Raw genomic sequence first — 130,781 nt, forward strand, 5'->3', positions numbered from 1 at the left:
GAGGGTGTTGTATGTTTCTGGAAACCTGCAGCAAAAATAATTAGGGTAAACAGGGATGTCCCTCAAAATCCCTGGGTTTAATGTTTTTCATTTCTGAGGAGTTCAACCTGCAGATCATGCAAGCACCTGGGTATTTTTCATAGTTTAAGAATTTTTATGGAAATAACATATACCGGGAGCAGTACTTAAATCCAGACAAATTTCAATTTGAATTTCCCGCCATATTGTAGTTCCATTGGGGGTCGTGATTGGCGTTCTTGAAATATATAGGTATCTAGTAAACAGTCATAACCTCAAAATGGCCGAGTTGTTACTTACAAGTGTTCAGTACAATTGAAGAGCCGCTATTATTGAAAATGTTCGCGCTGGGCATTATATTTCAAAATAGTTCGATTCTTCTGGTAACCCAGATCAACTGTTAACAATATTGTGGCTAAGGATAATGCTTTGGGGGAGTCTAGGGAAGGTTTCGCCAACCTGGCGAGGAAGTTTCATTCGAGGAAATGTGTGCTTGTCCGGATTTAAGCGCCACACCCTGTATAGTATACTACCAGGGTCATCCGGAAAGTAGTACCCGTTCGTGAAATAAAAAGACAAAAGTAAATATTAACAAACATAAAAAATTTTATTTGAAAGAGGATACTTTAAACTACTTCTCAACATAATCTCCAAGCAAATTAAGGCATTTGTCATAACGTGTGACAAGTTTCTGTATTCCTGCTGCATAGTCCTTCGCCGCCAGCTCATTGAGATACGCGAGGGACCCATCTTGCACAAATTTTTGCATAATGCAGATGGTGTTTAACAATTTCATGAACAATTGTTCGAGAAACATTGGGAAAATGCTCACAGATGTCATCAATTGTGACGCGCCGATCGTTCCTCACGAATTCGTCAACTGAGCTCACCAGTTGGTCTGTAATGACAGACGGTCTCCCCGAACGCTCATCGTCGTGTGTGTTCCCCCTCCCAATGTTGAAGTTGCGACACCACCGCCGAACAGACGACTCGTCCATTACATTGTCTCCATACACCTCCTTTAATTGGCGATGAATATCACATGGGCGAACGTTTCTTGCATTGAGGAATTTAATCACTGCCCTCACTTCACAACTGGCGGCGTTCTCAATTTTTTTAAACATTGTAAACAATCACAGAAACAACACAGGCAATGCTAGCGTCACGCAACTTGGCTCAGAGAAGGCAGACAAGCCACTGAAGCTATCTGACCTCGTCCAGCGGCTACTCGCGTCGTCAGCACTTCATGCGGCACGAACGGGTACTACTTTCCGGATTACCCTCGTACTTGGACAACAATAGCAAAGGAATGCACTGCGAGTTGAGCTATCAGCTGTGTACGGTATCCTTAGCGTGTATTTAATCAATAGAAAATGTAATGAGGGTAAAAAATAAGAAAAAATTTACACTTCCACACACTTTCAATGTTCTACGACCATGGTTTCGATGCCGCGCATCATCTTCAGGTACAATATAACGAAATTTTTCAACTTATATAGTCAGGCGCCAAGAGGGGAGTAAGGTAGGGGAAGCAAGGGAGTGTGGGTGCAGCACTCATTCGTGGGTGAAGGGAAGGTGAGGGAATGTATTGGACGGTTTCTGTCCCACACGGTACAAAAGGGGGAGTAGGGTGTTTGCTTATACAAACCTCTTACAACGCTTACATTACCTCTTGGCGCCTGACTGTATAAGTTGAAAAATTTCGTTATATTGTACCTGAAGATGATGAGCAGCATCGAAACCAGTTGGTCGTAGAATATTGAAAGTGTGTGGAAGTGTAAATTTTCTCTTATTTTTTACCCTCTTTACATTTTCTATTGATTAAATACACGCTAAGGACACCGTACACAGCTGATAGCTCAACTCGCAGTGCATTCTTTTGCTATTTTTGTCCAAGTATATTTGACCCCTTGGATCCTCGATCAATTTCACATCATCCATGCCTCACCTATTAGAAGCCTCTCGATCCTCACGCCGCATTCCATCGGGGCACTGGTCGGGACCTCCTACTCCTCCGGTCCAGCCATATTCTGCCATCTTCAGTTTTTGCATTTTCTTAGTGACACTTAAAATATATGAGTTCTAACTTTTGGTGTTTAGCACGGCAGTAGAACTATCTCATCCATCCCCATTGGTGCAAATGATCTTGGCTGTTGGTCACTACCCCTAAAGCTATTCTTACTCTTTCAGTTTTATCTTATCAGAGCATAATTTGTAATATGTGAAAGTATTTTTTTCATATTAGTTGATATCTTGTGAGCAAAATTGTCCCGCGAGTTGTTTTTTGCAGCACTTGCTATAGATCAACTTACTCTCTGCCTTTCATATCTTAGTTTTCTACAATATTCTCACCCCCCCCCCCCCCCGCTTGTGTTACCCTAATAACTGACATATTTAATGACTGTATGGCATCATCCTACTTCCCCTCCTCCTGGAAGTCATCTGACATAATCATGCTACCCAAACCTTGCAAAATCCTCACTGATGTCAATTCATGTAGACTAATCTCATTAACTTCTGCCTTAGGTAAAGTACTTGAAAGAGTCATCATAGCACATTTAAAATCACTTTCTTTTTCCCCTCTACTCCCAATAGCAATTTGGCTTCATCAAAAGGACTTCCAACTGTTCACCAAATCAACTGATGCAACAGATTAGTTACTGCTGGATTCAATTATAAAATTAGTCATGTCAGCTGTCCTTCTGGACATTAGCCAGGCTTTTGCTAAAGTCTGGCATGAGGGACTGTGTACAAGCTCTGGCTGGAAAATATCTCTATATGCCTCTTTAAAATCATTTGATTCTTCCTTTCAAATCGATCCTTTTCCATTTATCTTACTACCCTTCCACTCCTATCACCCCAGTGTTTCACCAGGCACTGTCCTCAGTCCCCTCCTATTTAAAATATTAATCGATGGCGTCCCCAGGACCAACCTAATACGCCTCTTCCTATATGCTGATGATACAGCCATTACTACCCAAAGCTGGTGGCATATTAAAACTGATGAAGCACTGCAGGCCCTTCTTGATCTCTTTTTGAAGACTGACTTGTGGAGTGGAGGTTTGAGTTCAACACTGACAAATGTACCAAAATCTGTTTTTCCAACAGAACCAAATTCGCCCAGACCTACCTCACCTTAAACCAAAAAATCCTTCCCATTCCTCTGTCAAATGCCTTCAGGTCTGGCAGACCAAGATCATCCGCCATATTGTGGGTGCCCCCTGGTTTATCCCAGACCAAAACATCCAAAAGGAACTGGAGGTACCACCATTAGAAACCATCATTTCCAATTACCTTATCAGCTATGCAAACTCCATCAAAACCTGTGAAAATTATCTCAAAGCCTCCCTCTGGTCCACCTCACTCCCACCAGGCAAATGCAAATATCCTCACCAAAATGTCCCTCTATTTCACGAACCCTCCAAGAAGAAAAAGTGCATCAAATGTCTCTCTGACGTTACCCTTCACACGGTACTGAATCTTCCCGCTCCATTCACAAAAAGTCCCCTTTAGGATATGCCGCCCAGAGATACCTCAACTGGATCTGGCACCGGATCCCTTAACCTACTCCCATTCCTAGACTAAAACAAAACCCACCTCAGCTTAATCCTTAATTAACTTCCCCCATTATCACTCACTTCCAATCCCTTGAATTAAACCCTAATCCTAATAGAGCCTAAACTGAAAAAAAACTAAATGTAAAAAGTTTTAAAAATAAAAAATATACTGTTAAATAAAAATAAAAAACCAATATTTAATTAAATTATAGTAACCTAAATCAAATCGATCCTCCAATACGTAATCCAACCAATATTCCACCATAGGAGCCTCATTCCTGTGATAGCCTCCTCCGGCCATGCAATACAAAAAAAGATATTTCCCAAAAATCATTACTGCAAGCAGGCACAACCTTGCTTCAAAAGGAGCAAAGTTCTGGAGGAAGAGAATAGGTTTTCTGCTTTGGTCTACAATATTCTCAGTAAAGTCAAAATAGAACTTTTGTGTCATTAGGCCTACATTCTTAAAAATTTTGATAATATTGACCAGAGAGATGAAAAAGTTTTTTTTCTTACATCTGACTTTTTTGTGGAATTGGTAATAACTAAGGAGCTAGTCACTGTGATCAACTCCCATTTTATCGATGTTAAAACCAAGATTATATTGGGTTGTTTTTGTACGTTCAATGCACCATTTTTAGTGAGAACTGTTTTGAAGTTGATGCTGCTGTATGATTTGTTGAGAGCGTGTAGATCCTGCCTATCCCGTCATCGCCTGCTAAAAGTTGATCTTTCTTCCTTATAATTATTTCACCTTTCTTCAATTTATTTCTGAAGACCTATTTTAAACCATTCCCATGATAGTTCGTACTGCGAGAGTCTCTTACTTCCAAAGAGACTCAAAATATTGATACGCCACGCCACTTATTCCCGCGTTCTTAATCTTACCCATATGACATCTGGGCATTCTATTATTCTGCTCAAGAGAAACAGCTTCAACACAAAAAGAAGCAACTTCCCAAAGAAGAGAGTGTAATTTACTTTAGACGGTGGATGAATGATAATGCGCTCAGGGGCGTATTTACCAGTACGCCATGGCGTAGGGCGGCAGCTCCCAGGGGGCGGCACAAGTCCCGGAATTCTTAATTCATCAATAGTTTAAATTTTTTTAATGCGAACATAGTGATTCAAAATCCCGCGCGTTTTCTTTTTTAGAAAAAAGGTTCCACCATAGGCCGCCAAGAGCGCGAATCCTGTGTTTACATTAGTCAGTCTTGCGAATGATCACGCTATTCCTTTTTTCGCTAGTTCCTGTTGTTAGGCGCGAGGACCTTGTGGACAAATTGAATTTGGTTCGCATTATTTAAACAAAAGCTCTGAATCGTGAAAATTAATTCCTTAAGGGGGCGGCAGACATTGACTATAGCGCGGCAGGGGGGCGGCAAATGGGGTTAATACGCCCCTGAATGCGCTATGACCGCATGATTAAGGGTCGCGGTCAGGATTAGCAAGGCATGCAAAGAAACTAAGGATGCGTTTTGAAGTCTATCTTATCTATTTATTTATATATACCCTTCAAGCCACCGCTAGGGTGTGTGACAGGGAGTGAATACACACTAGAATATCTTTACCAGAACATGACCCTACCACGGCCGAACAATGTTATTATGATCTCCTATCGTTCATGGAAAAAATTGCATCTTAAATCTATCTGTTCTGCACTTAACCTCTCTCATTTTATTAGCATGATCTATCTTACCGTAGCACGATGGAGATAAAAATACATTTTCAACATCACCGCTAAAGAGATGTCTTTCCAATTTATGCAAGAGCTTCAATCTGTAATTTAACCTTCGCTCCGAGCAGCTCCTAGCTGCTCTAATACTTCAGATACGCAACTAAGTTTATCATAACAACGCTTTATAAATCTAGCTCCTCTACGCGATCCGATTCGGCAACGTCTTAGATGATACCTTAATACTTTAACCTCTATTATTCCTTATCTGCGGATATCTTTAACGTGAAAAGTCCAAACGGGTCCTGCATGGCTTCTGAAAGGAGCGATGGATCCGGATAGGTTAAATCCAGATCCGCTTGCGTAAGTGTCATTTTACAATCCGCGAACTCTCTTCGCGTTTCGATGGTTCACTCAACAGAATATCTATTTAACCCGCCGACGGCACTGTAGATTCGGGCCAGATTGGCAGCTGCGCTGAAATGAATCTGCAGGAGAAGTTAATTATCCGTAAAATCGACGAAGTTAATTGATTGAGGAGGTTTGAGCGAAACTTTACTATGTACACCTTATCGCCAAAGGTGGGTATGCCACTCACAACTACCGAACGACATGGACACCTAGTATGCATTTGAAGAGTTACTTGGTATCCTGAGTTTTGAGAATCAGACAAAAAACTGCCGTAAATGAATCTCGTATTCCTCATCCCTGAACGACCCCACCAATACGTGATCGATAAAAGCGTTACAGAAATCAAGAGTTACATGCCGCCTCAAGCGGCTTTAATGTAGAGCATGCCGAATATCGGCTTTTGCTCCTTTTTTATAATGCCTTTTAGTTTTTTCCCCCCATGTATTTGCCCCGTCTTATCTTACCAAGGTTTTGGTAATTATAATTTTAATATACTATACGGTCTGTAATATTTGTCATAGTCACTTGCTTTGTCTATTTTTGTGTAGGTTAATTCTTGCTTTCATTTCCTTGTAGCTTTTTGTTATAATTTATGCTTAGTCTTTCAATTGTTTCATCTAGATCATCATCTAATTGAATTTGACTATATTTATCTTTTATTTTTACCCAAGGTTTAATTCGGTGCATAAATCTCAGAATCTTCCTTTCGGTGACTTCTAATTTTTTGTATCGGTTTTTCCTTAGCAGTCCATTTCAGGCTGGGTCTGCATATGTCAATACGGGGCGAATAACTGCCATGTCAATGTAATTTTTAAAACTTGGTGGCGTCGCATTGTTTTTTTAAGATAGGGGCCAATCCTGATCTAATTGCATAAGCTTTTTCTACTTTATTTTTAACTTGTTTTTCAAAATTTAGTGTATTGTCAATTGTTACTCCTAAATAAGTGGTACACTATAAATAAACGCTCCACTCGATTGGCTATTATTTGGTTCTTATCACGATAAAGTCGGTGTTATCGAATGTGGCCTTGTAAAAATCAGAGCTTTTGTTTTGGTCGGGTTTACTCTCAGTCTACACGTTAAGTACCACTTAGTTGCTATATCTAGCATGTCCTGAGCCCTTTCTTAGACAATTGCCATTTTTTTCCCTCTGGCTATAATCGTCGCGTCATCTGCAAATAATTCATTTACTTTATATTTCCTCTTATCTAAATAAGAGTTAGTCCATTTTAAAATCAATATGGGGAAGTTCCAATTTTCCATTTTTTGCAGCAGCCCTTCGTGCCACACCTTGTCAAACGCTTTAGTGAGATCAAGGAATATTCATATTTTCCACTCCTTTTTGTTAAATGCGTCACCGATGAAATCTACAACTCTGTTAGTCTGTTGAGTGGCAGAATTTTTTTTTCTCTGAATCCGAATTGCTCAGGTGGCGAGATATTGTTTTCATTGGAATGTCCCAATATATGCGGTGTTATCAGTCTTTCTAGCAGTTTCCCTAAGTTTGAAATGAGTGAAATTGGTCTAAATTCTATCCTGGATATCGTTTTCCGCCCTTTTTTGGCATACATTTTACTATCGCATGTTTCCAGGTTTCGGGGAAATGCCCCAATGCGGTTGGCGCGTTGGCAATTTTACACATTTACTCTCTCGCGGAATGTGGGATTTGTTTCATAGAATCGTAAGTAATTTGATCCCCACCTGGTGATTTCTTATTTTTGAGTTTACTAATTATTTCTGCGATTTCTTCCGTTTTTATGTATACGTATATCAAGTGTCCCGTTTTTTTGTTACTATTGGTGTTTCTAAACTGGCCTTATTTGGCTTAAAGGTTACCTATAGAATATCCGCCATGTACTTTGCTTTCTCGATATTATCGCAGATAAACTTATCACTGGCCTTTATGTTAGGATCTGATGGTGGAGTTTTCTTTAGTTGCCTGGCTATTTTCCAAACCGAGCCATATTTCGTATTTAGTGATTCCAGCTGTTCTTGCCACCTTTCCGCTGTGTATCGCGTTATAACTATATGTATTTGTTCATTAATTTCCTTCTTTTTTTGTTTCAGAGAGTTTGTACCTAGTTGGAAGTATTTCCTTCTGTTGAAGGTACTTTCTTCAGTGAGTATTTTGGTGGCCTCGTCTAGTTTTAGAATTTCCGCTGTTCTTTCTTTTTATTGGTATTGATTTTTCAATTTCTATACGAATTACTGCAGATAGTGTTTTAGCCATGTCATCTCTTTCTTCCGTCGTTTCGGGTTTGGTCAGTACTCTGCTCTGAAGAAAGTCTTCCGCTATTACTTTCCTGAATAAATCCCAACTTGCTAGGCCTAAGAACATTCTGGTTGGGTCTGTCAGGGGTGATTAGGGATTTGGTCCCTATGTTCACGAGAATAGGGAAATGGTCATTTGTATGATCATTAATGGTTACCGCCTTTTCTGGTCTCTGGAGATTTTTTGTCATTCCAACCACACATTCTTGTTGGCTCGTTAGGGACGACTAATTTTCCCATGTTCTCCTCGAGCCACTTCTGTAAAATCTGCCCGTTTTTGTTCCGATGTGGGCGGTTCCATTCGATATTTTTTGCGTTGAAGTCTCCTCCAAGTATTACCGTTTCGTTGGTATCCATTAAATCATTTAATTCCTCCGTCATTACGTTCCTTTTTGGCGGCAGGTAACACGGGTAAATTTTGAGTATCCCTATCTCAGATTCGATTTTTAACCCTACACATTCAAGGTGATTATAACGTCACACTAGCTACGATGTTCTCGAGAGCTAGGATTACAACTCCGCCGGCAGGTTTTCGTCACTTTCCTACATTTCTTCCTTTTCGTCTAATTATGTCTCCTGGTATTTCCCAGTTAGTCTCGGGTCTGAGATGAGTTTCAGCAAATAAGCATATGTCTAATTTATTGCGATTTAATAAATGCAATAACTCGGGAGTTTTATAATTATTTCAACCATTTGCGTTTCAAATCGCTATGTCCAATGATTTCTTAGCTGATTTTTTCATATAGTTGCTAAGAGAATGTCGCTTATTTTGGTCATAATTTCTTGCATAATCTGCATCTGTTGCTGCATGATTGTGCCAAAGTTAGTCAGGGCCTTCATCAGATCTTTTATGCTCTCGTTTGTTTCAACTTCAGTCTCATTTCTATCTCTCTTTTGCATTTGTTTTCTTTCTATTATTTTCGTGAGCATTTTTTTATTTTCTTCCCTTTCTTTCTTTACCCTATCCTCCTTTCTTTTCCCCCACGGGTTCTTTTTTGGAGCCGATTTAAATGTTTTCGTCGTTACTTCGATCTCCGTCACTTGTTTTTTTTCCGAGGACCATTTATCGTTCTCGTATTTTATGGCTGCCTTTTGGTACATCTCACATTCGGGGGTAGTACTTACCGCCGCAGCTACAACATTTAATTCGTTCAGTCCTAGGGCAAAATTTCCCTTCGTGGTCCCCGGCACAGCGGTAACAGCGCGGTTCTGCTTTACAAAACCTTGATCCATGGTCGTACCTGTTACATCGGTACAATCTTTGTGGTGCCTTATATTTGAATGGGGCTATTGTCACCGGATGGCTAAACAAGTATTTGTCCTTTTCCATATTTTTTATGCCAAAGTCCTTCCCTTTTTTCACAGGTGCTATCCTGGCTTTTTTCTCCTATCGGCCTTGTGTCCATGCAGGGTTTATTTTGGTCGATCATTTCTTCTTTAATGAATTCATTTTCAATGCCTTTGTCGAGCCCGTGATTAACATATCTTGTAATACCTTCTCTCTTTGGGGACCAAGTTACGCACTGCACCCCGCTATTAAAAGAAATCAATTACGTCATTGTAATCAGTTTGTTTCTTTAGTTGAAGACTTGTCCCTTCATTTCATTTTTTAATCGAGAACGATTTTTCCCTAGTCAGACTTCTCGTTTTCCTGATGAATTCTGCCATGTATAGTATTTTGAATATCACTATCAAAGGCGGCCACTTGCTTCTGGGAGTGGCTCCAGGTCTCTTAATCTCAGTGTCTTTTTTCGCCCCCTCGTTTATCTTTAAAAGATCCAGAAAGTAACAGAAATCCAGCCCCTAATGGCTTTATCCATAAATATTTGGAAGATTTAAGCCCCGATATTTATTTTCAAAGATATTTGTGAATATTTATTCAAGTCCAATTATGTAATTCCGTCGTTCTTGGGCACTTCGGCGGCCGGTATTTGGTGGTAAGAGCGAACTAAATCTATGGTTGGAAAAATCTGTAGTTTTGAATAGGTCTGTGAGAAGTCTTGGATATGCGGGACCGGGCTTCGCTCGCATTTAGGGTTCGGTCTTCTCCTAAAGGTCGCACTCGTCCTCATCACCGAGAGGTGCAAGAATGAAGACCAAGCACTTCTCGATGGCCGCACTCTGCCAAAACAATGCCTCTCTTGAAGCTTGCTTGGCAGTAGGCGACGCTTCCGGCGAAAGTCTCCGAAGTGAACAAGAAACAGGTGGTTTCAGGGTCGTGTAGAGAGCATGCATACCGTCATAATAAATACTATATGGATTTGAAAGGGTTGCAGGTGATTAGTCGGCTTCCCCTTCACCTCCAGTTGATTGCAATGGGTTTATTTTATTTTTCACTCAACTACATACTTTTGGGGTACCATTGTATTAACATCCAAAGTTTCATACTAATACATAATTGACCTACACATAGATATTATATAATTATTGTGCATACATACTATATATACATAAAAGCCATAAACACAGTAATCAAGCCGAAGGTCGGTTTTGGTAGGTGATGGTGAAGTTCACCCAGTACTAAGCCCTATACGGCGTGTGAAGTTCACACATTAGCAGGGTAAGGGGGCAGTTCCTTTCCCTGTACTGGTTATGGTTTACCAGGAAGATCTGGTACCCGAAAAATCACATAGCTAGGGTGGAGCTGCAGGTGCCCAGAGTGTACGGAAATCGAACCCGGGCCCACCGGTCAGTAGTCCAACGCTCTATTGGCCTCCATTGACTAGATTTCCGGCTTCGGCAACCGCAAGTCAGGGCCGTGCTACGGTTTCGTCCATTCGTAGTAGTAGTAGTTTTGATTCCGCCTGTTTACAAATCCGTCTCGCGTTGCTCTGATTGGCTCCTGGCAGAGCGGAAGGCCGCAGTGAACAGGAGGGAAATCTTGCCAGTCCGCAGTTGGCACTGTTATGGGTTTCCATCTCCCCTGCGTGCTTCATAATTTTCCGTCAATGTTCCTGCGGCGCTGTTTCTTTTGATGCTCTTCTTTAATGTTTGCATGCTTTTCTTCGTGTTCATGTTTGTCCAAGATTCATGTTAATGTCGTAAGCCGTCTAAGTATTTTCTAGCATGCTAATAACTTACCAGACTAGTACGTGTCCTGCACCACGCCGCTGAAGCCCAACTAATCCATTTGGGGAACGCAATGCTGATTTGCTCATCAAAAATTGTGGCACAAGAACCTTATTGCGATTCACTTCAACGCTGGTCTTCTTCCCGTATGACCGCATTAGAATGCCATTAAATAATGTAGTTCTATGTACAGTATTGCTTGTTCTGGCTTGTCTGTTTTTATGTTTCCCCTTCCATCCCTCATCTCTCTCTGTGGGGGGACCCTACCGCTACCTACTGCGTTGGGTCACATTCCCTACCTGTGTCCTGTGGGGGGGGGGGGGGGGCGTTGAACGATACATGTCCATGTGGTAGTGGAATTTCGCCTTCTTACTTTTCAAATTCTAGCTTGCACGTTATTGGATAAATTTCATACTGCTTCCTAAGGTGCAATTCATTGTTAGGTGGTAGTATATGTATTTTCATGTTTGTAAAATTAAAGGACCATTGCATGAATGTGCACGCTCCAGTGAGTGTAGATTTGTATGTGTGTGTTGATTTTCAGTGTGGTTTTGTTCACTTCTACGGGTGGTGACCTAACACCCCCCGCCACCTGCCCTTACGGCTACTTGCGAGGTATTATGTAGATGCTAGATATTACCTGTCGTCATTTTGTAGTGTAAAATATTCATTCGGAGTAAATGAACAGGTTATCGGGTACATAATTTCTGTCATAACGTAAGTACATACAACTACAAGGCACTCGAGAAAAAAACTTTTGAAGCGTGTGGTGTCGCAATGTACGCCGGCACGTTAGGTGATCACGTGGGGGCCGCCGCTTATGGTACATTCACCCAGTAAATAAGCGTCCCCGTTGTCCATTTTAATCATAATGTATTGTCGTATCTCCGTATTTCCCTCGTAGTGTGCAAATTGAAACAGTGGAGTACATGGTGGCAAACACGTTGTTGCCGTCGGACGGTCGCATTTTCTTGCCTCATCTCGTCACGTGATTGAGCGGGCCCTCTTTACTTCGGAGGGGTAGGTGGATGGACAATGCTCCATATAGCGCTAATATAAGAAGCAGAATTTAAAAAAATAATACGAAAAATCCCCCCCCCCAATAGTCAAGTCAATTATACAACATTCCATACGGACGCTGGACGAGGTGAAGCGTTTCTACGCAGAATGCATCATAGCTACCTACGCAGCACACCAACGGAATACAAGTATCAGACACACAAACAGTGCAGGAACCATTTGGTACTCACCCGCCCCGAAGGCAAAACCTGCACTGTCAAAGAAGTCTCCTCTATCCTCCCCACACTACCCTACAAATGCTTCTCCTGCCTTGATCACATCCTCGCCGAATCACTCATTTTCCTCCCCTTTCCTTACATAAATTTCGTCACAGGTATATTTACCGCATGCTTTGAATCCTCTGACTTCCCCTCTTGTAGGAAATCCTCGAACATCATCCTATTACCGAAACCCGATAAACTCCTTTCAGAAGTAAGCTCTTATCGTCCTATCTCTCTAACCTCAGCCTTAAGCAATGTATTTAAACAGGTACATTTAGCCCGCTTAAAGTCCCTATCCGGGCCATCAAAAAGACGTCCACGGTTCATCAAATCAACAGACTTGCAAAACTTACAACATCCGGTTTCAACAGTAAATTATAAACTGTAGCAGTACTACTCGATATCAGCCAGGCATTTGATAAAGTCTGGCATGAAGGACTGCAGTACAAACTTTGGCTGAAAAACATCCCCTTATATCCAATCAAAATAGTGCGATCTTTTCTCGCTTACCGTTCGTTTTCCATCTTCCATAACACCTTCCATTCCCCCTATCACCCCGTTCATACTGGAGTTCCCCAAGGTGCTGTCCTTAGTCCCCTCTTGTTCAATATTTTGACGGACAAAGTCTTCAGAACCGAGTTAACTAAAGCTTTTTACATGCTGATGACACCGCCATCGCTGCCCAGAGTTTGTAGCCCCTCAAGACCCATGACCCATCTCGATTTTTTCGTACGAGGGTAGGCTGAAAAGTACACACATACTGCACATATGCTTGTAAACCACAAACAAAAACAAATAGCAAGATCGAGCGAAAAGTACATTAAAGTAAAATTCATAATTTTCAAAATCATATATTTATTTTTCAACACAGTCACCCTTAAGGCTAACACATTTCTCCCAACGTGTAACAAGTTTTTTTTTCATTCCGTCACTGAAAAACTCTTCCGACTTCACCTAATGGTCAGAGTTGTAATGATAACCCTTGAGTGGTCTCTAGAGTTGAGGAAAAAATAAAAATCGCAAGGCGCAAGATCGGGGGAATAAGGAGGGTGTGGAATCGGTTCAAATTTCAGGTTTCGCAGAGCCTCTTCAGTTGCCCGCGAGGTGTGTGGACGAGCGTTGTCATGTTGCAAGATTATTGGCGCCAGGCTGCCTTTAACACGACAATCTCGAGTTTGGAGTTTTATTAGAGCATGTATATACTGAGAAGAATTTACCATTGCCTCTCGTTCCACGAAATCGGTCACATAAACCCGATGAGCATTCAAAAACACAGTCAAAAGCAGTTTTTTTGCCTGGTTTCCACGTTGTCTTTTGAACTTTTTCGCCTGAGGAGAAGACGGATGTCGATTTACAGTAGATCTCTCAACAGCATGGTCACCATAAACAGCCTTTTAACGACGATGAATCTCAGTAGGAGTCACTTTTTCAGCAGTTGAAAATTCGATAACAGCACGCTGTTTAACTCGCGTTGACATAGCACTAGAGCACGCCTCCATACTCCCCCTTCTCAAAATACACTGGATGAATATAACGACCTCAAACCTGCGCAGGCATGTTGAGGGGAAATGTTACTTCCACATGCCATCAGGAGTGCTTTTGAAGGTCATTTTGGTTGTGGTCTACAAGCATCTGTGCATTAGTTTTCAGCCTACCCTCTAGATTGGCCCGCGGAGTGGAGGTTAGAAGTCAATACAGACAAGTGCACCAAAATATATCTCACAAAATTATGAAATAAAGCCACCCATGTAATCCTCACCTTAAAGCAAAAGATCCTTCCTCAAAAAACCACCGTCCTCTTCCTTGGAATCATCCTTGACGAAAAACTGCTTTTTAAACCCTATGTCTCCTCCAAACTCTCCAAAACTACGTAAATTCACCTTCGCTAATCAGCTCCTACTAACGTTCTCCTCAAAGACTTCCCTTAACCCCAAGTTGGACATCGTCCACTCTCTCCTACTCCAACAGCTCCATGCTCACGCTTTCCCCATCTGGGTAACAATCACTACTCTCTAGATCCAACGGTTGTGGCAACATTTGATGGCCCGCTGGATATTGTGGCTCCCCTTGGTACGTCCCCAATAAAAACGTACAAAGAGAATTAGACATACCAACCATACATGATATCATTAAAAAACCATCATTGAATTATTGTACATCGATGAAAATCTCGAAACAAGTCGCTGATATCCTTCCTCTCTTTGATCCCAGTAGCTCGTTTCATTTAGCCACACAACCAACTCCTTCCATCCTCCACACCCAAAAAGGAAAGGAAGAGAATAGCTTTCCCACCAAGATACACCCTGCACCCATCCCTCTACCTATCCGCTATCCCATTTAACCGAGAACCTGTCAAAAAAATTAAGCAATTAAAAAATATATGTGATACCAAATAACATTAAAAATAATAAAATAGAGGAAAAAGACAAAGAAAAAACAATAATTAATAAATAAGTAATAAAAATTAATTGGACTGAATAAGAATAAAAATGATATAAAAGAGAAAAAAAACCTCACTTGAATAATGTTTAAACATACATATTCAAAACTCATGCCAATATAAAATTCAATGCCATATTACTCTACATTGCAAATCTTACCCTAAAAAACTAAATTACCTCAAATATCCAACAGCCTTGCTTCCAAAGGAAATATATTCCGGTGCAATTGTAATAGGAATACTAAATGTGTCTTGGCCTTTGTATAGCTCCGATGTTGCACCGCCGGTCATGTTTTTGCTCCCAAGAATGAAAAGGAACTCGAAAGACAGCCATTTTGGAACGCTGAATAGCGTCAAAATTAGCCGTGAGGAAGTGCCTGAACGAGGTTTCCGTCGACGCCTTCCAGGAACCGCACCGCGACTGGCAGAGACGCTGTCATCGGTGTGAAAATGCACCAGCGGGTTATTTTGAATTATTTTAGCAACTTGCAATGTTATCTGCAGTACATTTTTCCCCGATGCATTCCGCTTATTTTTTGGACGAACCATGCATATAGAGGAAAGATAAAGCTTGTTTTCAATGATAAACAAGCCCCTCGGGACTATATCGCGTCGAGAGGGGAGGTTCGTTATTTGCTGAAAGAGTAAAAAGAAACTTGAAATCGACTGAGGTAGGATATTATCATTTTTATGGTTATCGCTCCTCCCTTGTTAATAAATAATATTGTGAAATTACTGGTACCTTTCCTTTGTAAACTGATCGAGACACTAAAAATATCGTATTTTAGTATCGTACTATCAGTTTACTCAGCTTTGAAAAATTGCGGCCCATCATGTCAGGTGGTAAGTGATAAAATTTTTTTTATCGAACTTCAATTAATTAGCACTCTCCAATTAATTAATAAATTACCATGACTGACTAAATATAATTAGCGGAGAAAAATGATTTAATTGCCAACTTTCCTTGAGCCAGATATTAACAAGAGCGAGAGATTTTAATGACCATTCTGATGCTCGTCTCAAGTTAGTCACTTTCCAGAATACTCCCGCGGGTACTTCCCATTCCTACGGTCCAGTTATTATTTGGGGGGAAGGGGTCCTCTGCCGGCCCCTCCGACCCCCTCTCGTCCCGGCTCATTCAAAGCATCATGCCCGTGGCCCCTGGCACCCTACCCCTCTCCTTCTTAGCCCCCACCCAGGCGAATATCTCTTCGAGCGTGGGTTCATCATTCCCTCTGCTCGGAGGGTGCGAAACCCGGCCCGCGGCTTTGCGTAGAGCGTGGGAGGAAAACTCTCCCTTCGAGTCCTCCCCCTCAATAGCCATTCCCCACAAATCACTAGCACCTTGAGTGCGATCGCCTAATGAGCAATTGATTTCCCTGGAATGGCATTTATGCAATGCGGATCCCATGGACTGGTGTTGTTTCTGTTCGCCATTTAAAATGCACTGCGACCGGGTGCCAATGAGGGCATTCATCGGCGGCAAGGGCTGAGTAGGGAAATCCGAGCCGAAGATGGCCTTTTCGCGTGGGTGCCTTTACTCACACACACATCGTATATCGTTGCCCCCGATACGGCCGAGACGAAGTGGGATGCTGCGCAAAGCGGCGACAAAGAGCCTCGTGAAATCCTTCACTTGGAGCGGATGTCGGATGTCACGCCTCCCGAGTCACCTCGGGACAAAGCCACCGCTCTAAGCCTCCCGCACCAGCATTAAGTCGACCTCGGCTGACTCTTTATTCGGACGAAAGCGACATTGCAATGCAGCATCACGTGTTACCTCCATCGTTGCCGAACAGGCGGACTGGACGTGCTTCTAAATGAAACGAATGTCGCTGGCGCAATACTGGAGTCAATTCAATGAGACATAAACCGTCGAGTATGTATCACACATTAGTCTAACAATTAAAAATAAAATCACTTTTTTGTGGAATAAATTGGACGAATTGAAATTTTAAGGTTACTCTCTATTGAGGATCACTCGTATGCTCTTCCGCTCAATTTCGCGGCCTTTCCAGAAAAAATATTTAGTGATGCCTGCTACTCTATCTCTGTGGGCACAAGAAATTTCACTGGCACGTAGACAGTCCTATGAAATTTGCTGGTACCTTTGTTTTTATTTTATTGGTTTCCAACTTGGAAGTATATCAAGGCCCAAAAATAGTATGCTACGGAAAAGACGGAGAAAACATCCAGGAATACGGCTAGAGGAATGCCAGGAGATAACTTCAGGCGTCACTTTGTGGAAACGATACATATTGAAAAAGAAAACTTGGTTTTTCCACATAAAATATTTATTCACGACCTAGGTTTCGACGCTCAGCGTCATCTTCAGGTGACCTGAAGATGACGCTGAGCGTCGAAACCTAGGTCGTGAATAAATATTTTATGTGGAAAAACCAAGTTTTCTTTTTCAATAGAGGAATGCCATTCGGGCGACGCCCATTCTTCCTCCACCGCCACCCCTCAGCAGGTGCACGGGAATGTTGACGGGTGGGTTGCGGTGGACAATTCTGCGAGAAATCCTCCCGGGGGCAGGTTGGGCCTTCTAGCGGGCCCCGGGGCCCACGAAGGGCAGATAAATGATTCCCCGACGGATTTTTATGTCCAATAAGGTCCAAAATGTGCACTATCCCTCGTTCTCTCTCCGCGACCCCCTCCCTCCTCGGCCTTGGTAGGCGTCCCAGCTCCCTCGGCGAAGCGAGAGAAGAGTGCGATTATCTATCTACAAATGCCTGTCCCAAAAATTGTATTACTTATTTTTCCCGGATAGACGGAAGGACGGACGGCGGTTTCTCTGGCCAGGTTTGAGGGATGGGAGTCTCAGGATAGGTTGGAGGCCGGTGGCAGTTGTCTCCTAACCTTTGCGGAGTCGTTCCTTTGTGAAACCTCTTTAATATGACCACTTTACACTCCATTATTGAACAGGCCTTTGGAACAGCCCTAAGTCAGCAAATTTGCGTGAAACTGGGAAAAACTAAAAAAAAACTGGGAAAGAGACTCATGACATGCTCATAGCAGCTTATGGTGATAACGTCATGGTTAAATCGGGTGTTTTTGCGTGGCTAAAGCTGTTTCAGGAGGGGAGGGAAGATGTTGAAGACGCCGAATATTCAGGACGTCCTTCGATCTCAACAATTGACGAAAATATTGCCAGAGTGAAATGGCTTTCTTGAACGGGGATATTAGATTCAGTGCTCGCATGGTTTATGGTGAACTTTACATCCCTAAAAGTAATGTGCATCGTCTTGTAACCGAAAACATAGGCATGAGAAAGTTTTGTGCGAAATTGTTGCCGCGAGCCACACTAGAACCCTGGATTTGCCGCACCAGACTTCTTCCTCTTCCCCCGCCTCAAATCCGTCCTGAAAAGACGTCACCACATGGAGGATTTACAACAGGCCGTGACGAGGGAGCTCAGCAGCATTCCGGACACCGCCTTCCTAGGTTTACGAGACTGGAAAACCCGCTGGCAGTGGTGTGTGACGCACATGGGTTTCACTTCGAAGTACGTGTGAGTTTCCTATTGTTCGTTTAAGCCGCTCTCGCGGCAACTACTTCGCACACACCTTCATCACTGCGGAAACCATTGTTATGCCATACTACTTTTGGGACAGGCCTTTTTCATGTCAGTATCGGAGTTTAAATGAAATATTTTTTCATTACTCTTTAATTCTTGACACGAGGAGTGAAAAGATAATGTCCCTCGAATTAGCAGCAAAATAGCTATATCGTTGAGTTATTTGAGGTTAATATCCATCCCCGTGTCGACGACCCCTTTTACTCGCGACCCCTACTCGCATTTCGCGCGGCAGACCAGCCTGGAGTAGTTAGTTCAAGAGCCGCGCGCCGGGCGGCGCTGCCCTCCCCACCCTTGCTCCTTCCGACGCAATCCAGCAAGTGGTCGCCGCAGGGGGATGTTCCTCCCCCCGGCAGAATTCCCCCCTCCGGCACGGGGATGCATCAGGGCGGCGGCCCTATCTCGTTCAGTCGGTGCCGTGAGGCCAAGTGGAAGCATTGCACCGAGTGGCTGGCGGCGCCACCGGACGGACGCTCACGCGGTTGGGGCGGGTGCGGCACGCGCTTCTCCGGGGGCGAGCTTGCGTCTCGAGTCATCGGCGCTCGTGTGTGTTGTGTTGCCGATCACCCTCGGACATCCTCCGGGACTTACACGGAAATCACATCGGCGCACGGAACACTCCACACGCATCGTCTCCGACTTGGAAGACATTCGACATCCCCACGAGTAGCGCGCATGCTTTCACTTTTACTTGCCAGCAAAAGATAGTGTTCTTTATTAAATTATTTTAAATTGGCGGCATGAAAAAAGGTTGTAGTGATGCGAAAACTTTAATGACTTACGGTGCAAGGTCTCGAGATACTTGATTGCTCATAATTATTTAAGGTAAAAAATAAATATTTCCATCATATTTATTAACTAAATACATGAAGTTTCTCTGGATACCATAGGATCGGCTCCTTATTAATATGTGTGAAAACTAGAAGTGTATTGACCACCCTCGGACGTATCTCCTCGTTTTCTGGAACCTCTGCGTGAATCACTGCCGAGGAATAAAGGGGATGAGATTCCGTCATTCTTGTCGCTCGACTGCCCGATAGGGTTCGCTTCTTAAGTGTCCGTGCCCTCCGATCCAACATTTTAACCGAAGGGCTTCCATCTCTAGGGTTTAGTGCAGGGGCCATCGATGACCAGGTCCACCTCGGATGACTCTCCCTCCATCGTCGTGCCCGTTCCGGAGTCACCCCATTGCGGCGTCACCCCACGCGACAAGGCCTTTCGCCGGCCGCGCGCCCGCCGTCTTCCCGGTCGATGCGCCGTCCCCTCCGCGGTAGCGGGGGATCACTTCGCCCGCCTCACGACGAGAACCCGGCATCCAGAGCAAACGCGAAGCAAGGGGGCGGGTGAATCACGCGCGACTGCCGACAATAGCAGCAATGAAAGCGCGGTGGTGATTGACGGGAGCCGCTCCACTGCTCATCTTCGGCCGTGTGCTGCTCTTCAAGTTCTCTCGGACGAGGTTTTCAAGATCGCTGGGCGGGTCCGTCGAGGTCATCTCCTGCCGTCGAGAAGGAAACAGCGAGGCGACACTACAGCGAATGCAGCACCCTAATCTCTGTGTTCCTGGGGTGGTGCCGTGAGGCAGTTGCCACGATCATCCAGCCTTTGATAAAATCGTGTTTTTTTCAACATCGCAGTGCCGAGACGATTTTCAGTGCTAATCTGAAGTTCATCGCGTCGTCGTGTGAACTGCCGCCCTTAAACTTTCGTCTCAGTCACCTGTGATGCATCCATGCGCGTCCTTCGTCGTAGGAAGTGTTCGTGGAATGAGTGAGTGACGTGAGCGCAGGCCTCCCAGGGGCGCGGCCGATCGCCCCAGTCGCTGCCAGAATGTCGACCGGGTGCGCGGGTTTTCCGCCGGCGGTCCGTGCCGACCGCCGCCGCCGGCGGGCCTCCATCCCGCCTCCCCTGACCCGGGGCTCACCCCTACCGGCAGGGCCGGCGACTCGTCCTGCCGTCCCGCGAGCGAACGGCTCGACCCCACCGATGGCTCCGAGGATCGTCACCTCCCCGCCGCCCCTCGTCCGTCTCCTCGCGCTGCTGGTGCTCGCGTGGTGCTCCCCGGCACCCCACGCGTGCCGGGCGGCCCTAGCGCCAGCCCGGGCCCTTGGGGCGCAGCCACCACCCCCGACCGCGGCGGCGACCGCGGTGGGGACCGCGGGGGTCGGCGAGGCGCCGAGGAGGTCTTCACCGCTGCGGGTGGCGCAGTGCCGGGCCCGTTGCCTCCAGAGGGTACGTATAAGGCCTTTCCTACACCGCCTCTGACCCCCTCACACCCGCTGCGAACCGAAGGTGCTAGGTCACCGACGGAGGTTCGCGAAGATGGAGATCCTCTTTTTGTTAATGCACTTTTACTTCTTTATTTGGTTATGCCATTACACATTGAGATGTTTGCACAGGGTAAAAACGTTTCTCGTGCTAATTTAAATTCTATTCAATGCCCAGAAGGCATTTCATGTTTTCGCAGTTATTCCAGAGTGAAACATCTTTCAGTTTTAATGTGAATATGCACTTGGCAATAGCTATATTCCCTCTTTTCGTAGACTTCCATTGACAATGCTAATTCAATCAGTTGTCACTCAAAAGTAAAAAGTCGCCGTGTCACCTCTTAACCTTTGATTAGGCGACAATGGCTTCCTGCCAATGCATCGCTTGGCGAACATGCGACCGCCCTAGGCGGAATGCTCCAGCTATTTGTGATGTACTTGCCATGATGTTACGAAATTTCGGAATAATTAATTTGGTATTTTTCGAGTGGTTAGATGGACTGTGCCGGACCTTTCCTGCAGGACTAATGATTGATTTAGGACGGGGCAAATTATTGTCGTAACTCCACCTTTCCAACTAACATTTTCCTACAATTTCGGGTCGCTCTCTCGCCTACGACTTGGTTTTGAGTTCCTGAATCATTTCCTTCAAGTTAACACGATTTCTATTTGTTCAATGACAATGTGTGCAATTTCCGCTCATCTATCGCTTTCCTTCCGAATTCTTCCAATGAGCGTGTTAAGCGTTGTTCGTTTGTAACAATTGTAGATATTACAGACACATTTTTGTAATTGAATTCAGACATGATATCTTCCTACGCCTGGCCCATGTGCTGGAGGCGCAGCTACGTCTATGTAACACAGCTCCGCTAGCTCACCAAAGCACTTGTAGCAGGGGATTTTAGGTCACCAGCCGTACTACATCATTTTATTCCAATAAAATATTTCCGCAAGCACATGACACCCTTTGATCCACTCAAAGGGAACGTGGAAGGGATTTTTTTCATGGTTTCAGGTTGTCATTCGTGCAGCATCTGTTACATACATTTAAACTGTAAAACTGTCAGTAACCACTCAACTGACTGCACTAAGAACACAACTAAGTAATCCGGCGGGCTACCATGAAAAGCAGTCATCAACTACCTGCTGGCATTACACTCATGCAGGACGGACAATTCGCAAATTAATGAGTTGTGCAAATTTATCCATCTGCACAAAATCCCGGGACGATAGGACGGCAGCCATTGAGAGATTGGACGAGAATGTAACTTCTATGATCCTAAATGTTTCTATGACAAATTTACGATGAAATGACAACCCTCTTTACCTTTTCATTCGAATATATTCCGTTTATTAGCATACCCTGAAATGTTTCTAGCGCATTTCTGTGACCGTTGCCCGCAATTGTTTCGACGTGATTGGATTTCCAAAGAAATGGCCTCGGTTAGTGAAAGAAATTTGAGAAATGGAATTAATGAATGGTATGACTGTATTTTCCCGCTACTCTTTTGTCTGCATTGAGTCGCGCCAGTGACGGTCAATGCAGCGGGCTCGGGGTGACATCCGACTAAGCTGATGACGCTTGACGCTCCGAATGAAATGAGAGAATTTTATTATCTATGTTACCGCGATGTGTTTTGTGTCGTCCTCTTTCTTTGATTGTAATTCAGTCATAGTTTTCCAAAGAATTCATTCTTAGGGGAGCTAAATTTGCAAAACTTTGCTATGATAGCGAATTTATATTTAAAATGGGGATCACCCACCGACCTGAGGTCAAATTACGGATTAGAAAACTCGACATTAATTGAAAGCAGTCCTTTTTTGTGATGGCACTGAAATAAAGCTTGGTTATCTCCACGGCGGGAGAGAACATGAGACCAAGATTAGAGAAGTCAAGCGCAGGACTTGAGATATTATTTTTCCACCAACGCGAAGTAATCAGATTAACCGTAGGCGATGGTGGCAAGAAAATATTTTAATAGCAATTGTTATGGCTTGTCGTCATTATCGTATGGCCCTTATTTTATTGCCTTCTTTACCAATAGGTCGTATTTCTTTCTTACAGGATTATTTCAAACTTTGAAGACATCTACTCAATCTACTTAACATCCTGCAAGCCGCCGCAAGGGCGGGTGGCGACGGGTGTTAAAGCACCTCCCGTAATTAATAAAAAAACGCATACAAAAGCCACAAATAAATACAATCCACCAGCAAAACATGGTATGCATTCATGCAAAAACACAACCCACACACATGCAAATACTTAAACTACCAACTAACATACACATGCACCTACAAATAAACATGATGTCTTTGCAATATTTTAATTTATACTAACTTGTAAATCCAGTGTTTTTAATGTTTCTAAAATGTCTTCGGTTTCTTACTATTATGATTCCTGATTGTTCGGGGAAAGGATGAGCATTTGTATCAATCTGTCCTGGAATCTACAGGTATCTCCCTTATTTCATCTTTGTGGTCTGATCTACCTAAGTAGAGTGGGGCCATTGTGCGTGTAAGCTGTTGTAAAAATTATGGTCATCATTTGAGTTATCTAACATTTCCATTATCATTTTGTTGACGGAACTTAAAATTTTGAAGTTGCATTCTCGGTGTGGAATCTTGAATTGCCACACTTTGTGGCCTAAGGTCAAAAATATCGATGCAAGAAATGCATACATTTTCAAAGATTAGGGAGGACTTTTTGTTTTAAATTGTTATTCGTCTCCTCGGCATGCATACATCTTTTTTGGGTGTTATTTTTGCTACTGATCAGAATGTTTTGCGTTCGATGCACCCACATGTGCTCGTCGGGGGCGCTCGCCAAGGATCCTCTTCAAGCCGTCGAGGGGCCCCGCGGGTGCCCGCCGGGGACGGCGTGCAAAGAACATCTTCAACTTTGCACCATTCAAGCCTCGGCGCGCCCTTAGTTGCGATGCCGACGGCGCCCAATTTTGAAGAAACATGGCCAAGATTAAAATTTTTGAATTTTCATCAAGTGCTCTAGAATACTTTACTAACACTCCGCAGCATATCATGAATTGCATAGAATACCATATTGGGTCCCTGTAATCGGATCAGGAAATGGACATCTCAACACTCAAGTTTGCCTAAAATAGCAGGTGAACTGCATCGAAAATTTCTGGCTCATTTTTTGGCTGTATTTTTTCAGTAAACAGAATTTTACAGTTAATAAATTTACATTAGACCACATGTTACCTGCAAACTACATATCGAATTCCTGAGCTCTTTTGTTTATTTCCGTAAACTATGTCATTTGCCATAAACATGCTTTTTCATTTACATTACTTTTACATGGACATTTTAAATAGAGGAATTAAAATAATTTTTATCTCCGCATGTCCCTGCGGAGACATTTTCCCCGAGAGGGAGGGTAGTGTGTGTGTATATATATACAGGGTTCGTCCGGAAAATAAGTGTACTGAGCTCAGGAAAAAAAATTTATTACACTTTTACATATCTTAAGCTAATATTCCTCAAAATAGGACCCTTGTGAGTCGATACACTTGTTCCAGCGGCGTTCCCATTCCTGGAACGCTCCCGCGAAGGCATCATCGGGAGCCTCTCGAAGACTCGTCGTCGACCTCTTCTCTGCCCTCCACGAACATCTTGTGCCACCGAAAGATCATGTTTCTGGACATGGCTGACTCCCCGTAAGCCTGGTTAATCATACCGACAGTTTCGGTAGACGATTTCCCAAGCTTTACCGCAAATTTGATGGAATAACGCTGCTCCAAAAACTTCGGCATCGCGTTCCGTGACGTGGGTCGAAGCGTGGAGGTTCGCGTTAACAGAGCTCCTCACTACACCACAGCTCAGAGCCGACTGCCTTTTTCAGCGTCGCTTGCCAACATACCCCCCTCCAATCGCAGCCCGTCAGAGCGGTGCTGGGCGCGCCTGGAGCGGCGCGCCTAGCCCAGGAGTCAGTACACTTATTTTCCTTAATATCCTTATATATGTATTTCCTTAATATCCTTATATTTCCTTATATATGCATATATATATATATATATGTATATATATATATGTGTGTGTGTGTGTGTGTGTAAATGAATAAATATATATATATATATATGTGTGTGTGTATATATATATATATATATATATATATATATATACACACACACATATGCATGTATATAGTATATACGAATGTATGTATACACATACACACACGCACTCACACATATACATACCACACCTACTAGCGGACAAGCCCGACATCACCCGACCAATTTATCCGTGCGTCTGTAAGTGGCTTTAATTCGTATTAAAGGCCTTTAACGTACTTGGTCAGTTTCTTTGCCACGCTGTAGTCTGTCAACACGTGATTTTGTAGACGCTTCGGGCGAATGCGATCGGAATGCGGAGAGCGCTAAGTCCATCCATCTCTCCTGCCTCCTTTGGATTTTTCTCGGCAGACCTCTCACCTCCTCCACCATTCCTAGAGCTTCCCCGTTTGCTTTCCTTTCAGTCCTCTTCACCTTCTCCCTCTTTCTCCACACCCACTTTTCAAAAGCCTCCAACATACGCCTATCATCCTGCTTCAATGACTATGTTTCTGCGCCGTACTAAAAATATATCGAGAAATTTTACAGAAATGCATGGAAACTAAATACTTATTAAAAGCTTATTTTTTATATGTAGCATCCTTGGTGTATAATTATCCCTGAGCCACATGACCTAGAGGTGGCGGGCAGTTAGCATGCAGATAGATTGAATCTGAAGATGTCCAGCGTCGTCACCCGGAACTGAACCCAGGCCCTCCAGTCAGTCAGTCAGAGGTCTACCGACGGGACTTCTACGCCCCGGAATTAGGAAATTACTTCTAAAGTAATTATTGCATATGAATTCTTGCAACACTGAAAATTGTCTGCGAGAATTTTTTCCCTGAACAAGTAGTCATGACCACCAACATTAAAAAGACAAACTCAATGGATTGATAATGTTAATAAATGATTAGAAATGTTTAGAAAACGAGCTCGGACCTAAGTACAGAATGTCGATCGTCTTCAAATCTCAAAAATGGAAAGAAAAATTAATCCGAGAAGCGTTTTACACCGATGGTATACTTATATATGTAATTAAGTTTTGGAAATTCTAGGTGCCACTCAGAGAGTCCTAATCTTAGGTCTTTTTTTTAAATGTATCTCCGTTAATTTTCCATCAATCTGGCCTAAAGTTAAACTCAAAAAGTCCTTAATCGCTGGAAGGTATATAAAAGTCGTCCATTATAAAACAATTGTGTTTTGAAGAATAGGTGACAGAAAAATAAATTACCAAGTTACAGGAGTGTGTTACAGTGATTTCGTGGTTTTCGGAACCTTGTAACCTATCTGCTTGGTCCCTGGACCATCAAATACTTACCGGTAGAATCCCATAAATCTACATGTACATAATACCCCGCAAGCTGCCGCAAAGGCATGTGGCGGGGGCTAATAAGTGCAATAATAGCAATTGGTCAAAGGCTATTTTAAACCCGATGTTGAATCTCATAACCGTAAAAATGTATCTAAAGTTCAAATAAGATTTTCATACTGAGAAAAATATTGATGCATTTAGGTAGTGCGCCCCATAGGATTGGCCTGAAGATCAAAAAGGCTAAAATTCTATCCCTTATTTGTTTTTCTTATATCTTCAAGGAGCGACCCCGACATGGGAAGTAGATGAAATATATATATTATAACGAATATTCGCATGTTGACAACCGATTTAAAATTAAATTGATCTTATCGGACAAATGCAAAAGCCAAAAACTTGACAATCGGCTTGGTGAGATATTTGTGCATTTTAGAGCGATATACTTTCTATGTTTACAAAAGCTTACATTTGCAACATTTGTAGTTGGTAAAACAATACAAAACTCAGTCTATATTCATTATTATCCCAATGCTTATGAAATATACTTTTGAGAAAATATAAGGCCAGAACAATGGACACACAGGGTCCGTACAATAAGTATTGTGACTGGTTCGCTTTAGCCCTAACGGAGCGGTGGATGGGGGTCCGACCGGGCGGCTCGGTAGAGGGGTCCCTCACCACTCAGGAGCACTTTAGTTCAGTCGCCTCCGGGCATGCGTTGCGACAGGAGGTGGATTTTTGTGACGTGTGATTGTTTGTGTTGTAGTGCGCCAGCATGGAGCGCACCGTCGAGCAACGCTACGCTGTGAAGTTTTCCGTTAACCTCGGGAAATTCGCGTCGGAGACCCTTGAACTCATTAAACAGGCTTATGGGGATGATGCCTTAAGCCGCATAAGTTTTTGAGTGGCAAAAAGTATTTAAGGAAGGCCGGGAGCTCGTCGAAGACGATCACCGCATCGGACGACCGCTCGAACCGATGCTCAGGTGGCCAAGAATGCTCAGGAGGTGACCCTTATCAGTGAGGAGACCGGCCTTTCAGTCGGAACCGTCCATACCATTGTAAAAGAGGATCTTGCGATGAGGAAAGTGTGCGCGAAGCTGGTGCCGAAAGTCTTGAGCAGGGAACAAAAACTGTCTCGGGTGGAAATTTAGCAAGAAATTTTGGACTGTGTCCAGGAAGATGAATACTGTATTTTCTCAACAACGTTATTAAGTCAAAGGAAAGCTCAAAAGGAGCTCAAAGGTTATCGGTTAGACTACACCGAGGAGGTTCAAGAGGCGACGACAAAGGCTCTCAAAAGTATTCCGGGAACCGAATTCTAGCGGGCTTTTGACGAGTAGCAGACATGCCGAACTAAGTGTATCGATGCAGGAAGAATGTATTTTGAAGATTATTAAGTAATTGTAATGATAACCACAATAAATTTTGATTTTTGGAACCAGTCCCGATACTTATTGTACGGACCCTGTACTTTCTGTGTTTACAAAGTGTTACATTTGCAATTTTTTTAGTTGATAAAACAATACCAAACTCAGTCTATATTCATTATCATCGCAATGCTTATGAAATATACTTTTGAGAAAATATGAGGCCACAACAATGGAAATAGATTTACAGGTTACATTTAGCAGAATTAATTGTTGAGAATAAAATTGTTAAATTTATTTTCTTATCTAGTTCTTATTTAAGTACCCTGCAAGCCACCGATAGGGTGTATGGCAGTGGGTGAATACACACCAGACTAATTATTTATGATTACTGATTATTCATATTTGAGTGATTACTCTAAATTATTTTGTTGCGGTCGAAAAAATACCCATTGTTTCTCCCGCCCAGACATTCATTATTGAGGCAGCAAATAATCCTGCTGAAGTGAGGTTGTGGAGGAAGATTGTAAATAATACCAATATTTTTGTCCGTTGCTACGTATATACGTCGACTGCGAATCTAAACTAATGAAGCGAAGAAAGGACATTAAGCATCGTGTGCCTTACCTCATTGTCGCAGTTATTAGATCAAGGTAGACAAAGTATCATATTGTATTTCTTATTCTCCAACATTTGGAGTAAATTGTTTGTGTGCGTGGGTGGATACCATTGGCACACGTGCCAAGACGAAGACTGCAGGGGGGGTGCAAATAACCATCAGGGCAGCTCAGGGAGCATCATTATACCATTGAAGTGAGAATTATATCATTGAAGTGAGTGAATTGAAATATTGCAACTATATAATACCCCGCAAACGGCCGATGGGGTGTATGGCGGGGGGGTGTTAGGTTACCACCCGTAAAATAGAATTTAACCACATGCAAAACCAAATCATGCTACCTCTACACAAATATTAGTTTGTTAATGCACTCAATAAATTTATCTCTATGAACTAGTCTAATGCCCTTATATGGAGGAAAAAAGCAACGCTAACAAAGAAGGGCTCATACGATATAAAAAGCACGCCACCATAAACATCGCCGCGTAATGAAACTACACGAACCCACCCACCTCTCTCCTAACGCGCTCCTCCGAGAACAATCCACTGCCAGTATCCCATCCAACCGTGATTAATTTAAAATGGGACACGTAAAATACGGATGGCATGCATGAAGTAACTCGCGGTGAGACGTGATGAAAAGACCACAAGAGAGACACAATTAACACAAGCGGAAATCATTCAACTTGTTTCACAGTAACTCGCTGTAAGATATGCAACGCACAACGGTCACGCTTGAATCTTTCAATAGCGCACTAATCTGACGCGGGAACACTGGGTACTCGTGGTCTGTTCTGGCCGTTGGTGCTTACTCGGCGTCGATTTGTAATGCGAATGTTAATTCTGAGTAAAATCTGTTCAGCCGTCTCTAAGCAATAAATGAATTTTTAACTAAAAATTGTTTTATTTCAAGAATCTCTCGAAACACATGTCCAAATCGGATCTAGCTTATGTTACATTCGTAATTTTTATCCTATTTGTGTAGTAAATATATATATATATATATGTATAATATATGTTCTTTACCGACCGCTACTCTTAATGTTCAAAGCTTGTATAAAAAGTATCGGTGTCAGTTTTTTACTGACGTGTGCGTGAAGTGTTGAATTTAGACAGTCGGTTAAGTGTGCGCATGATCGCAGATCGTATATTGGCATTGATAAGATGACAGGGCACATCCTATTATCACTTAAATTTTGTCGATACGGAAGATGTGCGCTAAACTCGTCCCGAAGGTCTTGACGGACGACCAAGAGTAGAGTCGAGTGTCTACTTGCTAAGACCTGCAATGGCATCGTGATAACCTACTTACAGTCCCGACTTGGCACTAGCAGATTTTTTCCTATAACCAAAAGTGAAATCCTCCCTCAAAGGACATCACCATGGTATCCCAAGTGCCGCCAAAGAAGCTTACACGCTTACCAATAAGAGTACTCTTATCCGGAATCCGCCTACAAGAGAACCTTCAAGTCGTCAAAAAGCTTCTCACAAAAGTGTCTCAGCGTTCAATGGATGTCATTTGAAGAATTTTGAGGCATTGAAGCAATATCCGAAAAAATATATTTTTCCGTAACTTTTCCCGATACCTGTTTTACAAACCATGAATGCCAGATAAAAATCTTCAACATGAACTCGTAGGATATACATCTGTTTTTGTTGCCGCTTAGCTAGTAGATTCAATCCGTCGTTTTATGCAATTTCCTGGAACATTCCTTCACCATTTCTAAAACTATACTATTCACCATTTCCAAAACCTATACTATTCACCATTTCTAAAACCTGAATATTTCCTCACCATATCCATTGCCCACCATTAAGGCTAGGGTTGATCTTTCCCATAATACTCGTACGGCCGTAGTTACCGTTCCTGTTAGTTTAAAGTCTGCAGTAATCTGCAGTGGAAGATGCAACATCGACATTTTTTGTTGTTTTAGAAAGATATTTGGTTAACTAAGTGCTTAAAAGTAGTTTCACAAATCGACTTATATTGAAGGTTAGTTTCTAAAGCTACAAGGTTTTTGTGTATCCACGGTTTTTCCTACAACGCAGCCTAGAACACGCTTTTGTATAGTCACTTGCAGATGCTTCGAAGGCTCCAGAAGTAGACTTGCCGAGGGTTTCACGATCACGCTAATTATATCTTAGTCGCTCGCAGGAAGTTATTTTGCAGGAAAAGCGATCGAGCGTGACATTAACTTTGCAAGCGCATGTATTCAATTTAAGCTACTTGCCTTCCAAAGTTATCTCACCGTAGATTATACCAATTTGAACATCTTTTAACGATTGGGAGCCCATGCTAGAAGTTTGCAGGTCACGGTGTCTCAAATGCTTCGCGAAGTCAACAACTATTTGGATGAATGACAAAGTTTCAGGCGTGACATGGTGGAAATCCTTCATGATGGAAGAAGACACTTTGATTTACCATATAGAATTTTTTTATTACGACCTAGGTTTTGTTAAAGCGTAAAATCTTCAATCAAAGGCCATATTTGGATGAAAGTGATATGTAGAGCTCAAGTAATGCGTTAGCCTATCGATGATTATGTATAGAAATATAAACTTTTTAAGCATAAATAATTTAACTTCCTCATAGCCTAACTCTTTATGCCTTCACTAACGAATAAAGATAACTATACTAATCATGCTCATTAATTAATTTTAGTTTCATTTACACACTGTTGGAATCTTTATTTCGGATAAAAAATATAGGAAAAAATCGGATAAAAATAAGTGTATTAATAAACAGCTGGCTTTTATTAATTTAAATGTAGATTAATCAATTGATAATCCAAGTTGTGGAGTACCGTATAAAAATAAGCAAAACAAAGATAAGTATAAAGGTTCCATGTCGTTTCCGGAGATTACCGCAAGTAGGGTATATTCATACTTTTACATGTAAAACTATTTTTAAGCACTTCTTTTTGCATGCGAATCGTTTTCTTAATTACGGGTGGTGCTCTAACACCCCCCCACACGTCCTTGTGGCGGATTGCGGGGTATTAAGTATGTAGAAGTATGTAGGCTGGCTTGTCGGGCAGCAGTTTCGCCCTCAGCCCTGGAGGCACCTTCAGGTCGAAGTACTCTTCGTTGGAATTTAGCCGCTATGCATAGACGACGCGTCTTTGGATCAAAGATAACTTCGGTTTATTTTTCAACAATGTAGAACCGGCGTGATTTATTTTAAAAAAGAATATTTATCTTCCCGGTTTCTTCTATTTAGTCCCATTGGATTTGTGAATTGGGTAATTTCTCGACATTAGCCCTATAAATAATTCCCTGAGGTTTGAAATTGCGAGTATCCATTATTAATGCTAAGGGACTTCGTTTCTTTACGCTAAATAACAGTGTCCAATGACCAGAGGTGGTCATTGAACGTATGATTGGCTCTCGGGTGGATACAGGCAGGCGTGGGGGAAAACATTTTCATGATTCTGTATTCTGTGCGTCGTTGAACTTACTTGCCTGGGAGTAAAACCTTGGTAGCTCACTCTCTTGAGGTTTAAGAATGAGAAATCTGTTTTCTTTTTCCATTGAATTCTAAAAGATTTAAAATTAGTGGTTTTATTTATCGAAAATTTGTCAATCTCCCTTAATCGGGAATCTGCCTACAATTTAAAAGCCGTAAATTAGCCTTACTCCTATTTAGAATGGTCCGAAATTCCGTCTGACATACACAAAATTTTGTTTAATTTAAAAAAGAAAGAACCTGCAGAAAAATAACCCCCAAGGTCACTGAATTCAGATGTTAAATAAAGAAGGCGAGTAGGAACGTCAAGGACTCTTAAGGGAATATCAATACTGCCGGTCACGGATAAAACATTGTCCGAGGCGCTACGAAACAAACTGAATGCATTTGATCTGGGAGTATCAAGCGGGGCTCAGGGAAGAAAGAAGGTGTGGGGAACAGATCCTGAACCTCGGGAGTATTCGTGTGATGATGAGAAATGCGAATAAGGCAGTGATCTTCGTATATTTTTGGAAGGCATATTAATCTATCGAGAGAGAGAGAGAGATAGAGAGAGAAAAAGAAACATTGGATGAATTTGGAGTGGATAGGAATCCTCGGAACATCATTCAGGGCACGTTCAGGGACACGATCTCGAGGGTCAGACATAAAGGGGTGATATCGGCCGTATTGAGAGGAAACCCGGGGTGAGAATGGGAGATGGGGTGCGCCCGCACTCTTCAACCAATTGCTGGAGAGGGTAATGGGATCGTCGGAGAAGACGCTAGAAATGGAATGGATTGGGGAGGAATTATTGGGAAGGAAGAGGTAAGACCTGAGAGGTTGCATCTTGGGGACTTTGCAGACGACATCGCATCGATTACCCAAGATGGAGATTCATCCAAGAGGAGAATACCGTGACTGGTCCACGAAACAACTGCGTTGCAGGGATGAGAATATCGAACGGTGAGACGGAAAGCAGAAAAGGCGTGGTCAGTGGTGTCCATGCATGAGGCATTCCAACAGATTCAAATATCTTGAATCCAACCAAAGTGCTGGAAAAGTAAAGGGCGGATAATCTGGAGGCGGCATTTCTGTCTTTCAGACACCCCCAGTCGTGCTCTCGTGGAGGGTCTGACCGCGGTCAGGCAGAGCGGTAAGCACATAGAAGTGAACCGAGGTGATGAAACGTGAAGCGTTGCATGAATACGACGGTGGGCAAAGGTGGCGGCGGCGAGAGAGTAATGCGGAATTACGGATATGACCACCGATACGGTGCGCAAAACAGCGGTTCACATACTATGGGCACCTGCGGAGAGTGGAGGATTGAATTGAAAAACAAATACTTATAAAAAAAATGCCATTTATCTAGACAGGAAATTCCCTTTTAGGTAAAGGTGAAGAAGCGTTAACTATGGAACCACTTGAGTCATGTAGTTGCATGCAATTGCAATTGATGGCAGTTCATCCAATAGTAATATGATAGAAAACACGATGGCTAAAACTGTAACGGCTGTAGATTTGTTTTGGAAAATTGATAGTCTCTCTTGCTGTTTCTTTTCGGAGCGTGTCAGTTAAGCTAAATGTGCGAGGATAGTATAGTTATTTACTTAGCCTTAGTCGGAAAACAGCACTTTTTGGCCCTTTACATCGAACAGCGGTGATGAGCCTGGACACGATTACGAGCACCCAAGCCCTAAGTGGAGAAAAACCCACCCAGGCGGGAATCTAACCCGCGACCCTGGATTGGCAGTCGAGGACGTTACCCCGCCGCCTCCGGGGCCGGCAAATAATTGTAATTTCGTAATGTGGAAAGATTTTGGTATTTTGAGTGGTATTCATTCAGTATCTCATTGTACCAATATGACAATATCATCCGGAGTCATAGGAATTGAAAAATGACAGTTGAATGTGAGAAAGGCGAGAGATGAAGACGCAGAGTTGAATAGCGTTGAAAATCAAAGAAATTACGATTATGCCAAGAATATTATCGAGACAAAAAATTTTGACATCATTAACCAAAGGTAGACACTCTGCCGAAAAGGGCGAAACGCCTTTGCGACTTGATTGCTATAGCAGTCGGTAGACAGGAGATGGGTGTCCGTCGCATCAATTGCACGGCGGAGACCACGTGGCACGAGTGGTGGCGTCGGAATGTCCAATCGTCATCGCGTCAGATGCGATGCAGTATTACTGTCGCGCCTTGTCCGAGTGGGAGAGGGGAGTGGTGCGCCCCCCCCCCCGAACCTTTCGGGTGCTCGCGAGTTGAAAATCGTCCTGGGATCACGTGCGCGCACCTAATGGGAAGGGGGAGGGTCGCCAAATGGGGCGTCGAAATGGGCGATGCTGCGGCGGATGGGAATTATACATTATGCACTCACTCCCGCCGTCGGTCGGGTGGAAGAGAGTCGAGCGGGGTGGCAAATGGATTTGGCCGGCGGACGGAGAGATGGGCATGATGGGATAGCCGGTACGTGTGGGCCATCGAGTGGCGCGGGGTTGCGTGCTGTGAGTGCGGCAGACGAAGGGAGGCGAAAAGCACTCCTTCCGTTTGAATGCATTCGCGTATTCATCCAGAATATGTTACGCAAACCGCGTGGGGAACATTCTATGATGACCCAAACCACGCTTCTATTCTTCTCCGCGATAATTTATTCTGACGCATAGTTTCCATAAACTACATAATTTTGTATTTTTTACTCCTAAGTAGCTAAATGCATTGAAACTAGTTGTAATGAAACATCATTCCAGAGGGAGAACTCGAGTTATTTCCACCATTATTCTTATAATTCGGTGTTTCATTGGTGTGTATGCTTTTTTTTGACTCGTATCGCCTTATGGTTCGTTGAGCCTTCGATTCATATTCTTGGTTTATAAATATTCAAAGCACGTAATCGTAAGGTGAACGATTGGCAGGAGAATAGTTATTAGATTACGCTAGTCTATTAGTTTCAAACCTATGTATTTCGGAAAGAAACATTTTGTATTATAGATTCGTATTAAGGAGTGGATTGGAATCGGTGGCCCTTTGAGGCACGATGTCTTAGCGAATGGGGGAGTGAGCGTGATGAAGCCCAGGGCAGCTGTGTCGAATCGGGCGAGAGAAAGGCACGACAAAAATCGCCGATGAGCCGAAAAAGTTGCAGAATTGAAAGGTTGCCGTATTGCTAATTAATGATGCTCGGTGGATGTTCAATCAACTCTGAAATTAATCGAAGCAGTGCCACGGAAGTGTTGCTTTAGCGGAGTCACCCGCTGATGCGCCCACCTAAATGCGAGATGCTCACCGTGTGAAGTCGAGGATTACGGTTTGTACACGGTGATAGTCCCGCATTGCTTCAAAATGATAATTTTGTGTTCGTTTGAAATGAATACATTTAAGCATTAGGTATTAGGCATTTTAGGATAAACCTGTAGTCACTTACCAATCGCGGAGAAGAATTTGAAAGGTGCATAGAATGGATTCCGGCCAATTCATTTTTCCGTATCCAATGACCTCAAGCATTTTCATTTTCTTTTCGCTCGTAGTGCGTCGAAAAAACTGTCGGATTCCACGAAATTGCCGTTCACATAATTCTATTTTTTTGTGTTTATATTGTTCACGTTTGAGATGAAATGGGAGTGCAAATGGCCTTATTATAAACATTTAACTATACATTTATCTGTTTTCCTTAAATTAAGTTTCTTTAAATTTTTACGAAACTAAATGGTATGCACTTAAGCATCTATTTAATTATTTATGAATTCATTCCTTCAACGGTGACCCGGAGCACTCCTCTGACGGAGCCATGGTTTCGACGGCCCTGTTGCCTCACGTTGCCTGTCGTTTCACTGGATGCCTATCGAATTAAATATTCCGTAGTGAACAACGAATTGTAACACATATCCAGCTCCAACGCATCGAGGTTCCGTCTTTGAAGTCCAGAGTCGCCGGTGTCTCGATCTGTTCCGATGCTTCGTCGAAATGGCCATCGAGTTCGTAAAGCGTCGAAATGGACATCACAGGATTACGCTTCTCATTCGACCTCGTCTTCCGGATATCTGGGGAGCAGTCGTCAAAACCTATAATCTCTTCGTTGTGGGTTCCTTTTTATTCCCCTTCCAAAGCTGAATCCATCTCCTATTTTGTCGATTATCCCATGGGTACGCCGCCTCCCGTCGCGACCGCCCCCCGCGCCGTCGAAATCGATTCGCCGGCTCCCTCAGACGACGGCATCCCTTCGCCGCCCTTGGAAGCGGAGGAGGGCGTGTGTGGGACTTGTCGGGGGACTTGGTTAATCGCCGTGGGGGAACGGTAAGCGGTCCGGGGGTGAAGTGTCGGTTGGACCCCGCCCCCTTCGCGCCCCGACCCCGCCCAGAGTGCAGAATTTAATGAAACGGGGGCCTCGCCTCTCTTCCGCCCCTCGGCACGCATCGAACGGGCAGGGGATGGGACGGAAACCAATTTGGGGTTTATTGCGGACTTGGGGGGCGTGGAGACTGCGTGGGGCTCTGATCGGGGGGGCAACTTGCGAAAGATTCCCTCTGATCCAGCGAAAGCGAAATTTGAGCGGACATTTATAATGGAAGCGTAGGGCCACTGAATGCTGCATCCACTTTCACCTCTCCGTCGAGAATAGTAGCCCGTGAAATTTCTAATTGCTGATGCTCATGTATTCGATAAAACACATTCTGAGAATATCCATGGTGGTTTAATTGAATCGGTCATTTCCAGGAGGTACACGACTTAATTATCTCTAATGATGTACGGCGCGCCATTACACATCCAACGTCCCGCTGACCTCTCGTTGGATGAGGGATATTTTCCAACTTTGGAGTTAACTAGAATCATAAAAAGAGGGGAGAAAGATGCTCACCGCAAATCCGAAGGCTTCGTGCAACTTAATCGCTTTTATGATTTCATTAGCTAGCTTTAAAAGATTGGAAATGATCGTAATAATAACCATGGGTGAAATTGGATCAGATTGCTTTGAAGAAACATTAAAAATCTACGCCTCTATCTGCAAATGTCGTCATTCCTCGGTTCCATGCGCTACCTCTTCCGTCATTTGTTTTTCGTAAATTCGTCCTTGGCCGCTTTATCTCCAGATAGTGTTTCCTTCTATGATTCCTTCAACTGTGGTCTTCAGCACGTTTATTTGTTGCCGCAGTTCTCCATTTCATACTATATTCTGTCTTTGAATTCAATTTTCGTCTTGGTGCAGGCAGATAAGGTAACGATGAAGAATGTTCATAAAAGGTCGTACTGGTCGGCGTAAACGCACACGTGCATTAGGTAAGTGGCATTAAATACTAAATAAAACCCGCAGTAATCATCAGTCTGTCAGCTAATTTTGATGCAGGATGGACCTGATGATAAAGTCGCTTTGGAAGCGCGACCTTGAAATAAAATAATAAATAGGAAACAGTACTAATTGATTGTATTTTACTAATGGCTGCCATGAATCTGCCAATAATCCTTATTTTTACCCCAGGCTATGTTTGCAAAAAAACAACGCAAAGTTAATTCACGAGACGATGATCGCTATCATAGGAATTTTTACCTTTTTGAGGTACCTATGCAATTCCTCTGCAGGTCCTACCCCAAATATTTTAAATGATACATGCACGCCAGCTTCCAAATTCGAATATAAACTTGCCATTAAAACTCTGATTAAAGAATTACAAAATGTACCGAGGATATTAGTAAGGAATTGCTAATATTGGAAAGAGGAAATCTTCAATTTGTTCCTTATCGAGCAGCGGATTATGGGAACTTGTGAATGTTCTATGGTCAAGAAATAACGCAGTTTCCGGCATATAATGGTGAAAATCCTTCGTAATGAAAGAAGACACTTTAATTTTTCACACAAGAGTATTTTTATTACGACCTAGGTCTCATTACGGCGTCAGATCTTCAGTTGAAAACAGTGTTCCACTTTGGCCGATGGTTTCGAATGTTTCAGCCCCAAACCATATTTGCGCTAGAAAGAGAAACACCTTATTCAGACAAAATTCGAAGTTTTCGCCCTAGTACGGAATCAAAAACTCGTATTAATGGGCGCAGATAGTCTCAGAGAAAGCGTTACCCCCCCAAGTGCACATTGGTATCATTCGATGCCAATAATTCAATTCCTAATGTCCCTAAAGCAGAAATTCTAAATTAAACCTAAATTACCCTGTTTAAAGCTAAGGTTCCAGCTCCAGTAATAAACAAAATGTGTTCCTCCTTAAAATTGTGTTCAAAACAAAACAGTTTTGTGGTCAATGATATAATATACCAACAACAGGATGACTTGGCCATGGGATGTCCACTTTCCTCACTATTGGTGGATATTTATGAGGACCATTTTGAGCGCCTTATATTTTCTTCTAACAACCCCCTCGTATGGAATATTCTCCATTGGTACAGATATCACAACAATTGGACAGTTTTCTAACCTTTCTGAATTCCCGAGATAAACATTTGAAATTAACCAGAGAAATTGAAACAAATGGATTAAACTTAATTAATGAATAACTGATCGAAGCACTTTTCCACTTGATATTTTTTTTAATTTTGTGACCGGGGTTCGATGTATTACATAATCGTCAGGTGATGATGTAATACATCGAAAACTGGTCGTAAAATAAATTTTATCAAGTGGAAAAGTGCTTCGATCAGTTATTCATTATGTTCGACTTCCACCACATTACGCCTGAAGCTACTCAATTTGATCCCTTAATTTTTTAGAGTCAACCATCTCGGTGGTTAATGATAGGTTTGAGTTTTCTGTGCTTAGGAAAGAGGGTTGACCCAGATTTGGTTATTCACAATGAGTCAAGACACCATGTCTCTCAGAAGATATCAGCCTTCCACTGAATGTTACATAGGGTACATTTAATTCTAATGTCTCAGGAGGACATACTAAAGGAATTGAACACTACAACAGAAATTGCTAGGAGAAATGGCTCTAGGGAAAGTTCAATCGACTGACACCATAGGGGAAGACTGTCCAGGCTATCCAAGTCATCCATTTATGGAATTTCCAAAGAAGAACAACCTCAGTGGCGAATATTCTCATTCCTAGGCAAATATTTCATTGAAAGGGCGAAGAATCCTGCCGAAGGACAAATGCCGAAGGACGTGCCTTCTAGAACAGGACTAACTCAAACAACCTTCTCTGCCATATCAAAGACAAATTAAATCCCTTGCGCAGGAACGGAGTGTATAAACTACACTGTGGAGACTGCAACGGAATTGCATAAATAGGTCAAAGGGGAAGGAGGATGGAGGGAGACAAGGGTGAAGGAACACCAGACATGCTTCGGGAAGAACATCTCCACATCCCTCTTCGCCAAACACCTGAGCGATGGCGGTCACGGAAGTGACTTCTCCCCCGTCATACGCCATGCTGAGAAGATCGCCGCCGCCTGTTCCAGTACGCCACCTGGGTGTACCGGAACAACTGGAGATCCTATAGCACGCCAGTTCGGGAGCGAATTTTTTGACAAACGAATTTTTATATCCCTCTCGCTCCCCATTATAATATTTCCATAGGACCAACCCTTTCACCCCCCCCACCCAACCCACCAGCCGACACATCAAATGCCATTAGTAGTCTCCCGTAGTCCTCCACCTAACCACTATACCATTTACGGGTAGACCATCCTTATATATATAATACATATATATATATATATATATATATATATATATATATATATATATATATAAGCTATGTGATTTTTCGGGTACAAGATCATCCTGGGAAACCATAAGCATAAACTGGCACAGGGAAAGGAACTGGTCCCCCTACCCTGATGTGTGAATTTCACACGCCGTCGGGCTTAGTACTGGGTGAACTCTACCATCACCTACCAAACCGACCTTCGGGTTGGTAGGTGATGGTAGAGTTCACCCAGTACTAAGCCCGACGGCGTGTGAAATTCACACATCAGGGTAGGGGGACCAGTTCCTTTCCCTGTGCCAGTTTATGCTTATGGTTTCCCAGGATGATCTTGTACCCGAAAAATAACATAGCTTGGGTGGAGCTGCAGGTGCCCAGAGACTTGTCCGGGAATCAAACCTGGGACCCTCCGGTCAGTAGTCCAACGCTCTACCCCTGTATTACCGCGACCCATCATATATATATAAGCATATTATATATATACATTCCAAGATTTCTAATTTTTCTTGAAGATGTTACGCTGTGACGAAACCTAGGTCGTAATAAAAATGCTCTATATGTAAAGGAGAATTATCTTATCTCACCACTTTGGTCAAGAATTATCATTAGATGGCAGGGGTTTGATGGTTCCCGGTACTACACACTATATTCATTACATCCTTCCCATCTGCTTATCCGTTTCCTCTGACTGCCTCGCTTATCGAGCACCCTACTCCTTATAACTGTCAACAACACACTGTCAACAGCACAATGCCATGTTGTGTCAATGCCAACAGCATACAGTTCACAGCATACTGTCAACAGCAATTTGTCTTCCCTTATTCCCATCCCTTTGGAACAGTAATTTGTTTTTCATTCTGTCAATTTTATTTTTTCCATTCTTCTCCAAACCCACATCTCTAAGACTTTCAATCTACGTGTATTCTCTTACCTCAATAAACAAGTATCTGAAGCATATAAAACTTTTCTTCATATTATATATATATATATATATATATATATATATACTTTATACTTTTATACTATATAATATCTTCACTAGTATTTTATTTATGTCTTTACTTAAGGCAATAACCCTTAACATCTGCATTTTTCTAAAGCCTTAACCGGATGCGTTTCTTCTTTAATGTTCCTGCTACTCTGTTCGCCTTCCTCCAAAGATCTTCTTGAAGAGGTGATCTCTTCCGTCAGTTCTGGTTTATTTCCTCAAACTTAAATAAATGTCTTACCCTACCTACTTCTTGTTCATCTCAATAGCTTTGCTCTTTTTCCTTAAATAAAACCCTAAACGCAGTTAAATATGAACCTGAAGTTCGGTTTGCTGGGTGCCTGTTGAGTTCACCCAATACCAAACCCAACGGAGTGTGAAATTCACACCTCAGAGTAGGCGGGTCGGACCCTTTCCCTGTGCCTCCTATTGGGTTCCCAGGAAGTATTGGTATATCTACATAATACCCCGCAAGCCGCCGCAAGGACATGTGGTAGGGTTGTTATTGCGTGACCCGTAAAAAAGAATATAACCACATGTAAAACTAAGCACAGCATGACAAATCACACCCACAGAGGCGTAATTATTCATGCAAAACCCATTTTAACGTAAACACCTGCGAAGACATACACTAAAAGCAACTAACATGCAGATGCACCTCCGAATTTAACTGATAATTGGCGTTATTTTATGGATTTATTAAATACTATTTCCAAATAAAGAGCTGTTTCTAAGGCCATCATTTTGAACACGCGAGCAGGTACTTGATCAGGTCCTGGCGATTTGCTTGGACTGTTTTTAAGTTGGCGTTCGATTCCAAGGAAAGATATTGCAATTTCAGGCATGGGTTCAAGGGTGTGATTGGGAAAAGACTCGCATTTTTTCCTGTGAACGATTATTAGAACGTTTTGAAGATAGTGGTTTAATGTTTTAGCTTTTTCTGAACTGATGGTAAGTTTTTGGCCGTTGTTATTTAGGGATGGCACTGTCAACTTGTTTTCCCAAAACTCCCGTACATATGACCAAACGCTTTTGAATTTTCGTCCAAATTTTCATCCAATCTTTTACTTTTAAATTCTATTGACGCCTGGCGACATGTTTTTCTTTCTAACGTTTTAGCTGTTTTATAGTATTGTATGTATTATTTCATTTTTTTATTTACTCGGAATGTGTTTTTGTATTGAAGCACGTGTGCCGCCCGGAAAAGAACTCCACAAACTCTTACTGTCTCTGATGCTTCTACTTTCCTTAAATGTAAAATAAGAGTGCTGCAGGTCACCCGGTTATCCTTCGTAATACTGGCCCAGTAGGCCCTGTAGGCCCAGTCAAACAAGTAAATCTTTCTTCTCGGTTTCTGATTTTTCATTTCTCATAGTCATCAAGTTAATTTTAACTAGCACTATTCTGTGGTCACTAAGTCTTTTAAATATTGCTTCTTACCGTAGGAGTTATACGGGGTCCGTACAATAAGCATCGGGACTGGTTCTAAAAATCAAAATTTATTGCGGTTATCATTACAATTACTTAATAATCTTCAAAATACATTCCTCCTGCATCGATACACTTAGTTCGGCACGTCTGCCAATCGTCAAAAGCCCGCTGGTAGTCGGTTCTCGGAATACTGTTGAGATCCTTTGTCGTCGCCTCTTGAACCTCCTCGATGGAGTCGAACCGATAACCTTTGAGCTCCTTTTGAGCTATCCTTTGACATAATAACGTTGTTGAGAAAATATTCATCTTCCTGGACGCAGTCGAAAATTTCTTGCGAAATTTCCACCCGAGACAGTTTTTGTTCCTCGCGCAAGACTTTCGGCACCAGCTTCGCGCACACTTTCCTCATCGCAAGATCCTCTGTTACAATGGTGTGGACGGTTCCGACTGAAAGGCCGGTCTCCTCACTGATAAGGGTGATGGTTAAACGCCTGTCATAATCCAGAATGTTTTTCACTTTCGCCACCTGAGCATCGGTTCGAGCGGTCGTCCGATGCCGTGATCGTCTTCGACGAGCTCCCGGCCTTCCTTAAATACTTTTTGCCACTAAAAAACTCATGTGCGGCTTAAGGCATCGTCCCCATAAGCCTGTTTAATGAGTTCAAGTGTCTCCGACGCGGATTTCCCGAGTTTAACGGAAAACTTCACAGCGTAGCGTTGCTCGACGGTGCGCCCCATGCTGGCGCACGACACCACAAACAATCACACGTCACAAAAATCCACCTCCTGTCTCAATGCATGCCCGGAGGCGACTGAACTAAAGTGCTCCTGAGTGGTGGGGGACCCCTCTACCGAGCCGACCGGTCGGACCCCAATCCACCGCTCCGTTGGGACTACAGAGAACCAGTCATGATACATATTGTACGGCCCCATATGTACTTGCTCATTCTCGTTTGCCAAGTGTAATCTTTCATCACATATGCCGAGATTTTTGTCGCAATGGTTTCGTGAAAGTCCCTTCTAATGTTTATTAAGCAAATTCTCACTAGTTGACCTACTATTCTAGCCTACCAAATATACTAAACTCTCCTCGTATGATCATGAATCCTAGTCAATACCACTTTCGATGACTCAAACGGACAGTATATTCCTGAACGATTAAGAAGCTCCTAACACAATGCAAGGACAGGCCGCAGGTCTATGAAATCCACTTCAATTCCTAGAGAAAAATCTCCAAATATATTATGTACCCCTTCAATCTGGCTTTAAACCATGCCACCACGGTCAAATCGCGGCAATGATTGTAATTCTTTATCTGACTGGATAACCAACGGATAAAAACGCACAAATATTCCACAAAAATATTTATGGTGTAGTATTGTGTTTTTCTTTTCTACGTAGTTCTCGTATTCCCGTATGTGCAAGATTATCTTCAATTTTTATGCTAGGTTGCGGACTCATTCCGTGGTTTTTATTTTTCTTATATTTTATTCATTACTTCTTAGCACTGTACTGTTTGATTTACCGTTGTATAGGGAAACAGTCAAATATATGTTTAAGGTATTCCAGGCACTAAAATGATGGATTCTTTTCAAAATATATTTATTATAATGTAGTAAAAATTTACGCTACAAATGTTGTATTTTATTTACGAAACCCTAACACTAATGCCACCACCCTGTGCATGTTGAATCCAAAACAAATCTTCCAAATCTCTTGTCAGAATGATGAAGGTTAAAATTCACAGGAATTATGCTATTTCATCAAAGCCTGCTGCAGTGGATGCGTTTTATTTTTCACTGACGATCTCTCTTGGATAAAACACAGACGGGGAACATGTGGACAAGCTAACAAAACATTAGGATTTATTAAAAGAGTACTTGGGAAATGTGATAAAAAGGTCAAGGAGAAACGTTATCTGTCGTTGGTTAGGCCTAATTTAGAATATGCTGCAAGTATATGGGATCCTCACGAAGTTGGATTAATTGCCAAATTGGATTGCGTGCAGCGTAGAGGAGCTAGATTTGTAAAATGTTGCTATGATAAACTTAGTAGCGTATCCCAAATATTAGAGTAGCTAGGCTGGGAATCACTAACGGAGCGAAGGTTATATTATAGATTGAAACTCTTTTGTATGAATTGGAAGGAGGTCTATTTAGCAGTAATGTTGGAAATATATCATCACCCTCATCGTACTACGGTAGGAGAGGTCATGCTAATAAACAGAGAGAGATTAAGTGTAGAACAGATAGTTTTATGTTGTCATTTTTTGCATGAACGATAAGGGATCATACTAACATTGCTCGACCGCGGTGGGGTCTTATTTGGGTAAAATTATTCTGGTGAGTATTTACGCCCTACCACACACTTTGGCGGTGGCTTGCAGGGTATATATAAATAAAAAAATAAAATAAAAGGGAACGGTATGGGATTATTTGTGGGGCCCATGTGGCACATTTGAAGAAACTAAGTCCCCTGGCATCGTCAGAGTAATTACAAGGCTGAAGCATGCTCCCGAAGTGCATGCGGCAGCCAAGGAAATACCTCTTAATGTAAAATGTATGTAAAATGCACGTGGGGTTCTGACGCCGAGTTCGTTCGGGAGTTGGAGCGATGGCTCTTAAGGAGACGGGAAGTGTGCGGAGGGACGCGGGGGGGCAGCGATGTCTTCAAAGTCTCGTTAAAGCGTCGTCGCATCGCGTTACGCATGTCATACGGGTCATCGTTACGACATCTCGCAATTCACTGAAAGCTGTGTGTACGTGCGTTATTTACACTCCACGTGGGGTAATAAAAATCCTTACAAAATTTATAACTAATGTCCTCATCATGATTATTTCACTTTTTGAAGGAAACTCAATTTTTTCCGCTCCTGATATTTCATCTAAACTCTTTTTGGTGTTTCTTTTCACGTACCTACTTTTACCACAAACGTTGACTTCCCCGAAAGGCGAAATTTAGACACGATTTCAGGGTAAAATACAGCTTATTTGCTTCGTATATAAATTATCTGAACTTTTTGGACGGGACAATATAGGACTGTAGGTATATAGGAATCTTAGGTAGGAATTATTGCGTAGGTATATTCATCCAGTAGATTGCCACAATAAAGTTATTTTGGTACTGCTGTTTGCGACGCACAGACGGCGCCATCGGGTACAAATCTGGCTCAAGGTACGGGGACAATATTTTGTACCTCTTGGTATCGCCTGTGCGCCGATATTGTTAGTATCGACATATATATTTTCTGTGAAAAGATATAAAGTTTCACTTAATCAGTGAAATTTCACAAAGTAGAGATATTTGCACAGAACCCCGCAATTCGCCTCAAGAGTGTGTGGTGGGGGATGTTAGGACACCACCCTGCAAGTAAATCTAATCCTTGAAAGTGTTTGATGACTTAGAGCGGCAATGAAGACTTAGTATGAGTATAATTCCTGGTCGTCATGGAATAATCGACCCATGCTGAATCGTGATGAACAGGCGAAAGTGGCGCCGCTCCATTTTTCGAAAGAACCTGGCAAGTGACTGTAGGAATTCCGAAACTTTCGTTCTGCGCATATTGGCTTCTCAGTTTGGAGCCACATTCATCCAAAAGTTTCTCATCGAGGTTTACTGACCATTAAAATATCAAACATATTGCCGCGCTGACTCCTTTACCGTTGTCGTGATATGCTCTGCGGTAGGGCCTTTGGATTAATTATCGTCTGAAATTGACCGTGCTAGTCGTGGCATGGTGAAAACAAGAAACATTTACAGGCCAAACAAGGAATACCTTGTAAGATGTTGCATTTAAATTTTAGATGAAAACTTGTGAAGCACTCTATAACCGTGTGTTTAATTATTTTATCAGATCGTTATGAAAATATTAACAAATCTAATTTTAGTGGAAAATAAATTTGTGTGTGTGTGTATATATATATATATATATATATATATATATATATATATATATATATATATATATATATATATATATATATATATATATATATTGATTCAATTTCCAAACAATTGTTTATTTCCGGAGGGGAAACCTGCGGTTAATGTAAATATTATCTAACCTGTTTTTCGTTCCTCAGCAGAGCGCCGCGGTCAACCTTCTCCTTTTCCCCTCCTGCGCACTTATTTCGTTGACGGTTTGTTTCATCTCCTTTGCTGCCGACACGAATTAAAATACTGTTTGAAGTCATCCCTAATGTTCGGAAACTTGACTCCTTCACATCTCGCGTTTAGCATTAAAACAATCGTCGTTCCGCGTGAGCACACAATGCTGGCGCATTCACTCTCTGATGGTGTGCGAATGACGCCCCGCCCACCCGATCGATGAGGGTGGGGGGTGGGACGAGGGAGGGTGTGTGCGAGTGGGAGATTGTCCGCGGCCAAAAGCCCCAGAGGGCTTCTTCCCATCCCCCGGTCCGCCCCTGGGGGAACCACTCCTTTCTCGCCCCTCTCTCTTCGCCGCCGAGAATATGGGACTACTTGGGGGCGTTCTTGGCTCGCCGCATCCCTCGTGGGAAATCAAGGGCTGTGCGAGAGAGAGAGAAAGAGATTGCATTCGACTCCCGTGGCAATGGGAGTCGAATGCATGGACCCCCCTCGGCAATCGGGTGCATCCCATCCGATATCTTACCTATCGCGGATTACCCTGTCATTTAAACATTTTTTGCGGGAATATTTTCACACCTAGACGTGCTAAACATAAATCTATATAGGTGATCATGATATTTTATCAGTCGGTCGTTCTGAGCAACGGAACTCAACAACTCCGTCTTCATTGAACCTAGCAACTACCAACGGTATGTCATTTGATGCGGGTGACACCCATCACAAGCGCTCCACCCCCCCCTCTGCAAGTGGAAACCAAAACTGTGATACAATTCCTCTCCACATGTGTGCATAGACGAGCCAATTAAAAACCCTGCAAGCCCCCAATAGGGTGTGCGGCAGGGGGTGAATACACACCAGAATAATGTTACCCGAACATGACCCTACCGTGGTCGAACAATGTTATTATGCTCCCCAAATTGTTCGTGGAAAAAATGACATCTTAAATCTATCTGCTCCATACTTAATCTCTCTAATTTTATTGACATGATCTCTCCTACCGCAGTACGATGGGATAATAATACATTTGCAACATCACTGCTAAAGAGACCGTGCTTTATTAAAACGCGGCTACTCGAAAAATTATTCTGCAGAAAAATATCCTCTTTCAACGTTCGTTAAACTCCGCGCAACTAATCAAACCAATTCAAACATGTGAACATAAGCACCGCTTTCTTACCTTCCATTTCTTAAGTTCTCAAATTCTATCCCTCTTCTGAGCTCATCAACGCTCCCCTATTCAATGAGCAAATCTGTACAAGTACACCGTGATCCAGCAAAGAGTGCATGGAAGGGAATTCAGGCTCCGGGAGGAAAGGGTAAGGGAGAGGAATGGTGTGTTCAATAGGCAAGGAAAAGGGGAAAACATCCATTTAAAATCCATGAACAGATGATGCGCACATTTCCTTTCGGATTGATTGATTTTGGGTTGATTCTGGAACTTATCGGTTAACGGCCGACCGCGATGGCCGATTACGCCACGGATACGCTTTTTCCGTCCTTTTCTATGAGCGGCCCTTCGTATTGTCCTATCTAAGTCCTGACGGCCGAGAAATGGATGGTAATGGTGAATGAAATAATAACAAAACTAGGCGGTGATTTAAATTACTTAGTAACTCTTCTACAATTCTACACAATACCCCGTGATCCGTCAAAAAGGTGTGTGGCAGAATGTGCGAGCACCATTAGGAAAGGGGAAGGAAGGGATTAGAGAGAGAGAGAGGAAAGGTTTTTAAGGGGTGTGGGAAAAACATTCACTCAAAATCTTATAAAAATGAACCATAACCACCATACGATAGTCCATCGCCATTCCAAGACAGGTAATGCCTAACTGTGAAGCAAGAAGGGGAAGAAAACTTGATTGAGCTACGGCCGTGCACTTGGAGGTCTCCACCCCTGTCGCCGCATGTGCAGAATTTTACGCCATCCGCTGTTGTCGGGGGACCTCGTGAGGCATCACTCACGTGGAGAGGGGTGGGAGGGGGAGCTTGAAAGTACAACGAAAGACAGTCAAGAGGGTGCGCTTTACATTATACTTATGTAATTCTGACTCGATCATGCGGGATGGGATTTGTCAACAAAATTTACGAGATAAGTGCATGCATACAAGTAAAGCTAATCGTTCCCTAGAAGCTGCGGTTGGCCAGTGGCATTCTTGTTGTCTCCAACCCCACAGTTTCTGTGCCCCGTGTCGTCCTTGGGAGTCCTTGAGTGTGCTGGTGGTGGAGTCCATTTCATCCTCACGGTACCCCTCTGTCGCCCACTCTCTTTGGCGTCCCTCCGCTGTTTGCTCGCTGCTGCTCTCTTCTTCGTCCGACGGACTCCTTTCCAAATCCGAACCTCTCCCAGTCGCATTGCATTCGTACATTACCAAAGGTGTCATCATCAATCGAATGTCTTTCAATTTCTTCCGTTATTACGGTTTGCCAGATGCACATCAATTCTTTTCGTTTGAATGAATAGTTGCCGTCACTTCCCCAAATTTGCCGTGTTTAGCGATATCTTCCATCTCCTAAACACGCAGCTTCCCAAAACCATCCTCTTGATATTTATTTCCATATATCTGCCCTGAAAATATCCTCTGTGAATCCGCCGGTTTCCTTGAGCTGACTCGGAAGATGGCCCACATTCGGTTGAATGAAGTCATTCTCGTCTCTTTGTCTTAGCATCATTTGTCTTCGATACTCCCCTTCCTTCACTACCTTCTCTCAACACTCCTCTTTGCCGGGAGAACAATATCCTTGTTTAGTGCGAATCCAGGAATAGGAAATAGGTATTCAAACTTAGTCAACATCATCTCTCCTCAAGAGTGTTTCAATATAGTGATGTAAGGGGATTAAATAAGAATCTAAATAATGTTGATCCGCTGTGATATGTTGAGATAATATTGTCGTTTTCGTGGAGAGGACACTATTGGAAAAAATCACGGGTAAGCTAAATAAAAGTGATCAATTTCATGCCTATTTATGTAATAATATAAATAGATAAATGATAGATTTTCCCATGAATAAAAAGTTTGCTAATTTGGATTAGAATTGATATCACTCAGGGGAAAAAGTTTTTCTTTAAAGAATATTGGTGGAGCATTAAGAATGGTTTATTGTTAAGACTTCAAATTAGATGCATCTTGATTGAACAGACTCATCCGCTGAAAGGTTAAAGGGGTGCCGCTGGGAGAAACAAAGAGTTTTTTGAAATATTTTCCTGGATGATAACATAATATCCCTAAACACTCAGTGTGTAGGTAGAGTGAAGAGATCCTTAACAGAGTGAGAGGAGGGAGGAAGTTGTGGAATAGGTTGCGAGGAAGGAAGGGTTTGGTGGCCGAGGCTGTAGAAGGCGAAAGGTTCACGTTCAGATCAGAGGAAAGGAAAAAGGATAATAGGGTATGTTTTTGGAAGGTTTTGTAGCGTTCACGAAGCAATTTATTGAAATGAGGTTCAATAAATGGCAAAGGCAGGGAAAGGACGAGGAACGATGTAAGGAAGTGTGCCAAATAATCCAAATAGATCTTTGGGTTTTGAAGAATATATCGGAAGCGACATACGAGAAAAACGCAAATACGAGTAAATATTAGTAAATCGTGGAGTATATTTAGCATTAAGTAAAGCAATATTTATAACAAAGACTTTTTGAAAGAAATTTCCCTGTTTCAGGCAAAAGAGATGAATCGGCGAGGTACTATGGTCCATGGGGAAAACAATCGTTGCTACTTGCAAACTCATTAGACTGAGTTTAAGATGGAATTTATGGTAAACTAACTATAATTTAGATACTCTATAAATATTTTTATGTGATATATTTTATACTGAAAATATTTCTTTTTTAATTTATTATAGTTACTTATCAAAGTAAATGCGGATGCGGATTGTCCTTTACTTTTTATGGGGTGGAACACGGAAGTTACTTTTGTTTTCATCTTCATGAATGTAAAATATACGAGTGTAATCGTATGATTTTTTTGTCCAGCGATCTATATTATGAATAGTGACGAAAACGTTTTCAAAGGGAAATGCCATGTGTGTGTGTGTTTGTACATGTAAGCAAAGTCTTCTAGAGGCATGGAAAATATTTCTGATATTATTTATCTTGGAAGTATGTGAATCCTTATACAATAAAAATTTGCGTAAAATGTTCATATTGAAGCGTTGTTTTTCTTACATCAAGAAAAAATTAAAACCGTTTAATCTATTTTCGATCATCGTATTCACTGACGATATGTTCTGCCGAGGGATCAATAGTGGCTTATGAGCCTCTCATGTATTGTAGTACTACCTTGCCATCGGCACTCCACCCTACCTTGGCCCGAAGAATCGCGGCACAAGGGGCCTCGTGCGTGGCCAGTATTACGTACTCCGCACCCGGCCGAGCCCTACTCTATTGACTGACTCGCGGACACTCGTACTGTGTGCTCACGATCCCTTCTTCTTCTTTCTCGCCCTGACAGTTCTCCGGAGGGCCCAGCGGAGACGCGGTGTGCATGCAGGGACCGGACTGCTTCATGGTGAGCACCATCTCTCAGAGTGTGATTTCGGGGGTGTGGCCAGAGGGAGCCGTGCTGACTCGGGGTGGGGCGAAGGGGTGGCCACTCGAGGACATTGATGGGGGTCGAGGGAGAAAGGGCGTCCGAGGGGGAGTCGCGATGCCCGTATTCGTGGATCCTCTCTCACCTCACTCTCGTCAACTTTAATCTCTCCCTAGACTCTTACTCAGCAGCTTCTTTTGAATAACTCCGTAAATATTGAATCTCTGAAAGAAAGTGGCGTGACAGGGAGTTATTTGCGAAAATCGGCATGACTTTGCAGTTTTTAAAAAAGGGTATTTAATTCCACGACGAAATTCAACGACAACTCCTGATTTAATATGATTTTAATCCCACAACTGTTGGCAAATTCGTTTTCATTATACTTGCTTGCGTTGTGCATTATGTTTCTCTAAAAGTAATTTTTTTCATTCGGCCTACGCTGCGGTTTAATTTAAATTCGAGTCCGCAATAGGTCAAAAATAAATCAAAGGGCAGCAAATACCTTAAGAAATCTCGATTTTTACCATGGGTAAAATATACTCTCTAGTGGAATATACAGATTTCCTAGTTTGCATGTGTGGATATCGCCAAACGACAGTAACTGCATTCGGTTGAGAAAGTTACTTTTGCTCTCCACAGTATAGCTCGTGTAATGAGTAGATAGTGAGCGATCCGTCATTTAATCAATTAATAATGTTTGAAATACTATTGCATGGCCTCAAGCATATTTCTCGGAAACGTACTCGTTCTCGACGAATAACTCAGTTGCAAACTAAAAGTTTTGTAAAATAATATGCAGTGCCGTAAAAAGTATATATATATTTTTTTGTAAGGACGAGAGAGGCTAGGTTGAGGAAATATTCGGTTGAAGGACGCTGGGGTAAGGGATGTAGAAAGAGATAATGTCGGAGATAGTATAAGCCTTCTGCATGTGGAATAGAGATAAAGAGGAAAGTATCGTCGATGGTGGCCATAAGGAGGATGGGGTTGGAGGGAATGGAGACAGAATTTAGACTGTTGAGGAAGTGATGTGTGTCTTTCGTGAAGGAGGGCAAGGGGAGTACAGGTGGTTGTAGGTGGTGGTCAAGGAGTGCAGAGATTCTTTCGATGGGAGAGTTGGAACTGGAAACTACAGGGCGACAGGGAATGTGAGGTTTGTGTATTTTTGAGAGGAGATAAATGCTGGGGTGTTCTAGGGTTTGGGGGTGAGAGTGTGGATATGTCTCGGGGGTTGAGGCATTCTTCTGGTCCAAATTGGAGGAGGAAAGGCTGCATATCGATATTGAAAGTGGGAGTTGGGTCTTTGGTTGGCTTGATGTGCAACTAATGTCAATAATCTCATATTTCAAGCTACTTTGATTTATATGACCAAATAAATGCTAGCATGGCATTAATGTATGATTTTATTACAACAAGCTCGAACATTGGAAGATGATGGAAGAGATCAGAAACGTGGACTGAAAAGAGAGACTGAGGACACCACTCGAAAAATTCTCTGTAAAAATGACGAGCGCACAACTTCGAATAGCCGAAGTAAGGATCCCACATGCCCATCGTGGAACTTGTTGCGATATCGACCATTAGCTTCGGCAGAAATTGGAAAGCAGAGCGCGAGGAAAGGCGGAAGTATTCTAGAGATGGATGAGGCAGAGGGAACGCGTCCGTACGTATGTGGGAGTAAAGGTATGTGGGTTGAGAAGAGGGGGGTTGGAGGGGAAGAGCGAGGAAAGGGAGTGGGCAGTACGGTGGGGGACAAGGAGGAAAGGGCGGAGGACTGAACCATCTCAAACGTCGGGGAGGCAGATTTGAGGGAAGTGGGCGAAGGGAATAAGAGTAGGCCGGCAGCGCATTTAAAGTCTCTAGGGGTGTGTTTGGTGGTCAGTGGTTGACGAGGGAAGGAGCGAGCGCAATCCAAGAAGCAGGCATTGTCGCACCCTCAAGTCTCTTCTCAAAAAGACTGATGTCAAGGGCGGAGGTCACTGAGATCGACATCCAAATCAATGAACTTAATGCGACTAGAGAACGATTCAAAGGACATAAATCACAGTCAAACAAGGACTCACCGTACCCATGGCAAATGGTATAAAATGCAGCAAATTTGACGAGAATTTGACGCAGATTTGTTACATTTATTGGTGCGGCAAGGGAGAAAGAAATGAACGATGTGCAGAATTATTCGAAAAGATTTCTAATGGTTTTTCAACCTCTTACGGATTTTACAGTTAAATTGCTTGAATTGAGTTTGGAATACCTTCAAGACACTTGGTAATAAATGGAAATAAATTAATGGTAAATAATATCCGTTAATTGGGAAAAAGATTACTTTATCAGGGATTTTATAAAGAGATGCCGTTATTGGTGGACAATTCTGAAGCCTGTCACGGGCCTCACAAAAGACGGTAACGCTGTAAATGCTTTGAACATTCTTTTCTGTTAATGGGCTCTATGATTAAGGTGATAAATGAAGAAATAAGTCAACATCTTTGAAATTATATTTAACACAGTTGAAAGGTCCTCATTAATGTGAATACAGATGAAACCTATACAATGGCCGCCGCTCAGATGCACACATCTCTTTATCAATGGTTTTTGAGCCAGCTAGCGTTCACAAAGTGTTAACTCATGGTGGAAGAATGGCTGAATTTGTTACACTGCCAAATGGACAATTACCTGAAAAAGCCCAGGGGACATGTAAAGAAAACTGCACATGATTTAGAGAACGGCATCCATGAATTTCAAAGGAAAAACTAAGTAAAAGAACCTTTCTCAACTCTCTTGATTACATCACCTCCAGTATAAGAACGTTCCTCAAAACAAAAGTCGATAATTCCAGGGTTGTGGATGAAATTGTTGACATAACCAGTGAACTATACGCATTCCTAATGATACGGTAGTAAGCATGTCAGTTGAACACGAAAGAGCTCAGTTTCATATGAACTTAAAAAAAATATTTATTCTGTGAAGAAAATTCATGCTGAACGTATTATGTGAAATGAATCAAGTCTTCCTACATGCTGCTCCAATTAAAATAATGCCATGAAATTGCTTAATATACACGCATGATATACATGTACGTAAATATTTATTTAATATATTTTTGTTACTTTATCCTTATTATAAACATTTGTCGTTTTGATTTTTATTCTAACAGTATACTTTTAACGACTTTCGCTATCATCTGAAATGTTATCCATGTCTTGGAATTATTGCCTTACGTTGGCTGAAATCAGCGTTGCAGTGTCTTTATCTGCAGTGATTTTATTTTAACAAATTTACACAAATTCCCAGAGAATTACAAACATTTTCATCTAATGGCTTCAAGGCGAATCGGATGAAAAAACTAGTTTCAGTCGCATTCACTTTCGCGTTAATCTTGTTCGGGTGGATTGGAAACTGGACCACTGTGACAGCCGGCGACATTAATCCTCACGCGCAGAGCTAGCGGTCGGATTCGACCAAGACATCACGTTTGTCGCATGCGGAAGCTCAAGATTGGCTCTCGAGACATATTTCGGCGCTGGGAGGGGACGTGGACGTTCAAATCGAGCGGACGACCCGATATCCCTTCCTTCATAAAACTGCGCTCTACTGCCGTTCTAAACACCAAAAGTTAGAACTCATATACTTTAAGCGCCACTAAGAAAATGCGAAAACTGAAGATGGCAGAATATGGCTGGACCGGAGGAGTAGGAGGTCACGACCAAGGCCCCGATGGAATGCGGCGTGAGGATCGAGAGGCTTCTAGGGGGTGAGGCATGGATGATGTGAAATTGATCGAGGATCCAAGGGGTCAAATATACTTGGAAAACAATAGAAAAGGAATGCACTGCGAGTTGAGCTATCAGCTGTGTACGGTGTCCTTAGCGTGTATTTAATCAATACAAAATGTAATGAGGGTAAAAAATAAGAGAAAATTTACACTTCCACACACTTTCAATGTTCTACAGCCATAGTTTCGATGCTGCTCATCATCATAAGGTACAATATAACGAAATTTTTCAACTTATATAATCAGGCGCCAAGAGGTAATGTGAGCGGATTGTAAGAGGTTTGTATAAGCAAACACCCTACTCCCCCTTTTGTACCGTCTGGGACAGAAACTGTCCAATACATTCCCTCACCTTCCCTTCACCCACTAATGAGTGCTGCACCCACACTCCCTTACTTCCCCTACCTTACTCCCCTCTTGGCGCCTGACTATATAAGTTGAAAATTTTCATTATATTGTACCTGATGATGATGAACAGCATCGAAACTATGGCTGTAGAACATTGAAAGTGTGTGGAAGTGTAAAGTTTCTCTTATTTTTTACCCTCATTACATTTTGTATTGATTAAATACACGCTAAGGACACCGTACACTGCTGATAGCTCAACTCGCAGTGCATTCCTTTTCTATTGTTGTCCAAGTATATTTGACCCCTTGGATCCTCGATCAATTTCACATCATCCATGCCTCACCTCTTAGAAGCCTCTCGATCCTCACGCTGCATTCCATCGGGGCCTTGGTCGTGACCTCCTACTCCTCCGGTCCAGCCATATTCTGCCATCTTCAGTTTTCGCATTTTCTTAGTGACGCTTAAAGTATATGAGTTCTAACTTTTGGTGTTTAGAACGGCAGTAGAGCGCAGTTTTATGAAGGAAGGGATATCGGGTCGTCCGCTCGATTTGAACGTCCACGTCTCCTCCCAGCGCCGAAATACTACCTTGATCAAAAAGTTCCCGGACTAACCACCGTGTGGCGATCCCATCGTTCCGATTTGAGTTCTGTTTTTTTTGTTAAATTGGTACATCTGTTGTTGATATTCCCTTTAAATCTTAGTGTCATAACTTGACATTTGCAAAAGTTACGTAGCCAAGAGTACATCTATCTCTGTGTGTGTTGGCGATTTTTTACAATTGCAGAAATGGATTTAAATTTGCAACAACGAACTTGTATTAAATTTTGCGTAAAAAACGGATTTAGTGGCGCACGGACGTTGGAAATGTTGGAAAAGTGTTTCGGCAACGATTCTCTAAAAAAAACGGTCGTTTACCAGTGGCACGAGCGGTTCAGAAGTGGTCGTGAGTCAATCGAAGATGATGAACGCAGTGGCAGACCATCGACATCGAAAGTCGGTGAAAAAATTGATAAAGTAAAAGAAATGTTGGTCAATAACCGCAAATTAACCATCAGAGAAATAGCGGAGGACTTGAACATTGCCTATGGATCCGCCCAAGACATTGTGGTTAATGATTTGGGTTTCCGTCGTGTAGCATGCCAAAAGACCTCAATTTCATGCAAAAAAGAGACCGTGTTGACGTCGCAAAAGACATGATTTGCGAGGCTGAATCCGATCCCACATTCATCAAAAGGATCATTACTGGAGACGAGACGTGGGTTTATGAGTACGACACGCAATCCAGACATCAGGCAAGTGAATGGCGTTCACCAAATGAGCCGAGACCAAAAAACCACGTCGTTTTCAGTCAAAAAAGAAGGCAATGCTGACGGTTTTCATGGATGGCAACGGTGTAGTGCATCATGAATTTTTGCCAGAAGGCCAGACAGTAAACAAAGAGTATTATTTGGGCGTTATGAGACGTTTGCGTGAAGCAATTCGCCGAAAGAGACCAGAAATGTGGGCAGAAAACTCGTGGATTTTGCACCATGATAACGCACCGTCGCACAGTGCTATCATTATTCGTAATTTTTTGACGAAAAATGCAACAAATACCATCCAACAGCCACCGAATTCACCTGATTTGGCTCCCTGTGACTTCTTTCTGTTCAATCGAGTTAAAAAACCATTACGGGGAACGCGTTTTAGCAGCCGAGAGGAAGTAATGGAAAAATCGCAGGAAGCACTGATGGACATACCGAAAACCGAATATAAGAAATGTTTCGAGGATTGGATCAAGCGCTGGCATAAGTGTGTTGCAGTCGATGGGGATTACTTTGAAGGGGACAATATAGATTTAGATGAATAAACTTGTATTTTTAATTTTCTGAATAAATTCCGGGAAATTTTTGATCAAGGTAGTATGTCTCGAGAGCCAATCTTGAGCTTCCGCATGCGACAAATGTGGTGTCTTGGTCGAATCCGACCGCTAGCTCTGCGCGCGAGGATTAATGTCAAGAAGGAATTCCACAAGTAAAGCCTCAATCTGTTAAATTTATCAATAGAATATATATTATTTTGAGGATAAGTTTGATCAGAAATATTTTATCAAACATTTTGGACTAGACTTGCAGCGCGGAAAAAAGTCTTTAAGCTTTAATCTCGAAAACTTTCATTCATTGTCGTTGGTGTTGCAAGTGCGAACGTATAATTCCACCATTCGTGGACGCAGTACTGAATAACTCAGTGGGCTCTCTATGGGAATGCTAAAAAAATGCAACCTTCTTCCTCGACGATCCTCGGTTGGTTGGTTACTCACTCATCCCTTCTGACGTGCCTCAGAGCATCCCTGTGTGCACTGTTCGGATCGCACGTGCGGACCAAAGACATGCGCACCCTCTCTCGTGGGCGCTCAAATCCATTCGGATGGGCGCCCGCCCGCCCGCCCCTGGGTTTGGTGGGATTTTCGAGGGGTGCGACCAAGAAGAAGGAGCAATCTCGCGTCTCGTCCGTCATTTTTCATTTCAGCGAGGGTGATGGGTGCACGCCCTCGTCCGTGGGCGGAGTGGAGTGGAGTGGTGCGTGGTTTCTATATTTTTCTATCGACCGCAATGCGAAACTCGAGGCGTTGGAGGGCCTCCCCGAAGTGTGCGGCCCCGCTTTGAGCGACGCACGCCCCCCCCCTCTTGTGTGCGTCTGCCCGGTGCCAAAGGTTCCCCCGCTATCATCCCCCCCCTCCATCCCGCCCCCACGATCCAATGCTCTCGACTCGGCGACTGCGAGAGGGTTGTAGTTTAAGTTGGCGCGTTGAAGGCTTTTAGCCGGAGAGCTGGCCCATTAGCGCGGACATCCAATTTGAATTTACAACGCAATCGAATGACGTGGAAAACCCCGAGTTTGGAAGGAAAAACGCGAGCGCGCGGAAGCCTTCCCCGTCTTTCAAATTGGTCCGATCGACGAATGGGTGACCTCAGCCCGTTGTGATCCGATGACTCCGTTCTCTTGGAGAGCGACTCCTCTTCCAACGTCCCATTCCCCCCCGAGGACCCTTTTGAAGCTCCAGATAATTTGGAGGAGCGGTGGTGAATCCGGGGAAAAGCAGCTCGGACAGTGCTCAACTCGAAGATCGGTTTGATGGGCGAGGGTTGGGCTTGCCAAATACAAGGTCTGTGCGACCATGCGTTGAACGTTATTGCGTCCATTTGAAAAAGTTAATTTTTGACATTAATTATTTTATCTCGTTAATTCATTCTTCTGCTAAAATTTTAATATAGCGCCTTCATTTTACTTGAAAAAATTTATCATTACACTTTAAACGCTAGCGTTTGATTTTTCAGACGAAAGGGGAATGGAGCTTTTTTGAGAATAATTTTACGTTTGTATCAATGCAAGGAAAAAGGATAGAGAGAGAATGAAGAGGACTTACAAATCTTCTAAAAGGCACTTGAACGTCATAAAATGAAATATCCCGTCAATTTTAATCACTCTTCATTGGTTTTCATCCAAAAATGGAGATGTGTTTGACATGAGTTTTCGCAAATTAGTGCTAATATTTTAAAAAGGCGTGGAATTAATTCGCATATCAACTGTCAGGTTCTTTTTCACTGTGTCGCCTAAAGTTTACCATGAAGATCTGGTCCTCTAATAATTTCACCCCTTGGGTGGAGTTAAAGATGTCCACAGGTGCCATCAGGAATCAAACCCGGGCTCTCCGGTCAGTAGTCCAGTTCTCTACCCACTGAGCTACCAAGTCTCTGCTAATTATAAGTGTAGTGTACCAGCATTTGACATGAAAAAGTTACTTTTCCCTTTTTTAGGGATTTTTTTCTCTATAAGCACTTCAATTCATTTCATGTATTGATTTGTTGATGTATTCGTGGATAAGAAGAATTTTATTCAGGCGCTCTTATTAAATTTTCAACTTCAAGAATGCAATTCCAATTTTATTCTCTTCACATTTGCGCAAGGAAAATGCTCGTATTTTTCCCCAGCCATTAGCTTCTACGTGCGCTAGTCACTGCAATCCGTTTGAAGGTATCGGTGCTCTTGTCACGGACCTTGTAAACATTAGATGATTTCACTACTTCTGATGAAAGCTACTCTGCAAAGTCAATATTGAATTTTAATTAACTGCGTTGTTAATTGGTCTGACAGAATTAATCAAACTTCATTTTACGCCGCAGTACTTGAAGATATTTCATTGGATGAACGATTTCAGTCGAGCCTTTGGTCTAGAGCCTCCATGCCCCGTATCCTTCGCCTCGGGGGTTGTGCCTCTGCCCCTCCGTGTTCGGCACATGCTGGACAATCTCACTTTCCCTAGGTTACTTCAAACGAAAACTAGGGTATCACGGAGAGGGTAGGTGTAATTGTCGAGTGATCACGCGGCGGAGTCGATGGACAATGTAAATGTTCGCAATCCCACTCGATGCATTCCGAGCCAATCGAGCGGCTATGCTGATCGTACGCGCAGAAGTGGTTGCAGGCGTCAGGAGAGCTTTCCCGGTGATTTCATGTTTATATCTCAGTCTATTGCCAACGTTATCTTAATGCCTTTCTTAATGCCTTAGTATCGGAGTTGATTCTAGTGCTGCTGTGAGAGCACTGGTCGGCTTTGCCCTTCCTTGTGAGCGTCGATGTGACCGAGTACTCAGGCGTGCAGAGTTTATGAGGGGTGGCGGGTGAAGGCATACTATATATATATATACGAGGGTCATCCGGAAAGTAGTACCCGTTCGTGAAATAAAGAGACAAAAGTAAATATTAACAAACATAAAAAATTTTATTTGAAAGAGGATACTTTAAACTACTTCTCAACATAATCTCCAAGCAAATTAAGGCATTTGTCATAACGTGTGACAAGTTTCTGTATTCCTGCTGCATAGTCCTTCGCCGCCAGCTCATTGAGATACGCGAGGGACCCATCTTGCACAAATTTTTGCATAATGCAGATGGTGTTTAACAATTTCATGAACAATTGTTCGAGAAACATTGGGAAAATGCTCACAGATGTCATCAATTGTGACGCGCCGATCGTTCCTCACGAATTCGTCAACTGAGCTCACCAGTTGGTCTGTAATGACAGACGGTCTCCCCGAACGCTCATCGTCGTGTGTGTTCCCCCTCCCCATGTTGAAGTTGCGACACCACCGCCGAACAGACGACTCGTCCATTACATTGTCTCCATACACCTCCTTTAATTGGCGATGAATATCACATGGGCGAACGTTTCTTGCATTGAGGAATTTAATCACTGCCCTCACTTCACAACTGGCGGCGTTCTCAATTTTTTTAAACATTGTAAACAATCACAGAAACAACACAGGCAATGCTAGCGTCACGCAACTTGGCTCAGAGAAGGCAGACAAGCCACTGAAGCTATCTGACCTCGTCCAGCGGCTACTCGCGTCGTCAGCACTTCATGCGGCACGAACGGGTACTACTTTCCGGATGACCCTCGTATATGTATATATATATATATATATATATATATATATATATATATATATATATATATATATATATATAATCATTTATTTCTTTATTGACTCCATCCCACCCTCTTCTCACCTTCCATTCGCTGAATCACTCAGTTTTACGAGATCATAGAGTTCCTACAAAATTCAATCTGTTTGCACATTTTTTCAAGGTTTAATTTTTTAAGTTCAGTGAGTGTGGCTGACTTCCAGCCCCAGTTATAGAGATTCCCGCTGGAATTTTGCTCTTTTTCACAAACACGCAGCACCGTTGACTCTTGTTACTCCTGTATTCATGGTTTGACCGTCATGGGATCCGTTTAACATCGCAATTACTTTCCTCTTGCCAACCTTCAGTAATCTCTGATGGCGTCCAGAATTTCAACAACGGTCGCGTTTACTCCACTAATTAATGCTATCACCGATCAGCTACGTACTTTTTACCATCATTGTTTCTTTCATGCCAGGCACCATGTAAAATGTATTTTGATTCTTGAAAACAGACGATCTCAAATCTCTCTTAGCGTGATAAAATGGTAAAAGTTACTCAAGGAGTCAATAAAGTATTGAATTCAGTGGCGAGTATAAGGTTGAGTGAAAATTTGGCATTTTGACCTTTTTGGGGAGTTACTTATAGAACTTAATTAAGAAAAATCCTTGTGTCGTTTATTTGAAATTTTTATCAAGCAATGCGACCGCGAATTTAAGTTGTTATTTTGCTCGTGGTTTAATCAATAGAAAATATATTGATTTACAATTAGTCGGTAAACATTAGCATCTTATTCGTGGAGAGGAAGTATCATATTAAAATACTACTCGAAAAATTATAGGTGTGATTTTTATTCCAAAAGTCGTTCGGATGAAAATTCAAATGATTGTCCAAACTGCTGCTTTTGCGTGGCTGCGAGGAATTGACGGATATGGAGTCCAAACTCATTCTCGTTGACGGAGAAACGCTCGCTGGCGTGTAATCGTGCGCCTCCGGAAGGCGTCATGTAGGGAACTGAGCTCGGCCACGACATCCAAGGAAATTCACAGAACGTGCGGTATTAGTACCCAAAAAAACTATCGCCGTGAGGGAGTCATTTCTAAAAAGTAACTACTATAATTTCCACCCGCGCCCTCCATGAACACCGCGATCATCCAAATGACTTCCTTTTTCCACAGATAATATCAGAGACCCATTCTGATCCTCGTATAAAATAAAAACGCGACTGCATTGGGCCCGCAAGCGAATAGCCGCCACTTTAGTATTTGAAACGGGAGAGAAAGTCTACGCCCTCTCTCCAAGGTTTAAAATCATCATATCCCAGCCCCTCGAGTAGTAGCAGTGGCCGCCCCCTCCCAAGAACACAGCGGTGGTGACGATAATGTCTCAATCCAGCCTCACCCCCTTCCTCCCCATCCGACCCCCGCCCGTATTATTAAGCGCCGGGGAACGGGAGTGGAGCTAACCCCCTTACCAAGCTTCGCCGGCCGAGATAGTGATGGGGGAGGGGGGAGAGGTCACTTTCTTAACGTTGTTGAAGATAAGATCGCTTCTCTGCCACTTTCAAGCTTTACTCTGGCCTGCTTGGTGAAGGCAGCATTTTGTATATGGCTGATTCATTCGCAGCGTTCCTTCCGGATATATTAACGCGAGGGGATTGAACTGGAATCGATGGCCATATTTCTACACGCATAGTTCACCATGCTGGCACATAGACGCGAAGTCTAGAAATAGAATTGAACACTGTTCATGAAAGAGAACGCCTCTTTCGAAAACATCGCATCTAAGATCCTTCTCACAAACTTCAGCGAATATTTCCACAAATTGAGGACTTTGTAGCCCTGATAAAAATATTGAATTTAGCGATCGCTCAATGAAAATTGTGTTCTTAACCCGGGCGCATACATTTGTCATTTATGTTCATTGAACTAACATTACTGAGCTGCAATTTTTATTGAAAAGTAATTTTCGTTATTTCCTTTAAAATAATCAGGTCAGTGTTCGTTTGCTCTTGTATTTTGATTGTTTTTTGAAGAACTTGTTCTAATTCAATCAACAATAAAATCCCCTTCGGTAAACAACAGAGACACTTATTTAGATATGTATTCATTCTGTACTAAAACTTGACTTAGGGTGGACGGGAAATTATGCTGATCCACAAAACCGCCTTTTTTAGGGAGCGTTCGCCCATTCTCAACTGGTCTGATATATACTAGAATAGCCAACTTGTTCCCATATGAATGCCAAATGGATAGATTCAAGTAGCCGTTTTTCCCGCGTATGATTCGCGATAACAACTCGAGGGAAACACTTAAGACGGTAATGGGTTGGCACTGGCGAAAATATTTAGGAGCATGCATGCCGCATTCCCCTTCAGCGCCCTTCGCGGCTGACGTCCTAAGCCACTGCGGAGTGTCGTGTAAATAAATAAAACAATAGATCTAATTGATTTGCAAAATGTCCATCCTGAATGAGTGAAGTTGGTGATCTCCAAATAATGATCACCAACCTCTACGGTTGGTGATCATTATTTTTCACGTTTTTTGGAGGTATTTTTGATGAATGTCTTCCCTTTTTCCCTCTTCTCCCTTACCCATCACACCTGGTGCTTGCATCCCCTGCCGCACATCTTTTTATTGGAACAAGGACTCTTTATGAAGATGTAATGCATTGCAAGAGGGGTGTGTTCAGTTGCCCCCCCTTCCACGCTTCCTTTCGCTGAATCGCAGGGTGCCATGTACTGGTGGAAGTATTGGATTAGGTGTACTTTGGCTGGTGCCCTAACACCCCCTGCCTCATGTCCTTGCGACTGGTTGCGGAGAAGTCTACAGAAGTGGGTAAATGAAAGTTACCCCGAACCTATATGTATACTTGCACCACCATGCACATCTATTCAGGGATTTAAAGTGGATGCTTTTTTCTCTTTTCCCGGACCTCTTGAACAACCTCCTTCGCCCTTACACATTAACCTTTCAACCTACTCTTTGCACCCCCTGCCACACACGTGACAGTGGATGATACGCTATTTGTGTAGATGAAGATGAATAAATTTACCTTTCCGATATGTATCCCAAGGCATTTAAAAGTATTTTGATATAAGGCGCGATATTTGACGCTAATTGTTTTAACACCTTATTCGGTATATTTTCGGGACCCGGGGATTTGTTGTAGTCTTCTTTTGCAGGGATAATGTCTTTAATACTCACTTGCGCAATACTTAAGAATTGGATCCAATTGTTTTCGAAGTACTTATGCGCATTAGTAACTCGGGTAATGAAGGATTTATTTTAACGGAATAATATGAGCATTTATTTATTTATTAAAATTTCCGAAGTCTGCTTTGTAGTAGATATAAACTTTTTGTTACGGTTTAATATTATTTTATTATTTCTTTATCCAAGTTGATATGAACGAATTTATGGTCACTTAAGCCCTCGGCATTAGCTTGACTCAGGTTACGGTTGGGATTGTTAGAAAGGAATTAATTTAATATATTTTTATCCCGGCTTGTAGTCGGCACTGCCTGGAAAAGTGAGTTTCTCTACAATAGTTTTAACATTGCGTTGAAAGAATCTCGATCGTGGAACTGAAATTTAACGCTATCGTAGTCCCAATTCACACCGGGGAAGGTTAAATTACCGCCAATAATGATGGTGCTGTTAATATTTTATTTTTTATGTTGATATATTTGTTCGTCGAGAGCATTTAGTGTTATGACTTCCGAGTCTGGAGAACTGCGGAAGAAATAAAAATTAACGTTGAGTCGGTTTGATCGCAATAGGGTGCACCAGCCCCATTGATATGTTTTCATTATCAAATATGAACAGTCTGATGCCTAAAATGCTTTTCACAGCCACGAAAACTACTCCTCCGCTTCTATTACGTCTATCACGTCGGTCAACTGTGAAATCAACTGGGAAAATATCACTATCGTTTGTAGTATCAAATAGCATATTTGCAGATGATTGAGAGGTACAAGTTTTCTAAAATTGAATGAAAAAGGACAATTGTGCATCGCTTGAAGTTAATTTTAACGTAAAATGCAATGCAAGTACTTGGAGAGTGATTCTAAGGTGTTCTTTTCAGACGTCAGGGAAGCATGAGAAAGGGAGAAAACTATGCTTAAGAGATTCTAACGATGCTATTCAAAGCAAAAGCGAGGGAAAAGATAATGCTCTCATTAAATGCTTCCAAGGTGTTTTCACAAACAATGTTGCCATCAAGAGTTTCCCAGATTTTCTACGTACCGAACTAGTGGCTCATATGACAGCAGACGGATAAGAAATTACGAAATCACTTTAAGAGATAAAACCGAACAAATCCCCGGGTCCCGAAAATACACCGGCTGCATGAGAATTGAGGATGCATCGAGTCGCCCCCGAGTTCGTGCCTCGCCTGATGACAGCAAACCCGTAACAACATCGAGTTCAAGTTCATCAGGGCCTCTTTGATGGAACTGAAGAGGATGTAATCTTCTTGTTCAGGATCATAACAGGTGCAGTGTTTTTTGTTTATGATGACATCGAAACGAAAGAGCAATCTTCACAATGGTTTGGTGAAACATCCCTCTGCCCCAAAGAAGTTCAACAAGCTCGCTTGAATGTCCAGGTGATGTTGACTGTTTTTTTCAATGGAAAGGGGGTTGTGAATCACGAATATCTACATAAAGGCCATACAATCAACTCGGAGTACTACCTAGGGGTTATGAAACGCCCAAGAGAGAGAAACAGGTGAAAACTGCCCAAATTTTGGAGGAGCGGCGAGTGGTTTTTCGACCATAACAACGTGCTGGCTCATTCATCTCGGAGAACTCAAAACTCACGAGAGTGTTTAGCCAAAAACAACACCGCTGTGTTTCCCCGCTCACCCTACTCACCAGACCTGGCCCCATGTGACTTTTTCCTGTTACTCAAACTAAAAACCTCACTCAAAAGAAAAAGATTTGCCTCATTTCAGGGAGGGAGAGAGAAAAAATTCGACAAAGGAGCTTATGTATATTCCGAAAGACGCGTTTCTAGGACTGTCTCAAAAATTGGGAACACCGTTGGGACGAGTGCATACGTTGGGGAGGAGACTAATTTGAAGGGGACCTCGACTAATAATTTGAGAGTGAAGTATTTAAAAAAGTTAGGGAACTTTTTGAACAGACCTCGTATGTCCGTTTGATAATGGGCTTTCTCGACTGCATACATTTTAATAGCATTGATCTCTGCGGAATCAGGGAAGCTCATTCGTACGAAACAAAATTAGGGTTATTCACTCATGATTCCTTATTTCGGAAGAGAACGTTAAGTATTTTGAAGAAATTTCTATAGATTAACGAAACAGTTGACAAGGTTACCCATTGTTCGCTAATTTATAAATGAAAGCTCGCAAGCATAAATAAAAACACGATATAGTGGGTGGAAATTTCCCGTAAGAACGGGGACAGAGCGTAGGAGTGACCTCTTGTGTACCTCAGGGAAGTGTGATCAGGCCTATTCTTGTCTTGAACTTTGTAAACGATTTGAGCCACGAAGTGACAAGTGAAATGCTCACGGATGATCACGAATGATACACTCATTTATCGGGAAATATCTGGAGTTGAGACTCGGTCATTGCTCTCTAAGAACCTCAATAGTATTTCGAAATGGTTCACAAAACAGGGATTAGAATTGAATCATAGCAAATGTTCGGTGGTAAATTTCTTCAAAAGACACGTTTAACTTTGACTGGTGATCTTTCGTGGGGTTACCACTTACGAAAAATCTACTGAAAATAAATAAAAATTGGGATTCATGAGGTGCGTTGTGGGCAGGAGTGGCTGTGAGGTCAAGGAACGCTGTTGCTACCGTGCTCTCGTGGGGTCCCATTTAGAATGTGGTTGGGATACGATGGAAAAAGGCCTCATTCGGGATAAGGTTCAACACAAGGCGGGCAGTTTCGATGAAAATACTCTTTTGAAGTAAGGAAAATCGTCGCCGAAATAGCCCTGAAGTTGGATTGGGAATCATTAGGAGAAAGATGACTTTGATGCTAGGTTAAAATTATTAAGTAAATTCAGGGATGCTTTCTTCAGCGCAGTCTCCTCTCGCCAATCATTAGTAATCCAACATTAATTGGTCATTTGGATCATCAATATAACATTTGAGAAGTAGAAATCAGAATTGGCAGAATCAATGACTCTTCCTTCCCGCAGACATCTACATCTATATAATACCCCACAAGCCGCCGCTAGGGCATATATGGCGCGGGGTGTTAGGTCACCAGCCATACTAAACCTGCTCCAATTCTTCCACAAACACGTGGCACTACATGAGTCCTAAAATCATCAATTGGAAGGGGAGTATGAAATACAGCACTAATACAATATTCGTTACATATATTACAATGCATATACTGTTATTAACTACTCCACAGACTGCCATGAAGACAAACCTGAGGGACGCCGCATGTGACGTGTGCATCATTGGAGCTTGAGTTATCTAGTAGAACGTTTTATTTTCCGTTAGTCAGGGCTTCCTGAATCTAATTTATTACATTGTAGCTTATTCATTACCTTCGCAACTGACGCACCAATTTGGCGTGTGGAACTTTATCAAAGGCCTTTTTAAATGCAAAGAAAATCGTGCTTCTGTTGGTTACTTTCTCCCGATTGCAGTATATCATGTAAAAAGTCTCAGCCGTATTTCAAAATCGTATCTCCCTTCTGAATCCGTGTAATTTACTGGATGTAAGGTTGTGATTGTCGATAAATGCGGTTCTAAAAATGATATTTAATGGAATTCTACGGGAGAGGATATTTCAGGAAATGTGCCGGTAATTACAGGTGTATTATTTATTTTTGCTTTAAAGATACGGGGAACCTTCGCTATTTTCTAGTCAAGAGATGCTATACCTCCAAGAATCGATTTTTTTCAAATTTATATTTTAAGAGGGGCGCAATTTCGGGAGCGAACCTTTTCTGTGCTTTTGCGGGAATGCCCTCTGGTCCGTGGGATTTGTTGGTTGTAATTTGTAGGATTTGCTTCGTTATCTCCTTGCAATATTCAGTTTAATGTGCGGTGGGAAACAAGATGCGTTGTGGCCGCAGCATAGAAGAGGAGGTGTGTCTGGTGGCGACAGCCGTGGTCGTTTTCGAAAGGAAGGGGTAGGCCAAAATGACGATGACCCCGCCCACCGCTCCCAATCGTCCATTTGAATTGGGCGAGACTGCGGGAAGGGAGGGCAGTCTGCGAAACGAGCCAACGATCTAAATGACCGAATGACACATAATGGAGTCATTTTGGCGAGTCGGGGGTGCGGGAGGGGTCATTACTTGTAAGCCGGCTCACTTACTTGCTTCCTCTCCTCGGCCGCCACTTTAATCGGGATGGGGGGGGGGGGCACGGCCACCCCCTCGGTGCCCCTCAGGGTAACATCTCTCCCCCTCTACCCCCACCTTCCCCCTCCCGTATGTTATTACCTACAGCGAATGCGTGTGGCCGTGGACGCCTTACAACAAGAGTGACCAACCAACTTAATTGGGACACTGATATTGCGGCGGCTCTCCGTGCCCCCCGCCCAGATAGCCACCCTCCCGGCCTTAGCGACTTCCGCCTCCGGTTACCCGAGCACGAACGAGCTGATACGGGCCGCTCGCGTTTCCATATACACTTTGGAAGGTTAATTTTAAATGCGAACTAATCTCTCATTTAAGAGGCACGATATTCCGTTGAAGAATTTGAGGGGTGGGACGGGAGAAAAACGCAGAAGGCAGAAGAGAACAGAGCGCCACGAATGCCACTGCGGATTACTAGGAAAATACTCTTCTTAGTATTTGCCAGGGCTGATGGAACACGCGACGAGCGCCCACGCTCATTACGTGTCGCTGTGGGCGGCCTAGGGGCAGGTTCGGACTAAATATGCAGAGGAACTGTCGCTGCTTACGCTTGCCCTTTAAGACTGCTACAAATCATCGCACTCAGTTTAACTGATGTCCTCGGGAGTGACTTTGTTCATGGCATTTAAGATTATGAAAAATCTTTCAAATCCACGTATTATTTCACTTGTACGCCCGAGTTTCGACTTGCCGTGAGGCGGTGACTGCGGAAAAATTTATGTGAAAACCATTTATTCTGTATGTTTGGGAGAGGATTAATTTTCCAGTCGGAACGCTGACCAATCAAATGCTGTTTGATGCGAAATCAAGTTTTCCACACGTACCTCTATGATCATAAGAAGATCAGGAACAAACAACCCGATAGACCATGGACGGGCTAAATCAAAAAGCAACCGAATGTGAAGCTGACAGTATCAGCAACACTTGGCTGCTGAATTTTTTTCATGAGCAGTCTGCCTATAGAAGGCGGGTTTGGGACATTCCCAAACCGCTGTCACAGATCACGTGAAACTCTCCCAGCCTAGGCTCTTGCTTGTCTTAAATTCGTCAAATTTCAATGCTCCTTCCTTCGTGCCATGCGGAACACCTTCTCTCCTCCTCGTCTACCGCCGCGTAGCCAACAAACTCACATTCCTCGCCGCCTTCGGCACGCCCGCTCCTCTCCCACTATTTCCTCCGCCCCTTTTTTTATGCCCAAACCTCACACCTTCCTTTCTCCTAAACAATGTTAAGAAATTTGACGTTTATGTTTTGCACCGTCTTAACCTATATCTCCACATCTATATCCCACGTATCGCCAGAATCCTTTCTGATTATTCTGCGTTCTAGTTTTTGTCGAAAGTCAATGAAAGTGCATTCATAGTATTTTGGGACCAACGTTGTAGAATGAACAAGCCCACTGAAATATTTGCTTTTTATAGAAACCGGTTATTGATTGTGGATCTACTTATACGTGATTTATGTATCTATACTGCCGATATAATCTTGAAGGCAGATTTTGGTTAGAATTTCATGACCATCATGTAGAACGTGCCACACTTTTCACCAATTATAGGCATTTAAATTAGGGATTACCGTAATTAATTATTTTAGGTGACAAAAATCAATTGCTCTGCTTACGATGCCCACTGCAAAGCCTAAGACATGATCGAGGGTATGAGGGCAAAAAAGAAACTTTACACTTCCACAATAAAGATTTAATATTCCACGACCATGGTTTCGATGCTACGCATTATTATCAGGTGATGTTGATGTGTAGCATTGAAACCATGGTCGTATAATATTAAATCGTTATTGTGGAAGTGTAAAGTTTCTTTTTTGCCCTCGTAATGAAGGAATTCCACAATGTTAAACCTGGAACTGTTATGATCGAGGGTGACTGAATTCCGGGGAGGTGACATTTTGTTTACGCGAAATGGAAAAAAATCGCAGTATTCCCGAAGTGTAATCGAAAAATAATGATGACTTCGGCTTCGTGTTCCCTTGCTATCGAAATCCCGCGAGGCCTTCGGCACAGCTGCAGACACATGTTTATTATGTACATTTACTTTCACTTGAGGAACACAATGCGTGTAGAAAAGTTTGCATTTTGCCCGATTAATTCACATAAGCAAACACACGTAGGGGTACGTATCACTAGATGTATGCGGGCGTTTTGAAGTTCTTTAATTTTCACGCAATGTGCCCGTCGTCCCTTTCACCCTCGACTGGAGCCTCCCCTCGACCCCCGTGGGGCTCCGGGGATGGTACGCCCCTTCAGCAGCGATCCACCACGACTTGTGTGCACAGTCGCACACACCCTGGAATTTAATTAGCTGAACGGCGAGGGAGGGAGCGGATGGCCAGTCGTCTCCCTCCTCGAAGAAGGCGGCGTGCTGGGGGTGATCACTCAAATTCGTACCCGCCGCCCGGCATTTTGAAAATTTCTGAAGGACCTGAAGAATGAAAAGATGTGTCCTGGAGTTCTCGTACACGTTTGTGGGGGCAACGAGATATTATTCATTTCTCAGCAAATAAGTTGTGATGGCAGGGCTGTAGGGGAGCGCGCTTACCTGCTTCCCATCATACTTACCTGACCCCCTTTATTTTGAATGACTTGCCGGCAATATCCTCTATAGTATAAAGGTACATTTTTCAATTTTTTAGGAATGTGGTCTCTGCTTCTATTTTAGAAAGAAATTGCTACGTAGGAAAATCTAAACTAAATTTCATAATTAGCACCTTTTTCTTTATGGTTTCATGAGCTTTTCTATCTTGTGAATTTGCGGAAAAACCTAAAGTTATCAATTTCGGTCTGGAATGGCCTAAAAATGTCTTGAAATATTATCTTTAGATTTTCGTAGTCCCACCCTAAAGAATGAGACCTCGCGGATAAACGGGAGACGAACGAAGTGTTTTTACCCTTTTGGTTGAAGAATCAGAAATGTGAAGATTGCCACGTTAGGGATCGACCGGAGACTTTCGTATTATGGTCATGACGGATGAAGAGAGTGAAGACGCGGTCGGAGGGAACGAGGACGGACGTTGGGCGGCGGCGGATGATATCGAAGGATATTGGAAGATCATTGGGGAAATGAGATGGAAAGGTTAAAGAGAAATATTATCTTTCACTGGTTAGGCCTCGTTTAGAATATGCTGCTAGTATTTGGAGATCCTTATGAAGCTGAATTGATTGCCGTATTTGATCGCGTGCATCGTAGAGGAGCTACATTTGTAAAATGTTGTTATGATAAAATGAGAGGCGTATCCAAAATAGTACGTAGCGGAGCTATGCTGGGAGGCACTCGCGGGGCGAAGGTTAAATTGCAGGTTTCTCTTTCTTGCATAAATTTGAAGGTTTCGATAGCTATGCTGTTGAAATGTATTATTGCCCCCATCTTGCTACGGTAGGAGAGATCATGTCAATAAAGTTAGAGAGATTAAGTGTAGAACAGATAGATTTAAAATGTAATTTTTATCGCGAGCGACAAGGGATCAGAATAACAAAATTCGACCGCGCTATTAGGGATAAGTATTGGATGGAGTATTATCTCGAAGGGAAATCGATGTAGTACTTGGGACATTGGGATAAAAATTTTGCTGAAAAAATCACTCCTGAATGCTACATACATATAGACTGTAAACGCGGAAATGTTGATGTACCTCGTACTTCGGCTGTGAATATACAAAAACAGTCTATGCTCAAACAAAAAAAAACTTAGTACCGTTCACTCAAATGTAATTGGTTTTTAACTCTGAGTTTCCATGAACTTTTGTCTTGTGAAAGTATTTCTCTCTTTTCTTGATGGCGGACTAAGTGTGTAGACACTTATTTGTTTCATAGATTTATTAGGTGGATTTAGAATAATTTATTCATGTCTCGCCTTTCTATTTCAATTAAATACACTAAATGAAAACGGAGAATCCAGAATTCACTGCTTTCTCTTGCAGAAAGCGCTAAAATGTAATGCCAGGCACTTTCCCCTTCACGCGCCCGTCCAATGTCCGACTTTGACAGGATTCTGACTTGGGTGGACAAATTGCGCTCGAGCAAATGGAACCTCTAAATGCTGGAACATTTGAGAGTAGACTTATATATCCTTTTCTACGTAAGTCACCCTAAGTTTGATAAATGTCGCCCAATTTGCCCGAAGGAGTGAAAGAAACACCAACCGACCAGGTGAAGCGGCCCAGGGGTAATTCGGCGAAGGGGGCAGGGGCGGGAATCGCACCTTTATGTGGGCACACCTGGTCAGAGGCCGCCGGGGGGGGGGCGTATTGCTGCAGCCGACCGCCGCCCCTAATCCTGGGAGGGATGGGCCTCGCACTCCTTCTCCTCCTTTGTTGCCCCTGCGGCGTCAGCATTCGCCCCCTCCGCCCACTTCGCTCCTCTTCACATTTGTCGAACCGCAAGAAGTCTTTGAGGTTGCTCGGAAGAAAAATTACGGAGCTGGCGGAAAGGGGATAGCATTGACACCTTGGGCGGTAAGTGTGAGGCAGGCGACTGGAGGGAGGCCACTTGTGCTTCGGAGGACAGTGTCCCCAGTGTCACTTCTTCACGCGGGCCGCCTTCGACGGAGAACGACGAGAGGGAGGGTCCTCTGGAGAAAGGAATTCCTCACGGGCCGCTCGCTGTTCATGGTGTCAGGGCTTGTGTGGAAGGGAAAAGGTGGGGGGGGGGGCGGAGACCCCTCTCGGGCAAAGTAGAGCCGCTTCGGTCGTTAGTGAATGCCCCCCCCCCTTTCGTGCCCAGCAGGCATCCGCGCCCAGTGGACACTCGATCGGAATGAAGCCTCGGAACTTACTCGAGAGACATTTGCGCGAGAAAGAAATGTTCATTCCGAGGAGGGGGGATTTATGAAAGGATCACTCCTCATTTGTTGCTCACTGGACTGGAAAGCACCCCTGGCGACAGTGGTAGTGAGACTGGGGGCTTGGCGATGCGTAGATCGCCAAGTCGGCTGGTTGACCCTGGCCCGAATGTTTTGTGCACGAACATAATCAAATACCAAGCGCACATCTCTCATAAGCCGCAAGGGGAAGAACTGTCTAGAAGCTATCTATAAACGCGTGACGCAGTTGAGTCCTTTCATCAGGCTGTACATTATATTAGTGTGTACTTGGGCGTTTAGCATACGGGTAGGAGATTTAAGCATTACTGACGGAGGTGGAATGGACAGGAACACGCGGTAATGGTTTCCAATTTAACATGATGGATTTGGTAAAATGTATTTTTATATATGAACTTTAGCGAGGACGCACATGGAATATTACCTTTTATTAAATATGTATTAGTAATGCCCCATTCTTCCAAGTTTAGATTTTGATAGACCAAGGATAACTAATCCGTTTCTTACGGAGTAGGCTCTGCTACATTTCTTGGCCTCCCTAATATTGCACCCTGAAAACCCTAGAGGGTTAATCACGATGAGCCATCTCTTAGCTTAGGTCCAAGTTCTCTCTACCTGCCTTCATGCCATCCACCGTGGCTGTTCTCATCCTCCCTTTACCTCATGCATTCATGATGTGAAAGTTGTTGTCTAAACTGCCGAGAATACTAGGAAGTTCATTCCGCCTGCTGGGGAGGGATTCAGATCCTTGCACCTTAATCAAATGGCATTGGCAATAACGGTGGTTTAAGGGAGAGGCGACAGAAGAGTGTATGTATCCGTAATAACGATGTTCGCCCATTAATCCTAACGTCCACGAACACATCAGATGAGCAAAAGAGGTCCAATGCAAAACGCCTCCCCGGCGAGGAATTGACTACCTGGAATTGTAGTAATGAATTATATTGTTATGCCTAATAGTTTTGCGTTACGATTAGTAAATTTCATTCTCATGAAGGCAAAGGCCTACTTAATCACTCTACTCCATAATAAAGTTCTTAAACCTGCCCTTTACCAGCAATTTCAAGTGTACATCTTCGGGAACAGCTGTTGTGTATCATGCTCTGACCGATGTGGCCCAAGATTATCCCCAGGTATAGCCGAAAGATTTGCAGTGGCATGATCTATTTTCTAAGTGGGTGTGCAGCTACATCGCTTTTGTTCCGCGATCGTTTTTCCGTAACTTCTTCGTTGGAGAGACCGTCATGGCTTCCCCCTCCGACCCAGTGCAGCAGTAATATAATTCCCCTTGTATCATCGCCAGACTCTAATTAGTTTTACTAATCTGAGACGGAATGCATTTCTGTATGCAATCTTTGTGATTCTAGTGGCTTTCAACCCGACATGTCTAATAATAATTCTCTTTATATTGTTTTAATTTTCGAAATTAAGGCCTGCAAAGTGACCCAAACGCTCGAGAGTCGGGGTGAGATCCAAATCAATGTGAAATAACACCACTCCTAAAATTACGTGAAACTGCGGGAGGAATGTTGTGGCAGTAATTTCAACAGAATCATTCGCCAAACGTGCATTAAAATGCAGCCATTCCGAAGCGTAAAAATCGTCCAGAGTGCAAGAGGACGTGCTCCGTTAGCTTCACTGGCTAAATCACTCGGCCGTATATCGAGGGATCAAGGTTCGAATCCCAATCAAGGTGAATGATTTTTAAACCTTACAGTTTTTGCATTTTTACCACTCCTCGACTTTACATTCATACTCGTATTTCCCCATTATTCATTTGATGAGCTCATCATTCGAATATCACTCCGCGGGAGCTCTGACATGGGGACAGCGCATTGCCATCCTCCCTTCATCATATGCCCGGCAATAAATGTGACTCACAGGTGTTTTATTGGTCAGCTGCTATTCTTTTCTCTACCTTTCCAAAATTTAAATAAAATCCAGCAATTTTTAATTTCACTTGCAAGAGAAAAAGTAAGACGATTGCTGTAGGAATATGTTATGTAGTATGGTCGATAACCAGTATGTATATTTTAATTTATTTTATTACTTCATCCATAAAATTAATCATTGACTTCATTAAATATAAAAAATGACTAATGAATCTTTTGAATCTGCGTATTTAAAACCTTAAAACTGAAAACTCTTTCTCAAGTTTTACGTACTTCTCTCTCCTGGGCGTTGTTTTGCTTTTGGAGAAGATCTGAAATGAAGAAATGAGGTTGTTGGCCTCGATCGTGGATTCCCACGCGTACTTTTACCCCAAGCGCGTCCGTCGGATCACTCGGATTCACGCTCTCAAGCAAAGGACGCTCAAGTTCGATAAGGAAGCGGCAGATGGCTCTAGAGAGCAGACGGCTAGGGTCACGGGCACTTGATAAAATTCAACACGGCCTCGGGTGTGGTGCCAGAAACATTCGTATTACCGAAATTTTATCGGCGGGAATTTTTTTGAATAAAACAAGCTGAATGGGGATAATTAATCAGTAAAGGTAACAAATTAAAATAAATTTTAATTTCAACGCTCATGCCTCTAGTTACTAAGGTTTACAAAAATTTCGAGCATCATTTATGTGGTAAATGAAAAAGCAGTAAATGGGTGGAGTTTCGCTTGGAATGAGGAAGAGATGTTTGAGAGATTTAATCCTTTTCAAGAGTAATCACTCAACATTAATTAAAATTTCAATGTCAAATAAGTGCAGAGAATTTTGAGCCCTTCAGTCAATGATCAACTTCTTCAAAAAAATGACATAGCAGCTTAATTTGTCCCGTACTTCCTCCTCTCATTTGACCGAAATCCGTCGAACTTTGCCCTCGCCGTTAATTGAGGACGAGAAGGGACAACTATTCACTCTTGCGCCTCCCTCGGGGCATGAGTGGCGGGCGTGCGCCCTCGACTCCGTGTGTGTGTCTGCGTGCGTGTGAGGGGCGGACAAAAGGAGGGACGCCACCAAATGCCGGACGGTCAATTCTCTCGGATTTCGGGTCCCTCTTCGCCGGGGGCACGTCAACCGCCCTCCCCCGCCTCTCCTCCCCCCGCCACCGGCCCCTCATCCATCCCCTTTGCCGCCGCCCCTCGCTCCGGCCTCCCTTTTCATTGTCGAGTTAACGAGGAAAAGCACTGCTGTCGGCAATGACTGTCGTTTCGTTTCCCGGAAGTTTGCGTAGAAAAAAAGCAACTGAAGTTAGTCGGTATATTTGGTAAGATGGCCAGAGAAGAATCATTGCTTCAGTGAATCATTGTTTCATACTGGGTGCACTCCGAAAGTAATGCAATTGAACTTCCCACTACGGTCCTGTTTAATCGGATCGTACAAATGTTTCCTCATTTCTCAATGCGATATTCTTCAGTATACATGGCGCTTAATCTAATCTCTGACTTCGTATCGTTCGGCCTCGTAGCCACGCCAAATTCATTAATGAGAACGCTTACCTTTTTCCCTTATGATGTGTGTATGTATGTGCATATATATATATATATATATATATATATATATATATATATATATATATATATATATATATATATATATATATATATATATATATATATATATATATATATATATATAACGATTGTACGGAAAAACTCACACGAGCGGCACAATAATGGGCTGACACAATATAACACAAATAGAAAAGAATAGACACATTTAAAAGAACACTCACACGGTAAATTGTTCGAGCTTTCGGCCCTCTCAGAGGCCTTCTTCAAGAGAGACTGAGTCTCTGATGAAGTCTCAATGAGTCTCTCTTGAAGAAGGCCTCTGAGAGGGTCGAAAGCTCGAACAATTTACCGTGTGAGTGTTCTTTTAAATGTGTCTATTCTTTTCTATTTGTGTTATATTGTGTCAGCCCATTATATATATATATATATATATATATATATATATATATATATATATATATATATATATATATATATATATACTATCATCATTATATATATTTATATATTTATATTATCATCTCCTTGGTCCTCTGTGACATCTGGAGTTCCTCAAGGTAGTATTCTCGGACCATATCTTTTTAATCTGTACATTGATGACTTAGCTTCCCTAGTCCCGACCTCCCTAGCCCACACGTTACTATATGCCGACGACTGCAAAATTTTTAAGGAAATTAATTCCCCCACGGATTGCTACCACCTTCAGGAGGCTTTAAATAAAATTTCAGAATGGTGCAGCACATGGATGCTAAATTTAAACTCAAATAAATGCAATACTCTAGTTCTCTCCCTAAAAAAATCTCCTCTTACCTTTAACTATACAATTAATTCAGTTCCTCTGAATCGTGTTGCTTCTGTCAAGGATCTTGGTGTATTAACTGATCGCAAACTAAATTTCTCAGGTCATATCAAAGCAGTTAAATGCAAAGCCATGTCTCTTCTAGGTCTACTTTACCGCTACACAGAAATAAAAGATGTACAATCTCTAACCGCATATTTCTCAACCATTATCTTACCATTAATTACCTACTGCTCCCCTATATGGTCAATGTCTGCCCTATCTAACCTTAATACCCTTAACACGATAACTAATTTTTTCAGTAAAATTGTCAAGTACAGAGTCCCCCATCTTCGGGACTCGCCCACTGAATCACTTCTTTCCTCGCTCTCGATTTGTAATCTCTCCACTCTACGTCTAAAATCCGATTTAAAACTCATGCATAACACCCTTAACTCCATTAACGACTGTCCTGAACTAATTTCCCTTATCAATTTCAGAGTTCCCCCCCGAGTTACTCGCGATCGCTCTTTATTCCACCAACCCGTTCCCAGATTGTCCCTCACCAAACGGTCCCTTTTCTTCCGTCTCCCCGCTTTACTGAATTCCCTTCCCGAAAGTATCGACCCCCTCTCACTCCCAGCCAACACATTCATAAACCTTTCTCTGACACATCTCTCACACCTCCCTCAATAGTATAGTCTTGTTGATGTTTGTATGTTTGTGTCCTTATATGTTCCTGTTATATGTGTCACTGTAAATTGGCAATCCTGCTGTATGTGCACAATTTTTTACTAAATAAATAAATAAATAAAATAAATATATATATAATTTTTTTCTTTTTGATGTGCAAATCTGTGCTAAATGAATTTGTCTGTTTCTCGTACATATGAATGTAACTATAAGTTAAATGCCTAACATAATATGTATATGACGATGGGTTAAATGGAATAGAGACCATTAGGTCTCAATTGCGCCCAAATAAAGACCTCTATCTATCTATCTATCTACCTGTCAGTGAAGAGGGATTTGAAAGACGATCATCAGAAGCACATCCAACAAGGAAGTAGGCACCGTTTTTGAGAGCATCTCCCGAGTGCGCGCGGCAGTCGTGTTATACGAGTGCTATTGATCGGATCGACACTTGAGAAACACGATCGAGCGTGATGTTCCTAAGGCATTCATCCTTGTCATACTAATCGTCACATAATTATCAAAGTTGGAATTATTCGGGTGAGTGGAGGAGGATTGGCGGTGGAGGGGGGTGGTGGTGGAGTGGAGTGGCGATGGAGGGGAAGGTGGTGGAAGGGGGCGGCTGAGTGTGGCGAAAAGGGACGGGATGGAGGGCGGTGACTAGGATTGTGGCCCTCCCCCCCCAAACGATAGGACGGATCAGTTGCGAAAAGTGGATCTCACCGTAGGCCGAACCGAAGGCAAGTAGCTTCCGTCTGAATCGGAAGGGATTTCTCGCCGGCCGAAAGTAAGGACGTCCGCGATCCGATCCGAGAACTAGCTCCGGACTTTGCCGATAGTGGTTGCGTTCACCATTTGGCTTCTTTTATAATTTCTAGATATTAAGCGCATTTTATTTTTTAATTAAACTCTTTTCAATAACCATGTTTCTATTTGCCGGCACGCGATAAGTTGAAACATATACGTACACCTTCTGACTCAAATGGATTGAAATCAATGTACTTCTTCAGTTGCTCTCTTTCTAAGCGATGCTGAGAGAGAGAGACGGAGAGATGAACACATTCGCCCTCGGAGGGAATTCGAATTTTTTATTTTTTTTTTGGCCGAAGAATATTCTGTATTCACATGCCCTTAATGCATTGGTAGATGAAAATAAATTATTTTATTGTTAACTCGTGGATATTCTCTATCTTATCGGTGATTAATGACATCGACTTGAGATGCTATCATTCTACCCTGACGTATTTCGAGGACAAAAGGTCTTTGTGTCAAGCAGAGTGAAGCATGTTGCATAGCGAAGGGTCTGATAGCGACCGGCGTCTTGGCCCTTCGGTGTCCACGTGCGAGGGGTCCTCGCAATGGAAGCGACTTCGGGGCCCCGAGGTGAGGGCCAGGGGAGTTGGAGGGCCGTCGTGCTCTATGACGTTCGGGGGGAAGAGGAAACAGCGACCGCGCCCTTTGACTTGTCTCCCCCCGCCGGCCATCACAAGCATCCTCGAACATTTTATTAGAGGTCGACCTGGCTCTGTCGTCACCCATTCATCGGTCACTCACTGAGGGAATGCGTTAGGTATCGAGCGGCGGGCAGAACGTCGAGGGAGACCTCGTTTCTTCGGCAAGGCGATAAACCCAGATGCCCTTAGATGTGTAATAACTCTTTTAAAGGAATCTTGTCCCTTGTAACATTCAAGTGATAAAAGGCACAAAATCTTGCTTTAATGTTGATCGTGCACCAATTTAGTTCGTTTAATATATTTATAATGGGCGCATTGGGTTGTAAGGCGTATCAGTTGTTGGCGCACCCAAACACATCTATCACCTGCACAACAACCAATACTTCCCGGCAGTTGTCCACCGTTATTTTTACGGGAAGACGTTTGCAAACATTTTGTCCTTCTTTAATGCTGGTGATGTTTCAGAGGAATATGGCCAAGTCCAGTAACTCGGAATCATCTGCGGGACCTGAAATTATTTAGTCTTGTGCTAATGTTTTCTAGGGAACTCATGGAATGGCGAACGGCCTCTTCATCGAAAATGTGCTCAACTAATATACTGCTTGCCGTAGCTTTCGTTTGAGGGACATGACATTCGCAAGCGATAAGTCAAAAAGATAAAAAATTAAATATTCATCGGGGAAAGGTTTGTAGGAAACTGGTGAAGTGAACAAAAATATTTGACATGAATGAGAAAAATTTGAACCATATCAACGGCAATAAATACGAAATTGGGAACCCTCAAATGTTGCTTTGGGATTGCTCGATAATTCTACAAATTCTATTACCGTAAGAATAGGGACGAAAGCGAGGCAAACCTCGTGCTTGCTGTCAGTCAGTTAGGCAAAGGAGCGGCAAGAATATCGTGAGCTTAGTCATTATTATTATTGGTAATCTACTGCTTAAGGTAGGTTTTGGATGTACAAAGCTTATACAACTGTATGACGATGCATTTTATCTCCTAACAAAGTACAAGATGACATCCTGCACTACAGTTAGTCCCGTACTTTCTATAATGGCAACTTATTCAAAGCGGAATTCGGGCACAATGAACGCTAAGTTTTAAAATGAAATTTATGACGTTAAAACTATGGAGGGGAGAGAGATAAGATCGATGGAGTCAGATGTTGAAAATATCAAAAAGAGTAGGCTTTCAGATTTTGATAAATAATATCCAAATTTTTTACTTGGGTGCTTGATATTTTGTGTCATTTATTCTATACATCTGTTCCGACCATGCTATTTAGAGGCCTTTATATTTTCTTGATGATTTCTTCAACACCCACTGTATTTCTCTTTCCAGTGCTGGGAGAACTGCGAGCTTCTGCAGTCCAACTACGCCGTCTGGGGAGCCATGTGCTCGGAGAAAGGCATTTGCGTGAGTGACGGGGATATATACCCTGATATTTAGTCCATTGATATTTCTTATTGAAACCATTGGGACGGCATTGGCGATGCCATGAGGATGCGTGAAGTGTTGGCGATAATGGTTGCTGCATATGTCGGAACTGTTCCTTCGAAAAGTAAAAGAAACTTATCCCCTGTAACTGTCAATTTCTTTCTTTAGTGCCTATTGTTTAATTTGTTTCAATGTCTTGTACTCAATTGTGTTTCTTTCAAGGTATCGTTAATGTTCTAATTCTGTTCTAAAAGAAGAAATAATCACTACCAGTAGCTGGGCATTTAGGCTTATGATAATTGCGCAGGCTTAATGTCATGGTCGCTGATATATCGTAAATTATCCATCTTTATCAAAATAATTTAAACTCTATTACTAAGATACTTAATAAAAGGGAAAAATGAAGGGAAGATCCTATGAGGAATAACAAGAGACATGTACATATGATAAAGTAAGAAGGACATAACATAGAGAAGCAAAAACAGGAGAGGAGAGAATAAACTCGGAATAGAGAAGAATTGATGGCTGTAGTAAACCAATCTTAGGATTTATAAGTCCGAGTGTCATTTAAGTGTACACTTCCCGGTCACCATTCCAGCCACCAAGGCTACTAACGCGTGCCGAATTCTTCTACGTACTCTCTATGTCGTCAGCCGTCCTCACTTTTATATCCGCCTCGGAAGTTTACACGCTCTGTTCGCGAGCATTTCCGCTTTCTCCCCGGGAGATCTCGCCACATTATATCCGGAGTGGCGATAACCGGGTTCAGCCACCGAGGGGCCCGAAGCCTCCTGCAGGCCTTCCACATGCCGTTGATGCCCTCTTTACCGTCCTCCGAGATAACCTCCTCCCGCGCATGCGTCTCCCAGTGATCCGTGCGGACTTACCGGAGGGCGCTTTCGGCCGCTTTGTTCAGCTCTGAAAGCTACCGCCGAAGACCTTGGGTCCGGTGTCGTTGCCATAGACGCCGGACACTGTACCAGCGTGTTGTGATACACCGAACCGTCGAAGGAGGTGGAATACGATGGCATGACCTCCACGTTTTCTTCCGAGGAATCTCGTTAGTTACCGCCGCGGAAAGGTGGGCGACCATCTGATTGGCCACTTCCACGAATGTTGGCGGCGGCGGGTCCTTAGGTGACAATCCTCCGACGACAAGCCGTCGAAAGGATTTCCAATTGGCGGACGGCAGGTCAAGGTGACGTGAAGAACACCTGAGGAGCGCTCGCCTTCCCACCAGTAGCAGCATGGGATTATGGTCAGATGACAGTTCGAGGCACGGGTACATGCTCTGGGTCGTTTGGATACCGTGAGCAATTGCGATATCTGGGGCGTACCCCATCACGTGCGTCTGTGTCGTCGGACCCAGAATGACCAGCCCCTCCTAGGTCAGCCAGATCTCGCAGGGCATCTTCTCCCTGATTGGAGGACTGCGAATGCCAAGTGGGACACTTGGTATTCAAGTACCCCAGAATGATTGCATCCCATGTCTTCCTTGGAGGAAAGTATAGGGAAGAGACTCGGAGTCATCCTCCCTGGGTCTAGATATCCACCGAGACGGACTCTGCGGGTGAATGAGGAATCATCGACATGCTCGGTTCTCGATGGAGTTGTGGACGAGTGTTGCCGCACCTCCAGATCAATGGCTCATTTGAACTTGAAGTTCCCTGTCTTCCCGGGAGATGGTCCAACTGGAAATTCTTCGGACGCCAAAATGGTCTGATATGCGTATCGTTGATGGCGGTGGGGACTGCATTTTTCTCCTGGAAGAAAACCCGCAGCTCTCCATGCCGGCGAAGAACACCGTTTGCATTTTACTGCGCAAGGAAGATGGTTCGTGTAGCCATGTTTGATTGATGAAACCGTCCCGCTGCTTACTAGTTCCTCCAGGAGCGGGTGGAGTAGCTGGCCCTCTCTCTGACATGACTCACATGACGCCGGAGAATTTTGGTGATGGTCGCAACTGTCTCCTTAAGTTCCCGGTCTTTGCCTTCCTCTTGGGGAGGGAAATAGATCCCTCCGGAAAGGACTTGACCCTGGAAAGGACCGGTACATGTTTGGCCATAGGCGTACACGTTCTGCGCCCGGATCGGTTTCTGCCGTTGTTCCGGGCGTATTTAGGCCATCGCGCTCCGTCTCCGGCACTGCGATGTAGGAGGTGGCAGTTGCTTCTGTGGTGGTTACTGGAGCCTACTTTGTCGGTTATTTTTCTTCTTTTTCTACGCAATTGGTTCCTCTGCCGACGACAAGAGGTCTAAAACCTAAATCCCCGATGGGAGAACCTCCCGACGCGATGGACGGCTTAGGCAACTTTCCGGGTGCAGTGGTTTCTTGCACTGTGACCTCAGCGTTTTGAGAGGTCTGGACAGCTCGTGACGGCGCCTCCTTTTCCTACTCCTTAGAAGGCCCGCGCAGTACTGTGGAGACCGGCGCTGATGGTGCTATCGCTGCGCTTGAAGAAGGTTTTGTCCTCATTATCTTCTTGTGCTTTACCACCGCGAAGCACTCAGCGTCCTTCTGTGCTGATTTTTATCCTCGCTCTGCCCCTTTCTCGTCACCCGAGGGCGCGGAAGATGATGATACTGAAGATACTGGTGGTACCGACATCCTCCTCGTCGCCTTTTTCCCGCCTGTGGCCTTCGTTATCTCCTGATCTTGCGAAAGACCAATAGTCGAAGCGATCGCCTGATCGCAATCCTTTGATGCCGGTTTGGAGACACTCTCGGCTGGGTCGTCGGTATCCCTTCCCCAAGAGGCAGCTGAAGGTTCTTCTTAGGAATTAATTCCTTAAAGGCAGTAAATTCCCTGAAGAAGCAAGTCCTGCGGTGCCCTACCCTCGTCACCTGGGCAACCACGGGCGCTGAGTTACTAGATGATGGCATCGTTCGCTCTCGAACGGATCTTCTCTGTTGATATTTTTTAAATATTGGCTTGACATTGGCTACTTTTTAGTTCTTCGGTACTGTGCGATATTTTATGGATTTATTAAATATTATTTCCAAATAAAGAGCTATTTCTAATGACATCGTTATGAACACGCGAGCAGGTATTTAATCAGGGGCTGGCGATATGCTTGGACTATAAGTTGGCATGTAATTATTATAGGAGGGATTGCGATTTCAGACTCAGGATTATTGAAGCGATCGGGTGGTGACTCGTATTGCTCTTGTAAATGATTATTAAAAACGCAATGAAAGTAGTTGGATATTATACTAATTTTTTGTAAACTTTTGTAATATTTTTGTCCATTGCTATTTAAGAATGGCACTGTCGACTAATATCGATGAACCTCCTATAATGATGCTTATTTGCGGGTAATGCATTTCAACGTTTCAAAATCCTAGCACCGAGGTAAAGTGCCGGAATCATTGTGTCTTGGGTAGAGTACAGTTTTCAGGGAAAAATATGGAGAATACACAAAATAATTAGTTCTATTCATGTTTCTGATATGCCTCTTCTTACTCCGCCATTGTCTGAGTTTGCTAAACGAATTCAACGTTCCTTGGAGATATAATCTGAGAATAAGTAGGAAAGGCGAAAGAAAGACTACCGGCCTTCGAATTCAGGATGGCAGCCCCTGATGGCAGCTGCGTCTACGAAGGGGCTCCGTATTGACTCAATCAGCCAATCACTCAACTTTCCTTCCGACGCTTTATTCCTGGTTCGGCAGGCGAGGCTTTCTCCGCCGTCAATTTCAATTCCGGTCGCCGCGACTGCGGGGGCGGCCGGGTGGGGGCGGCTGGGCGGGGACCCCTCCTCCATCCTTATTTTCCCGAAAGGAGTGACGAGGAGTGGGATTTGCGGTTATCGGGTTTGAGGCTTCTTTTGACAGATTCGCCGGGGAACGTCTTTTGTGAAAAACCAAAGAATAGCATGGAATCGGTTTGAGCGGAAAGAAATAGTTTTAAAATGCAAAGTCACTTTGACCGAAAAAACAATTCTTACTAATTATTTGCTTTCCATGATGGTATGCTCGAATCATAAAGTTAAAATTACATCATTAACCTCCTCCAACTAATTATGTTTGTAGTTATACTACAACACACTCAGCGCTATATTATTTTATAGTCAATTGTTTGAGCCCAAGTCCCAGCGAAATATTCCGTTTTTCGATTAACGAGTTGTTAACAAAATGAAGCTAATTTATTTTCTAAGTGATGAAACTGGGCAGACTGATTGACTCATTCGCTCTTTTTTGACTTAACTCGGAATGCCGAGTGGTTACCAAAATCGAAAACTGCTCGCCGAGAAAAGGCGTTGATCAGAGACTTTTGCAATATCTAGGGAAGCATGTCGAGGAAAATAATTAGCAATGATATTTCAAATAAGGTGATAGTGGGTAACATTTTGGGCAAAAGTCTAGAAGGTTAGAACTGTTAGATGGAGCAGATATAGCGGAGGCGGGTTGCTGTTTCAGGTCGCGATGGAAATGAAAATATCGGATAAAAGGGGGAGAGGCGACGGCGGATGCAATCGGTTTCCGGGTGGTGTGAAGGTTGGTAGATAAAACGAAGAAACCAATTAAGGGAATAGTGCATGGCAAAAAATGTTTGCCCACGTGATAGTTAATATGTACTAGTTTATGCTGAACCGTAAAATGCCCATCATCTGTGTGTAGACTATGTACGATGATCATGATATATTGGTGTCACGTACTTGGTACTTGAATCGCCTTCCAGCTGACACCAATGCCATGTGTGAGCCATGTTGCGGGAACCTCAAATTGGCCTCCTCACAGCCTGAGCCCATGCCCATTGGGATTTCTCTGGGACATTTTGCAGCAGCAGGAATCGAACCCCGGACACCCGAGGTGTAAGCTGATGAATTGGACCAACAGATGCCCGTAATTGCATCAACCCAATCCCCGTAGAAATACAAGGGAACTTGCAAAATAAACGGAAGCTTGAAGGGTATTGAAATAGTGCGGTGGTGCTACTGGCTTCCCACTCAGAGGTCCCGGGTTAAAATCCCGGCGTTGTTGAATATTTTTCAGTGGTATCTCGATCCCTACTTGAGGTGCTTCGTGGAGGGCACTTTGAGTGAGTACGCCGTCCGTCGGATGGGACGTTAAACTGTGGAACTTCTTGGCGCCTTTCGTAAAGAGTAGGCTAATGCCGACGCCGTGTTTCTCTCCACTCTTCATCCTTTCCTGTCCATCCTTATTGGCGCAAATGACCGCAGCTGTCGTTCGCCTACCATAAATACCACTACTACTACGGAAGATTGAATCAGAGAGATTCCTCCAATGAGTTCTTTAAACGATATTTTTTTTTGAGAAAAACAGAATCATAAATGAAATATGGCCCAAATATGAGCCAATTTGTACTTTAAAAATATCCATTTGGGGTATTACACGATTTCATTATTCCTTACTCCTTTAATACGTTCATCTAAAAACATGTGCCTGCTCATTATTATTTTGATTTTTGGTTATTTTTTAAAAATGTCCATTTCATAAACAAACTTTTTTTCAATCTCTCGAAGGGTCCAATGTTTTCATCTTTGCTTCCATGTTCACGTCGGCCTTCTCGCTTTGTTGCACCATGGGCTCGCGTGAGTTTGGCAATTACAACACTTTTCAGGGTCGTCACAGTTTTGGTCAATGAAATCACCCAAATAATTTCTTTCTTATTTCTTATTTAAATGGAAATTTTCAGATCTGAAACAGGAGAACCAAATTAGATAACTCCCTTTCATATTATGTATGTATTTGCACTTTCTTTACCTAAACGAGTTTGCAAGTAAAATTACTCATGGAACAACAAGTTAGAGTTCTTGTTCGTGTGCCTCTTTCATTTCTGAGGTTGGGTTTAAATCCTTCTCGAGTCACTGTATTTAAAGTGTTGAGCTTACCTTTGGCGCCTCCGGCGGTCTCTCGATCAGTTTCCAGGCTGCCAGCAGGCGTGCTCGTTCCACCAGGAAGAGGAGAGGTGGGGCGGCGAGAATCGACAGATGGTGCCGGTGGTGCACACCAGAGGCCATCAGGTGGTGCAAGTGGTGGTGATGACCTCGGAGGGGGGAAGTGCCCTCGTCTTCGTCCGGTGGCCCGCGCGACCCTCCCGCCCTCCCCGGAGCGCCAACGTCGTCTACGTTTTGATGACCAGGGCGCAGGGCGCCGCCTCTTGGATGCAGGTCACGCAGGTCTGTCGGCCTTTTTTTCCTCCTCCAAAGAATATTTGGTCCATTGCCCATGCTATTCCTCTCTTTCCCTTTGCCGCCATTCCTATGTTCATTCTCTATTATTCTTCCTATTTAGGGAGATTTCAACTAAAAAGCACATACATACAACTGGAAAAATTGATTTTTGAAATTCAGGCGGCGAAGGTGTTTCGTTAAGTGATAGACTGTATTTAAAAACGTGGCTATTTTTTGTGAGATCAGAACGTTGTGAAATTTCATTTGAGTCAATCCAAAATCCGCCTCCGACAAGTTATTATTTAATCTATTTGTCGGCTTAAGGTGAATCGAGGGGATAAGGACTGACCCTGTTCTAAGTCAAGCTTAGCACGGCACAAAGTGCATCTAAACCCTATATTATGGTGGTGACAGACTAATGCCAGTCGTAATTTCCATTGATGCCTCCATCTTTTTCAATCCTTGCAAACCCCGCGTTGAAAACTACATAGTATATCGCACGCGGAGGGCGACAGCTGCCCTTTATTGAGAGTGACAACTGCCCCTGACATTTTTCCTCCCTTTTCAAGACGGTGGACTTGGAGGCCCGCCTGGGAGACTCGCCGTCGGCGGCCCACCACCTGGACATCCGCGTGCTCGTGGTTGGCCCCGAGGGACTGGTGACCATTTACAGCCCCGCCGACGGACAGTCGCTTTCGAGCCCGTCCCCCACGCCCGCCACCCTTCACCCCCGGGCTCTCTCGTCGCCCCCTCCGGACCGGCCATCCCCCCGGGACGCCCCCCAGGGCGAGGGACAAGCCGGGGGGCAAGGGGGCTGGCCCCTGATCATCCGGGAGGCGGTGACATCTCCGCTGGACGACGCCCAGCTCGCCCTTCTCTTCCCCACCGCCTCTGCGGACCAGGTCGTCGCTAGGCAGGTCAGTAGCCGCATCTTGGTCTCATCTATATCTATGTTCTCCCTGTAACCCATCTCGAGGACGTGTGGCAGGGGGTGTTTGGTCACCAGCCATACTACAATTTTTACATACTACAATACTTCCAAAAACAAATGACACTCTGCGATCCACCGGAAGGGTAAGTAAAAGGGGGGCGAATGAACGTACAATGAACTTGTACTATTCATACAGCATCCACACACACTGCGAGTTATACACAGTATCGTACAATTATGATCATGTTAGTAAACACTGACTACACTAAGAAGACAAATAAGAAAACGTAATAAAAGGGCGGACTAACATGCAAAGCAGTCGTGGATTAACATAGCATTCAACTCATGTAAGATGGACAATTCCAAATGATGTTTATCTAAAGATTTATTTAATTGCACGACACCCCACCACCCAAACCAAAGGGACAAGGCTAGTGGCTTTAGGTAGCTCTCCGTTAATCGAGTTTTTGTTGCGAATAGGGTGCACGAAATAGGAATACTTAAAGGTACTACTTTCGATGTATAGCTTTCGATCATTACTCAGCTATTTTCTAATAGAAACGGTATGTTATCACCTTTATCGTGTTAAGTATAAAGAAATCTCTTTCATGTAATAACCCATTTTTGGATTTTCAACGGGTACCCGCATGGACTACGACCTTGGCGTGGTGGAAGGACTTGTGCATTTTGATTATTCTTAGGGTTGTAGTAGCGGGAGCAATGATAATTGCTCCTGGTATCCAAACAAAAGTTATTCCACGCAGCGTATGTTCCTCAGTGAGGTGGCTGCAAAGGCATCTGACCACAGTGGGGCGGCCATTGAGTTATAATGTCATGTTAAAAGTACTATTGAGGAAGGTAACGGGAAACCACATCAATTATGATTGCCAAGACTTTAATGATGGACAGTATAGAGAAATATGAGTCCTGGCACATACTGGACTCGGTGCAATCGGCCGTTAGTCTTTCCCGGCAGCGGGAGAGGCAAAGCTTCCGCGGTCGTCATCCCACGAAACCCTTGCAAGGGAAAATCGGCAGCAGCAGGACAGAAGACGCAGGAGAAGAAGACCAAATTAGTTAGAATAGGAACGTGGAATGTTAGGACAATGATGAGGAGAGGGATACTGGAGAATGTTATGCGAGAGATGGAAAGGGGAAATATAGATATTTTAGGTATATGCGAGGTGAGATAGAAGGATAGCAGGGATTACTGGAGTGATAATTATAGAATAATATACAGCGGCGGGGACGAGAGCCAACGAGGGGTGGCCATAATATTAAATAAAGAGGTAGGAAGAAGCGTAGTCAACATAGATCAGGCGACAGATAGAATATTACTAGCAGAGATAAAAACAGAACCGACGAACTTGGTCATTTTTCAGGTATACATGCCACCGAGCAACCATGAGGAGGAAGAGGCCGATAGAATATACGATCAGTTAGAGGACATAATCGCGTGTGCTCCTGCAGGGAAATATTTGATAGTGATGGGGAATTGGAATGCGACGGCAGGCGAAGGAAGAGATGGTGTTTTGGTAAGTTACTACGGTTTAGGCACGAGGAATGACCGCGGGGAGAAAGAAATAAAGTGCTGCCTTAAATAGTGCTTAATCGGAAGCGACTGTTGGTTCACACACCACAACAGGTGTAGATATAAATGGAGAATATGCAGGGTTTTAAAAATATATCAGTCGGACTCTTATTATGGCCCGGCACAGATTTAGGAATAGCGCGATTTAATTTGCAGTTTCCCAGTAGTGAATACCGATTCAGATCATATTTCGGCAATAATGATTTGTAACACACTATAGCAAGATAGAGACAGTTTATGATGTATATAAATGTAGAAGCATTAACCAGAAGGAAAAAAGAGGAATATCAGCTAGCTATAGAAACATTATGGCTGAGGATAAGAAGATTGGAACCAGAGCATCCGCTAGCGCTTAGTTGCTGGAAGATGGAATCGTTCGCTCTCAATGGGGGTTCATTACTGCGTTTATGGGCTGAATTTATTAAATAAAATTTCCTTATGTCGTTAAGGGTTTATTACACCGAAGTAAAAGGAAGAAAAGAGCAAATGAATATGAAGATCGGCGTGGGAATAAACGGGGGAAAGTTGAAACCTCGACAGTGATCAGACGCATTCAGCGCATTGCAAGGTCATGGAATGATTGCAAAGGAAGAGTGGAATTGCTGCATTAAACATTAATGTTAAACCATTTCAGGAAGTAAGAAGGTAAAATTTTTGCATGCAAGCAAAGATAGCCGCGGGAAAATATTAATTGAACCAGAAAAAATTCAAGAGAGATGGAAGGAATATATAGAAGAACTGTGTGGTGAAAACAATTGACCAGTAGGGTTATACATAGAAAGAGAATGAAGTAGATGAGGATAGCTTAGGTCCAGGCTTAGTTGATAGTGAGATAGAGAGTACTTTAAAAAAATTTAAATCAAATGAGGACGTGGGGAGGACCACAGTCCTATGAAAATACGAAAAGGTTTAGGAAAATGTGGGGGGAAGAGTCTATATGTACTGATTCATAGCATCTATAAAGAAGGAATCTGGCCGAAGGACTTTGTGAAATCAATGTTACTTCCTATTTCGAAAAAAGTAAAGGCTACTTTATGTGAGGACTACAGAACAATAAGCTTGCTTTCGCACGCAGCTTAAGTGGTTCTCAGGATCATCAATAAGAGGTTGGAGAGCAAAACAAATGATTACTTAGGGGATATTCAGTTTGGTTTCAGGAAAGGGAGAGGCACGTGTGATGCTACTGCAGTAACAAGAGCGCTAATAGAGAGTAATATAGAACACAGTCAGGATCTATTTGTGTGTTTCGTATTGTCTATTTGTCGTTGTCATCATATTGTATTGTCTATTTGTCAGGATATATTTGTAGATTTAGATAAGACGCTTGATATACTAAATTGGGTAGAATTAATTCATATATTACAGAAAATAGGAATAAATAAGAGGGAAAGGAGGCTAATCCGCAACCTGTACATGTCTCAGACTGCTCAGGTGCGAGTGGGGAACGGGGAGTCCGGATGGGCAGTGTTAGGAAGAGGTGTAAGGCAGGATTGTCCATAATCACCAGTGCTGTTCAACGTATATGTGGAGGAAATAATTAAATATGCATGGGAATAACTGGAGACAGGAATGAAAGTCGGCGGAAAATTTACAAAATCAATTAGGTTTGCGGATGACCAAGCTTTAGCTTGTTAATCAGCCAATGGAATGCAAGGATTGCTGAGTACATTGAAAAGATAATGCGATACGTGTGCCATGAGAATAAATATAAATAAAACGAAGGTTATCTGATTATCCAGAAAGAGCAAGGCGAAGTTAAATATGAAAATATGAGTTCATAGAATAGAGCAGTTAGAACAGTTATCCAACCTCGGATATAAGTATTCCTGCCCGAGAGGGTCAAAGTAATAGTGACTGAAGAGGTACGATCGCGTTACGCAAAGAAGTTTTCTTGAGGAATTGGGAGTTGATGACTTTGGAATGGAGCGTAGTTATGTTCGGCGCGGAAACGTGGTCACTCAAGCAGGATGATAGAAATAGATTGGAGGCTTTTGAAATGTGGGGAAGGATGGAGAAGTTGAAGTAGACAAAAGAAAACAAATGAGGACGTGGTAAGCGTGGTAGGTAAGGAGAGGTGATAATAGGAAGAAATCCTAAGGAGGCAGGAAAAATGGATTAAGGGGGTATTGACCGGCAAGGGGATGTTAAAGATTGTAACAGAGGGGAGAAGGTTAGGCAAACGAGGAAGGGGCAGGGTTGGGTAGGAATGCTGGATGGAATGAAGGGAGGAATGAACTACACAGAGATGAAGAGGGGTTTATTGTATTGTGAGTTGTTAGGTTGATTTTTTTAGGAGAGGCAAGTATACTATATACTATTAAACCGTTGTGCAGGCCGTGTCTATCTAGAACCCAACAAAATAGGTAGTAATCCTATAATTATAGTAATAATGCATGTTGTTAAGAGTACATGTTTATATTTTTTTGACCAGTGGCTGTATTTGTTAATTGTTACCCATTGGGCACGTTTAATTTTATATAATTAACGTGATTACAGAAAACCTCGTGTGTATGGTTTAAGATTAAGGGCAAAGAATAAGGTCATGGCCGAAATCACGACCTCAACGTTGATTGTTTTGTCCTTTTACTCAATGCGTGACATTGTCGTCACCCAAAAACAGATGGATATTGACAGATCAGCGGGAAATATTTTTTGTAAGTGTAACAGAGCTATCTTGTAATAGGAAGTAAAATGCTGGTTATCATCAAGGCATCTTTTGAACGAAACTTTCGAAAATCCTACTTATATTAAAATATCGATGGCCGGATATGAGATCTTAAGCGGCCGTTGCACATGAGAAACAAAGTGTTATTATGATCTAAACATCAAGGAAATATTTCGCGTTAATTCATCAAATTGAAGTTATTTTTTAATGCTACTCGTGAATTCATTATATATTGCTACTAATTTTCAAATTTTGCCACAAGCATGCTGTATACAAGTGAAAGGTTTTCGGCCTTTATGAATGCAAATCAAGAATAAGTATTGCATGGGAAAACATTTGCTTTTTCTTTGAATGATTGCAAATCCGATACCAATACTCGCACATTGCATCGCACCCACATATTACATTGAACTAGATGGTCCATGTCCCCTCGATCAATTAATTCCACTTGTCGTCCATTTGGCGCGATCAACCCTATTTTGCACCCGCATGACCTCTCTTTCTTCTCGTTCCTTCTGGTCAACAGCAGCAGCCTCCCTCCGGACCTTGGGTGCTGCACGAGATGTCCCTCATCCACCAGAGGGTGCTAGTGATAGCGGAGGTGTCGTGGGAAGCGAGGAGGGGCGGAGGGGTGTACCTGGTCACGTGGGAAGTGGACGGAGGTGGGCTCAAGGGCAACCTTTTCACGCAGACAACCAGCGTCACCCTCTCCCTCTGGCCGCTCACGCTCTACCACATACAGGTGAGGACACCTTCGCGCGCTCAACTCTGGCCCGGGAAAGTAGTTGAGTGACCGGGGAGGGCTTTGGCAAAGAGCCTCTGGGACATGCGGGTCATTTGCGTGACCTCCGAAATGTATTTGTAGTTTTTAGGAGAGGTGACCGACAGCTGAGGTCACTTGCGCCATTAAGAATGGATGAATGGGAAAGGAAGAAGGGTTGAGAGAGAAACCCGGCGTCGACGTGAGCCTACTCTAAACGAAAGGCACCCAAGGGGTCAGACAATTTTAACATCTCATTCGACGGACTCACTCATAGTGCTCTCCTCAAAGCACCTCAAGTAGGGAACGGGATACCACTGAAAAATATCTACCGTCTCCAGAAGTCAAACATGGGCCCTCTGAGTAGGAAGCTAGTGCATTAGCTACCGCACCATTGCATTAGCCATATCGATTCAATAAAATCGTACATTTATGCTTCAGGGATTTTAAGGTGTTTTGACAGAGTAAACTGAGCACAATTAGTGAACATTTTGAAGAAGATAGCGGCAAAAAAGAGAGGCGGACGACCTATCCGGAACGTGTGGATGTCTCCGGATTGGGAAGTGAATTGAGAGTCGGTATTGGTGTTTCTAGGCAGGGGTTAAGTACCCTACGTCTATTATTTCCTTTCCTTTTCAATACACGCATATATGAGGCATGGGAAAGGTCGAAGTTTGGAGAGAGAGAAGATGGTAAACTCTTTAAATCAGTTTGATTTGTGGATAATAAAGCGTTACTAAGCGAGGTAGCCAAAGGGGTGCAACCTTTACGTAGCAAATTGCAGATTAAGTGCGATAAATATGGGCCAAGAATTGATCTTAAAAACAACGACAACGGGATCCTCAAGCTATAGGAAGGCTGAGAAAAATATTAAATTTGGAAGTCACACAGGAAGATGGGTGGAACAGTTCACCTGTTTGGGCGCTGGTTTCGATGAGGGTGGAAGATTGTTGGGGCCATTAAAATGAGAGTTGCGTCAGGGAAAGAAGTAAGACTGGTGGAACCGTAAACCTGTAGCGCAGCTTCTGCGGTTGAGAAACTTGGTCTTTGGGGATGGAGGATTAGTAATGGCTTATTGGAGGATTTTGAAATGCGGTATGGAGTGGAAAGGAGAAAATAGAGTGGACGGAAAAGAAATGAAGTGATGAAACTCTAGGCATGGTAGGGAAGAGAGAATGTAGGAAAGATGGGTGGAGGAAATACTGAGAAGAGATGGGATGCTAACTACAGTGACATGTGGAGGGAGTAATGCTGGTAGAGCGAAGTAAAGGGAGGAAGTGAAAATGTATTTTGGATGGAGTAAAAAGCGTGACGCGCTAAAAGATGAGTTATTGTAATATGTAGCATGGGGTTCGAAGATCTTTTTGGTAAATTAGTTAGCACCGCTTGGAAGTACACTCGTGTCTAGTCCCATGGCCAATCAAAAACCCACACTCAGTCTATACTATTCGTATGTATACACTACCGCTGTTGATTTTTATATGCAATAATGACCCAGACATGGTACAAAATGCAGCAGAGAACATTCACGATTCTTTCAAATGTTGTGCTTTCGCGATCACCATTGTCACCGGAAAGGAGAAGATGACTCCACGGGTAGAGGGAGGGGATTTGATGGGAAAATGTTAGGAAGGGAAGTGTGCGAAAAGGGGGGACTATATGGTCAAGTGAGAAACATTTCAACTAGGGTCAGAGCTAGTTTATAGGAGCCAAATGAACTTCACTTCGAGAGGGGTTTGCGCTCTCTAGTGGTGAGTCAAAGGGGAATATAGAGGTGATTATCACAGCGTAAGAACAGTTTCTCTTGAGGAATGCGTTTTAGGGAGCTGCTGGAAAGATTGATGCGGGGGGGAAAATTTCTGGAGACGTGATGATTTTATCTGCGGATATTAAAGGGGATGCTGTCCGTAGGATGGACAAACTTTGCATTTCAGTTGATGAACTAAATTGTGGGTGTGTGTGTAAATATTTGTGTGAAAGTCTCACGAATGTGAAATGTGAATGATAAAGTAAACTAAGATAGCTCTAGCGAAAAAACTCAGAAACACAAAAGAAACTCACCAATTCCGAAATTTTGGTGACCCTACCACCAAATGGAGTGAAGGAACGTATACGAGCATACACTCGTAAATACATGTGTGTGCGTGCGTGTGTGTGTAAAACAACGGGATTATGCCTCGCTGGATTTAAAGAACAGATTATTTTACAGTAATGCGTTCTTATTATCCCAATATTTTGAATTGAAATGAAATTTAGTTGCAACGAGATAGTATTTGGATATTTCAGTCAACAGAATACTACCCCGGGCTAGAGAGTACCATATATATTAGCTTCTATATGGTATTCACTTGAAACTTTCCTACATATTTGATATTCCTGTTTGCTGACCCGAAGTACCTCCTATTTGTGCAATTGTTTTAAAGAGGAGCCTCCTACTCCATTTGATCGTCGTATAGGAAAGAGAGAGTGAAATTCAGTAGAATGTAATGCAGCGGAAATGGCTTATTTTGAATTCGACAGTTACGTCGTTTCAATTCTGGATGTCAGAGCTCTTTGAAATTGAAGACGGGCGACCCTTTCCGAGAGCTGGAAGACGGCCACCCTCCCTCGGCACGATCAAACCCTCGCACCCTTGCACCGTGTGCGCCGAGGTGAACAGTCAGGGTCAGCGCCCATTGACCCCTCACCCCCCGCGCCCTTTTCACGCTCGGGTCGCTGCTGCCCTCCCAGCCGCCCTTCCTTAACGACGCCCCTCTCGACCGGCCCCCCTCTCATGCCTTATTCATCCGCGCCCCCCGCAAGGGGCGCCGGGGGATGGTCCATCCCCTTCCCCCCTCCATCTTTATTTCATTTCATCGCGAACCGTAAGGGATTCGATGAATAAGCAATGAACGCCCAACATCTCCTCATCGATGTACGACTTCGAAATTGCTAACACGTCGACTTCTTTCTCTCAATTTTCGACGGATCTCGATTTAATTGTCGATTAACTCTCCGAATAAATTATTTTGGAGAACCTGGGGTGTGAAATAAATAAGACAGCGTGGGCAAATCAAACATGAAGCAAACAGCGATTGCTGCCCCGCTATTTCATCCCCAGCCAAAACCCTGCTCCGTTCGAGTAGATTCGAAATCACTCGTTGTCCACGAGTGCCATTGGCAGGCCGTAGGGTGGATTAGTCCTTCGAGAGGGCGAAATTATTCTTCGAAGGCGTCAAGGGTTTCGCTGCGGCCACTGGTGCCCTCGGCTTTTCATGAGGAGGCCGTGTCGAATGGGGCGTTCTTTGGCGCCGTACCGACTCCAATCGCTTTACCTTCAAACTGCCACTTCGGAGTAGAGATTAGCACCGGTACATGAAAATATGCACTTTGGGAACCGAGGTATCCGTAATATGCCGTCTTATAGGAACCCGGTATATTTATAAGATTTCTGCTTTGTCGGCCGATATATATAACTATATATATATATGTTATATTATATATACATATATATACATATATTTTTTAAGGTAATCTACCGGTTAAGGTAGGTTTTTGGATGGACACAACTACCAAACAAACATTTTATTACTCGAAACAAAACACAAAATCCATCATCCTACTCTATATCAGGTCCCTCTTCATCTCTGAGTACTTTCTTCCTCTCTTCATCCCGTCCAACATACCTATCCTGTTCCTTCCCTTATTCTTTTGCCCAACTTTCTCCCCTCTATTACAGTCTTCAACATCCCACTGCCGGTCAATACCCCCTTCATCCACTTTTCCTGCCTCCATAGGATTTCTCCCAACAAACCCCTCTCTTCGCCCACCATACCAAGTACTTCCTCGTTAGTTTTCTTCTCTTTCCATTTCACCTTCTCCATTCTTCTCCACACCCACATTTCAAAACCCTCCAGTCTACGCCTATCCTCCTGCTTCAATGACCACGTTTCCGCACCGTATATAGTTACGCTCCATATCAAAGTTTTTACGAGTCTTTTCTTAACATCCCTACTCAACGTCCATGTCATAAACTCCCTCCTCCTTGTGAAAGCCTCTTTGCCTAGCGCAATTCTTCTCCTTACGTTCCTACTATTTTGACCGTGTTGGTCCAAAACACTACCGAGATACGTAAACTGTTCTACCTGCTCTAGTTTTTGCCCTCCTATTTTAATGTTTAGCTTAGCCTTTTTCTAGATAATGGGCAACCCTGCCTTACACCTCTTCCTAACACTGCCCATCCGGACTCCCCATTTCCCACCCGCACCTGAGCAGTCTGAGACATGTACAGGTTGCGGATTAGCCTCCTTTTCCTCCAATCTATTCCTATTTTCTGCATTATAATCATTAGTTTTCCCCAGTTCACTCTATCAAAAGCTTTTTCGAAATCTACGAAACAGGCAAATACCTCCTGGTTGTGTTCTATATTCCTCTCAATTAATAATCTCATTACTGCAATGGCATCACGCGTACCTCTCCCCTTCCTAAACCCAAACTGATCATCCCCTAAGTAATCATTTGCCCTACTCTCTATCCTTTTGTTTATGATCCTGAGAACAACTTTAGCTGTGTGGGATATCAAACTTATCGTCCTGTAGTCCTCACATGATGTAGTCTTCACCTTTTTCGGAATAGGAACTAAAACTAATCTCACAAAGTCTTCCGGCCAGATTCCTTCCTCATAAATATTACGAATCAGCCTATATAGCCTCTTCCTCCCACATTTTCCTAAACATTTTAATAGTTCCGCGGGAATGTTGTCCTTCCCCAAGGTCTTATTTAGTTTCATCTCCCTTAATGCCCTTTCTATCTCATTGTCTAGTATGCCTGGACCTAAGCTATCTTCCTCTATGTCATGTTCATTTTCTATGTCTAACTTTGTTGGTCTAAGCTCTTTACTATACAGTTCTTCTATATATACCTTCCATCTCTCTTGGATCTTCCCAGCGTCAACTATTACCTTACCTGCCTTATCTCTAACTGCTATCGTTGATCTCCCTTTCTTACTTCCCGATAAAGATTTAACTTTGCTGTACCGCGCACCGATTTCACCCTTCCTCTGCAGGCTTTCCATACCCTCGCACTGCGTCTTCCACCATGCTTCTTTTGCTTTATTTGTTACCCGCCTCAATTTATTGTTCAATTCTTTGTACTTCATTTGGCCTAATTCTGTATTTACATTCATATATATATATATTTATAATATATATATATACATATATATATATATATATATATATATATATATATATATATATATATATATATATATATATGTGTTTATCTTTCTTATTATACTTGTATGCTCAATGAGATTCTGTCCTTGATGGTATTCACCAAATGCTCGTCAAAAATCCGATATGTTTTCAAATTTACTTTACTTTGATCATTATTTTGATCCTACCTTTGATGGAAGTTTCTCATTGCCTGAGCGTAAACTAACTACTTATACATTATCGTACACTATTTTCACTATAGAGGTTATACGAGGTCTGTCCAATTCATACGCGAACTGAGGCAGAAAACTTTATTTTGCAAAATTTAGTATGCACCGATTTTATCCGCTTCACTTTACTCTCCATTCGTTGCTTTTCACTTATTCCATCTACCTTTCCGCTGCTTAAAGCTTTTCAGTTTTCTCGTCGTTTCTGGCTTTATTGTGTCCATATCTTCCCAGTGATTTCCCCTAATCACATTTTTGTATTTTGGGAATAGGAAAAAGTCGCATGGGGCGAGATCTGGCGAGTAAGGGGGATGATCAAGGATAGTGAATGAATTTTTTACCAGAAACTGGCGAACAATCAATGCTGAATATGCAGGTGTATTGTGTCATGGTGAAGGATCCATCCATCTCCTTGAGTCAAATTTTGTCGCACACGACGCACGCGACCCCTCAAATGCTTGAGAAATGTAAGGTAGAACTCAGCATTTACCGTATGTCCTTCAGGAAGAAATCTATGATGAACAGCACCTTCGAAATCAAAGAAAAGCAGTAGCATGACTTTGATTTTCGATATGTTTTTTCTTGATTTTTCTGTTTGATTTAATTCTTTCGAAAACAGATATTTTCTTCAGAGTATTGTCACCGTAAAAAGCTGTCGACATTTCAGTAATTTATTGATTACTTTTACGGTACTTCATTAAAAACTTGATATTGATTCGCTGCTCCGTGATTTTGTCAATTTCCATTTTCGACAAACAGTAAAAACAAGGACGACAGAAACTAACATAACTGGCACCATACGCACAGCTCGACGATCCGCCAAGCACAGATGGCTCATTGGGTCTCAGGCAACTAGCACCGCTAGTGCGCGAGGAATTAGTCCGCATCATGGCTGCTGGATTGTACCAGTTCGCGTATTTATTGGATAGACCTCGTATGTTTAGGTGTTCAGTTTTCACTTCTCGTTTTCTTCTTTCACGTAGCTTTCAGACTGTCGTGAACTCGCTCGCTGGCAAATATCTAAACTTGTTTCATGAGGCATTTCCTCGGAAGGAGAAAGGAAAAATCGAATGAGTGAGGTTATTCCTCCTTGATCTGACTGTATTTGAGTCTGAGAAAAATACAACAGACCAACCGGAAAATGTAAAAAACTAAAATACAAAAAAAATTTCCAGATTTTCGGAAAATAATAAAAGGAAGGAAGTGGCCGGATTATTTGGAAAATGATATTGAAAACCTTCCGAAAACGATGATGTGAGACTTCAGTCTTTTAGAAAGGAACGGCATTATTAAACTTTCTTACCGTGTGAACTATAAGCACTCCATATTGCTTCAATCGATGTGATCTCTCCACGCGAAGGCCGATGAAATATTCCAATTTCATACTGACACGGGCAGATTTAGGCATCCCTTCTTCCCTCTCACAATTCTCAAGAATTAAAGGAACGGCACCATTAAGAAATCGCACAAAGAAAGTAAGGGCAATCTTAACTGCTTACGGCGAACAAAGGGCAATCGTATTGAATTGAGCGGCAGGTCCCGGGGCAATAGTTCTACTCGCCCCGAGACGTCTTTCTTGAAATGATATTTCTTTTACTCGTTTCCAAGGAATCATTTAAAATTACCTGGCATCCAAAAATGGAGTGGATTTCATTTTAACAAAATTGATGCGTACCTTTTAAATATTGCTTGCTTAAGCAATCTGGTCTGAATTAACCCCCCCTTCCATAAGCCGTCTCTGGAATTACGCGGTTAAGGACCGTGCCCCATCGTTCCCCGATTCCCGGTACGATCTCGCAGCAGGCGTGGGGACACTTCGTTTCCAGCGCTTGCTGCTCGATCGCCTCCGTGAACCGTGCAACCAATGACCACCGAACCGCAAGAATCCCTCATGTCTCAGCTTCCCTCGCCCTCATCTCCTGGCGACCGAACCCCTACGACCGCTCCCTCCCTCTCTCATTCGCTCATCCCCCATCATAGCCCACGGTCATCTTCATCTCCTCTGTTTCCTTCTGCCACTGATGCTACGAAAAGGCATTTATCGCAGAAACAGTGCAACGAAACGGATTCATCAAAACTTAAGTTAATATTAAGGGAGATTCCTTTGGCTCTTATAGGATATTTCCACTTTTTGCTGAAAATTCGATCGTAAGGACATTAAAATATTGTTAATTATTGAATTATGGAGAATGGTTAAAAAGAATTACTATCTATAATTACTGGTTTGATTGAAGCATAAAAATCCTTTTGTTTTCCGTAAATACCTCCTCGATACGCCGATTCGTATTTTACCTTGTTTGACTGTTTCTTATTCGTCGTGACATCATAGCCGCCGATATAATTCGCCTCACCTCTTCAGGTGGAGGTGGCATCCCGCACCCCAGGGGATCCACAGCCCCCGGACCGCAGCCAGGTGCTTCACCTGGACACCCGGAGGGCGGCGCCCGTGATGCTCGCCGACCCGCAGCAGGTGGTGCCGAAACACCTCGAGACGCTCCCGCCGGCGACGGCCCATGGCGGACGCAGGGCCGGAAAGTGGGCTGCACGGGAGGTTCTTGCCGGATCAGGGGCAGCCCTGGTTGTCGTGGTTCTTCTACTGGCGGCGTGGCGGTGGTGGGGCGCCCGGCCTTGCGCTCCCGCGTCGGCGGCCCCTTTGCCCGGGAGCAGAGAGGAGAATGGAGGAAAAGAGCCGCTCCGAGGTGGGACGAGTGACGGGTCATCTGGGCAATTCATACAAACACGTCACCTCTCCTCCCTACCTCAAACTGCCTCTTAAGGCATTTATATCTACATTTGGTTCACTTATTCTGGTCAAACTAATCTGGTTTCTTTTGAAGCTCCACCGAAAATCTTGGAGGGCATTCGCCTAAGAAGTGAGCGCAGCTGGAGGTATTCAGGGAAGAATAAATTAAGAGGAAGAACATGGGCTTTTATAAAGGTTATAATTGCATCTTAAAAATTAAAAATGAATCCGAGAGTTGTCGGCAAGTGATAAAGGTTTTCATTGATTTATTTAATTGAATCTAAAAAATGTAAAGTCTAAAATGTACTGAATGATAGTATTCGGAAAGGTATCAGTTAGTACACAGAGCTTATATTCTCTAGATAATGCAAACAAATAGTCAATTAGAAATTATCCGTCACCTTAGAATTCTGACATCGCAGTTACTTTGAATCATTCCGGCAGGATAAAAAAATCCAATGTTAGAGCGAAAATACAGTGAAAAGATCTCCCTTTCCTGGTACACGACCTGATTTTCACTTACTTTTAACTATATTAATTCAGAAATAGATATCAGGAAAAGAGATAGGAACACAGTTATGTTGAGGAAGACGGAATCGAGCAGATCAAAAGCGCAAAAAAGTTTCCTTGACCATGACTCGAATCACGGTTCTTTCGACTTGCCATGGCGATGCACTTAATCTCTTGATCTATCGAGCGGATGAAAATTACAATAAAATTTACGGGGGGTTTATGCAACCAACTGCGCTGATTATTTGGCCAGGAGATGGCATTCGGGAGCAATTTCAACCACAAAAGGAGAAGTGAACAACGGCACAAGAGGCAAGAATAGTAGGGAAAACCATCATATCACGATATAAAGGATAGGAACCGTTCATTTCGTGGCACGCTTAGCCAGAAGAACAAATACATATTAACTCATATGGAAATAGATATAAGGAATAGGAACACGTAAAGAAGCAACGGCCCGGCGGTATTATTCATCAATAGGAGATAGGAATGCAGGGCGAAAGAAATCAGCATCGACAGCGATTTCAAAGAGCCAAGTGCCCCGGAGACGGGGCGCGGTTCAGAAGAAAACGGGCCAAAGTAAGGCAGCTCATTGAGGACCATAGGCAGGCGACGTGGGAAAGGAAGGTTGCTTCTCTGCGGACCGATGATGCGAGCATTTTGCGAATGGCAGCCTCTCTTCGCCACAGCAATCGGATCGAATCACGGATTGATTCACCTGCTGCCCTTATCATGGAGGAGGAGAAGGCTGAATTTGCAGCAACCACGCTGGCGGCCACTTTCATGTTGACACCGGACCCATTGACAACAAATGGCACTCCTGGCTTTCCTGAAGAGGACGAGTAAACGGAGGAGAGCTACATGGTGGCACCGAAGGTTACTAAAAACGACTTGAGAGCAGCCCTTGGGAATACGCCCCAAGAAATCACCAGGAGAGGACAAAATTCCGAATGAGGCCCTTAAGCAGATGCCTGTCTCACTCGATGCTCACCTGATTACGCATTTACAGCCTGCTTCTCAGTAGGGAATTTGCCGGCCATCTGGAAATCGGCAAAAGTTATTCTGCTGCCGAAGCCGAGGAAGTCCGCTCGGAACGTGGAGAACTACCGCCAGATTGTCTTGCTAGCGACCATGGGAAAGCTGCTTTAGAGGGTGCTGCTACCACATCTCCTGCAGCACATTGCGACCTACTCTATCCGACTGACATCTCAGTGTGTTTTACGGGAGGAACACTCAACCACATACCAGGTTGTCCGTCTCATGGAACAGGTGACGATTGAATTCAACCGGAGATGCTGCTCAGCGGCGGATTTCTTCGACATAAGAAAAGCCTTCGACCGGGTTAGGCACGGTGGCCTCAGGCGAAAACTTATACAACAGCGGTTTCCGAATTGGCAGCGGCGCATACTGAGACCGTACCTGTCAGGGAGAACTTTCCGTGTCGCCTGGAACGCGCGCTGTCGCAAACGCAACAGGTGAACGCAGGCGTACCGCAAGAATCGGTGATCGGACCGATCCTTTTTAACCTCTACACGGCGGACCTCCTGGTGGACCATGGGCGACATACCATAGCTGCCTTGTATGCGGGCGATGCGGTGATCGTGACCACTTCGCGGAGAGCACATCTGGCGGCAACGTACATTCAGCGAGCAGTTGAGAAACTGCTCGAGTGGTACGCCCTGTGGTGGATCAGCGTCGTCAACGCGAAAACGCTGACGATTCTTTTTTTGCCTAGAAAGCTGCAGGAACCGGGAGAAATCCTTGTGGGCACCGAGGAGGCGCCGCGGAAAGAAGAGGTGACCTATCTCGGCGTCATCCTAGACCGAAGGCTGACTTTCAAAAAGTCACGCACTCGCTCCCACCAGGAATGGACTACAACTCGCCATTCCTGCGGTCAATATCCCTCTCCATCAGGATGAAGATTTATTTATACGTAGTGACTATCCGCCCCATCCCGATGTACGCTTCCCAGGCATGGAGTGGTAGGATGACTCCGGCGGCCTTCCACCTCATTGAGGTGACGGAAAGAGGGGCACTTAACAGCATTCTTGAACTCGGTTGAAAATATGCTGCAGAAATTCTCCACGCCTTAACGGACACTCTACCAATTAGAGAAGTCATCAAGACCCACCCGTTGGCTTTTTTGAGGAGCTGGAAGGGAATAAAGCAGAAAATCTGCGCTCAGTTGGCGGCCTGGAACCTGTCTCCAAGGAAAAATACAAACGCTCACGAGCAGCAACGGGACGAGACGACGACCAACATCTGTTGAAGTGTAAAATGAGTTAATTTGACCCTCCATTCATCCACGGGTTAAGAAGCCTGAAAAACAGCATCTGAATGATTTCATCATCGGGCAGCTGCCAGCCAAGCGTCAAGAAGCATCATGGCAATGAGGCATATTTAAGTCATAAAATATACACATCTAAACTGAATTTTACAAACATTCATTTAAATGAAAACAATAACATTGTTATCACACAAGAGATTCATGCGCAATTTTGTTTTTAAATAGACCTTAATACTACCATTTTGAGAACACTATGTTGCGAGAAAGCAGGAGTTAACGATTCCTTGAAAGCATAAATACAGCGTCCTCACCCTGGTGTCCACTTCGGTTTGCCCCGTGACGACTCGAATGTCGCCGGTGGTGAGCCCAGGGGACGAAAGAAAGAATGGGCAATATACAGAGAGGAAAACGACGTGAGATTGGAATGCTTCAAGGCTTCCAGTGCCTGTGGAATTGCACCACACTTTGAGCATCTCCGGGGAGTTAGTCAATAACCCATTGTATGTGTGGAAGTTGGGGAAATAGAAAAATAAATGGCCTCTCAAGGCGTGATAAAGGCGTTGACTCAATGCTAGGCGAAGCGGTGAGGTAATTAACACTACCTCCATTATCCTGATGTTTGGCCTCAACAAACTCCCAGTTAGGTGTCCATAACCTTCGAGAATCACTTACCAGTCCATACTTTAATCCTCGCTCCAATGCGTTGTTTTCAATGCCAGCACATCGGCCGTCTTGCAACCAGGTGTGATAGCCAGGGGTCAAGGGAGAGGATGGAAGGCTCCCTAGAGAGAAATTTGATTGGCAAGGAAAATGGGGAATAATTCCTCATCAAGCGTAAACAAATGCCCGGCCAACATAGACTGCTCGAGTTTTGAAATCTCTTCTCAAGTATTTTTATGGCACTTTTATTGAAATGGAACTGCGATAGCGTCTATCGGCATAATGTTGAGCAGGCCGTTTCATTCTGTTACTTTAATGTGTCCAAAACAGGCTCATTTTAGAGCTACAGGGAAGAGCATTTGAAATGGTTTTGAGGGTTTTGAAAATGACGATACTGGTGGGTAGCGAGTCCAGGGTGGTGTTCTTGCTGCCCTTCGGGAGACCATTTCTACCTCCCGAGTCCACATTATTGCAAGCGGTGGCGATGACCGCCTATTTTCCAAAGAGGGTAACGTGTAAAACCTGAAACTTCCGGGAAGTATATGTACCCATGTTTATCGGTGCTGAGTGGAGCAACACGAATGTACTGCACAGCACAAATATTCAGGCTGCAAAACCCGAAGTCGCACTTTGGTAGTCTTCCATCATTACGATAGATGTCAGCGAGAGGTCATCGCCACAGCCTGAGCCCTACTAACCCACGCGTACCTCTTCACTGAGGAACCCTGGTGCAAGGCGATTCCCTTTTATATGTTCCCCACCTTCCGAAGATACGTTTTAAAAAATACATGCATTATCACGAATCTTTAAATATTACTGGTGAACTTAACGCTATCCTTGGTGAATACCCTGAAGCCATAAACATAGGTATTTTGTTTTTGAACGAAGGGGCCTATTCTGCCTCGTGTAATACTTTTTACCGTAGATTAATTCAAAAATATCCAAATACATGATAAATTATCAAAGGAATAAGCATGCTTGAATTTTCATCTACATCTAAATAATACGCCGGAAGGTTAGATCATAAGCCACGCTTATAATTATTTCTCTACGCATGTTTGGTTCGATCATGCACTCGAAAAATGATTGTCATCACGGAGGTAACCACTCGTTGCTTTGAAATGAAAATATGATGGCATAGATTGGGATATCTAATGGTTAGGGAGACACTACAGTATGTCACAGGATGACACTGCCACGTGAGAAAATATGAACTGTTTGCACAAATATTTATCCGTTGATACGCTCACTGAATGCCATGTGACCACTCTCGATTTTGAGCCCCGTGGTAGAAACTATCCCCCATTGATTTGGGCACCAATTCGATTATTCGAAAAGTAATTGAGCTTCATTTATCACTCCCGATTTCATTGCTTGAACCATTTGAGTTTTGCACGAATAAGTTGTTTCCACTAAACGAGGAGTTTATTTGTACACGTCATTCTAAAATTCACTAATTTTTTATGAATAGGAAGAAACTTTCAAGGGCATTAAGCGTGGCACGGATCAAAATTCGAAAAAAATCAGAAGTTATTTCCCCTATGAAACTTTTTTTAAATCTGAAAAAAAAACGAAAAATAAATGCACAGTTGAAATAGCCTGGCGAGCAAGACTAAAATGTCAATAGATATGGCTGTCCCTAGCTGAAATTATGGACAATGAATTAAAATGACTTTAAACAGTTGCAAAAAATTAGTTGTATTGCAAAACCTGGTTTCAACAAAATATTGTCATCATAAGGCGCCATGATGACAATGTCTTGTTAATATCTGATTTTGAAATAAAAATATTGTTGTGGAAATTATTTTACGCAATACCTAAGCGATATTTTAACGTGTTATGTAACATGTAAAAATCGTGTTCTTGCGCATGCATGCTATTGATAAATATTATGCTCGTTTTTCATGACGTTAATTGTATATATTTTTTATATAATAGAAAAAAATCAGTAATGAAAATTAGTCAGTTAGTTAGAAAAAAATATGTTGCTACAATGTCGTGACGATTTGTGATTCGATCTAATAATGACGCGAATCTCTCTTCTCACCCTTCTACCCAGGAACGTTCTTCTACTTGATCCGGTCATTCACTGAGGCCATTGGGGGGGCAAAGAAGATAGACTGGCAATCAGAATGGGAAGACGGACGCTCTGTAGTGGCGTCCGGTGGGGGAGGAGGCGCCGGCAGCATTCCTACCGTATCCGGTCGGCCACGGGATAACGGCCAGTCGAGGGTAGGACAAAAGCGATGGCTGCAGCACCCTGAGTCGTACGCTGACGCCTTCCTTCGGGAAGCGGAGCGCCGGGCCCGAAACGAGGTGCAGGTGTGACACCCAGAAGGGGCTGGAATCCCCACGCCTCCCCCCGGGGACTTAAACGTCTGCTGACATTTTCCGTGGTGACCTCAACGCCTGCATATTTTCTGCACGGCCACCCTGCAGCGCATCCCGAGAGGTCCACTGCTCCAGGTTGTTTGTGGGTAATGATCAGAAGAGAGAGAGAGAGAGAGAAAGAGGGGAGAGCGCAATCAGAGAAGACGACCTGAAGAAATAGGAAGACGTTCGTGTTTGTGAGCCTCTGTTAAGATCTGGTCCGACTTGTTTCGCCTAGGTGAAGGATAACAGTGAGCCGATGGCAGATACCACAGGAAAAATTGAATTGAATTTTCAATGTGTTCACTTTGAAAAATGTGACATAGTGGCACTGTAGACATTATGGGTTCATCTTTTTAGTGTAGGAGTCACATCACACCAAGCCAGAGGGCGTTAGAATGAAGAGGTTAATCCCAAACCCCACCGTTCCCGCTGAATATATGGCTTCGTTGTGGATTTAGTGGTATGGTAGATGTATAATGCTCAAATAATTTGCTCTTTCAACATCTTAAGGCCGTCGGTGGTCTCCGTAAACGGCATGGATTTCTCTCTCCAATGAGCATTATTCATAATCATGGCGGGAAATGATTTTCATCCGAGCGAATTTGCCTTTTGTTTGACCCATATATTCGCAATTTTCTTTACAATACTAGTTCTAATCAAGAAATAAGTCAAATTTGAGAGCTAAGTAAGTTAATACTAATGCTTTTCAAATAAACTAAAAAGGGCGCTGTTTTGTTCACTGTCCAATTAATTTACCTGATGGAAGGCAAAATGAGAAAATGTTAGTGAAAAATCTAATTTTCAGAATGACAGGTTATTTTTGTGTGACAGAAATTTGGCGAATGATTTTAGGCATGCAGAAAAGAGTGCATATTCTCTCAGCTCGCTACTTAAAAATGACTCAGGACGTTGTCTTTTTATTGAAGGAATGAAAATAGATTAAAATCAATTTCCTCTTTATGCATAGGCAAATTATATGCTAGAAAACTTCTAAATTATAGGGCGTCAAGCCGAGAGATATTTAAACATTTCTACTTTACGTGATGGAGAAGAGGTCTGCAGAAATCGCAGAATATTGCTTGTATTCTATTTACGAGATATAAGGAAAGCTTAAAGGGAAAAATATTGACGCAACATTGTTTCACTCCAACTGACTGCTCAGTCGATGCCTCTCGCACGGTCCTTTATAAAGCATTCACCTATCAACTAGAGGATCACGGTTCGTATCCGGATCTTGAAGTTTTCGTCTTCTTGGCCGTTGCCGGAAGATGACACAACGATTTCTTATTTTTGGAGGAAATAATGAGAGGGGAATGGCGAAGTGCATTTACTTCCATGCGCGCAGTTTGAGTCATTTCTCTTTGCCAATTGCACGTTTACCTCCTACGCTCAACTCCGTGTCTAGTTCTAGTGGGTCTAGTCCTTTCACATTTATAGTCGAACCATTCCAATTGAGTTGTTCCTTAAGCCAAAGGCATACCACTGTAGATTTCATAAATTGAGTAGCGGTTTATTTTTTAAATCAACAAAATATAAGGAGAAATAAGTGGATTGTAAAGATGGTGCGCGATCGGGAAACGAACATACAGGAATAAGGAATGCATATGGAAATGTCAAGTTTTTAGTGTACGCTTATCTCTATCTTGAGATCGGAAATGTGCTTTATTTATTTTTTTATTTCAGCCGCGGAAACTAGTATTTTCTGTATTTCCTTTGAGACAAGTTCGTTTATATTAAAATGGTGCTCTAAATGGAGCCTAAGTTCCCTAACATTTTTGGAATAGAAAGGTGTTAACCAAATCCACTAGGGAAATCGCCGCTTCTCTGCCTGCCACCCTTCTTTGGTGAATGATGGAACAAGAGCGCTGAAAATGATTCCCGGGTGTGCGGTGTCTTGGACCGTCGCCGGCAAGCGGTGCAGGGAGGGAGGACGCCCTCCGTCGCCCGGAGGGCATCGTGTGCGCGTGTGTTTTCGAGAGTGGCCCCTCCCCTCTCTTGCGGGAAGGAAGAGCGCTCGACAGTAGGGTGCTCTCATGGCCTCCGACCATCTCACGACGGATTGGTCGAGGGTAGCAGTATCCCCCCATGTACACTTGAAGTGACCAATCAAGGTATTCTCAAGAGTCAGCGCCGACTTTCAATAACGCATAGATCTATAGTTTTTCTTCGCTTATCTTCATTACACTGATATTTTTCCGACACATCACCGTAAATGGCACGACAAAATGGTGCTTCACCTTACAAATTTGCAATAAAAATTATGTTAATTGGAAAAGAATTTAGGGTATGAAGGTGTTGAGAAAAGGAAAGGAAATCCTTTCCTCGAATCCACTTCGATGGAAAGGAATCCTTTCCATCGAAGAAGGAAAATATCATGTCTATACTTCGGGTCGAATTTGCAATAATTACAATTGAAATGTACAAATAATTTCTCTAACATTCGTGTGCCCCCTTTTCTCGTTTACATTAAAAAGTATCCTAGCATGATATGCCACAGAATCAATAAATGATTTTCCCAAATTACTTTCTTCAAAGGCGTCGGGTCTGTTCGTAAATCGGTTACACGAGGCTTTCTCAGATGTACTACAATGCATTATTCATATCAATGGTGACGCACCCTATTCGTTAGCCGACACTCATTCGTGCAATGTCGACTGCATTCCCTTCATCTTCGTTGTATTTTGCAACGCGACCATTTAGTCTACCGGAAACGGGCCCACTAAAATTAAACGCTGGTGGGTCAAAGGTGAGCCCTCTAAAGGACTGGTGTGCTCAACTGCCCCTCCGCTCCAGTTGTCCGCGGCCGCGAGGATGTGTACGTGCTCTCGGTGGCAGAGGTCGCTCTCATGGAGTGCACCTCTTGCACCAGCCATGGAGGGCAAGTGTTTCTCGCTCCTTAACCGTTGAAATGTATTTAAGTAAGGGATCACGCGGATAATGAATTGTGAATCATGAATTTGGAACCAGTCACAAACTACCAAACTCGGCAAGCATTTTAATGGCGATAGACTAATACTTTCCTTGCCACCACTAATTAGGAGTTAATGCCTCCACTTCATACGCCACAAAAATAAAATAATAGAGCAAGTGATACATGTTTTAACTTCCAAGTTAAGAGTAACTCAGATCTTAGAGCCCTCCAGCCAAGGCAGTTAATGCGTTGGGAGACTTTGTCGTTGAATCGCCACGAATGGAAAACTCTTTCGATTACGAACTATCCACGTCACCACCCATAAAGAGACAATGGAGGGAGTCAACCATCGATTATGCCTTAGTTGACAGATGAACAAAATAAACACTACTGTGCTAATGCTTGCTAAGTATATCATTCATTATGTCAGAATCCAGACCTATGAACTTTCAGAATATTCTAAAATGACTTCTCTCTGTCGAAATGTATAAATATATCAGTAACGGTTGTGAGTATTTTACGGAAACATGCGTAAAATCAGTAAAGTTATTTGCTTGTACGCTTAGTAATGCTTGTGTGTTTGCATGAATAATTGATCCACATATTTATTCTGCGAAGATGAAGTGTTAGCTATTGATCGCATGGATGTCCTCTCCGTTTTAGGGAGGTGAATAATGAGATTATTTCACTTTTTTATAATTTATATGTTATACATGTAAATACATACTGTGTAAATTATTTTTACAATAAAATTCTGTGGATTGTACTTTATTGAGTATACCAATAATTGATGTTATATTATTCTTTAAGGGTATGATAGTGCAGTGGGTGGGGCACGGGACTACTGACCGTAGAACCCGGGTTAATTTTCTGGTGGCGCCTCTTAGCGCCCTCAGTTTCATCCAAGCTCTATGAAGGCATTTTGTATTTTATGCGACGACTTAAGTGACGAAACCAAGAGTAAAACTTTTGTTTTCATTTTTAAGAGTAAAACCGACGGTATAGCAATTGCCTGCTAGTTTTCATAATTCTCACATAAAAGTATGCTTCTGTGTTTCATTAGTATGAATAGAGAGTCATTAATTCGCTTATTTACGAAATTGTCCCAGAAAAATGTTCTATCCCGCCGTAAAGCGGAGAGAAGAAAGCGTTTCCACTGTTTCATCATTTCTTTGTTTTGAAATTTGCAATTGTGTCGGGATACTAACGCTTGTTCGCCAAGATTTAACAATCCTTATTTGCTGACCTAAATTTAAGCTTATGCACCTACAGTGCATTTTTATATTCAATATGCAGAAAATTTGTATTCTATACTGCGTCTCTAAAGAGATCTCATTACCCTAATAAAATTACTTCAACCAATATCTATACTAGAGAGTTCTCCAAGGTAAGAAAACACACTGAATTTGCTGCTCGAGTTTACAATCTGCTGGAGTGTTGAGTTTATCCATATAGTTCAAGGAACTGGAATGTAATAACAACTGTGACAGAGTGGAGATTGAAAGATATCTGTCCACATCTGCTTCGATGACTCCTCTTTCAATAAGTCAAATCGGGGGTCAACTTCACCGTTCATCTGTTCAGACTCACCGGGAGGAATTCCGAACTTTGTAATAATAGGTTGAATCTCCCGTGGAGATTAATATTGTGACCTTTCACCTCTCTATTCTCCAGCCAATTCCATGAGCTATCTCTCTTCTAAGGCATGCGCTAACAGATCAATGTTCTTCACTTTCATCGGATTGTACTGAGGTTTCCTCAAGTTTGAAGACTCAGAATACCACATTTTGTTTTGTTCCTAAGAAATATCCCAATGACTTTCTTGAAATATAAGAAATGTTTCCTGATTGGGATTTGAAGCTTGATCCTACCTTGAAGAAATAAACAATTCACTTTAAAAGGGATGAGGGCAGGATGTGCGCGACAGAATGAGGAAGGCGATGTGACGTCGAGTTGTGAGTAACAGAAGTATATGCCGCAGCGCTACTCAATTCCAATGCCAAGGAGTAATTCCTTTACGGCAAAGTATTAACGCCGCAGAAGGAAACATTATCTCCTAGTCGAGAGCGGTTAGAAAACCCAGCGTCACGATTCTCTGGTAAAAGGACAGTGAGCGTCAGGATCGAAATAAGTGTCCTTTAACTCTTACCTTGAGAGCGAAGTGGAGAACCTCTCGGGGGAAATTCCTGCCAGTGTTTAGGCCAGGCCAGTGGCCAGGCTGGGCCTGGCCTTCGCTTGAAGGAGGGTCGCTGATGACGAGGCTTCAGTTATCTACAGGACCTAATCTTAAACTGCCGCCATCCAATCACGGTGACTCGGAGTGGCTTTTGAATATCTAATGTTTCATTTAATCAATCTATTAGAGGCTGATATTGGACGGTCCGCGACAAGCTATGGCGCCAACTTCCTTTGGTTCGGTCTGCATTATTTCCTTATGAAGTGTTTAATGACCTCTACCTGCCTCCATGCCATCTGAATGCCTACTCTCTTCCTTTACTACATAAAATATTTCCTTCTGCCAAAGCCTTCGACGTCTTACATTGACTCTTGCATTTGCCTCCACCCTTTTTCTTCCTTCTTCGGATTTGTTCAAGTAACTTCCTCTCTTTATCTGTCGTATTTAACGATTCATCATTTTTATTTTTCTGCTCAATTTGTTCATTTTTTAATTCTTCCATCCCAAACACACATCCCAAAAGACTTAAGCTTTTACAGAATCACTGACGATAACGAATAACTCAACTTCTTCCTCACACATTACTGCCAACCTGATTCTCCCTCTGCTACGCTTAGCTGCGCTATCATTCATTCACTAGTTTCCAATGAGTCGGCTATTTCTTCAAGGTAAAACTATATCCCTTTATACTTCTATGAAATCTGTCCACATTACTTGGTTGAGCACCTTCTTGGAGTCCGTTAAGCAAGAAAAGACATGCTGACTACAGTCAATGTTCCTTCCTATTAATGTTAAGAATGCCAAAAGTTTTATAATATTTATATGCAGACGACAGCTAATCTTTGCCTGGGTAGCTATTTGTATCTTCCATTGATAGTTCTCAGAAATAGCTCTATAATGTGTGAAATTTGTTTTAGAGTCTTCACACAATGTATTTTCTATCGAAATGGAGATAAGAAGTCATCTAACGTCTGTTGACTCAATTCCTACCTCATAAATACAATTTATACAACCTAAGAGTGTCTTTATAATGTTGCTTAATATGAATAATTTTGTATGGATATTAACTATTCGGGGAGATGGTAACCCAGTGGATAGAGCGTAGGACTACCGGCCGGAGGGCCCGGGTTTGATTCCATGGGACGCCTCAGGGTATCCTCAGCTTCGCCCGACCAGTGTAAAATTCCGGGTGAAACAATTCGGGATAATTTGGAGAGTGCACGAAAAGAGGGAATCAGCGCAGAGTTGTTAGTCCCTCACTCACTCACTCCCTCTCCCCTCTCAACCTCCGAGGAAATTTCGAATGAGTGCATAGAAGGGGTTGGAGGGGGATCGCGAGGACGACAGGGCCTTTCTCCATTCACGTTAGATCACCCATTCAACTACGCCACCCCCGTAACTGAGGTACGGCGGTGGATTTGCAATTGAGCCACCATATTGAGCGTGGCGCATTTTCCTCCCGAACTCCCACCGAGGAGGCCCATGCGAAGAGAATTGACCCGAGGCTGTCGAGGGAGATATCCGCTGAGAGTTCAGTCCGCGCGGGCACTGGTCGTCTGAGTGCCCTCGGCCGCATGCCTCCGGCGTTTTCCGCCGAGGAGGCAGTTGCCGTTATGGCGCCAGACGCCGAGGTGGTCCGCCGCGGTGGTCCGCCGCGGTGTGCTGAGGGCACCGGGTGAGATGACCTGGAGGGCCAATCGCGGTCGTGTGGCGGTGATTCTCAACCAGCAGAAGACGAGCAGCCAATCGGTGAGATCAACCTCCGCGTATACAAGGTTTGTATAAAAAAATATCGGTAACTCTTTATTCCTGACGTGCTTGCGTGAAGTGCCGAATTCAGACCGCCGGTTAAGTGTGCGCATGATTGTAGATCGTATTGCCATTGATGAAATGACATTGCTCACCGTTATAACTGAAAATTTGGCGATGCGAGAGAAACGAGTGTGCGTATCTTTCGCATCACCAAGATTCGTTTGCGCTATACTCGTTCTGAAGGTATTGATCGACGACTAATAGCAGAGTTTCTGCTTACCTTCTGCGACGGCATCGCGACGATTACCCAACCACCTGACAGTCCCGACTTGGCACTAGTGGACTATATCCTATTCCCAAAAGTGTAATCTTCCCTTCCTCAAATGACATCACCATGGGACCCTAAGTAACTTGAAATAAGCTTGCACGCGTACCCTTAATAGAACTTCCGGAATCTGTCTTCCAGGGAGCCTTTGAGTCGTGGAAAAGCCGCTGGAAAAAGTGTGTCGGCGCTCAAGGGATGAACTATGAAAATTTCTGAGGCATTGTAGCAATATCTGAAGCAAATGTGTTTTTTCCGAAACTTTTCCCGATACTTTTTATACAAATCATTCATTTTGCTTTACTTACGGTGATTGATTAATCACAGTTGTGCTGATCGATGCAAGTGCTCGGGGATTTGTCTCACCATCGATTCTTCTTTCTCGGAGACTACGGGCATTGTTTGCGGAGTCGACCACCATGGGAAAGCACCTTTTTTCCCACCGGTGGGGATTAGGAATTTGGCCGAATACACTTTACGTCATACACGCTTCGAAAACTGGTGTCATGCTGTGCTAACAGGACGGGCCATGAAATTGGCTGGCATATCTATACAAAGGCAATCGCACACTACCATCGTTGCCACTTCCGCTCGTCTGCGCAGTTCCACGGGCTCCCGTTTGCGTCCCTCACGCCGTGCTGCCTCCGATCTCCCTTTTCGACGGCCCAAATTTACGTGGAATTGCTTTGGCAAAGAAAAGTATTAATATTCATACCTTTTATGGAATAGTTAGTGATATACTTTGTTTTGGATCTGATTGAAACTCCTTCCCTGTTGAAATTCCATGTCAGAAATTGGTGAAGGGTGTTGGACACTTGTCGCAAACATCAAAGCTTGGCTGCTTGAGGTGCAGTGTGAAGCAAATCGTATTCTTGCGTCTTCGCGTGGAATATGGACGACAATTTCCTTGTTACCCAGCAAGTCGAGCGGTTGCCTCACGGGTAACTGGAGGCTTGAATTATGTGAGTATTGGAAGGAGTCTGATTTCAGCCACAAAACTTTAATTCGAACAGAAAAACATTTACAATGGACACAATTCCTTTCAATATGGCGCAACCACCAGAGGGTAGGCCCTCCTGCGTCGCCCGTCACCAACTGACGTTACCATCCAAGGTGGTGGCTTCAGTCATTCGTTAATCATCAAGGGTGGGTCGATGATAATAGGGTCGGTGACGCTGTCACTAGTGATTGGTCCACAGCGGCCACTAATCTTAGTTGTCACTATAATGGCACAACCACTCACTCCCCTGGTATCACCATTTGACTGTTGCTCAACTATCCTTTGGGTGTAGGGGAAGGGATGAGGGTGGAGCGACATTATCTCCCGACCAATTGGAGGGTGGACTCCTAGTTCGTCTACGATATGCAGTGGTATCTCAATATCTTGTTGGCAGTAATAGTTTTAGGGTAGGTGACCGACATCTAAGGTCATTTGCGCAATTAGGGATGGATGGGCAAAGAACGGCGGAGAAAAACCCATCGTCGGCATTAGCCTACTCTTGTCGAAAGGCGCCAAGGGGTCCGCAGTTTAACGTCCCATCCGACGGACGTCGTACACTCTCAAAGTGCTCTCCATAATGCACCTCAAGTAGGGATCGGGATACCACTGAAAAATATCTGCCGCCTCTGGGATTTGAACCCGGACCCTCTGGGTGGGAATCCTATACAATAATCATCACCATCCCGATCCCCATCTTGTTGGTTCGTCATTTAATTTGAAACTGAGTTTCTAGTGATGAGTGTTTATGAGTGTGTCGGTTTGGAAACCAGGTTGACGATCATTTCATTCTGTGAGGAATTTAATGACCAAGGAATTCGGATCAGTGTATTTACAGAATTGAACGAGAGTAGATTTTTCAATTACCTCTCCTCAGTTTCAGCTTATGCTTTCACCCAAAGAATATGTTTATGAAATGTTACTATCTAGTCACACTGAATTATTTGCCTTCGTCAATTTCTAAAAGTTTGCATCTAGAAGGAGATCATGTGTCGTATCCCGTTATGTATGAATTCCAAGTCCAAAGAAACTGCCGGAGATGCCTCGACAGTAAATTTGCTAACGGAGTCATTCACTAGTTTACATTGAAATGAAATAGTTTTAAGGCGAAACAGTTCTTCCCTGAATGCTTTTTGCACATTGATAAAGTAGCCTGAATTATAGCTCAGGAAACAACCTTTGGTAAATATTTTTGTTCGCGGAGTATCGGTATAAACATACCAATCTCGGTTATGCGGTCAGCTTAAATCAACGAAGGCTTATTAAAGCCGGTTTATGAAAAAATTGAACAAAGATTCGGTGAAATTCTAAGAATCATATTATTCGTTAAATGTTGCCCTTAGATTTTTAAAAAATTAGTGTAGTGGCCATTTAAATGTTTTTATTTAAGTAATCGAGCCTATAATTGTTATTGATTTCCACATTTTTCGGGCTGCGTCCGCGTATGTCGTTTAAATGTACAACAGTTTCGCCAGCTATCCTGCTGGCGTCCTCAGGTCAAGGATGAAAAGAAGCTTGTTGTCCCGTCTTATATAGGAAAAATCCGGCGCCAATACCGGGAAATTTCTTGGCCAATCAGGGAACGTCCTCATATTTGCGCGGAATTATTCGTTTCCACGCACTGTGGAGTGGATATCCATCCTCTCTGTTAAAATTTTTTGGCCTTTTAACGATTTCAATGGCCTCTCTGATTATTCTCTGGAAGTATTTTCCTTCTTTCGCTATTATTTTAGCGTCGTCGAAGAGAATAGAGTGTCCAGGTTCACTCCAGGCGTGCTCAGCGATGGCCGATGCTCTAAACTGTTTGGCCTTGGTTGCCCTCTGGTGTTCACTCATGCGTGTTTTCAGCGCTCTGCACGTTTCACCGATGTACCATTTGCCACAGGAGCATGGCACTTGGTACACGCCTTCTGATATTAACGGTGAAATTCCATCCTTGGGTCCGGGTAGGGTGTCAGCTATCTTGGTGACGCAGTTGAATCTGGTCACCACATCATGTTTCCTTAAAGCCCTCGCGATTCTTTCCGAAGTCCCTGCGATGAAGGGGATGGTGACGTAAGCCTTCGGACGTGGTCTGGAGTCTTCCTCTCTGTCAGGAACAGCGGTGGTTTGTCTCTTCTTTTCTTCCTTCTCGGCCCTTTTTTGGATCATATGAGCGCTGTATCCATTCCTTTGCAGGGCATTTGTCAAGTGTTTCTTCTCGTTGGCAATAGAATCGGAGTCACATATTTTATATGCTCGGTTGACAAGTGTGTCTACCAGTGAGGTCTTCTGACTGGGATGGTGGTGCGATGCAGCATTAAGGTAGCGGTCGGTGTGAGTAGGCTTCCTGTATACTCTGTGTCCAAGCCTCCCATTCCCTGTATTTCTCTTCACCATGACGTCCAAGAAGGGCAGTTGATGATCCTTTTCCACCTCCATAGTGAAGTGGATGGCTTGATGCTGTGAGTTCAGATGTTTCAGGAACTACTGTAATGTATAATATAAAATATGTGACTATGTCACCATCCCCTTCATCGCAGGGACTTCGGAAAGAATCGCGAGGGCTTTAAGGAAACATGATGTGGTGACCAGATTCAACTGCGTCACCAAGATAGCTGACACCCTACCCGGACCCAAGGATGGAATTTCACCGTTAATATCAGAAGGCGTGTACCAAGTGCCATGCTCCTGTGGCAAATGGTACATCGGTGAAACGTGCAGAGCGCTGAAAACACGCATGAGTGAACACCAGAGGGCAACCAAGGCCAAACAGTTTAGAGCATCGGCCATCGCTGAGCACGCCTGGAGTGAACCTGGACACTCTATTCTCTTCGACGACGCTAAAATAATAGCGAAAGAAGGAAAATACTTCCAGAGAATAATCAGAGAGGCCATTGAAATCGTTAAAAGGCCAAAAAATTTTAACAGAGAGGATGGATATCCACTCCACAGTGCGTGGAAACGAATAATTCCGCGCAAATATGAGGACGTTCCCTGATTGGCCAAGAAATTTCCCGGTATTGGCGCCGGATTTTTCCTATATAAGACGGGACAACAAGCTTCTTTTCATCCTTGACCTGAGGACGCCAGCAGGATAGCTGGCGAAACTGTTGTACATTTAAACGACATACGCGGACGCAGCCCGAAAAATGTGGAAATCACCTACTCATCGCCGCGGAAACCTTCGAACGAATATAATTGTTATTATTGTAATCTACCGGCTAAGAAATATTTTCGATAAATACAAGCCATACCACGGTACAACAATTATACCCTTGGCACTCCAAGAAAATATAACCTGATGTGAAACACTAAATATATTTGCCCGATAATTGAATGGTAATAGATGGCACAGAATAAATTTATCAATCGATGATACATGTCCAGACGTGCAATATAATCGCTAGAACTATCTTAACAATACTATATGTTAAATTATAATACAAATTATGCTTTGAAAATTATTTTATACTACTAGTTTTACGATTGAAGTTCTAAGATACGCAATTATTGGAAAAGTCGATATTCACGTATGAGACTACAAATAGCCATTTTGGTTTCTGCAAGTTATATTTTTACTGTGCTTTGCTGTCAGTGTTTTTACATCTTCTTTTCTTCATCTTCGCTTAGCAAAATACTCAGTGATTCTACCTAAATTTTATCTTGTGACCGGTCTTGCGTAACTGAGGCATGATCTGGAAAATTGTGAAGCAAGGGGAAACGGAGTCGGGGCAGTGCTGGGAAGAGAGTGCAAGTTATTCGTTGAAGGCTGACGAGGATTGGAAAGACCGAGCAGTGGTAGTGGGAAGGGGGTGATGGGGTAGGAGCGCGCATGGGTTGGACGAAAAGTAAGATTCAAGGGTGGGTGGGGGCGTGGAGAAGATGACTTTGACTGGGCTCTGAGGGCGAGGGGAGTAATGGGAGACGTGAGTGGCGAGGACACGCGAAAGCGGTAGGGAAAAGAGAAATGGAGATTTAAACGACAATCAATACGAACATATATGTTTTACCCAAGTGAATTTTCTATTCGAAATAATCGTATGTTTCGATTGTCTATATATTTTAATTTTGTGGGCTTTCAAACAATATAATTAATTATCAAATTCATTTGTTCCACTGACCTGATATTTGCATGCCATGTAGATAAAATTCTTGATGTCGGATACACTAATATACTTTGTCTGTAAGATCTTTCAATACATTTGTATAAAAAAATCATCTAACTCATTATTTCAATTCTAATGTACTCGTAATTCATCTGGGTTTGTAATCGAAACCTTGTAAGTTAATCAAATTCAGTAGAAAACTCGCCATTTTGAGGGTTGCAGAGAACTCTCTCAGATGAGCGTGGTCTCGCACGCAAATAAAAGCCATTCACCCTCGATGTCATCTCTTCAAATCAAACGCGCAGGGATTCGATCAGGAAAAGTGGAAGAGGTGGCTCAAGCGTTTTCATAATTTTCACCATCAACTTGCATGGATTACCCTCTCGTGACAGGAAAAACCAAATTTTTTCGGAGGGAGCTGGTGTCTTAAGGGATAGGAATTGAGGCTAGATGAAAGGTTTTTATGGTAACTGGGAAGATTTCCCATGATTCAAAAATTTCCTTTGAGGAAGCTTAGTATCCAAGTGCAATCACGGTAACAACATTGCATGGAAATATAAAAAGGAAGGAAGAGCAGCTAGGTCTGTGGAAGGAGTTGATGTTTTACTCGTGATTCGCGCAGTTGATATACGTCGGGTGATGATTCGCATGTGGAAACTATTTCAACTCGGCAAAGAAATGGCGGTGCAAAGGTCGAGATTATCTGCTGCACTAAAATCTAATCCGTTAAAAATGTGATATCCTGCATTTACATGCAAGCAGTAACTTCTACAGCCGTGCACTTTCCATACATAGCGTTTCATTAAACCTGGATATTGCAATAAATATATTTACATGGATGAGTGAAATTATATCGTCCACAATTGAAATTTCATTGCCCTTGGACAATGTTGCACTTAAAAACAAGTGGGGTCGTCAAGGAAAAGGGAAACCTTTCAGCGAAATCTTCTGGCCTTGAATTGAAAAAGAAAATTTTCATGGAGGATATTTCAATGGAGAATGATAAGCTAATTTAACGTTAAAAAGTGTCCATTTTCCGCGGTGTTAGTTTCGACATAATGACAATATAATATTTAGCAAATGAAAACAAAAAATGACCACTACGGACCCTTCTTTAGGATGGCTTCTCTTCGGGACTGTGGGTGAACCAGTTATGAGAAACGATATCATCGGTGGCAGAGATACGCTCAGTACGTGTGTCAGCAACAATAAGAGGGCGAGTGGAAGTGGGGAGATATATTTATTCTCTTTGAGGGGAGAGGGAAACCCGTAAAAACCCTTTGCCTACCGCCTTAGCGAATCAATTAACAGTAAGAATATTAATTTATTTGTGAAATTATGTGGATTGCGGTAATCCAGGTGGTAATCCAGCGCATTGGACTACTGACCGGAGGGTCCCGGGTTCGATTCCCAGGCTAGTCTCTGGGCACCTGCAGCTCCATCCAAGCTATGTGATTTTTTGGGCACCAAATCTTCATGTAAAACCATAACCGGCACAGTGAAAGGAACTGGTGCCCCTACCCTGATTTGTGAATTTCACACGCCTTAAAGGGTTTAGTACTGGGTGAACTCTACCATCACCTACCAAACCGACCTTCGGGTTGATTGCTGTGTTTATGGTTTTTTATGTGAAATAATAACATCACTCTAAAGTCATTAATAGAAAACCAATACATACACTGGTATATATTCCTTTGCAATGTGTAATGTAAATTGTTCCCTGGGTTAGGTTAGGCTTTGATTCACCAGGCAGGAACTTGTAATTCATTTTGCCAGGAGGGATGAGCACCATCGCGCATTCCACGCATGGGGCAGGTGGGCCACTTACTTGTCCAAGTTATTTTTAGCCAGTAGCACGTGCCTAAGGAACCCAGTCCTTGCTTTGCCCAGATCGGTTTATTACTCTTTTGTTTTTCGTTTGTAGAGTTGGTTGCAATGGAGCAAATCGTTTAATTAAAAAAAATTGGTGAAAGATATGTGCTGATAAAAATTTTATTAAAAATGGAAAATATTCCTAAGCTACAAGCCACTTGATGAACAATATCGTGAATTTGGTTCTTTGATTAGAATTCATTGTTTTTAAAATTATTGGAGTCGCCATATTAGCGCAAGTGATGCTTAACATTTAGAATTTTCTGTTGACGTCTATTCAAACCACATCGATAAATCTATGATATAGCCATGATGCACAATAGAAGAGATTACTAATTATATAAACATATCAAATAAAGGTATGCTTAATATTTAACATATATATTCGGATATAAGAGAGCTATCTGGAAGATGAGTGACATGTTTGCTTTCAGTCGAACGAATACGAATTGGTGCCCTAAGGCCGGTTTGCGGTGCGAAGATCTCCTTTCGTCGTCAACCTATATTGACTTGCAGTAGTAGCCTGCGGGTGAACGAACCCGAGGTTCTATTAATTCCAGCCAAAGGGCAGTAGTTTCGGTGGCTGGGATTGGCACAGTTGATATTTCCGCCAATTTATATTCGGTGGGATGGCTGCTTAAAAGTGCGTCCACTCTTGGATATGGTTTAAACATCTCCATTCATCTGAGATGAGATGGCCACAACGAAAAATGAACTAACTTCTAATTGAGTCAGCATTAGTTTAAGGTTTGTGCACTCGTGTGAATTTGATTTCTCATGCCTCTCTTTCTGGACCCACTATATCAGTATTATGGACAATTTCAACGTCTCCCAATTATAAAAAAAACTAATCTTAATGTTCACTATCCTTCGCATTGCTCCTTAATGATGCAGCAGCACTTAGCGCTAAGATTGGTAAAGTAGAAGGATCATCTTGTGTAGGGAGTCTCAAAGCCACTTCGGCACAAAACCGATGTAACTTCCAATGGAGTTACATTGTATCTCCCATCCACTCAACACCTTTCCTTCCTCTTCTCTTTCCTCTCTCACAAAAATACACTCCCAAGTGGTCCTTCTTCCTCGTCCCGCAAACCGCGAACTTTAACTTCCTCCTACTTAGGAACTAAACAACTGACAACTCCGCCCTCTAAAGTTTCGGGAGTCACCCTCCCTCCCTTTCCCTCTTCCCGCCCCCTTCCCCCTCCCCCACTCAAAAAAAAGGAATTAATGTTTCTTAGACAAGAGAACTCGCTTTCCTCTCCCCTTGGCCCGGGGAGGGAGAACGGTGGTGGAGAGGGGAGGCGCAATTTAAGTGGGGCGCGCACACTTTGGCCCGTCGTCTCCGAGCGGTGGCGACGTGAGGAGAGGGGCGGGAACTCAGTCTCAACTCAGCCAATTAAAAAATAGGAAAGGTCACGATGGGGGAGAGAAATTAAGGTCCTCGAAAAATGGAAAGACGAAGTTGTCTGCCTTTGATTAAAAAAAAGTTCGCGTCTAACGTCTCGCGAAGAGCATCCTAGAATGTGATTGCTCCAGACGCGAATGCGAAGAGGAAGAATTGCATCTCAATAATGGGGTATCTCGTGAGGTCTCGTGGTGCAGCAAAACTGTAACTAGCATATTCATCAGTTCCTCCTCCTACTCGCAGAATATACCGCGGTTAGTTACGGTCAAGAAAGGTGTGCTGCTACATTTTACTCACATTTGTTTTGCTTGAATGTTTCACTCCAAGTCATCTTGTTCGTTTTTTATGTTTCAAAATTCTTTTCCACTCTCCCTCCTTGATTTCACTCAAGAGAGCGTTCTCCCTTCGCTATTTTCAGAGACAGATAGCACCTTCCTCGCCCCACCCCCGCCCCACCTCCGCCCCACCCCCGCCCCACCTCCGCCCCACCTCCGCCCCACCTCCGCCCCACCTCCGCCCCACCTCCGCCCCACCTCCGCCCCACTTCCGCCCCACCTCCGCCCCACCACCGCCCCACCTCCGCCCCACCTCCGCCCCACCCCCGCCCCCTTCCCCCCCAACCCGCGTCAACCCACCGTCTTGGGCCAATCCATCGTTTGTGAGATGTTTTCTGATCTACGTCAGCCATTGTTGGGATATTTTTGTGAAGAAATTCTGTGCGTTTATTTTTGCGCCTTTAATATGTGCATTTGAAGATGTTAACAAAAGATACATAAAAAATGCTCGGTAGCTCTTTTAAAACCTTTTGGTATCCGGTTTGGCTTTTCTTTTTCTGGTTTTAGAATTAGCTCTTCTTTGCTGCGGTTTCATTTGGAGGACATCCAATTAATAACGCCTTTAGTTCCTTCCGCTTGTCTCACGTACAAAGAAATGGAAAACACAAAGCTGTTCAATTTCGCAGAGCCCGTTCTCCCCTCCTCCACGTCAACAAAACTTAACTCGTTGTCAGTCGACGTTGTAAAACCGAGATTTGCTTGATTAATGTAATCATTCACTTTCGAACAGAGCTCAAAAGTGAAAAGTTGGAAAACCCGGGGGCGGCGATGCCGGGAAACGGGTGTACGCTGTGGAACGATCGAAGTCCACTGATTTATATTTTAACCACTGGTATTGGGATGTGTGTTCTAGATCATATAAGTACATTGTACATTCATATAATAAGCGGATGACTGGTCATGAAAATTGAACTGAAATTTATGTGAGAAAGTGGGGAATTTTCGGTCATAGCTGAAAACTTTACTTCCGGAAGAAGTTAACGAGGATAAGATCAAGCTGATAAGAGACTTGATTCTTCAATAGGAGCAACCTAGGCATGAGAATTATTTTGCAGCTGCTTTTCCCGTTGGCGCCAATTGTTCTCCGTGGGCGCCTCCCTTCCATCGGCATGCATGTGTCCGGACGGAGTGTCGGAAGGGAAAGGGGAGGGGACGACGCCTGGGGCACACAGCGTCGCGACGTCAAGAGCATCACTAAATAGTGGAGGGAAGGTGGTGATACTGTTGTTTCATGTAAGCGTAGGTGTATTAATATTTCGGTTTCTGTGCACGGGAAAACATGCTTCTCCTCGAGTTAAATCTGGCGGAGCCGTGACGCGGTTCCTAAAGAATCGCCCGCGGTGACCAATGCGTCATTTCGCGGTGCAGATTCAGATCACAGACTCCGGTGAAGTTTGCGCAGTGTGAGTCGATCAAATAGTTGAGCACTGATGTGATAAAATCCCGCAGAAGACTTTTGCAATCGATTTTAAAATGATGGATTTGAAGTTGTTCGATAGGCTTTGCAGTTTAATTGCCATGTTGCGTCTTGTATATTCTTGTGCTGCGAAAAATGTTAAGTCTGGCCGACTAAGGTAGTGTAAAAATCTCGCAAATAGCTCGTTCAGACTGCTTCTTAAAATTTTTCATTCAGACACTTTAAGGTGTACAGCAGTGGGCGATTGGTGTGCATCATTGGATGTCCTCGCGTCAATATTTGTCGGCGTATATTGTTCCTGTCTTTAGCCAAAGTATAGTGATCTGAGTCGGCCATTAGAGCCAATATTCCCCACAGTTCAGCGAATGCCGAAAAGCACCTCTTTTCAGAAAAGACACCAATGGAAATTACTGTGGAAAAGGAGTTAAAATAGTCAATTCACCGTAGAAGAAATGCTTAAAGAATTGGGTAAAGAATGCGTGCTCCTAATACATTTATGTGTGAGGCGTTCGACCAGAAGACTCTATATTCCTATAGTTTAATTAAAAACCATAAAATGAAATATGCAAGAGCATGTTGGAAAATTAGCTTTTTTCACTTGGCGAAAACTAACATCAAGGAAGAATGAAGTGAGAGGGTATTCTCAGGAAATCACGAGCTTAAATGTGGGAAGCGTGGGGAGCAAGTGACGCCACGAAAGTACTAAGAACAGAGTAGAAATGGATGTAGAGTGTAATAAGATATGAGAAACATCAAATTTCGAGAATTCTTAAGATAAATGAGGTTTCTCAGAGTAATTAAAAAGTGCAGGAAAGAGGAGAGGAGCAAAGGAGAGGCCTACCGCTCATTGTTTATAAATCGACGAAAGATGAAGAGCATGAAAATGTTAAACTTCTCATTCATTAACTTAGAATATTTTAATAATACTCTGAAATACACGTAGGATAAGATCGGCTACTACACAGACTGTAAATTGGACCCGAAAATAAACACTTATCATGATAAAAATTGCATTTCAACTCACTATCAGCTCCCCTTGCTCGTGTATAACACGAGGACTGAAGCACCGTCGGGAGGAACGCTGTAGGGTGGCTGGGGCGAGGTCCAAGAGGCCACGTGGCATCGTGGCACGAGCAGCCATCTGATCTTCTGACAGCACCTTGGGAACCATTCTGGTACACACCTCCTCACGGCTAAATGTTCATTAATAATGCAAAGCACTGTAGTTTTCGGGCAATTACACTCTCTTCTGCTAACATTTTGAAACTCAGGCGTCGATCGGAATTGAGCATGTCTCACTTTTTGCACATTTTCGTCACATTGTGTCATTGACGGACGTCCAGGGCGTTCCTCATCGTCAACCTTATCTCTACCCTCCTCTCTAACACCTTGTGCCAACGGATAACTATTTCTCGGGACATTGCATCCATCTCCGAGAGCATCCTGAACCATGATCGTGGTCTTCCAACCCGATTTTCCGACCTTAACAAAAAAGTTTATCGCATATCGTCGCTCTATGGAGCAACGAGCCATCGTGAATTCGTGATACAACCCTCGAACAGGGGTCCATTCTAGCAGAACTCTGCACATTTTAACGGCCTGCAGACAACTGTTACGGGTCGCGTTACTTTCCCAAAATCTTCATCCACTATTCCCGCCGCAAATCTCCCCGCCCCAAATAAGGCAGGTGGAAGTACAATTGAATCTTTAATATGGAGCAGAGTTTTGAAAGGTTTGCAAATTTAGCCTTTGGTGCGCACGAGAATAAGAGTAACCTGAAGTCTACTGAGACGTGGCTCTGGATTAGAATGAAAAAAATGGAGGGGAAGAAAAACAAACGAATACGTTTCAGGAATGAAGGCGGGGTAAGTGCATGGTCGGGATGCTGAGAGGTAATGGAATCCTGCAGCCGGTAATAGAGGGAAGAATACTCGGAAAGCGGTGTGGAGGGAAGTGAAGAAGGAACTTGGGATTGAATCGATGGAGGTATGGAATATGAGGAACCATAGAACGAGTTAGTATTACTCTACATAAATTGGATGAGGATATATTGTATGGTGTTTGGCATGGCTTAAATATGGAGTGGTGCGCGGAGGTCGGGTCAATTGAAAAATTATTTCCATAATATTTCGGTAAAAAATTAAATTATTTTCTCATGAGACTTTTAATCTATACTTCGAAAGTGTCTGTCTAACCGTAATAAGAGCGAAGAGGAGTCACATCTTTCGCTCAAGTTGTTGGTCCCGGAGACGAGATGACATTCGCAGCTCCGGGATATGGAGCCAGGATGAAGAGGCCTTCCCGCTCAACAAGCCGTCGCGCCACGAAGAGGAACCAAAGAACGATCTTTGATACGAAAGAGATATTTTTACATGTTGGCGTTGTAGCTCCGACGATTACCGTAACGGCCGATTTAACGACAATGGAAATGAGAGAGCGGAAGGACAAGCAGAGAGCAAAGTTTCTATTTTAATAATGACTCCATCCAAGGGGCAAAAACGAAACTCCACCCTCTCTCTGTCTCCCACCGCCGTTGTGTTTCCCCGAAACGGTTGCCCACCCACCGCTTGTCCTCCTCCCGGGCGCATTAATGCCCGCCAAAGTAATCCGCTTTGCTGGCAAGAGCCTCCTCGGTTCCAGCGCAAATGCTACGCGACGGCGTAATTCCCTCCCTCCAAACCCCCTCCTCCGCACCCTCATTCTCCACAACCCCTCCCCCGCGCCTCTGCGACCGGCAAACCTGTGTTGCGTTGGAACCCCTTCTCTCGCATTCGAAACTCCTCCTCATCTCCTTCCGCCTTTCAAAGGAGAGGCGGACATCCCTTCGAGTCCACTCGCCCCTACAACAGTCACCATATCTACGTGCAAATAGTACGCATTGAAATTTCATAATTGGGGACATCACCAGGTACTATTCGTCCTAATGACACTGTTGAAATAAAATATCCGATCGGTAATAAGACTAATTAAGAATATTGCATATAGGACATAAGATCAACTGGAAAGTATATGGCCCAAACACAACTCCAAATGTATTTTAAGAAAATGATACACTATTTTGTAAATTTTGAAGCATCGAAAGAAATATCATCACCCTGGGCAGAATGTGATAGGGACTGTTCTAAAACCTGTGCGAGAGGTAGGAGAGAGCTTTTGAGAAGAAATGATTTCCCCATATTTGTGATCAGCTAAAAAATATAAATTGAGCTTTCGTAATACTGCGTTATTCGAAAAAACCAATGTGGTAATTTTAATATGTATTATTAATTAAGTAGTGAGTATATCGATATGTACGGTAAATTCAATATTAAATACTTAAGGGTGTTTGCTGACTTATACTCTGATCACGTGTATGCTTGTGTCGCAGGATTAGGTCGTCTCTCATTTCTATTTTTGGATAGTTAATGATTGACTGAACGTTGCTGTACCTAACTCTGAAAGCGACTGGTAGTAATCTCAATATTTTTCTCTTTTTCGTCCAAATAATTAATTGTCCTTGTGCAGAATCTTAAGGAACAGCAGCGCCGGACATTCAAATGGCAGTAATTAGTGATATACCCAAGTCATTCGAAAGAATTGAAAATAATTTGGATAGTATAACTTTTTCAATTTGATGACACCATATTGATTTCTAAATTTGCGTTTCTCTGTAACAGTTGAAGATTTCTTTGGCAAACCTATATGCATAGTCTCGGATTTCTTCCTCCTTTTGTGGACCAAACTATTATCACGAAATAAAATCATTCAGATGAAATCTGTTGAAAACCCGCGACAACAAGTCACGTTATCCCAGGGGATGCAACGAATGCCTTTCTTCAGAAGAATGTGGTTTTCCGTAGCCTAGAAAATAAACCTTTTATGCTCCCTTTCTCTGATATTAGTTTAGAAAAAGGACCCGTAATATCGGCCATAGTAACAAATGGCTACAGTTTATCTAAAATAGGGATATTTAAAAATAAGTACGAAAGCAATTCCTGGCATAATATCGCTGAAAACTACTCATTTTACAAATCAATCCAAATGGGGAAAATATCCGTGCCTAGGTAAGATATCTTTCAAACTTGCCAACTCTTTCCCTAATAATAGTAATTCCGAGTATGGACATATATATTCACATTCCGTCAAGAATGCTCTTTAATTTGAATCGAAAAACTGCGGACTTCACGCGCTTGAACTGTTGGAAATAGGCTTCAATAATTCATCCCGGAATAGTGTGTAACATGCAAATAATTCAATAGCCCACCCGCTGCAAATTCTTTACCCACCCGTTCAGACAGCGACGACTCCAATAGCATTTACTATTTAAGAATAATATGCTTACATGTTAGTTTCTCAAAGTAGAGCCTAACCAAATTAATTAAATGGCCTTCGTTAGTTTAAGTATCGCTTCTACCAGCCCGATGATTTCGTAAACGGAAAACAATATTAGAACCTAAAATGGGCTGACGTTGTTTTAATTTTTTTCCTTAACCCCAAAATTATTAGTTTTACTAACCGAGGAATGATGTCACATTACCGCTGACATTCTTTCAGCCCGAGCACTTTAATGATTATTGCCTGCAATAAAAAAGAGAATAAAGAATAATAAGTGTTTAATACGAGAGAGGAGAGGGGAGACTCACTCGTCCATCTTCCCAGGTCGCGTATCACATGGAGGGTGCACACACACACACACACACACGTACCCATTACTTACCCTTTCCCTTTTCATGCTCCCGCACCTTTCTGGGCCTGTCCCCGCCCCACTCCCCCATCCCCTTCACCGGCCCTAAGAGCGTCAGTTTTTTATACCCCCCCCCGGGCGCCAAAAAGGCCTCTCGCATTGAGCAGGAGGGCGGGCGGGTCGCGGTGCTGCGTCGCGGGAGAGAAAGAGAGAGCGTGCGCCAATAAATCTCGCCCCTCCCCCCCGCGCACTCCTACTTTCGGGGCGGACGAATACTTCGACACCGGAAGGGATATCCCACTCTCGCCCCGGGGCGTGGCACCCCCCCGCACTCGCAATTCAAGACACTCCCCCCCAGGAGCCGGAGAAACCGCTTCAGATTAATTACCACGGGGAGGGGGGGGTCGCTCTCAATGCGGGTGCTGCCACCTCTCGGACTCCGGGGATCTCCACTCTCCGTCGGCACGCATTCGCTTAAAGAGTAATGTGTAACCTAGTATTTGTATACTTCGCTGCGTCTGCTTCTCCGGAACCATCGAAGGGGACGTTCCATGACCATTTTAACGTGGGAGTCAAGTGCTGTCTGCTGATTATTCCGAGGCTAATGCATTCATTTCTCAAGTCAGGCTATGTTATACGGGACCATTCCAAAAATATAATATCGAATTACGAAGCCATTAAAACAAATCACTACCGAATAGATAGCGACCTTCGGCAGTTGGTTCACGTTCATTTAGAGGACAGGACGTTATTTATAGTACTTAGTTAAACTTTCTACGGCAGGCGACATTATTCGGGCACATGTTACGATGAAAAAGTCTTGAAATCAACGAATTGGTTGGTTCCGTATCGAATGAATACGGAAACCGTTGGAAACCTCGGGATGTAACCGGGGAGTGACGCACCCGCCTTATAACACGAGGGTCTCGGGTTCATGTCCCTCTTGTGGCGTGGATGCTTACCACTGAGGAAACACTGATCACTTGAGGGAATGCCATTCGGGATTGCAGGGGTCATCGCGAGAGCGAGCACGACGCAGTTGACTAACGCCTTGCACCAAGGCGTTAGTCAACTGCGTGCCTCGTGCCGGACGTCTCCTTCCCCCCGTGCCTCTCCCCCTCTATTGAGCGAAACCGCTCGTCCACGGCTCTTTGAATATATATGGGGGCCCAAATGAGTGGGGAGGGAGCGCATGAATGAACGGAGATTTGTTGGGGCGGGGAATTTTCTGCGATCCGAAATAAAGACGGTGAATGGGGATTTTCTTCCTCACCCCCAACCCCCTCTCTGGCGGAGAAGGGGGGTGGTGAGTTTTCAATTTCGAGGCCAAATGGAGCGGCTGCGCGCGAAACTACCTAAATGAGATAAAAAAGTTAAAAAAGCAATAAAGTTGGAAGGGTGGGTGGAAAATGGGTGTGGGGTTCAAGGGGTCCAGCCGACCCCTCCCTACCGAATGAAATTTTCATCCCCAACCCTCCTCCGCTCTGACTCCTCCCCAAGTGTCCGCGAATTTTATAAACGATTTTTTTCGCATCACTTTTTCCAGGCCCGAGAGATGGAACGCATAATATGGGTCTTATACACACGTTAGAAGGAGGAAGATTACGTCGCATAAAAATAAATGAAGACCTTTCATGCTCTTCCACGCCCCATAGATATGCTAATGTACATCGCAACTCAGTTCCCACGATCCCCGAGTGCGGCGTTGACGTGCACACTCCCAGGCGGGTTGGAAAGTCCAGGGGGGAATTTATTTTGTCCGATGGGGCGACCGAGGGGCAATTGGGGAGCGCCCGCGCTTTTAGACCCTACCCGCCCTTGAATTTAGGATTTCCAACCCTTTTCATCCTTCTCCAATACGTCTTGGGGTAAGATATTAAAGCGTTAAGAAGCCAGCCAAATCCCTGCCACAGAATAGAAAGTAATTGAAGTTACGTCTTGATTTCACTCCCAGCTAACCAAAATGTAACAGAAAGGCGTTATGGAAGCCCGTGAGACAGGAGAGGGTACTTGCAGTTCTCTGTCGACGAGGTCATCAAATTTTATTTATGTCTGCCACATAGTTTTCTCCATATTAGGGTTTCAGGTTCAAAAGGACACGGTCAGCACGGAGAAGGAAAGGATGTTCCTATATATATATATATGTATATAAAGAACATTTAGGGGGGCACTAGAATACAAAAACAAAAACACGTGAAAGGACACTCATATTTTAGGAAGTATGAACTTCAGGCCATCTATGAGGCCTTCGTCAGGTCAGACTGCTATATGTATATATATATATATATATATATATATATATATATATATATATATATGTATTTCTGTGTATATATACATATATACTGTGAGTATATATATATACATATATATACATATACATATATATATATATATATATATATATATATATATATATATATATACACATACATTCAAACACGAAATCCCGCCAAACGGCGAACAAATACTCATTTATATAGAAACAGATATAAGGAAAAGGGATAGGAACACACACAAAGGACGAACGCAGGAGAAGTGGGGAAGGCGGAATCCAGCAGATCACGAATGCAAAAATATTTCCTAGACCGGGATTTGAATTCCGGATCTTACCACTTGCCGGGCGGAGGCTCTTAACCACTTGAGCTATCCAGGAAACGCAATTTACATTGAGATCTGCGATGCTTTATGCAACCAAGTGCCCCGATTCTTTGGCCAAGAGATGGCGTTAGGGAGCTGTTTCACCCACCAAAGGAGAAATAGACAAGACACACAGAGGAAAGGATAGTAGTAAAGGAATCATACAACATCATAAAGGATAAGAACAGTGCGTTTCGTGGCACGCATATCCAGAAGAAGAGACGAGCAGATATATATATATATATATATATATATATATATATATATATATATATATATATATATATATATATATATATATATATATATATATGGACGCTGGATGGAAGGGGAAGGTGTGAAAAGGTTTGCGAAGGAAAGAGTTAGAAGTGGAATTTTTCGGAAGTGTGGGATAATATGGATGGTTTTCGGAGCGGAGGGTGGATGAAAATGTCTGAAGATTGGGGTAATTAGTGTCTAATATTATTACTTTGGTATT

General features: G+C 43.2%; 1 protein-coding gene across 1 annotated transcript; it reads left to right on the top strand.

Moving 5' to 3' along the window:
• Positions 1-20,131: 20,131 nt before the first annotated feature.
• On the top strand, positions 20,132-99,628 carry LOC139695054 (uncharacterized; the record flags this gene model as incomplete). The annotated part of the gene is made up of 6 exons (XM_071593698.1): positions 20,132-20,533; positions 79,553-79,627; positions 85,532-85,789; positions 86,353-86,700; positions 91,497-91,712; positions 99,512-99,628. Coding segments are annotated over exons 1-6 (1,416 nt in total), but the record flags the coding sequence as incomplete, so codon positions are not given.
• Between the last annotated feature and the right edge of the window lie 31,153 nt (positions 99,629-130,781).

The sequence above is a fragment of the Hetaerina americana genome, unplaced genomic scaffold (genome assembly GCF_022747635.1).
Source record: "Hetaerina americana unplaced genomic scaffold, ioHetAmer1.1.p SCAF_1, whole genome shotgun sequence".
Classification (NCBI taxonomy): Eukaryota; Metazoa; Arthropoda; class Insecta; order Odonata; family Calopterygidae; genus Hetaerina; species Hetaerina americana.